The 144,179-nt window shown below is 39.1% G+C and overlaps 4 protein-coding genes across 11 annotated transcripts; 2 read left to right on the top strand and 2 right to left on the bottom strand.

Moving 5' to 3' along the window:
* The first annotated feature begins 55,546 nt into the window (after positions 1-55,546).
* LOC121505738 (leptin-B-like) lies at positions 55,547-56,171 on the top strand. Its single transcript, XM_041781285.1, has 2 exons — positions 55,547-55,699; positions 55,851-56,171. The coding sequence occupies exons 1-2, from the start codon at positions 55,547-55,549 to the stop codon at positions 56,169-56,171; spliced, it is 474 nt and encodes a 157-aa protein (XP_041637219.1).
* Positions 56,172-61,172: 5,001 nt separating this feature from the next.
* LOC121505590 lies at positions 61,173-64,451 on the bottom strand. The gene is made up of 3 exons (XM_041781040.1): positions 64,322-64,451; positions 62,386-63,014; positions 61,173-61,832 (listed from the first exon to the last, which is right to left on the bottom strand). The coding sequence occupies exons 1-3, from the start codon at positions 64,345-64,347 to the stop codon at positions 61,471-61,473; spliced, it is 1,017 nt and encodes a 338-aa protein (XP_041636974.1). The 5' UTR covers positions 64,348-64,451; the 3' UTR covers positions 61,173-61,470.
* Positions 64,452-81,357: 16,906 nt separating this feature from the next.
* On the top strand, positions 81,358-112,634 carry LOC121505480 (proline rich transmembrane protein 4). Its single transcript, XM_041780857.1, has 4 exons — positions 81,358-81,532; positions 90,137-91,299; positions 99,970-100,107; positions 109,863-112,634. Exons 2-4 carry the CDS (start codon positions 90,228-90,230, stop codon positions 111,938-111,940), a joined length of 3,288 nt encoding a protein of 1,095 aa, XP_041636791.1. The 5' UTR covers positions 81,358-81,532; positions 90,137-90,227; the 3' UTR covers positions 111,941-112,634.
* A 748-nt stretch (positions 112,635-113,382) lies between these two features.
* impdh1b (IMP (inosine 5'-monophosphate) dehydrogenase 1b) lies at positions 113,383-132,850 on the bottom strand. 8 transcript variants are annotated; one of them, XM_041780519.1, is made up of 17 exons: positions 132,695-132,850; positions 130,322-130,420; positions 130,073-130,153; positions 126,511-126,559; positions 121,983-122,084; positions 121,815-121,889; positions 121,606-121,611; positions 121,202-121,408; positions 121,000-121,087; positions 120,717-120,916; positions 118,684-118,774; positions 118,425-118,520; positions 117,846-117,989; positions 117,536-117,680; positions 117,301-117,444; positions 117,130-117,213; positions 113,383-115,365 (listed from the first exon to the last, which is right to left on the bottom strand). In XM_041780519.1, exons 2-17 carry the CDS (start codon positions 130,417-130,419, stop codon positions 115,344-115,346), a joined length of 1,632 nt encoding a protein of 543 aa, XP_041636453.1. In that variant the 5' UTR covers position 130,420; positions 132,695-132,850; the 3' UTR covers positions 113,383-115,343. The 8 variants fall into 8 exon arrangements, with proteins under 8 accessions (XP_041636453.1, XP_041636455.1, XP_041636454.1 ...); XM_041780521.1 differs by having other exon boundaries at positions 130,073-130,150; XM_041780520.1 differs by having other exon boundaries at positions 132,586-132,844.
* Positions 132,851-144,179: the final 11,329 nt, after the last annotated feature.

The following is a 144,179-nucleotide window of genomic DNA, read 5'->3' as shown; positions in this document are numbered from 1 at the left end:
GTGAGCTGGTCAGAAAGGTACTGAGGTGCCATACAATTCAAACATTTGTAAACAAGGAGTAATATTTTATAGTCAATCATGTATTGGACTGAAAGCCAATGAAGATTTCTGAGAATTGGTGTAATGTGTTCCATTTTCTTTGTTCTTGTTAACACTCAAGCTGCACTATTTTGGATGAGTTGGAGTCTGTTTATGTTTTTTTTAGGGAGTCCAGTATAGAGGGCATTACAGTAATCTAGTCTGTTGGATATGAATGCATGAACCAGTTTTTCAGAATCAGATTGAGACATGAATGACCTGAGTTTAGAAATGTTTTTTTTAGGGGGTAAAAGGCTGTTTTGGTAATGGCGGTTATATGATCTTGGAAGTTTAAATTTTTGTCGATGATAACACTAAGATTTCTAACATGCCCACTGGGCTTAAAAGGAAGTAAAGATGAAATAGGTAGGAATTCTTGTCTCTGTTTTTGTGGACCTACAATCAGGATTTTTGTTTTGTCTTTGTTAAGTTGGAGAAAGTTCTGTGACATCCAGTGGTTTATTTCATCGATGCATTTAACCAGATTATTCATGGGAGTAAGATTATCAGGGGACATTGAGACATATAGTTGAGTATCATTAGCATTAGCATATGAGTGGTAAGGGACATTGTGTTTTTGGATTATGTAACCAAGGGGAAGCATGTAAAAGACTGAATAAAAGTGGGCCTAGGACTGAACCCTGTGGCACCCCACAATCCATACTGAAATTTACTGATGAGAAATTGCCAAGTGATATTGAAAATGTTCTTTCCTGTAGATATGATTTGAACTACTAAATGACTGATCCTGAGAGACCTATGTAGTTTTCTAGTCTGTGCAGTAGAATGTTATGGTCAACTGTGTCAAATGTGGAGCTTAAATCTAATGATACCAGGGTGGAGAGTTTGTTTGAGTCCTTGTTGAGTTTTAGATCATTGATAACCTTGACCAGTGCTATTTTGGTGCTGTGATTGGTTCTGAATCCTGATTGGTAGACATCATACAGATTGTTATGGGTTAGGTAACTGTGTAGTTTATTGCAGACAGCTTTATCTATGACTTTACTGACAAAGGGAAGGTTGGAGATGGGAATTAGACCTATTAATGCTGCAAGATAGATACTTTATCATCCTGAGGGAAATTACCCAGTCAGTTTAGTCAGTTTGTATTACAGATACAGGTTATGTCTTCTAAGGACATGTGCAGATTTTAAGAGTAAAAGTATGTCAAGAAGTCCATCTGCTGAACTTGGTTCATGGAGAAGCTTTGATGGAGCGTACTAATGGAACGAAGACTCTCCAGAGAGTCCTGGTTGGTCCTTCAGATGTGTCCAGTCAGATTTTTGTCCAATCATAAACTGTCTTGGGTCCTCTTAATGCATGCAGGTGCAAGTAAAAGCAAGAGAGGTGAAGAGGACACAGTTCGGTGCTGCAAGAGCACGGGTGAAAAGTTGGCCTTGCAGACTACTCATCAAACTTTTGTGTACTTGTGTGTCAAAACAGATTGTCTGTGCACACACTCATTGAAGCATCTTAACAATGACAATGCATGGCATTGAAAGCCTGCAGCCATATTCCTGCTAGAGCAGCATCCTGCATCACCCTGCTTTTTACATGGAGAGCGCAGTTAGAGGACAAAGCCACACAAATACACACAAACACACACTGTACAAACACTGTCGCAGGAAGTTGTGTTAAAAGTGTAGAGGACAGATGCACACTCAGCTGGGGAGGGTAGAGAGAAGCTAAAAGCATCGAAGGGCATACCTAACACTACAGTCACAGAGAGTTAGAGAGAAACGGGAAAGAACATACACGGACAGCTAATGGCCACAAAATCAAAGAGCAAAATCCAAATAACGTACAAAACATCGACTTTAACCTTGACGCACGGGCCTCTAAAGTTCCATTTTAAATCAATCACACTGAAAAAAATGACAACAATGTGAAAAGTCCAGACCAAAGCATGTCGGATCATCTTCAGTGTTTTCCTTCCAAAGAGACGTAATCCAAAGTGATGTTTAATTAATTTGGGCTGATTAAGAAATTAAAGCACAGAAAAGGGAGAAGAAATGTAGGAAGAGATGAGAGAGCTGCTCTGAAATGACCTTGGAGAACTGGACAGGTGGTTGGTAGTTGATGGATATTCTTTGGGGCATTATGCCTAAATTGCAGTCTATATTGAAAATAACCCAGACTACAAAGTTACATCCAAGCATAACAGTCCATTAGTCCACTTCTTATCTTTACATTGGTCTGTATGTATGTTTGACTGCTGACTGCAAAACAAATTGCTCTTCACAAGGATAATGTGAACCTTGAATCATTAACTTTTATTTGTGCTTATTTTTTTGACAGAAATAACATTTCTCAACATTTTACTTCCTCCAGTCCATCACTTTCACATCACATTAAGTTTTTCATTCATATGTTTGTTCTGTTTGTTTCTGAAAAGAGATACAAACTGTACCTTTCCTCAAGTGCTACCCAGTAAATTGCAAAGCTGTGCATAGTGATAAAGTTCACAGAGTCAAACCCCAGCTATACTCCCAAGTGAGCTGTAACAGCCAGGGACAAAACAGTCTGTTCACAGCTAGTCAAAATTGACTGTGGACTTCATGTCCATTGTGCACACACTTTTCTGGCTAATCATACCTATAGATGCCTTCAAAGACATTGCAACTTGCCCTTTTCATCACCTTCTCTGAACAAATGTCTTCTTGTTCACATTCTCATTCATACTTGGTGAAAAGGGCTGCTTATGGGGGAAGAGGGGCAATGGTCCCTTTGTTATTTTGGATGTACCTACACCTCAGCCCTGACCCAGTTCAAAGTGCAGGTGTAGAAAGTCACCATACATGGGACTCAGACTTTCCTGTCTAAGCAGAGGGGGCTTTTGGTGGGTCGAGGATGAGGTAAGTTAGAGGAAGAGCTGCCCTGTCCTTTAAGTCTAGACACACTCTTCAGTGTTACTAGAAGCTTACAAACCACAGTAGAGCTCCCATAACAGTTGCACAAGCAGTGCCTTCAATTAGCAGACTAAGGCTGCAAACAGTCACAGCAAAAGAATCAGTCTGTTACAGCCACAGAAATAAAACAAGCACTGCAGTCTTTACTTCTGAGTACACTTCCACCGACAAGAGAACCTGATGAAGCACGTTGTTCGCACAGTTGCACTTTTGAGTGAATAAATACTGTATGAATTTATAAAGCACACTGACACAAGCCTCCCAGTATGTGATGATTTACTGTCTCTACAGGAGTCCTGCTGTCGCAGCACCTGGAACAGCACTCCTGTAAATACTGTGCAGAAGCACTTGTGCTTTATTGATGCACTTCCACTGACTGCACACATCATCTGAATCCTAATCTAAACTTCAAGCCGCACCGTATGATTTTAAATGCCTGTTTTGGACAAAACACTCCAATAATGCTCATCAGAAACCAAACTTCTAGAAGAAACACAGCTTTGCAAGAACTAACGAGTGTAATCATTTCATCTATTGTTGTTAGTATGCAGTGAAAATACAATTAGCCATATGACTCAAACACATTTACATAATCTATGAAATAAAGTCTAACAAAGAGGCTCTTTAGACCTTGTGTAACATTTATACCTTACAATATCAATGCTCTTATTCACCGTTTAAATTATCAAACAAGCCTATAATGGTGCAATGAATAAATGCATAGGATGAATGTCACATCGGTTCCAGTGTTTAAAGTGTAGCTTTAGCATGCTAGCATAATCACCATAATGACAAGCTCAAGTTTACCAAATTTCACTTAATTATGATCAATGTGTCGAGAGGAGGACTATATGAAAATGGAAGTTAAGGTATGAATGTGATAACATGTAAAGGAAATTAGCCCAGTTAACCTAACCAACACATACAGCTTTACGGTATGCACACATCAATCCCCAGAGGGAGAAAAAGTGTGTACTTGTATAATGTCACTGGCAAATGATGATACAGAGATAGACAGAAAATGCTCTCCTGTTAGACATTGTTGACGTCAGGTCAGGGTGTCAAAGTAGATGACGACGCAAGAAAAGTTTTGACATGCTAGTCTTACCAAATCATGGTTGTCAGGTTTCTTGGACATGCCATTGATCATGTGACACTGAGCCTGATTGGCATCTACATTACAAATACTTTATTTTACCAAGTAAATTAATCAAAATTTCCATCAAAACTACTTAAATTTTCTGGAATTGGATCCATATATTATAAAAAGATTTTTAAAAATTACACACTTGGTTGTGAGTTTTTGCAATATAGATCTCTAAAACTTAAAATTTGCAGTATAGATCTTGAAAACTACTAAAATTGTGAAAAATAAAAAAGGATTTGAAGTTCAAGTCCTTCACCATGAAGTGAACAAGAAAAATATCCACAGCCCTTTTAACTAAAGCTCAAACTGGTTCTCAAAACACTGGCAACAAAAGAATTCACATACAGTGCAATACACCATAAACAACACAGACACATGCTCATCAAACAAACATCATTGATTTGTGTGCACAAACATATGCTGCCACATACTCACACACAGGTCTGCTAGTCACATTCCCAATTCTACGTGGCATGATAGGGAGGATCAATGTGTCAACACAACAAAGCCAGGGTGGTGGCCTCCTTGCGGCATGACAAGGTGGGAAATATTGAGTGCCTGGCCCCTGATCCCAGTGGTGGACACAGCCCCTCGGGGAGAAGAGAGACAAAAGGAAACAAGGAGATAGTGAGACAAGAGAGCCAAAAAATGACTGCATAAACTGTAGAGTGAGAGTAATGATGGAAAAAGAATGAGACAGGGAAGACAGAGGTCTCAGAGGCATAGTGTAAAAGGCAAGAAGGGAGAGGAAGACAAACACTACTGTATAAAGGGAAACTATGTGTGCATGCTGAAGCTGAGAGAAAGACAAGAAAGCCTGAGTGTGGGTGTGCTTGCACATATGTGTTCTGGCTAAAAATGCACACCTAAAGCAAATTTGTGCTGCATTCCTAGATATCATATTGTTTTGTGTGTGCATGTGAGTGTTTTTTTCCTTCTGACTGTTCCTTCAAGTGTCGATTTCACTTCATATCAAGTTTGTGGTTGTTGAAATACAAAGTCACAATATATACAGCAGACTTTTCACTCACTACAGTGCAGGTGAGAGAGGCAAAGTTTAATATGACAGTACAATACCGGGTACATCATTACTTCCTAAAAAGCTGTGACATTGTTTCAAATGGAAAAGAGAATGGGACGTACTGCAAAACACTGGTGCTATGTATTTGACTGAATGAAACACACACAAAAAAATAAAATTAAACCCACAATATGTAACCACAGTCAAAACTTAGGACTTTGAGGTTTGCTGGAACATGAAAGGCTGTTTTTTAATTAGATGCCAGCAAATTAGATGCCTCAAATGTTGGAACAGGGTCATGTTTACCACTCTGCATCCTCACCTCTTGTTTTCGCAACACTCTGAGCTGTTTTGTAGCATAAAGAACAATTCCTGAAATTCTTCCAGTTGTGAAAGCAAGTTTTTTTTAATCCGGACTTAATCAAGACTTAATCCACACCGCAAGTGTGGACTTGAAGCAGGCCAGTTAAACACCGGACCCTTTCACTACAAAGTAAGGTTGTAATACCTGAAGAAAAAGCCTGGTCAAAGTCCAGGTGAAAAATCCACCATTTACATTCACACATGAGGCTTATGGCAAAAACTCTGTAGTATTGTGCATGTATAAAAACACTGAAACAATGATATGAAGGCATTACATTATGTCAAAAGTTTCTCAAACTTCCATTAGCTGCAGCATTTCTTTGTTGTTTTTCCACATCTTGCTGGAACATCTTACTATCAGCTTTCACAAGTGGATAAACCCTGAAAAAGGTTGGCCAATGCATAACTGAGAAGCATGATCAAGCATACATTGTAGAGTTTATGCATGAAGAAGTTTGGAGTTCTACTTGTTCATGCATGCGTATGTGTTGTCAGTGCTGACGCTGGTAAATTAAGGCAGCAGATTTTGATTTGCATACTGATAGATACTGAAGAGGGCCTATTAATATGTAAAATCACTATAATGTACATGCTGCTGACTGAGTATCTTACAACCTCTTTAATTTTCTTTTTATTTATGACAGAGAGTGTTTGCAATCATAGGACGAGTAGAACTCTTTCATGTGTATGTGTCATGCATTGCGGCTGCAGCAGAAATGTAAAACTGTTGTATTTGAATATCTATATGCTTGCATATGAAAGCTTTAGGGGCTCACTCCCCACTATAATGCTGCAATGCGGAGGATTCCCCTGAAATCCCTCTGCTCTGTAGCGAGCATGGAGATGTTAAAGATGTTCTCTGTCAAACACATAAAACATACTCCCTCTACCTTCCATTGTGTATGTTCTATGAGCATAAAACACAGATGATCAGGTAAATACAAAAGGGTTTCAGTTTGAATGAATCCTTAAGTCAGTCAGTATGACCTTGCACTCATGAGAATGTATTTTTAACTACAAAGTATGGGTTAGGTGTTACATGAATGTAAGTTGAAATGAAATGCCGGAATATATAAAATGATTGAATATGAAAATATGCATGAACATGTGCAACCTCCTGCAGAGTATGGGTGTTTGTGCACGTGGGTTTGTTTTGTACATCTGTGGAAATGTTTATGTTCAGACTTGTTGGTGTATAAAGCGTGTGTATGCTACAGTTTTGTTGTACAGTTGTGTTTTGTTGACAGTATATGCTGTGCTCTGTATGCATACACTATTTGCATGTTTGCTCTGCTGAGTGTAAATAACTTTTTGTGTGCATGTGTCGGTGTGTGTGTTTATTGAATGCGGCTGGCTTCAGATCCTGAAGTCCCAGCTCTGGGAAAAAAAAAGAGCGAGAGAGAGAGAGAGAGAGGGACGACGTCAGGGAGGGAATGGATAAAAAATGAGTGGGTCCAATCCTCTGAAGCTGATGACTGTGTGTTTGTCAGAGTGAATTTATTTATCACAGATGCCAGGGAAATTAGCATTGAAATGATTCTGGTGACAGACTGGGCCTGGATATCTCCGATGGCAGACACCCAAAATGTTTATGTTTACAGAACTCGGGGGGAGAGTAAAAAGGAACGGTGGCATGAGAAAAAGCAAGGGAAGGATAGAGCAAAAGGAGAATCTATGTGGTTAGTTGGAGATAATAGGAGAGGTAAGATTAGGTAGAATAAAAAGTCAGGGCAAGAAAATTGGAAGAAAAGCTGAAGAGATAAAATATGTAAGGAGACAGAGAAAAAGAGCAAGACTCCAGAGGACATGTTTCGCTGTAGAAATAGTTGAATTGTGAGTCACGCTTGATAAGGACTTGAGCTGAAAAAGATTGTGCTCCTCCTACACAGAGGAAGTGAGAAAAGAGGAGCACAACAAAGGAAAAACAGGGGAAGATACTCCTCCATGTATGGGGGAGATCCTGCCCGTACACGAAAGATGCTGGAAGAGCAAGAAGTGAAAGGAAGGGGATTTCGAGAAAAAAAAAAAAAAAAAAAGAGTGGAAAAAGTTGAAGAACAGAATGAAAGAAGAGAGGTCAGTGCAAAGAAAGACATCAAGATGAAAGCTACTAAGAAGAAGTGACGGAGCGGAGAGAGGAAGCAAGAAAAAAGGGCACAAAGGGAGAGGAGAATTAGCCAGAGAAAGTGTGGAAAAAAGGAGTGCAGAAGCAGTAAAGCTGGACACACAGACAGGTATATGGTGTGTATGCACCTTCTCCTTCTGCCATGTGGATAATAATTTAATCCCACCTATCAGGCTTTTCAATATTAACACAGTAAGTCTGCCAGCTGAACTGCTGCTGAACCGCTAGCTGAAGAAAAAAATTGGACTAAGGGGTTGAGAGGAGCAACATAAAATAAGAACAGTATCAGAGGAAGAAATGGACGAAGAGACAAAGACAAGGGATGGAAAGGGGGCATTTGTAAACTGCTTCCAAAAAGCATAGAGTAATGGAGCGTTGCAATGGTAATAGATACACTTGTGGCTACATGTGATCGTGAACATAAACTTCTTGTGAATTCCTGCAAACTTGATTGAATTCTGTAACTTATCTTTATAATGCAAGGGCCTGTCTTCTGTATCCAAACCACTTTTTCAAATTCATAAATGTATACAGGCATCTCATCAAGGCAATCTTTGCCAAATGGAACATGTGTTTTCTATGAAAATCAAAAAAGTTTCTCTGAAGATTCAGAAATCTTTGGGTTGGATTGATTTATCAGAAACACAATACTGTTCTGTGAATATAACTCTCATAGAAGTGGATCGCCATGTTATCTGAGACTAAACCAGGAAATATTGCAAAGCCACTTCATTATGGAGCCATCCTGAAAACAAATCCATTAAAGATCAATGAAAAGTTATTAAATCACATAAAAAAGCCCAAAATTAACCACTAAGCCTCCTAATTTATGTTGATTATTCAAGAATTTAAAAGCTTTAGCTAATGTTGTTTTGGGCCAGTCAATCAGGCAAGTAATTGCCCACTGTATGCCATTATCAACAGAATGTGCACTAATGATACAATCAGTGCACATTTGGTGAAGAATTATATCAAACACAGACTGAAAAATGAAGCTAAGACAGAAAAAACTAATGCATGCAGTATCAAATTAACAGTGGCTTTGGAATAAGCTACCTTTACATTTAGCAGAGTTTTAATGAGAGAAATCAGAGGCAGCAGGGTAAACAATCCTGCAGTTTAATATTCTAATGCTGGGATGAGACGACATTAATCCCTTACAGGCTCAGACATATAAATTATCCCTTTGTTTACTTCTGATTTTGCAATTACGCAGCATATTAAAAGGGAAAAAGTGCACCTTTTTAAGGAAAAACATATGCATAAATAAAGTAAAACAATAAATAGCTCAAGGGGCATCTCAGAGCTTTCAGAGTTAGTTTTTGAATTTCGTGGGTGCTGATGGAATAAAAGGAAGGACCTGCATAAGCATGTGAGTTTAACTCTGTATTCCTTGGCTGCTTTCTCTGTTTGTTATCTCTGTTTCATTATGGTAATTAACCACTCTATCATGGGGTTGGGCTAAATGGGTAGTGACTCTCTCACTCTTTCAATGCAGTGATTGCTGTGATGCTCTGTGTTGGGTAGAGAAGAGGATGTTTCTGGGTCACCAGCTGCCTACATTTTCTGCAAACACAGCACTGCTAGACCTCACCAGCTGTTTTCTCTTACCATCTCTACCCCTTGAACCTCCTCTCGTTTGCTCTTCTTTCTTCATCTTTCTCGATATGTGTTTCTTTATGCTGCTTCCAGATGCTTGCCTGCAGCTACAGGAAAATTAACTGCTGCCTATTTCTTACTACAGCCCTGCTTCTGTGTGTAATTGTGTTTGCATATTAACAGAGAAGAGATAAGTGGGACTTAGGCGCGTCTGAAACATCAGGACATATTGATCATTAGTGAAGGGTTAGAGGGAGAAGGGCAAACAGAAGAGACAGAGGTAGTAGAAATGTTTCCTTTGATTTTGGTTGAACCGTCATCAGAGGGAAGACTTGATCACATAGCTAAGAGAAGATGCAACTATTATCTATCCTACAATTCACTGAATTACCACTTTATAACCTTGCAAATGGTGAAGAGATGGAAAGAGGGAAGAATGGAACAAATGAGAAAAATATGAAAAGATAAAGGAGAATGAGGGGAAGGGGAGAGAGCAAGAGTGCAAATGGAAGTGGGAGAAGAGTTATTGGAAAACAGTGATATTTCTAATCCTGCAGCAGTTAAAATGCATAAACTAGGTTTAATCCATGGGGCCATAAATGCGTGGTGTGGGAGTAATTGTAAATGTGTTTAAATGTTTGTCCAATATCATGTATGATAAATTTAAACCTGAGCCTGACAGATGTACTAAAAAATTGTGGTCTATCACAGATCTATGTATGGTCAGTCTGTGGTACTTTAGTGTTACATGCTTATATTCAACCTTTTAAACAAAACAAAACATGCCAAGTGCTTACTAATTTTGTATATTTACTTGCTTCTATAAAACAAAAAGCTAACTGTCATTAACATTGATTACCATTTACATTAGCCAGTAACACTGAAAAAGAGAATGAACGAAGTCCTGACTCATAACTGCAAGCCTCCATGTAGGGCCAGCAAACCAAAGGGAAGGAGCTTCACCTCTGAAGTCTAAAGTCTGTGGTATAGTATGATATTTACAGGATGCATTAGAAAGATGGACATATTATATTCTCAATGCACTGCAGAGCTGTGGCAATCACATATGGCTCAGAATAGCACACTTTATCCACAGCGTAATTTCTTTGCATATGCTAATAAAGGTTATAATGGTACAACAACATTGCCAGCTTTTGTTTCCATTTGTTTACAAACGTCTCTGTGTGTGTTCTCACTTCAGTGGGTTTCTAACACACACACAGGCACACATTCAGAGTCTCACACACTTTCACGTAACAGAGTTAAATTCATAATAAATCTTACATGTCACTTACTCACTCAGTGCCACTGACAATACAGCCCATATATAAATTTACTCATGCATTACAGAATACAACAAGGATTCCAGCAGAGAAAATAAGCAGATAAATGTTTTCAGCCTTCATTTCATGTTGAATTTAAAGGAGATTACTCAAAATAAATCCTTTCCAAACCAATCAGTGTGTCTGGAGGTTTTTCTAATCAATAAATTTATACTTTTTCCCCCTCATCTTTTATATTGTTTTAGATGATGTAAGAAATCAAACTTCATACATTAGATGTGTTTTGTGGTTCAGTGAAAGCAGAAAAGTTCAAAGTGGTGGCTTGAGTTCAGTCTACTAAACAATAATAACTAAATTCCACCATGAAATAACAATACGCCAGCCGGCATGCACGCTCAGTCCTGAAAGGCAACGCAAGATTACTCTGGTTTGACTCGTGTCTCAAAACACACCCATGTGCAAACAAGTCACTTAATCCAACCTGTTTGCATTCCACACCTAGGTTCACAGCTGGATTGTTGCCTTCAAGATAGTAAAGTGTAGACTGACATGCTTCTGTCAAGTTCACTGTTGCTGTTTTTTTCTGAAATGCTTATATTGTGAATCCCTTTATCAGGAAATGTGCTCCAGTCATTAGCAGCTTAACACAACTCAGCAGGATAAAGATGACACAAAAACTTTGAGCACCATTAGAAAGAAGTGAACATAGAGAGACTTAAAAAAAGAAAATTTCTGTGCTCTTATGCTTAGACATACAGTAAACTGAGCATGCCATCAAAGGCTTGTTTTAATGGGAGAAGGGGCTTTGTAACACCTGAATTCAGATTTAAAAGCAGTATCACTTTCTAGTTTTGTAACACTGTGATATAATACAATTATCATGAAAGGCAAGAAAAATAGCGTGGTATGATATTTAGGCCATATTGCCCAGGTCTAGTATTGAGCTTTGTTAACGTTTGTTTTTCAGTCTCTTCATCCAAACACAGCTGTGCATGTTTTTCTGTGGGAAGAAAATTCAAATGCATTTTAAGTGCAACTCAATCTTGAAAGTCTTACGCAGATCTGAGTGGCACAATAGGAGCTGACATTGTAGAGTAATTATAATTTAAATGCGTCCCCACACAACTAATGAATGTGCTCTGGCAGTTCTGGCAGATCTGCTCTGCAAATATAATCTTGATCAATATGTTCCAAGCTGCAGGCTAATCTCTTCATAGTCGGCACATACAGTATTATTCAATCTTTGTGTTTTGGAGATAAAAGATCAAACGACGTCAAGTAGGGGATTTATGCTCAGAGGTCACATGCACTCATGCACACTTGAGCACAAGTTAGACCTCTGCCAAAGTCTCTCATGCTAAAGGAAAAACTCAGACACTTCACTGACACTGACAGCACATGCACATGACAAAAAGTGAAGTAATGTGGTGCTTCTTTTCTGTTAAACATGGACACACCAATACACACATGGAGTGAAGAGACAGGAACACTTAACAGCAACACTGTGGGGTAATTTGAATTTAAAAACAAGAGATCAATCACTTCAAGCAGAGATTATCATTTCACACACGTGCTTTGAAGCAAGGCTGGTATAGAAAATGTTAAGCACTCTGATGGCAGCAGGTTTGCCCTTGAACACACTTCACACCGTGCCACAGTTCAGTGAATCTACTGGGAACAGTTACAGTAAAGCTAAATCTGCAGCACCTGAACAGACGCACGCCTCAGCTCCTCTTGAAAGAAATGAAGAACTTTGGTCTTTAATGAATCAATATCTCCTGAACCTCAACCACATCAAAGCGCTCTGATCCTGTGTGACCCTGAATATATAGATATGTTCTCATAATGTTTGAACTTTATAAAGTGTATTTTCAGCCGGGTTTGCAAAGCCCGTACATCGTGGCAATCAATTTCTATATTTACTGCAAGTTTCTGAGAACGTTTCAACTCTGGTAGTGGTAATTTCTGAACAAAAGTTGGAATCTTTCATAGTGCACTCTGTCTGTAGGATAAGAATCACATTTTTAACCCATCCACCTTGAGAAAGCTATAATAAATGACCTTCAATTCACTGTTATACGAATTCATTAAAGCGTAATCTGAAGTCTGAAGGAACAACCATTTTCTTTTGGTTGCATACTGTTGAATTGTCCCTCTTAGAAACAGAATGTGTCTTTGAATGTCATTACCATGGAGTTCTGCAGCAAACCCATAATGGCAGCATTAATGACAGCCAGTACTTTGCAAAGACATAGAAGCTTTACAGACATAAACCAGGACCTTCTGATTTGATTGCTTTTGTAATGTTTAAGTAAAAGAGACAGCAAAAAGGATAGTAAGAATCAATGCATGCGATAAGAGCTTGAGGACACGAGGAGATGACACGAGCACAGAGATGAAGAATAGGCGCTAACATGAAAGGGGTCTGTTGTAACAGGAGGGATGAGGGAAGGTTGGATTTAGGGACAGACATGGAGGATGAACTGTCAAAACCAAATAAGCTCTGTCACCATGAAATCCACACTTTCACTAGCTCACTTTACCGCTTAATCAAAGTCTAGCCTGAGTGATTACATGGCCTTTTTTTTCATAAAAGTGCCACTATTTAAAAAAGCTCCTAATGCTGCGCTCTAGGAATCATTTCTAATTTATTCTCACCAGTGCTGATCTGCCAACCAAAGCTATTATAGGAAAGTCAAGATGATGTGCTGTCAGAAACCAGAGAAATAGATGTCATCCACAGCAATAAGCCTGTAATAACTAGCGTCAAATTATTTTCAAGACCTAAGTAACTTTTCCCTCATCTCCCCATTTGGCCCCTGGCGCCTCTTTTGCAGCTTGTAAAATGCTTATTATCATAATTGCATAACTACGCATATAGCATTTGAGATGCTGAATGGAGGCACTATATGCCTGGGCTCATCATTAACATACAAGGCGATTACTGAACTCCAGTCAGGCACAGAAATCCTCCTCTCAAGTGGACATATTCTGTAATAGTGGTGACTAATACATCTGCATACATGTGTTTCTGCAGCGTCCACAGCCTGCATGAGCAGTTAATTACAGTACATGAGAGTTTGCTTGGCATTTACATTTTCCTCAGGAGGACGATTCAGGTGTGTTTGAGAGTAAGTGAGCGAGAATGAGAGACAGAGGACAAAAGAGGGAGAAAAGTGAGAATGAGAAAGAGTGTTTAGAGTTGCTCATTGTAGTTAAAGTGACGTTTTGGTGAGATGTGCACTTTTCAAACCCCTGTTGGGGAGCAGGGGGCATGCCCAGCCATGCCAGCCTTCTCTACATAGTTAGACGCGATGCTGACACTAAGCACAGCAGGCAGCTAGGCCAGGCGCCCAAACCCATTATACTCTTCTATATCGAACACTCAAACAGATATACATCAATATTATCTCACTAGACAAAACAACAGTATCCTCAAAAGAAAATAGCAAACACCTGGTGCACATTTAGCAGATACCATACCACACGATACAAAACCATGTAATGTGATATCATCTGCGATATGTGGGACACATTCATGGTATAATGATACTGTGATGATTAATACTGTATATTGCAAGATAACCGTAAAATCACACATCACAATACCAGATAAACTGAAAAATGAAAAATGCCCCTAAAAGGGTTAAGTGCAAGAATGATGTATTTATCTAATTATTAATCATGTACCATAGGGTACCATGACCTCTGGTTTAGACCTCAGTTTTAGGCTCACAGCAAGTTTGCATGTTCTCCCCGTGGGCTCTCTCCAGGTACTCCGGCTTCCTCTCACCACCAAAAACATGCTCATAAGGTTAATTGGTGACTCTAAAATTGGCCGTAGGTCTGAGTGTGCCTGGTTGTCTGTCTCTATACGACAGCCCTGCGACTGACTGGCGACCAGTCCAGGGTGTACTTTCCCAATGACAGCTGGGATAGGCTCCAGCCCGCCTGCGACCCCAATCGGGATAAGTGGTATAGAAAATGGAAGGATAGTACAGTACCAGAATTTGGTTCCCTGGCTCAAGTGACTGGCAGAGTATTAAGCAGAGTGGGAGAATTAAAAAGTTCAACATGGATTTCCACAAGATAAGGCAGACTGTGTCGGTGGTTAAGAAGGTGACTACACTCATACATTCAGTTAAATACAGCATTAGCCTCAGCCACAAGAGAGCGCATGTCTGCTACTAAAAACGACAACAACAGTAAGGCATACCTCTGCGTGTACAGGTGAACAGAACAGATCACCCACAACCACAGGACACGCAAAGCTATCAATACCCACAGTGAAGATCAAGCCCTGGATAAATACACTAACAAAATGTAAATCATTTACTACGGCAATGTTTTAGTGTAAGGCCTGCTCAAAGATGTATCAAATGTGCAGGGCAGGCCTAGAATACATAATGTATTATGTATTAAATGTTATCTACTCTAATGTCCAAACTGTCAGCCAAAAAAAGACTCCTGTTGCGCTGGGAGTCGTATGCAACCACAACACTGGCTTCACAGTTCCCTCCTTCATCTGCTTTGATCAGCATTCAGAGTGCTTACAAACTTTGTAGTAAGTCCTGTTAGATAAAAGAGTAACAAACTGTTGAAATCCATGTTGCAATTGTGAAAATAAAAGTTCAGTGGTGGAGTAAATGAGCAGACAGATGGTTATGTTCCAAGGTGTTCAAGGTCAGCTCAGTAAAAATAATGTAACAGCAAATGTAAAAAAAAAAAAAGTCATCATGTGTTCAAATGTAACCTCAAGAAATGAGAGATCTATTTTTGACAAGAAACTTAATTACTGTTGCGAAGATGAGGAATCTACCATTACAATGGTATAAATAGCTACAACAGATGGCATCATCACCTTTTTGACTTTTTAACTCAAGCTCTACTCAGCTTATACCACTTTTGTTAAAATGTATTGCCATTTTCTCTTTCCAGCAAACAATGGAAAGGATTGATAGTGGTATTGGTGAGGACTTGATGTAGTAAAGAGCATTAGTAAGGGTGAAACCTCACTAAAAGCTACTTTTATGATCTAAAATGCAGTACCTGATATCAGAATCAGCTTTTGGCCAGGTTTGATGACATTTTCAAGGAATTTGACTCCGGTTAACATTGCAACACCATTTCAACACCAAAAGCTGGTAGCTTCCCAAAAACTGATTAAGTTTTAGGCCAAACATGGTGTGACAAAAACAAAAAACAACACTGTGATGCTTTCAGTCAAAGCTGGCAAAATGTCTACAATCATTGTCCCTGAACCAATATGGTGTATATTTTGGGGATTTTTCCTTGTCACACTAATGTCACCCAAAAAGTATACATAATAAAATCTAGGGCATACAAAAGCTATTGGAGCATCTCTAACTGCCCTTTCATAATGAAACTTCACGCTATAAGTAAAGCTAGTTCTCTGTGTTGACCCACGAGGTTTCACTGTCCAGAACATGAATAACCACAGGTCTGACACTGAGTGACACAATGAATTGCTGGTAAGAGACATGATTGAACAGGACAGTGGTTCCATGGAGGGACTGAGTGAGAATATTGTATGTTTTGAACTCTGACATTCTCTTATAGAATCATCTTGGGTGGATTTAGAGGGGCTGAAAGGCTACGAGGTTCTTTCATTCTCACTGATGCACAGCGGGCTGCAGTATTGACTGAAAAACAGAATCACTTGGTGCAGATAATACACAAAACACTCATACCAATCAGACAGTGTGCTACCTCGGGGCGCTACAGAGGGGACAGTACAAGCTGAATCTTTCACACTCACACAGAGGCAGCAATGCTAAAATGTCAGCACACTGTTGGGGGAGCAAGCAAAGGACAAACTGCAGAGAAAAGAGGAGAGGTTACATGTTTGCCAAAAGCCACAACTCCTTAGTTTACAAGCTGGGTTAATGCAACAGCTCTGACATAAATAAAACAAAAACATTGAAATTTTGCTTAATTTATCATACTTTGTGGCTGGAACTTCCAGTACATCACCCCACAAGTCAACCTCAGTGTTTAGGAACAAATTAAAACCCAAATTTATTCAGTGCTACAGGGGGCATTTTATCAGTCTTTAACTATAAGCAACTTTTAAACTACTGTGTATCAGTGTCCAAATCTAATCTAATCAATTAGCTAACATGACATTTGTGTTTGAAACTGTAGCATTAGTGTCAGTCAAAGGGTGCCAATCAGAGCACATTAGCATGTCTGCTGCTTGAGCTGCACTTTTAATGCTGGTGCTGAACTTGAACACACTTGGAAGGCATCAGGTAAGCAGTAAAACAAGAAGCAGCAAGGCTGACTCATCCATCACAAGAAGGTGAAATAACAGAAGCCATGGGACCTGTTGTGGAGCAGGAGGTACGTGTTGTGCTGTCAACAACAACTTTTATTGTCAAGTGACAAGAAATAATGTGCAGCATGAACTGATCTGATGAATGGGGATACCATCCTACTCTGCTTTGTGTATTCATGAAAATAAGGGTATGATTTTACAGAGGCTCTGCTCTTTCATAGGTACTATACTGAGGCAAGCTGTCTAGTTTCAGTGGTGATCTGTGGAATTGTAAGCATGAGCTCAGCCCATCAGGGTGATCCCATTCATACTAACAGTGCTCTGGGGTCCCATCAGCTGCTCAGTATGGGAAGTGTAGGGTTTCCTTCTCTTCAGCAGCTGTGATTATAGGTACAAAAATGTTTTGTTTTGGTTTTTTTTTTTTCATTTTAAAACTATGCAAACAGGAGCTATATTTTGAAGCAGAAAATAACTGTTGTAGGAGGCCAAAGTGACAGCTTCAATTAAACTAGTTTCACAGTTCACAAAGACAACAGAGAAGTTTTAAATGGAAAATTTGTTACCAGTCCAAGATTAACTCACTGAAAAGGTTAGTTTTAAAATTTGGTTGGTGAACTTATTCGTTTGCTGAAGAATGTTAAGGACTACTCCGTCCATCAAGAAATTGAAAGCCAGGAAAATGTGTTGCCATATCATTTTAAATAAAAAGTACAGAAAAAATACAGAAATTTCAGTATACCATGTAACCCCAGTTACCAGCATTAATGCTGTAATTCTGATGGATTTCTGCTGTTGGCCATTTTTCACACATCAGAGAAGGCATTTCATTGTATGAAACACCATCTCTTCTAAACCCAACGTTGTTCCAAATAGCCCTGGATCATTTACCAATTTTACTGTATACTTTCTCATTCAACAAATTTTTATTTACTCATCTGATGATGGGATGCTAGCTCTGGCCTCTTGATTTAATTGTTGAAATTTGTAAAAATTGTTGTCAGGACCTGAAATTCACTTTTTGAACTTGATGGAAATGCTAATGTTTCTGCATCTATTTGACCTTTAAAAGCAAACAGAATGATCAAAAGATAACTGATCATTTCTCTATTGGTATTTAAATGCTTGTCATTTCTGTTACTGGATCAGCATAGAATGTAAATGTGCTGCAAATGGGCCATAAGTGCCTTCAATAACAATTTCAGTGGACAGGATTCAACGTCAGTAGCTGCGTTTTTATTACATTTTTTTGCGAAATTAAAACGATATTTCTTAAATTTCGACTAAGAACAACTGTGCTTTGAATGTGTTTCCACTGAAGGGAGTTTTGAGCATGAGCCTCGCAATTCTCGTAAAATTTCATCTCACGGGGAGCAGGTGGCCAAGTGGTTAAAGGCGCTTCCCATGTACGTGGGCGGCCCAGGTTCAAATCCGGCCTGAGGCCCTTTACCGCATGTCTCTCCCCTGCTCTTGACCCTGTTTCCGACTCTATCCACTGTCCTCCTCTATCTAATAAAGGCACAAAAATGCCCAAAAATAAATCTTTAAAAAAAAAAAAAAAAATTTCATCCCACGAGACTCCGCTGCAAGGAAGCTGGACGCTCAAAACCTGTTGTGTGTTGGTACGGTTATGACAGAGGTTGTGCTGGACGTTCTTGTTGTCCGTCATTTTGACAGAAATGGTTGTAAAAATTCCATCATACCATTTTACAATCCGTCATTACAATTTTCTCTTTAATACCTTTGATACAAAATAATTCAATATGACTTTCACTAATACGCTGTCCAGGTCAGCGAGAGAGCCCACTGGCTACAAGATTTTTTTCATAGATTAAATAACCTGATAGTCTATGTGTGCAAAATGGTAAAGGTCTATGCATCTGTCTGTGTGTGTGTACTGAAATGCAGGTTGCCTTGACAATTTTGAACAAAATACAAAGGTAGCGGATGATAGTTCAGAGGCAAAGTCCATGTATGTATGGCAAATGTCACATATAAGGGTATGAGTATTATGTTAAGAAAAGTCTCAGTCTCCTCTTCTGTCCACACATAGCACGCCATGTTGTCTCAGCGTGAACAGGTCACATGACACCGTACGTTATGTCCTGTGACTTGTAAATGTGGAAAAAGTGTTTCCATTGCACTTTTGTTATATATTTCTATATCCTGAGTGCACATTCAACAGTTTTAGCATAGCAAACCCACTGCTCTCCATGCACCATTTCCAATACAGATACGGTAGAAGGTGTGTGGCTCGTTAGCTGCGGTATTAAGTATTTGCGTGTTAGTATTAGCAGCGCTAGCATTCAGTGTCAGTAGTGTTAACAATGCTCTGTCTGACAAATTCACAAACTGCCTGCACTGTGTGTAGAGCCGTGAGTTACCCAGCCCTTTGAGTTTTCCCGGAAGAAATTTTTCAGACTCACTGTGGATTCTACAATCCCAGGTAAGCGGAAGCCTGACCTGATGTGTTCGCCAGGTGTGCTAAACTAAAATGATGTAGCCTACTTCAGGAATGGTTCACATGCCTGAGTTCACATCATACATACATTCAACCTGGAGCAAAAATAGACAGAAAATCAAACAACTGCTGACTTTCAATTATAAATCAGAGAATCTGTGGTCTGTTTCAAGTAAAAGATGGTGTTATGGTTTAATGAGTGACCATGTTGACTGCTGACGAATGAGTCTGGGTTAAAAAAACTTAAGCAGCCCCTATGTTGCTTTATTTTCCATTTAATACTGTTCTCCCGCAGTATCATCAACAGTGAAGGCTTTAGATTTCTGAACATTTTCAACTGTTTAAGCCCACACAACTGATTCATGTTAGATTATTTTGTAATTAAGCACAAATTACTATTTTCTTTATTACTGTAATTAGCTGTTAAAAAGGGCTATAAATATGCTAAATATGCTTTTTTAATGTCACATCATAATTTACAGTGCTTTTGTGTACAGCAAACTGGAGTAGATGCTGAAATAATCACCACCTTATAAGAAAGGGGGAATGTGTTGTGAATGGAGAACCAGTTTGAATTGCAAAATCTATTCCAAACTGAGTCATGACCCCTAGAATTGTGAGAAATCATGAGATACTTACAGATTCATATCTAGTAGCTCGGCAGCAATCTCATACAGAACAGACATCATTCCAATGTTCATAATCGGTGAAATTATTTTTATAGCATTACAGTATTACTACATTATTATTACAGCATTCACAGCCCAGTCACTTCATTCTTTGGCTTTGATTGGTACTTATTTTAAAACTTAATTTGGGGTTTGATCACAAACATCTTCAATCCACTTACCTTCATGTCTGTCTGACACACACACCCCTCAGCTTCTTTGTACCACCTGCTCCTCTCCCTTCTGGCTACACCTCTTTCCTAGTATTGCCTTACTTAAAGAGGGGGTATTATACTTTTCCGATTTTTAAAACATGAATATAAAGTCACAATGATGGGTGTCCATACTTCATGTATGCAAATTTTCAAACCGCAAGATAAACGTATGTGGCAGTTATCTTAGAATTAGAGTGCAAACTGATGAAAATGGTTTGTTGGGAATCTCTCCGAGATCTTCCCGAGACAAGATTTCAATGGAGCGAACTGATGAGGTCATCGCAATAGGCTCTCCTGACTGGTTCGTCTGTGCTGCCGGCAAAGCGGAACAGACTGCCCCTACAAGGCCTTTTAGCCATTTAGCAACACAGTAATTCAACACTTACCAAACAGATACATACTTCTCTATCCTGCTGCTGGTTTTCCTCCCCCTCTCTCTCCAAACTATCAGGGTCAGACTCCAGGTCTTACACGTACGGACGTATATCAAAATTCACCACATTTTACTCAGTAGGACCGGTTCATTCAAAGTTTAAAACTACTAGCATAGCAATATAGCCACATTGGAGGGGGCGGGCACAAAACATTGAGTCCTGCCGCCGGTCAGCCTCCGGATAATCGGCCAATTGGAGGAAAGCAGGTCCGTGGAGGGGGGGTGTTAAAGAGACAGCAGCAAAAATGAAGCGTTTCAGACGGAGGTTAAAATAAGGGTTTTTCAGGACGCCAGTGTGAGAAACATGAGGAGTTTCTTGAGCTGTAAACCACGTGAAGCTACTACGTGGGTATCAGAGAGATGGTGTAAAGCTTTGAAAAAAGGCATAATACCCCCACTTTAATCTAGCAAGGTATAAGACTATAATACATCAACCAGCACCAACAACCAGTTGAAAAGTCACATTTGATTTAAATAATACTGGGAAACAATTAAAGTGCTAGGACTGTTTCATTTTCAGTCTGATATAATAATATAAATTCAAGCTGTGGTTTCATGTCTCAAGTTCAAAACCAATTGTGGATGGCACAACTGCATATGTAATGACTATAGCCATGATGTAAACTCACCCACTCCTCTACTGTACTACCCCACAGCAGGCAAGACAGATATCCAATGACAGCAATGTGGTACAGAGAAATGATTAATGCATTTGCAGCATGGCCCAGAAACTTTCTCTATACTGGAGAGCACTGTCGCTGGCATGCAGAGCTACAGGCACAATGCCCAGTCTTGTCCAGCCTCTCAAGGTTTCCCTCTTGAGAAGGACAAAATGATTTTTCTGAGATCATTCATCATCACTGTGCTGAAGATTATCAAATATGCATGGGTGCAATCTATGATTTCACACTGACTGGGTTTGAGAAAAGAAGCTGTTGATACATTACACTGCTGTTTTGTATCATCTTCAATCACTGACATTCAAAAATCTGATCCTTTTTATCAGAAACTTGGAAGAAAGGTTTCTGAGAGAAAGCCTTGCTGCTTGCTTTGATTTGGCAATGAGTGTGTGATGTATGAGCCATTTTGGACAACAGCTTTCCCGTGAGGAGATTTCCAGAGAGTTCATCAAAATGCACCAAAATATGTGCGCCCTGCCCAAGAACATTAAGAGCTCATTAGGCAGAGGATGATTCAGCGGATTATTCTCTTCTTCTCTTCACAAAAGAATCAAAAACGACAGGCTGCACTACTATTATTCTCTCAAACGATGTAACTCTAGTATAGGCTGTACAATTTTTACTCAAAGAAGCCGCCTACATGACATGCTTCATTTTAGGATGTTTCTGTCTTTGTTTTTCTGTTTTATCTGGAGCAAATATATCTGAAAATGCCCTGCTGCTCATCAACAAACTAAAAGCATCTCCAATTTTAGAGCCTTTTACAAGCAAGTAGGACTAGATCCTGCAGCAGACTCCTCACATAAGTCTGCACCTTTAAAAGCATCAATGATAAGGTACATTTGACAAAAATAAAACAAGACAACACTGTAATGGATTACCAAGCAAAGGGAAGTTTAAAGTCTCTGTGAGTTAGTCTTAATGCCACACTGATCTAGATGGAATATAGGTCTGTCTGAAGGTGTGAAAACACTCTACAACAAATTACTATGATATGAATAGCTCTCAGAGAATGTTTAGCAATGTAAGGAGATTAATAAAAACTTATTTTGGCAACAAATTAATCTTTTTTGGATTGACAGAGCTCTGTGTCTGTTAGTACAGGAGAATTATGTGTTAAAATACTATTGAAAACAGTAAAATAAAAACAGATTTCTGTAAATTATATTTACACCTTTCATAAATCCTCTTAAAGTGAATATTTAGTTTACATGTCACTCAGACATCGTTATCTCCTCTCTCTCTGTATCTGACCATTCTGATTTGTTTTTGTTCCTGAATTGATTTTCAGCTCAGTGAAATTCTTGCTGTTAAATATATCAGTGGGCTCAGGTGTATTGATTATGTCACCAAGTCAATCATTTTGAATGACATGCTATGGTTACGATGATAACTGAAGACTCCCCAGAGACAAGTGTATGTTTGGGTCTGTTTGTGCTATGTTTAGTGTTAGCATCTTAGCTAAACTTTAGCTCTCCCGTTTCAACAGGTGATATTTATGTGCTGCCATTGTACTGAATCGCTTTTCTCCAAAGTGTACAGACATTCTATAAATAATCCCTCCTTCACAAGTCCACATGACTTGATTTCTGAGGTGGAGAACTGTAACTATGAGATGTTTCAGCAATAATCGATGAAACATATCCAACTACCTAGCAAGCACCTACGGCTCAAGTAACCCTTGTTTGGTGGTAAAAGTTCACCACAGGTCGTGCAAGATTAAAGATGCTGAGCCAGAGAATGGTGGAATTAGCTCTGATAACAAGCAGCAGAGCCTCAATGAACCAATCTCTAACATTTAAACCAGTCCAGAGACGGATGCATACTACATTTTTACCAATCCAGGGCTCCACGGACCAATGAACTCAGTCATTTGGTTACAAGTACAAATATGTTCCACCACTTACTATTACGATGGCTATTTTTTTTAATCTAATTTTGGCAATGCTGTTTTGTAATAGGTCAGTAAATCTTGTATAACTGAATTACAGAAATGCCTATAACTCTAAATATAATACACAAAATCTTTTTTGAAAATTGAAGTTATCTGGGGTGTGCTGCGTTTGTGAAAACAGACTACCAAGTTTTTCACCCTGGCTTCACTTGCAACTTTTCCTATTAGCCCCCTTGTAAAACTTCTGTGTGAACTGGGGGTGAGCCAATGTGAGAAAAGAGCTTAATATTCAGGAAAATGTTCAGCAAGCTGGCAGTTAGTGCTGAATGATATTGAAAAAAAAACTGACACTGGGATTTTTTTCTGTAATATCAATTGCTATTTTTCTTAATAAAAAAGAAAACTATGTCAGATGAATGCATTGTCTGTCCATTAATCACTCTAATTAGATGAAAGGCCCCAGTGTTTAGTTTCTGTGATGCTCATAAACTGCAGTGCACACATGTAGCCATAACATGAACAAAGGCAGGTAAAAACTGTCATTATCATGTCATATAGCGGTAGGGGCAGACTATCCAGATTTTGTTTTTTTGTTTTTTTAGGACAGCATGTGTGTATTTCTTTCTTTTATCACAACATCAAAGATGTAGCATAACAACTCAAACAATGTCACAAGTAACCTAAAAAACTCCTCTATCAAAAACTGTTTGGCTTTAGTAAGTAAGAATAATTTAACACAAAAGGCAAGTGTGAAAAAAAATCAAAGCCAATCACCTCCAGTGTTAACCGCCGTACAAGGACGCTGCTCGGCTATGACCATCTTCTTAAACTTAATGGAAATAGCTGTATGGTTCAACAAGCACAATCAACTGCAGAGTGCTAACAACCTTGTTGACCAAGAATGTTCAATTTGTGCTTCTTCCCCTTGTTCTTTTCTTTATATACGGGGCAGAAGTGTATATGTACGCACACACACACACACACACACACTGGTCTAAGACTCCAGAGACCCAGAGCGCCCTTTCATTCCCCCTCTTTTTCTAATCCTGGCAATTAGCGAGAAATAATTAATGATAAAAAATGAAAAAGTTGAGGGCAGAGAGCCTTGAAGATAGAGTTCTGCACCGTAAGCATTCAATTCCCCCTCTCAAGGTCCTCAAGGTCCACTGCTCTCTGGCTCTGATCCTCACACAGCTACTGGAGGAGGCTTGAACAAAGGCCCCTTTGATATCAGCCCGCCCTCTGCACTTGCTTTCACTCTCTCCCCTCTCCTTTTACTGTTTCTTTCCCCTGTTTTCCAAACTATCTTAGCATACAACTTTCTTCTTCTTATCTTTTTTTTATCCCCGCCTTTCTTGCTCTCTATCCTACCAACACAGAGGTTAGGGCCTGCCTGCTAAGGGGCCATCTAAAAAAAAATCTGAAGGTTACAGCAGACATCTGCTGCAGCCCCCTAGAGTAAGGCTTTGTTTGATTGCCTCCCTGTGAAATTAATAAAAGTAGCCATTAACAATCTGGCACAAATAGGGAGTATGTGGATGTGCAGCTATGAAGGGATGCAACTGAACCTTGTTCATGCAACGCAGCAAAGAAGCGGTGGAGGGAAGAGCGGCGAGGGAATGGGGAGGTTGTGACCTTGTGAAGTCACTCTGGGGCCACATACAAGCGTAATGTATTCATGTGATCAGAGAGAAACTGCAATGTCATCCCAAGCTTGGGAGAAAACTGTGATGTGATATCTGTTTAGGCGTCTTTCATATTTACAACTGTGTGTAAACATCATAATATCCCCAGAGGAAATTAAGAGCTACATGTAGTTTAGTGTATGCATGCATGTGTGCAACTACAATTCCTGTGAGCAGACAGACAAACAGCTGAGAAGAAGACAAGAAGGAGGGGGAGAGACAGGGGAGAGAAGAAAGAAAAAAAACACTCCTGAGCACTCCTGCCCCCTGGTGGCAGTTTGCAGCAGCACCTCAGAGTGACTGTTGGAGGCTGCGACTGAGTTACAGTAGAAAAGGGACTGCTGTGTGAACAGTGTGGGGCTTTCTGCTTATTGCACCACCTCTTCCTCCTGAAGGGGGGGCTTTGATCTCTGCATTCATTTAAATTTCCAAAGAGGCCAAAAAATACCGAGGGGTGGTAAAGCTCATTCATTCATAAATGCAGCAGACTGGGATTTTAGATCTTGAATTACAGAGAGAGCAGACATCATTTCATAATGCTCTTCAAGCTAATTGTGTTTCATTTGCAAGACATTTCACATGCTTTATGTCAGCCTGTGAATACTGCCATCACAGAGATGTTTGATTTGCTTGTGGCGAGGATAATTTAGCACAAATTTGAAGCATGCAGACAGAGCAGCGCTAGAAGGAGTCTGTCAGATTTCTTTTCTCTGCTTATGATTGTGGACCTTTCTTTTTGTCAAATTAAAAAACAACTATTTACTTTTATAATTATGGAAAAAGAGTAAAGCAAAGCTGACTTGTCAGCATAGAAACAAAAGTACAGATGCATGTATGGATAATTAAAGATGACTGAGAGCCTACAAAGAAGTATTTGATCTAGTTTATTCGAGACATAACTGTGACTGCAGTTCTTGCTTTTGGCCAGCAGATGGCATAAGCAGTTAGTGCAGTGTGCTGTGGTGCAGTACTTCCATCCTGATGTTGTCCCCTAGGTCAGTGTCAACACTGAAGAAACTACACACCACAACTGGCACGTTGTACAAAGACTAAGTCAAACTCTGGTTAGGACACTTTATGTCCAGGTGTTAGGAAAGCAATACAACGCCATGCAAATTGGGATTCATTTCACTCCATCTCCATCAGTCTCTTCTTGGTATTTCAATCCCTGCAACAGCTAACCCTCCCACACACTTATCCTCACACACACAAATCCCTGTCAAAGTGTTTTCGACCTCACAGCACACCAGTTGCTCGTGTATGTGTGTGAAAGAAAGGAGAGAAAGCGAGAGATCATTAATACACATGCTAAGGAGCATGGTAAAACTTGTCTGGGGAATCAATAGAAACATCAGAAGGAGGAAGAAGAAGATTAGATATTGACTGAAGCAGTGGGGTGAGGTGAGAAAAAATGCATTTAGCTAACTGGTGTTTTATCTAGCAGGACTAATACGGCCTGATGGAGGAAAGAGGGGATGTTTTTTACTTGGAACTATAGACGGCATCATCATGAAAATAAGGAGTCTAAGGAGTAGTATAATGGAAATAGCCTAAGTGCACAAGCACTAATAGATAAATAGTAAGTAGTAAAACATTATTTAGATGGATTTCTAACAATTAAATACAGACACAGTCCGATAAATGTTATTCACTGCTTTCTGAAGGGCCAAAAACACAATCTGCATTTGCATTTGTGGTCAAGGCACATTCAAAAAGATAAGAAGACACATTGGGCACTGGTTCAGCTCAGTTGATAGAGCAGGCACTTATATAGAGGCTACAGATGCAGGATGAAATTCTGGTATTGTTAGGTGCATGTCTCCCTCCACTCTCCCCCCACATTTCCAGTCTCTCTTCAGAGTATCCATCAAATAAAGGCAAAACACTCACACAATAATTAAAAATAAAAGAGACATCTATCATGAAAACATACAAGTGCTTGTCCTTGGTGATGGATTAACGGATTGCTTTTGAAATGAGAAATGTTGATTATTTTATAAACACTTAAACTGTAAAGCTGTACGTACTTCCCACATGTTCAAACCATATACTTATTATCAGCTCAACATAAACCAACACCACCTGGCCTGAAGCCCCACTAAAATTAACTGAAAAGCTCACCATGCAATCAGACAAGACCTAAAAAACTGCTATAAAAGGCAATTTGTGTCTTGCATTACAAAGAGAAAACAGCATTCAATTAATTCTTGAAGTTATACTTAAAACATGAGGTTTAAATACATTTTGGGCTAGTCATTTTGCAAATAGAAAAAAACAGTTTTGCATTCAAACTTGTTGTGTGCCTCATTCCATTAAGTTATGACTTCTATTTGCATCTTTCGGTTATGAAGCAATTAGGGATGCATCAGATTAGATTTCAGCCAATTGTGATACACATTATCTTTTTCATTGCAAGGTCAGACTACGTTATTTCTTATTTTTGTTATCATGGTCACTGCGTCAGATCACAAAGCCATACATTTGTGATCTCACCCACAGACAGACATGACAGACAACGCAGGAACACAATCAGTCTTTGTGATCAATGTTGTGATGTTGGAAGAAAGAGGGGTTAGGCTAGATGACACCTAGAAAAAAAGACTGTAAAAACATACACTGTATTTACTGTGCAATAATGTATTTGATTGTCTATCCAACTGTTAAAACGAATGACACACTTGCTTGATGCTAACGACAGTTACTAACTAGGTTGCTGAAGTGTGTCATTTCAGTCTGTTATGGTAGTCCCTCAACGACACATCATAAAGGCAGAAAAGCTGTTGCAAGAGCTTCACAAACCTCTGTCTCATTGTTGCATCCAACACTGCTGTGCATGCAGCATGCTCTGTGCTTTCATTGGTAAATGTCACTAACTTCATGAAACAAGTCATAGAAGGCAGAACAAAAATCAAACATGGTAGACTTTCTGTTTGGAGGCTGTGAGGTGTCTCAGACATGTTCTTGATTGTTGTTCACTATGACACATTACACGAGACAAACTAAAGCTTCTTTGTGCTGACGGGTCCTGAAACCCTACAACTGTCAGATCAGGCTATAATTGTGCTGAAAACGTGTAGTCTACCTCAGCTTCTATTGTGACTGGCTATTCGTTTCAAAACAGAGATAGATTAAGATTAACAACATATGAATTTAACAGTCATAAATGTTTTCTTATTCAAATATATAAGTTTAGAAATGAAAAACTAAAGTAATTTCATTGGATTAAGTGTTCATTTTATAAAAAATTTATTTTTAACAGTGACAGTTAAACCAAGCTTCACCTACCTTTCTAAGAGCTACAATGTCAAGTTTGGTGAAAAACCCAAAATGACTTAAGTAAACAAACTAAAGTCCAACACTGAGAAATAAAAACTTCAGATTCACTAGGGAAAAATACTCCAGCAAAAACTTACTTTAAAACGTCCAACAAAAGGCAAAATACATGGAAGGCACGAGGAGTAACACTGAGGATCACACTGGGAAGACATATGAGGATCTGAGAAAGGACAGGGAGAAACACAGAACCTAAATACACAGGGAGTGACTGCACAAGGAGAGACAGGTGTGGTTAACGAGACTCAGGTGGAACTAGTGAGGGTAATCACAGTGGAGGGAAAGTGAGGCAAGAAGAAAAACTGGAATCAAGCACAAGGAAAGGCAACTACAAAACATAACAGGAAACATGGAACACTTCACAAGAAGCACACAAGGACTGAAAGACAACAAAACAGTACACTAGAAGCTTAACTAAGTAAACACTAAAAAAACACAGGAGGCTACAAAGACAACAAACTACAACCAAAGGGAATACAAAGAACACAAGGAGGGAAACTCAAACACAGGGAGGGAAAAGGATTTACAAAACACACTAGAACTTTACAAGATATAATGAAACACAAAAGGTCATAAACTAAACACTAGAAACATGAAATACACAGAATGAACATAGGAAAACACTAGAGAAACTCATAAACATAACAAATCAAAACCTGGACAATGACATACAAAGCTGTGGTGAAAGACAGTGAGCTCTATGGAGCAAACAATAAAATGTGCCCATCTTTTAAAAAAGTTACATGGAATGCAATAGGCCACATAAAAATGTCTAGTGTCAGAAGAAAATGGGATGTTATTGATGATGAGCATATGTTTTTGTTTTTTTTTTTGGCCTAGAGACTTTTTAAAAATATTTGAACGTGCTGGGTCTGAGCTATGAGATGCTTTTCAAAATGCTGATGAATGATGGTTGGCTATTTGGGTATTCATATCTCCCATTTGGACATTTAGGCTACTGTATTTCTCTGTTAACTTAAAAGAAATGCTTCCTATTTTTTCCAATCATTGTTAAAACTTTTAGCAAAAGGGAGAGGGGCTTTATATTGGTCTTTTCCCTGGGCCTCCAAATGATTAAAACTGACTCTGCCTCACACCTGTAACTCTCCCACATACATTGTTCCACCCTGCCTCATTATGTAGCTTTGGATTTATGTTTCTGCTCTTTTGACAGTATTTATTATCAGTGGTACATTACAGATCAAATCAAACACCCACTTTTGAACAAGTTTCACTACATAGTGCATTATCTCTTCATGTAATCCGTGTGTGTTAGGCTTGTTGGTGATGACGTGTACCGATCATCAAAATATGAGTGTGGGAGAAAATTGTCAGGAAGTGACTGAAGAAAACTGCTAAAACAAGGACAGAAGATGCAGTTTGAACACAAGACAGCATACCTTAATAAATATGCTTAATAAATAGATGCACCACCAGTTGTCCCTCTGCTCTCTGTGTTTTATGCACGTTCCTCTGTCCCATGCACCCGATGGTAATGATATACAGATTTTTAAAGAGAGGGAAACTGATTTATTGATGTGGTTTGCAATGACTCTTTCCTGATGACAGTCTTTCCCTTAACTACATTTTTTAAAAGGACTTTTTTTTTTTTTCAAAATAAGCTTCAAAAGAGCCAGAACTATGTGCTGCTCAAGAGCCACAGGTTGAGTATCACTGCATTTAAGTATAAGGAATGAGGAGGATTTTTTCTTTCCAACTCAGCTGAGGAAGGTTGGTTGGAGCTTAAAGCCCCACAGCTATTATCTGCTGATACCGTTATAATGCAAATAATATTGTGCATTCTAATTTACAATGCACTTCTTTGTCTTATGGAGTCATAAATGTATGTCAAACATGATAAAGGTAGTGTTCTTTCACTACAAAAACCTAACAAGGTGAAGAATACACAGAATGGTCATATTTTAACCAATGTTTTCATAATTTAGCTAACTCATCCACATAAACATGGTTTGAATGGCTACAGATATAACAAAATACCCTGCTAACTGCAGATTCAAAATCAATGCGTCCTTTTTACAATGTGAGAAAAAAAATCCCGTCCATCCAAAGGTCTGGCGTACTGTCAAGGCAAGTTCTGGCTGGAAATAAAATTACTCCTGGTGCCTTATTTTTACAACGCTGCCAATGTAATAACAAAATTCAACGGTGAAAATTGGTGTCATTTACATACCTGTTCACATGTTAGCAGAGCAGCCCTCCATGTCCTCAGCTTTTGCAATGTAGCAGGTACAGGTGTTCGGTTGTCATGTAGAATCCATTTTCAGTCCAATTCCACTCAATTCTGGCATATGAGCAACTCCAAATAAAAAGAAAAATATGAAATTAACAAAACAGACTAAACAAATACTCAACTGATACAATTTATAGCGTGTACAGCTAAACAGTAACAATTTTTCAAGCTAACACAAGAACTTTCAACAGACATCTGCCATGTCATTCAACACAACAGCGTTTCAGAAAAACTGCGTCATAACTTTTAGCTAACAGTTTGCTGTCGGCTAGCATTAAATAATTCAACAGTGTGTTTTTGTGTTTTCCGCGGTGTTATGGTACATTACAATCACAATTAAACATTAAAATTAACAATAAACAAATTAAAACTAAAACTAGACTATTAAAAAAACAGTTAAGCTAACATGTCAACTCAAATTACACTGGGCTGATGTGTAACGGTCGCTATTACTAGCATAGCATTTCATCAAAACCTCAACAGCGAAAATGTACGTTTTCTGGGTCGTGGTAAAACAAACATAATAAAGACAGTTACAATTAAATGTTATTGAACCGTTTTCTGGTCGTATTTTGATACAAATATATAGCTAACCAGAGGCTAATAATCAAAATAATTGTTAGCCTACCTTTCTCACTTGCAGCAGTGTTGAGGACTCTCAAAGGAAATGTTAGTTAGCCAACACTTGGCCCTCCCAAAACGTGATTAAAAGCCTTTTTTAAATTAACACTTAACTACTTCTGGTGTAAATTTTACAATACAAAGTCATTCAGATGCAGAAATTTGATATAAGCCAAAAAGAGAAAAAAAACTGAAAGATAATGACTGTAAATACCTGGCTAAAGCAGGTGCTCAACACAGGTGTAATGCATTAGCATTTAAGTAATTATCCTATCATCCATTGTTAACAACATAAATCATCACTTGCAGTCGTAAATTGATTTCTTAAAACACAATCAGCATAAAAAATACATTTTTTATTGGGCATTTAATTTATGTAGGCCTATTTTATTTAACTTTTGATTAAAATGTGTATAAAAAGTGTCCCATAATTTTCATACCACACAGTAATTAAAGATATAAAGCTTACAACAGAAGCATGTTGTATTATTGTTCCAATGAAGAAGCCTTCTTTAAATGAAGAAGTACTTTATTTTTAGCATTATAACATGTCTCAGGGTGTTTTTGTTTGTCTTTTGTATTATTATTTTTAATAATGTTTATGCAAATGTATATCAAGTAAAATGTTAATTGTGAAAAATGTTGACAACATTGCAATATTGCTTTTCCAATTTAATTCAGTTGTCTTATCCAATTCTAGCTAGGAATTTCTCTTTAACAGAAAAATACCAATGCCCACACATTTAAACTGCTAATGTTATTAGGCTTTTACGTGATCATAGGTAACCTGCTACATATTGTAGTGGCAGAAATGTATTCAAGGCAAAACAGTCAGGCCTGCCATGGATGATTTCTTGGTAATGATAAGACCCTTTATGGATTTGCATTGTTGCCTTTAGTGAAAGAATGTTTGTGGAGAGGAGGCTCAATGGCTCTATGGCATGAGGACTACAGAAGACTTTTTCACTTACCTGCAAACATGGATGGTATTCGTGCAAAAAAAGTAAATGGAAAAACTTTATTACAAAGCAGGTATAAAGCATCTGCTGAAGCCAGAAAGCAATTTAAGGAGTGCACTATTTAATCTGTGAGAAAATTGTGGAAAACTGGGGATCTGACATTGGATTGTTCAAAGCAGCTTGCCATCCTAAGCAGCAACAATTAGAAGAAATTCCTTTATTACTTACCTACTATTATTGGTTGCTAAAAAGACAAATAAGTTCCCATTTTTCTTGTTTACTTCTTTATTAGATTTCTGTAAAGAATACTTCCTTTTTCAAAGAAAGAAAATGTCATTTTGGAGCTAAAAAGTGTGCCATGCTGTTATTGGGTTCTGATGCTGACATTATTTTTTGTACCCTTATAAAAGATTTATTTTTGGGCATTTTGTGCCTTTATTGATAGAGGACAGTGGATAGAGCCTGAAATGGGACAAGAGAGTGGGGTGAGCCATGTGGGAAGGGGCCATAGGCCAGATTTGAAGGGCTATCCCTGCCTGTTTTTGCCACCTTTAACCCATGTTTGCAACTTACAACTTTTAACAATTTTTAATGCCTTTTAAGCCTCATTATTTCCCCTTTTGAGACTTTTTTGGCCTCTTTTCAAACCCTGTTTACAAGTTTTTCTGCCCATTTTTGCCACTTTTACCTCCCTTTTCAAGTAAAGAATAAATTTGGTTATCACCTCCTAACTTTACAGTGGACCATGATTTTCCTGACCTTCATGGGCCCCCCATTAGGCTGGGACCCTGAAAGCTCTCCCCTTTATGGGCGGCCATGACAAGAGAACATGCATGCATGCGTTTTATTTCCAATTCATTTTAGTTTCTCGTGATAATAACCAAATTTGAGGTGTTTTTTAAATCAAAATCTTGTCAGTTTGGGAAAATTAGCACTGTTATTGTGAGATAAAGAGATAAATAAGCTGAAATCTTGAGTAAAATAAATGTATGGGTTTGTCCTCTGCAGGCTTCCATGTCTGAGTGTATTTTTACTAAATGTTTGAATTTGATAGCAACAGCTTTATTGTGCATGCAAAATTAAAATGTCCTAACAGTTTGTTTGATCATGTAGTTTGTTTATATCATGATTTAATATGTTCGTATGGCATTGATAACAAACTGAGAGGATTTATAAATGTTTAGTAAAGGTGGAGTTGGATAAGAGTTCAGGGAAGAAGCTGTATTTAGTGTCACTTGCATTTTGCATTTGGGCTGCTGCAATCCAGAAACAATATTAACAACATTAAAAGAGAACAGTCACACACAATAGCCTAACCTAGTGTTTGAAGGAGAGACATGTATTTGTTGAGGGAAATCACCTTGGCAACAACTGGCAGTTTATCACTGTGGTCCATTATCATCTCGCGATGCTTATGCTGCCAGAGACTTCCTTTCTTTTTCTGCCTTTCTTTCTTTAAGGCCACAGCGTGAATGCAGCATCACCACTCATGTGCCGGTGCGCGTGCCTCCAGCCCCTGTGTCACGAGGCGGCAGCGTGTGCACGTGCTTGTGGCCCTGTGTGAGCGACTGTGCGCGGTCACGGTGGTGGGTGCATTTGAAAGAGAGAGGGAGGGGAGTGAGGGGTACAGTGCACGCGGCGCCGTATGTCACTTGATGTGGAACATCAGAGCAGATAGATGAAGCTAAAGCGATTAAATGGGAGGAGTGCTTTGCGTCATTGCAAAGGTGGCTGCCCTGGATATGTGAATGGATTAGGAAGAGAAGTACATGAATGACTGTGTGAATGGAAGAACAATGAATGACTAAAATAAAACAATCTCTTACTTTTAATTCATACTTTTTGTACAACAAAGTTTTGCAGAAAGTTGTTAGAATTAATGGGTTTATTTTTCCCCAGAGGTCTGACATATTCTCAGACTGGAGTATAAGGTACCAAGGTGGAACATGAAATATGTAAGTATTGATTAATGGGCTATTTGTATATCAATAAATAGGTGATCACTATATGTTTTCTGGAGGTGTGAAATTGTTTTATACACTATGATATTTGAGACAAAAGTTTATTTATCAGACCTATTTTACTCATGCATCAAGCCTGCAAGACTCAATCTCTATAAATTTGTTATGGGGAGATCAAATTTTTTTTTATAAAATAGATGCCGGACTATGGCAGTGACAGCAGTGACCTGTGCAGGGATGGACTGAAGTTTGTGCACTCACATACAAGAAAGAACAACATTTATATGCAGATCAAATGAAACATCTAAATCCAAAGTATCAGACAGATGTTTCAATATCATGTAATGTACCATGAAGAACTTTTATGCATGTTTGGCCCAAAGTTGAGGCTTAAGTTAGGCATAGATTTGGCAAGTAAGGAGGATTGACACAACCCCCGTCTTGCTCTGGATGTCCATGCATATTACCAGGGGCATAGGAAATAATCTGCTGAAAAAGTGATAAAGTCTTCGTCTTTAGGGTGGGGTAAGGGGTTAATGTGGTTAGTAAGTGCTGCCCAGGGTACTGTCCAGGTGGGTAGGAGGGTTGACACCCGTAGTCGTGTTGTGGATGTCAAAGGACCCAAAAACCATCAGTGGTCTCCAGGCATGTTACCAGGGACAAAAAGGCCCTTGACCTTGGCTGCAGAGTGTCACACGTGTGACATGTGTCAAGCCTACCTACCTAAAGTAATACTAATATTAAAAGTAATACAAAATAGTCACAACAAATACTTTAAGTATTTTAGTTTAATCTTAAATGACTCAAAAAATTATTGAAATTGACATTTTCCAGTTCTAACAAAAGCAAATGCACCATGCAAAGAAAGCTACAAGCGGACTGCAACACAGCCTGAGTAACGGATTACATTTCAAGTCTGGTCTCTGACAAAACGTGGTTAATCAAATTTTGGAATTTTAGGTTGTCCACTGGGGTGGCAAATCAGATGTGTAGGTTGCCCATGCCCCCCTCCTGTCTGGATATTCTATCAAGGGTTTTAGGAAGAGTTTTTATTCTTCAGTGTGGGAAAGTCAGCTTAACCTTAGAGTTTAATTTGATATCCAGTGCTTTCATACATTAACTTATATCAGCTTGTTGGAATATCCATCATATTGTCCCTCTTAAAACGTGTCATGCTATCTACATCTTCAAGTTTGACCATTTTCAACTTCAGATCTTACATGTTTTAGGAATGATTGCAATGAATAAGCTGAGAGATTTAGGAAATGGTGGTCTTATTTCAGATTGTAAGCTTTGAATCCAAATACTATTGGCAGTCCTACAGGTGCAGACTGACAAACAACTGCATGTACTGAAAGTGTAACCCCTATTCGTTGAAAAAAATCGTACAATAATAAATCCTTGATCATTTTGTCACATGAAGAATGTAATATGTAGGGGAGAATGGGGTTGGTTGTCACACTTTATACTCTAGTGTGAAATGCTATTCACAAAAACATCCATCTATAGTCATTGCTACATTAAATTGAAGCTTAGGGTGTTTGCTTGAAATGTGAGTTTCCAATTTATTGAAACAAAGAGGTAATGAAGATCAAAGCCACTATGACACATTGTGACAACCAGTCCTATCACAAGGGGCTGGTTGTCACAATGGGGTTGTTTGTCACAATGTCATTTTAATGGGAAACATTTTAAAAAAGAAGGCAAGAAGGCAGAACTAGATTTTAAACTGTAATTGCATTGCCGAGATGACAAATACATGCATCTTAACCCAAAATGAGCAAGGCACATGAACAGGATCATCTTTAGGCCAGCCTATAGGCTGATAGCAACATAAAGAATAAAACAAATAGGCCTAAAAATAATATCCTACTCAACTAGGCTACACGCATTAACTATCTGAGTTACACTGATGGCAAATGTAGGGTCTGTCCACTCCAACTGAGCAGAGGTTGTGTGCCCAATAGTTGCATATCCAACACTTCTCTCATACTTAACCTGAATGGCTGTGACAACCAACCCAAGCGAGTATGTGACGACCAATTCCAAGTGGAATTTCTTGCTAGCATCAAAGCTAACAACCATCTAACAACTAGTTAGCTAGCTAACAACAATATAAACTATAGCTTTACCTTCACATTTTTTAGGGTAACACTTGTTTTGTTACAAACCCACTGTGTAAAAGCCTGGAAGAAAAGTTTAGAATAATACAATACACCATTTCTCCCAGAAATTGTTGCAATTATTTGTATATGTATATATGTGTTTACTGCCTTTATGTGCATTGAAATAACACAAAAAAATCAGAAGAAAAAAGACAAAATTGACATAATTTTATAAAAAACTCAAAATATGAGCCGGACAAAATTATTGGCACCCTTTTAAAACTGTGAGTAAATCATTTTATTTCAAGCATGTGATGCTCATTTAAACTCAGCTGTGGCAGTAACAGGTGCTGACAATCTAGAAATCACACCTGAAGCCAGTTAGAATGTATAAAAGTTGACTCAACCTTTGTGTTGTGTACCTGTGTGTGTCACACCAAGCATGGAGAAGAGAAAGAAGAGCCCAGAATTGTCTGAGGACTTAAGAAGCAAAATTGTGGAAAAATATGAACAATCTCAAGGTTACAAGACCATCTCCAGAGATCTTGAAATTCCATTGTCCACTGTGCGTAATATAATCAAGAAGTTCATAACCCATGGTACTGTGGCTAATCTCTCTGGACGTGGACGGAAGAGAAAATTTGACAAATGAATGCAACGCAGGATAGTTTAAATGGTGGATGAACATCCTCAGTCAACTTCCACACAAATTCAGGCTGTCCTGCAGACTCAGGGTGCAAAAGTGTCAGCTCAGACCATACGTCATAATCTGAATGAGATGAAGCGCTATGGTAGGAAACCGAGGAGAACCCCACTGCTGACAAAGAGACATAAAAAAGCCAGACTGGAGTTTGAAAAAAATGTACCTGAGTAAGCCTCAATCCTTCTGGAAGAACATTTTGTGGACAAATGAGACTAAGGTAGAGCTTTTTGGAAAAGCACGTCATTCTACTGTTTACAGAAAACAGAATGAGACCTACAAAGAAAAGAACACAGTACCTACAGTCAAACATGGTGGAGGTTCAAACATGTTTTGGGGTTATTTTGCTGCCTCTGGCACTGGGTGCCTTGACTGTGTGCAAGGAATCATGAAATCTGGAGACTATCAAAAAACTCTGGGCAGCAACGTAGGGTCTAGTGTTTAGAAAGCTGGGTCTGCATCAGAGGTCATTGGTGTTCCAGCAGGACAATGACCCCAAACATACCTCAAAAAGCACCAAGAAATGGTTGGAGACAAAGCACTGGAGAGTTCTGAAGTGGCCAGCAATGATCTAAATACCATTGAACACCTAAGAAGAGATCTTAAAACTGCTGTTGCAAGAAGCACCCTTCAAATCAGAGACCTGGAGCAGTTTGCAAAAGAAGAGTGGTCCTAAAATCCAGTTGAGAGGTGTAAGAAGCTTGTTGATGGTTATAGGAAGTGTTTGGTTTCAGTTATTTTTTTCCAAGGGTGTGCAACCAAATATTAAGTTGAGGGTGCCAATAATTTTGTCTGGCCCATATTTTGAGTTTTCTGTAAAATTATGTCAATTTTGTCTTTTTTCTTCAGACTTTTTGTGTTGTTCCAATGCACATAAAGGCAATGAACACATGTATACCAAAACATTTGTAATTACAACAATTTCTGGTAGAAATGATGTATTTTCTGGAAAAATTCCAGGGGTGCCAATACTTTCGTCCATGACTGTATAACACAAAAGGAAATGCACAGAGAGGGTACAGTATGTTTATAGACAACTCCAAAACTCCTCCAGTGCTACTTTTGCAAACTCAAAAAAGCACACCATTGCAAAAAATGCAGCATGGACAGTAAATTCTTAATGATGATGATGTGCAGCAGATGAACTTTTATGGACAAAGATGTCAACAAATATCACACTAAAGAGATATTAAAGGCATCATTTTTAAAGATGCATACTGATGCTAAAACAGCCAAAAGCTAAACTAATTAAGTATGATTCAACACCAACACTATGACAAAGGGAAATTTCCTAATGGCTGAAATGAGTGTGGGTTAGGATGGAGAAGGGAAACCAGATAGGAAGGGGTGAGTGTATGTTTGCCAGGGTGTGGGGTGAGGGGGGTGTGGTGATCAGAAGATTATGGATTGATAGAAAGAAATTAGTCGCCAAAAACAACCCCTTACTACCCCCCTACCCCAGCCCCCCCTCGTCCTCCTCCCCCCAAGCCTGGGGTTTGAATTAATGTGTTTCTATTTTTGGCTCTCCCGTGTTTCCAGGGGAAACCTAATGACGCAATGACGTCAATGCAGGTCACCAGCAAGAAGCAGACTGGAGGAATTGAGTGGCTTCCATTAGAGGTTTTGCAGCATTTTCTGAAGAGGAGGGGAGGAAGGACAAAATGGATTAAGATTAAGGAAAAAAATGCACGGGAAATAAAATAAATATAGACGCGGAGTGAATGGGAGGCAATGCGACTGACGTCTGGGATGAAGAGGGAGAGGATGGAGGGAGGGTGAGAGGGTGGAGGTGGAGGGATGGTGGTGTTGGTGGTGGTTGGGGGGGGTGGGGGTGGAGGGGACCCTACTGCTGCATATCAATGGGTGCCGTTCAAATTCCCAGGGATTATTGGAGGGAAAAGAGGGGGGGAAGAGAAAAATGATGCACGCTTCCACGGATCCGTGATGACTGGGTGAGCCCTTTCTATTTTTATTATTTCCTCTTTGCTTATTGTTGAACTGAGTGAAACAACAAGCTGCCGTGCCGTTCCGTTCTGTTTTCGTGCTTGCCTTATAGAGAGCCATTGAGAAATTCATCCCTGAGTTTTGACTTGACGGCGAAGCGTGAGAGTGGCCGGTGTGCTTTTTCCCCCTGGAGAGACGTGTTGATGAACAATGGTAGAAGGAAAAAATAACTAAAAGTGTTTCGTGTTGACTTCCGCTGAGTTGTTAGCTATTCTTTATCATTAACCGCAGCGGTGGACGTGCTCCGTCTCCAGCCCCGTTACACGGAGGCAATACAAATTCTGCATCCATCGACAAATATTAATTGCTGGGACAGACTGTGCGCTCAGGAAACATTTTATTGTGAAATTTCGCCGCACTGGCAGTCTTTTTTAGAATATTAGAAGCAACATAAAAGGATAGAGGCGACACTTGTAAGCATTGCCGTCTAATAGCAACGCTAATCACTTATTAGCTTAAAAAAAATTCTGTGTTATTGATTATTAAAGGCGAGTTTCATCAATAGAAGCAGAGCTAGTTTAACGTTATTTACCAGCAGGATACTTTCATTGGAAATGAGTGTATGTGTGAGTGAAGTGTGTGTTCGTGAGTGTGGTTGGGGGGGCAGTCGTGCGCGTGGAACACAGGAGAAGTAACGTTACTTTTTTAAGCGTAAAATAGCGAAGATTTCACCGGGAGCACGCGCGTGCACATGCACAAGCACACATTCCCCACTCGACAGGTTTCAATGGCAACAAGTGCCAATCCATGCAAGATCAATTGTACAGTCAACGTCTCTGCTATTGTTACCTATTTTCTGTTTAGTTTTAATCTTTCATTTTTATTTAACCAGCTGCGCTGCACTTTCCCCTCTTCCCTCTATCTGGGCTCCAGTGCAGGGCGTTCACCACGCAGAGCTTTCAGCACCACGGACAGCTCTCGATGCGTTTCAGGACCACGGAGAGCGCTCCCCTCCTTTACATCTACTGTGTTTTAAAGGCCGACGAGCAGGTGTCATTCTCCTAAAAGTGGACTCATTCACCTTTAGCTGTAAAGGCAGAGCAACCTAAGAAACTTCTAGAAGACGAGAGAGATTAAGGGCCTGTTGAAAGGAGATGATTGGAGCCCATTCTAGTAAATTAACTAAACGCAGTAATTCAGAAGTGGCAACAGAGTAAACCCAATATGGCCCACATTTGGAGAAAGAGCAGTAGGGGATGTGACACTTTTTTCTCCCTCACATATGACGCATGTGGTGAGGTAAGTGTGGCAGATGCCTACGTGTGCAGATGGTCCAGTCTGCTGGTCCCTATCCGCCCTGGGCTTGACGCAACAGCCATATACAGGCATAAAGGCCCCCTCAACACCCAGATGTGGTCCACGCCTCCTCAATACACAGCACAAAAGCCCCCTCGTTTTTTAAAAGCCCCTCTCCTGTGAACTTGTTCTTTACTGGAGCATGAAATCTCATGATGTAGGCCTGCACATGAATGGATTTACACTTGCTGTTTTATGTTTGGTGCATGACTTTATCCCACCTCCCTCTGTTTCTGGATTTGATTCAAGACCATAGCAAGATTTTGAATCTTAAAACTTACATTTATAGATCTATGTTTTGCAACCTATATCAGAAAAAGCTGAATACAACTACAAGGATATTTGTTATAATGATGATTTTTGTATTCCCTCCACTAGGCAATTATCTGCTCATCTTATATTCAAACAAACATAATGAAGAACTTTTGCTTAACAAAGAAAAGAGCAAGGTGTTAATTTACATTACACCTCACTAAAGTGGCTCAAAGTGGCCCAAAAATGTCTCAATGCACGCCAATGATATATATTCTATGATGAAGTACAACACCTCTTCTGTTATCCCAACACATCCTCAGAAGTACAACACAGCTTTCCTCAATTGCTGTACTTCTCGGCAAATGCAAACAAATCAAGGGCAAGTTGCCATGAGTTGTAAAAGGTTAAGATTGCAGTTACAACAATCTACAAAAAAGCATGGACAAAAAGGATATTATTGAGTTATATTGTGTAAATGATGTTACTGAGATGAAGAGAATACACCTGAGCTGATTGGACATCATGAAAAGTTTATGTAGAACACGGAGCATCATATTATCTGCCTTCTGTGGCACAAAATGGGTTTGTAGGATTTTTTTTTGTAAGCATGTTAATGGTTTTAAAAAAGCACCTGAATCACAAATTTAAACAGAATAACAGAAGCAGCCTGGGTGTTTTTCATAGTGTGAGGTGCACTGCTTTATATGCTGGAGCAACATGGAAGGTTCTTGTGGAATCAATATTTCTTAAGATTTATGGGCATTAGTGGGTTTGTTATTTATTCAACTAGTTCAGAAAAAGCTGAGACATTTTGAATGCAGTAAATAGTATTTAAATGCTTCCAATATTTTCACACAGTGGACTGGGTGTAATGGTTTCTATTTGTGGTTTTATTATCATATAAATCCTTTAAAAGCTTGTACTGTATGTATGTATTTGTAATAAGATTGCTTCAGCGCCTTGGTTCCCAACCTGGGGTCTGAGGGCCCTCCAAGGGGGTCTCAGACCCCTCAGACTAAAATGATGATAAAACACTTACAATTTCATTTCAATTTATGGCATTTTGGGGTCTTGGGGTGCTGGAGCCAATCCCTGCTGCCGTTGGTTGCAAGGCAGGGTAGACCCTGTACTGTTTGCCTGTCAAATGCAGGGCTGACATACAGATACAAACAACCTAGCCTGTTCACAGTCACACCTACAGTCAATTAAGAGTCTCTAATTAATCCAACAAGCATGTATTTGGTCTGTGGGAGGAAGACGGAGAACCCAGACTCCACACAGGAAGGCCCTGTTCAATTGCAAGTAAAACCAGGAAGTAAGAATAATGACTTCTTTCTTTTGGATTTTGTTAATGAAATTATCCAAATGTATGTTAATTTTTAGGACAGTATCTGTTTGTCTTTTGTGTGGTTATAAGGGCCTCAGCATCAGTACAGTTGGGAGGGGGCTCCAAGGAAAAAAGGTTGGATCCACTACCTTAGAGCAAAGATTTGGTAATGCTTGAGTTTTGAACATAGCTGTTTGCTGCTGCTACGGCTGCCTTAGTTTTCTAAATGGATATCTACACTCAAGATATTAAAGTCATATTCATTAAAACCTTGCTTCCCAACCTGACTTCCAAGCACAGGGATGGAAAGGACGCAAAAATATTGGGGTGGGGTGGGGTGGGGGGGTTCTGCCAACTCTGAGGCTGTTATTATTGGATTTTCTCACATTAAAAAATGGCACATGTAATGGATAGTTCATACCAGTGGTTCCCAACCTTTATTCCTTGGAGATCCCCTGACTTGTATCTAGGAAAGGCTGCCCACCCCCTTCCATAGAAAAGTGATACATTACAGTCAAAAGTCAACATTGATTTTAATTGTTTAATTAACAACAACAACAACAACAACAAAAAATAACACAAGAAACCTGACAGAATACCTTTGTGTAACCTATGTGAGTGTTTTATGATGGTTTTAGATATATGTGTATATCTAACTGTCATACTCTCAGAGCAGGTAAGATTTTTGATGCCCCCTCTGGGGGGTCCTGGACCCCAGGTTGGAGCCAATGGTTAAAACTAAAGTCTTTTGGTGAGAAAAGTGTGTTTAGGCTTATTATGTTGGGATTTTGAAAGTTCAATTGTTCCATGGCTCCAAGTGTCTCACCAGTCTTCTTTGATAGAGGAAGGTAGAGGAATCACATCATTTCTATTAGGTTCAGTTCGTACAGAAGTATTTTATCAGCACATCTGGTTGATGAAAAACATGATGTGTTCAGTGTTTCAGGTGGTGAAGGCAGAAAAGGGATGAATTAAGACTCCACTTTATCATTTTAATAAGTTAAGGAGACAGATATGCAGTCTATAATATAACAATATAATACTAAGACAATGTTGTATTGTAGTTTTGGGGAACCAGATTTCAAGTGGGCTGCATGGTGGTGAAGTGGTTAGTGCTGCGCCTCACAACAAGAAGGCTCTGGATTCAACCCCCAGTTGGACAGAGCCTTTCTGTGTGAAGCTTGCATGTTCTCTGTATGCTTGTATGGGTTCTCTCCTGGTACTCTAGCTTCCTCCAACAGTCTAAAAACATGCTTGATAGGCTAAATGGTGACTCTAAATTTCCATCAGGAGTAAATGTGAACCTGCCTGGTTGTTCCTCTCTAAATGTTACAGCTGTGATTTGCTGGTGAACAATACAGAGTGTACCCCTGACAGCTCCAGCCCATGACTCCAAGTGGTACAAGCGGTATAGATAATGGATGGAGATTTTCTTACCTGATATAAAGTACAATATTTTCTGCTTGAGTCCAACCAGAACGGCCACAGCTAAATTGAGAGTTTATAATCTTGAATGTGGTGATGTCATAGGCTACATTTATCAATTCATGGGAATGTAAGAGAATGTCTTACCTCTTTGAAAGCTGGCTCTGATGTGTAGAGAAGATCCATATCAAGAAGAACAATGTAGTGCTTCTCATGATCTCTGAAGTAGTTTCTGATCTGATAAAATAACAAGGTGAACATCCAAACATCCATCTTGCCTGTTGAATCTTCTTGGTCTGATTGCTGAAGGTATAGTGGGGTACAAAATGAATGAATCAAAAGGCAGAAAAGCAAGTCTCATAGGCACTTCTTAAAAGGGTCATGGGTCCATTATCCTATCCTAAATTAGAAAAAATTGCAGTTCTTTAGTATTTGAACAGGACAGAAGCATGCATGTTTTATTAGATGTGCCTCTGACGATGAAAAGAGTATTTTTGACACTGAGTAAGTGTGCAAGCTTACCTTGTAGTTTTAGTGCCGTTTTGAAATCCTCTTCACCTACATGATGTGGGTGTAACCATCAATCTAGGATGTTCTGGTTCCAGGTATACTCATTTAACCCATTTTCACCACGGTTTTTGTTGTAAGCAATCCATGAGTATCACCATTCGTATTCAGATAGGCCATCCCTTCCTTTAACCCCTTCCAGGTGTCTCCATCATTGCCTAAGTGGCTTCTGAATTTTCCCAGAAACCCCATTAAGGTGCATGCTCCAAGCTGCTTTTCAGTTCTTATGCATTTTCTAGGCAGAGAAGGCGCTGCTCAAAAGATGCTCCCTGGGTTAGTCAAGCCAAGCAGCATGCTTTAACTTTCCAAGAAGTGCATGGCTAGAAACCCCCCCATATGGATAGGTATATTTATGACAATGTGTACTGAACACAGTAGAGTGCAACGAGCTTCATTCTATAAAGAAGGAGGCTGGGGTGGAGGAGGTTAAGCTTTGCCTGCATCAGCATTAATGCAAGCAAGGATTAGTAAGAAGTATGTCTTATTTAAATACACTGCTGTGTTGAGAGAAGAGCTGTGATTGGCTGTGGGAGCTGGGAGGAGATAATTGGGATCAGCTGATCACAGCTGGGCGTATGACTACTGTGTCCTGCATGAACGAACACTGAGCTTCATTTAAAGCCAGCCTAAGGAAAGGTCCAACACCTTTGCTCAGTCGAGCGCTTGGGAGTATCCCTCCACCCAACCAGAGCCACCCCCTGAGGGTAACTCAGTAAAGGAGGGATTCCAGCTCATTCTCTGGAGCCTGGCTCCAGAAGTGGTGCTGTGGGTAGAAGCAAGCCAGCAAGTCTTTTTCTTGCTGGTAACAACTCAGTTCCCCCACCAGTTTCAGTCATTCATTCTCCAGAAACATGACACCAAAAGAATCAGTCCATGCTGCTGGGAATAAGCACATACTTTGCCTTCCATTCAGCTTTCTACGCACCTAACACCCATGGAAATCTCTGCAGGGGGGGCTTCATGTTGATGTTGTTTGAGTCAAGCCAGTGGAAGCCAAGGTTATTCTCCGCTTCTTGCATTACTAGGCTTAGATTGCTCGTTGTCTGGACCTTTCCCTGAAAACAATTTGCCCTGGGTGTAAGTGTCCTGAGGCAAGACTCCAAATCCCAAATTTCTCCCACTGGCTCAGACAGCAGTATGTATATAGGGGCTAAGCTAATGATTTTTTAGATATATTTTTAAAGGCTTTTTAGACCTTTATTGGCAGAGGAGGACAGTGGATAGAGTCAGAAACAGGGTCAAGAGAGCTGGGAAGAAACAATCACGAAAGTATCCACAGGTCAGACTTGACCCTGGGCCACCCGCGTACATGGGGCGTGCCTTAGACCACTAGGCCATACGCGTTGATGGTCACTTTACATAGTGTACTGTACCATCATTGAATGTGTGCATGTGTGATATGCAATATTAAAAAGCACCTTAAGTAGTTGAAAGACTATAAGGGTACTGGACAAAGAAAATACTTTAAGAATAATCATCCTCAAAAATCACAGCCACACAAAAATCACAAAAATCATTGTGTTGATACTCAATCAGCAGAAGCAGCACTCTGATGTTATCAGTTAGGTTTTTGGGACATATATGCATCTATAGGAACAGTCTATATAAAACGCAAACAATATAACACTTCAAATGTTTATTTTTTTTCCCCAGTGTAACCAGTTTAAACCTTCTATATGCAGTTTTACACCAGCCAGCAGGGCTTTAGAACAATAGTCAGATCAAAATAATTAAAGCAATTAACAAAGAAATAGAATCTTTTGATCTCTTGCACAATGTGTGTTCTTCATATAGATGTCTTTTGGGGGGTCTGGTTGGTCTAATTCTTAAGGCAGCATTGTAAGATGTGTAAATGTGTTGGTCTTAATATTTTAATGATATAAAGATCCCAAAAACAGTGGTATTCAGATGAATGTGAGGTCTCAGAGTCTGCAACTAGAACTGACTAAAGCTTTTTTAGGAGTCAAAGAGATTAAACTGCTTATAAGAGATTATCAGACTGATAATGCTGTCGATGTTTTGTGATTTTGTTCCGTAATTTCTGAGCAGTCTCACTCAAGAAATTCCTTTTGCCTGTATATAGCAAGATCATATCTATCCTTTCTTACTTATCATATTCATTCATCTGATTTTCACCACTTTTAAAGTCGTACTGAGCCTTTTTTACAGGGATTTATACATATAACTGTGTATTTTCCACCCATATTGGACACCTCTTGCTTTAGGAATGTGCTGACGTCTCTTTTTCCTTCCACAGATGCTGAAGCTGAGCCACGAAAAACGACAGAGACACTTTTTTTTTGTCCTTTGTGGGTCTTTTTGCGGTCTGGGCTTGCTGTTCCAAAGGCAATAGCCAGGAAGCCCTTACCCCAAAAAGTATCTGCACTGGATCCTGGCATCTGGACCAGACATCATCTTTACACCTCCATCATGGAGCAGTGAGTATCTAATATCTCTAAGTATTTTAAGTGAGATCCCCTTCTCATTTGTGGCATATATGCTTATTTGGTTCTTTGAGATCATTCACAATCTGATACTGTCAGATGCTTTGCCAAAGTAAGGAGAGGCTTTTGTGAAACATAAGACTATAATCAGGAATAATCTGAGAGGTATAATACAGGATGTGGTTGAAGAGAGTCTTAATCAGAGCATCAGGCAACCTGAGAGAAATACGATTGCAAAGAGTCTTATTACAGTAAGAAATAGATCCAGCTTTACTCGCTTTGACGTCAGAAGGAAGAGTGTGAAGCCTAGCCCTGCTCCCTGAATCAAAGCCTAAAATCACGTCAAAACACGTCATTATAAATGTACACTTTTTAAACTGACCTTTTGTCCTACTTTAGACACGATATGCTCCTGCCCCAAAGAAGAGTGGAAAGACCCCTTATCTCAATTATGCCCCTTTACATTACTGATAAAGCCTACCAAATAAAACCCTTAGTTGCCACAACATTGCCAACTTCAACAGACCAAGGCTCTACACATGCAAACTCCAGGTAGTGAAAACTCCACCACGTGGCCCCTTTATGCCCCCAACCATGTAAAGTGATGGCAGCAAGACTCAGGGTCATCAAGTGATGAACCTCACTTCATAGGTGTTTCATCCAATTAGTCCTACGACACTTCAGGGGGATCAAACAGTGACCTCCCCTTTATGCTAGCTCTCACAGCCACTATACCAATACAAAGATCTCTACCTTCTGCCTTTAACAGACCCAGGCTCTGCAATGCAAGCTCCAGGGTCAGTATATCTTACAGACTGAACGTTTTTTATTTTGTTTTGAGAAATCCAAAATCATGAAACACACTGTTTCCCGATCACAATATGAAAATAGGAGAGAAAAACACATAAGGAAGATAAAAAGGTGTAAACTGAGAATAAAAAAACAAAGGAAAAACAGTTTTTTGTTGTCTGTCTCTTATTTTTGTTTCTCAGTTTTAATTTTTTCAGAAAAATAAAAAAGAGAATAAATTACCATTTTTTCATCACATCATTTTTATGTTGTATCAAATAAAGACAAATATGGAGGATTTCCAAAATGAATTGTATGATAAGAATGGAACTAGGACAGTAGCATTTATTGTGTTTTCTTATTCGTGTGACCTTGTGCGGTGTTGTGTTAAGAAAAGCATGCTGAGAATCACATAACCGTCACATGCGATTTATTTTTCCTTTTTTCTTGATCTGACAACATTAAAAATAAGATTAAAATGAGTCCTTCACAAGTTTTTTTCTTTTCTTGAAAACAAAAACTGAGAAACACAAAACAGAATGTTTTTTGATTTTCAGTTTGATATTGAAATACCTGAAGTGGCCAAGGCCATGTTTTTTGTGTTTTGCTTTCCTATTTTTAAACTCTAATTGGGAAATGGGTTGTTTCTTGATTTTGGATTCCTTATTTCAAAAAGAAAAAAAAAATGTTGGCTTTAAAATACAATGACCCTCCAGGTAGGGACAGCACATGATGATGTTTAAGCGGCAGTAAATATTGTAAAACTTCTGTAAATATTGAAAAATTCCACCTTAAGAGGCATAAGTATTTCCTCCATATTTCAAATGATTCCATACAAAGAATTACAATGTATATATTTGATTTGAGAAGATTGAAAAAAATTAAATAATGTCAAATTTTCCTTTTGTTTTTTTGTTTGTTTTTTTTTTTTAGCCAAAGATTTCCTATAATGAGTGACCGGACATTTTTCATGTCAACTGATTGACATGATTAGCCTTTAATTTTTTTTCCATGCACTTTTCATTCTTAATAGATTTTGCATCATCTTTTATGTTCAAATTGTTTGTAAAAGTGTGCTAAGAAATAAGACACCTTTCCGTATCTTCCTATTTTTCATTAAAAAGCTGTTAAAAATAAGTCAAAGTTTAAGATAAAATGTTGCTATTATGTCAGAAGTGTATACATAAAAGTATCTGTTCTTTGAGTGGATTTTCATAAATATAATTAACAATTATCAATGTGAAAACGTTTGAAAATGACATAAAGAGGAAGTGTCCAGGGAAGAAATGAGCTGAAGGAAAATGAACATGTAGCTCTGAGCGTTTGACGCACTGTGTGTTACATAAAAGTCATTATTAATCCAAACCCTGGAGCCTTCACAGTGTAGTTTCTACGTCACAACCTGAGGCCAGCGTGTGTGCTGATGAGGACACTTCACTTACACTAGCCACGTGATTCAAAGGCTCAGGGACTGTTTATGTACTCCTTTATGTATCACAGAGAACCAACACAATTATATGAGATGATGCACATGTGTAGCGTCATATCCCTTTGTGTTTGATTCTTCTCTTTAAAGATATGCTGAGATGTCTTGAATAAATATGAAATAAAGTTGATTTTAAGTATTTAAGTGCCATGTTGTCTGTTCTAAATGTTTTATCATTATGAGCACTTCTTTCAGACATTGGGTCGGCAGTATTGAGTGTATTTGTTGCAGCTTGGCAAACAAAATGTCAATTTCTTCAGGAGGAAATTTATTTGAATTCCTGAATATCTATACAAAGATTGCTTCACAGGATTTTTTCAGTAAGGCAAACAAACATAAGCTGCTTATATATTAAAATGCAGCTACAAAATACCTTCATGTGTAATGTTAAGAAAAATGGTTTTACATCCCAACAACAGAGCCAACTAATCCTGTGTTAAACCAGGGTAATACGAGACAAACATTTTCCGGTACAGCAGGCCTCTGCTTTCATTAATTGACCTCGCAGATCTCAGACTGACCTTCTGACTGGAGCTTTAGAGATTCCCAGTCAGTGAAGTCACAGCCGCGGCCCACAGTTTGTGTGTCATACACCGCCGGGGGAAATGGGGCAGAGCTTCATCCGTGTCATCGCAGAGGGACGAGGGGCTGGTGGATGCACATTTGCTCCACGCACTATAAGGGGGAGTAAATTAAATTTGTGACCACAGGCAAAGACAACGGAAAGGGATTTTTCAAATCTTACATTATGTCTGTGGTGTCTGGGCATTTAAACAAAATTAAATGTAATGGAGGGAGTCTATTTGGGCTGGTTTTGTGCTTGATAAAATCCCTAAAATATCTCCAGTGAGACAACAATGTAGACTAAGAGGAGTTAATTGTATGGATTTACATGGTTGAAGAATTTAACCAATTATGACTAATGATAAAGGCAGAAAAGGGGATTTTTGAAAGGGTTAAAAGAGAATAAATCAGAGTAAAATAGAGAACCTTGGGCCAGCAAAACCAGAAAAATCTTTGCTAAGGATATAAAGACTCTTTGATAATCCTTAATGTAAGCTCTTAAACACATGACTTCTGGGATTTGCATTAAAGTCTTACCTTAAAAGGAAATGAGTAAAGAAGGAAGAACGCCACACTGAGATGAGACATGATCAACACTCTGTCACTGCTCCATGGGTGAATACAGCTCTCCAGAGGACATTCTGAGAACTGCAACAGAGGACAGAAACAGAGCAGCTCCATCACAAAGACAAACATGAGACAGATTGAGAATGAACCGATAAAAACATGATGGGGAAATTTCCACCAGTCCTAGCTGGAAACAGAAGAGGTAAATAAAGCTCTGACCGGTAGTCTCCTCCCCCTGACGTATTCACGAAGTTACAGTAAAAAGTGCTACCTCCTCTGGAGACAAATATGTTGACTCTGGCCTAAATGATCCTGTCTGTGTTTTGGTCCTCAGCCTTTTCTCCTCAAAACCAATGATGTGATTAAATTTAATTGCCAAAAGCCGACTCATAAATGATTTGACGCTAACTTGGGTGGACTCAGCAGAAAATAAAACCTTGTTTCAGCGTTTTAGGCATTTGGAAAGACTGAAAAACAATATTGTGTTTTTATCCAGGTCAGTGGAGATGATGCAAAAAAGGAATCAAACACGTCAAGAAGTTCTGATAGATGGGTTGAATTATCGGCAAATAGAGACCACGTCTGTGTTAGAATTACATATTATCAGCTGATTTTACGGCATAAAAAAAGTTTGTCGTAAATTATTCTTTATCTGTTTATTTTCTATTAGAGATTTGTTTTTGGGCTTTTGTGCTTTCAGTGGAGAGACAGGACTTGGGATTGAGTCGGAAACTGGCGAATGACCGCCGGGTAAAGAACTACAGGCCAGATCTACTTCTGTATTTCAACTCTAAATCAGTTCAAAAGTCTATATCTTTCTACTAGATATCCTGTTTTTAACAGAAAAAAACAGAAGCATGTTTTGGGGGCCGAGCTAATGCTAACTCAGAGCTGCAAAAAGAAAGCAATTAAGCAGTTAAATCCTGCCAAAAGTCCAAAATGCTAACGTCTGCATGCTAGTAGCAATGCCATGAGTTTAGAAAGCAATTATTGCCATGTTCTCTATCCTTGTTTAGCCTGTTAACATGCTTACTTTGCTAATTAGCTAATTAGTAAAGGCTGATGGGAATGTTTTTGTTGTTGTTGTTTACAAGAAGCTAATTATTTGGCAAATGTAAAGACATTCTCTATAAATCATCAATGTCAGGGGTCAACTGCTTCATTTGTACATGGGCCTGATTTTTTGACAGGCACAGTGGGGGGCAGACATTCAAATTAACTAAATCAAATACATATTTTGGTCTTATTAGCATATTATTGAATTAGCAGTTGTATTTCTATCGCTTTTTAGGCATTAACAATAAAAACAGCCCCTACTGCCTTCTACAGCCAGCCACAAGGAAAGAATTGAAATATTTCAGGTCCATATTTCTGAGGTTTCTTTGTTGTCCATCACTAGGGTTAACACCTCTATGCTGTGTCCTGACTGGTCAGAAACATGCGCACGAAGTAAGTCTTTTCTTTTAGATCTCAAGAGAGATCGCACACCCCAAGAGCCTGAAGTGGAAAGTTAACACAAAAAAAATGCAGATTTAATCAGGACTGAAATTATGTGTATGTGCTTATGCATTACTAATGATGGCTGACAGGTGAATTTCTGTCAAACATAAGGCATACTGATAAAACTGTTTCAATGACTGTTTAGGGGGTTGATTCAATATCTATAGGGATTTCAAGACAAAAGATTCCCTAAATACTACTGAATGTAATAGTCTCTTGGTGCCAGTAGATCATTGCTGCCCTTAATGAATGATTTTTAAAAAATTAGGATAATAACGAACTACTTTGACAGAGAAGTTAAGACATTGGTGAAGGTATTAGAATTTAACCAGAGTAGACTGACACTACTATTCATGAGAATCCATCCAATAATTTCAAGTTATTTCATAAAACAAAAATCAAAAAGTCAACCTGGTGTTGGCACTAAAGGAACATGCCAACTGGCTCAAATGATGCCATTATAATGACACCATAAGTTATACAAGTAAATAATGTACAGTGCCCATAAAACAGCTGTCACCTCCTTGGATGTTTTACCCTTTTACTTATTTTATAAATCAATCATGGTCAATATAATTTGGCTTTTTTGATCGAGGCAGATTTATATGTGCCATATTCCTTCCATTTCTTGATGATGGATTCAACTGAACTGCGTGGGCCATTTAGTGTCCTGGTGGATGCTGAAATGCTTGAAAAAGTTTTTACACAACTCAAGCTGACTAGCTGCCTTTAAGATCCCATCCCAGCATCCCTTTTTAAAAACCTTTATGACTTTTTTCAACAGGATATTCTTACCATTTTAAATTATTCTCTTCATACAGCTTTTAAAACTTCTATTATTGAAGCCCTTCTGAAGAGAAGCAATTTGGATACAGCAGTAACTAATAATTACAGACCTGTATCCAATTTGCCATTTTTAAGTACAATTTTAGAAAAAGATTGCTTTAAACCAGTTAAATGATTTTATTAATTAGAAGAGAAATATTTATGAAATTTATCAATCTGGTTTCAGAAAAAAAATCACAGTACAGAGACTGCTTTAGTTAAAATTGTAAATGACCTCAGGTCCAACATGAACAATAAATTACCATCTGTTTTAGTTTTATTAGACCTGAGTCAGCTTTATATACAGTAGACCATGACATTCTTTTAAATAGACTCCGTAATTTTATTGGCATCTCTCGCAATGTTTTTAACTGGCTTAAATCTTATCTTACTGATGGAAAGTTTTATGTGAATCTTGGGGATCAATCATCTAAATTTTATGAAATGAAGTGTGGCATCAACTTCCACAGCTATGCTGATGACACTCAACTTTATGTTGCCTTGTCTCCTGATGACACAGGGTCACTTGATGCCCTTTTAAACTGTATTTTAGATATTAAATCATGGATGGCAGAGAACTTTTTACAGCTCAGCCAGGACAAAACTCAGGTTTCAGTCATTGATAGAGGGCACAAGAGAGAGAAACTGGTCAGCAAACTCCAAGCATTATCTTTTCATCTGTGTGAGCAGGCAAAAAATTTAGGTGTTTTATTTGATTCAGATCATAGTTTTGAACCCCATATTTGGGATATCACCAAGAAAGCATTTTATCTTTTAAAAAACAATGTCCAAGTGCAACCCTTTTCTCTCTCTGTCTCAGAAGTGTGTGACAATTTCCACTGGAATTTACAGCTTATATAGCGGCCATACTTTGACAGAAATTCCAGACTTTAAAGTAGAATTGATTGAGCTGTGTTTCTCATCTTTAATCCTTAAACTTTAAAGTGTGCTCTAAAGACTGAAGTTTAAGTCTGAACAACAGCTAGCTTAATTTTGGCACTTGAGAAAAATGTGTTTCTAATTGTGTTATTTCACATTTTCACGGCTGTTTTAAGGAACCATCATGCTCACCTGCAGTTTAGTTAGGACAAAATATTTAAATAACAGCTCAATTCTAGTACAGGAAAGACTTGGTGTTTTATAATCAAATAAAGTTGTGCATATATTCGTATCAATATTGGCATTAGCTAAAATGAATTTGTAAAAAACATTCATATCAAATATTATTATAAATCCAATACCATACATCCTGTTTGGACTTGTAAACTGTAATGATCTCTTTTAATTATCTAAGAATGAAGACATTTTGCAACAAAACTTTTTAAAAATGCAAACAAAAATAAAAAATATTTATACATTTTATCATGATAACTCATGTCAATCATAATAAATTCCTAGAGGTCATGGTAGAAAAAAAATAATGTGAAACATATGAGATCTAAACTAACTACTTTGTTTGAAAAAAGACTAAACGCTGTTAATAACTAGTCATTTTTGTCATTAAAATAAATTTGGATGACTACCTTCAACTGAATCCACACGAGACACCATCAACAGGAGACTCCAAAGTCATAAAAGATATTTCTTTTCCACAAAAGAAAAAAGTTTTTTTGTGAGTTACAGTTTCAGAGTGTTCAAAAAATTCAATTCAACTTGAGTGCCTAAATCTGACTGTGCTATTTGATCCTTTGTAAGATTTACATCTCTTTCTAGTCAGCTTCATTGCTTAGTCATGAGGACTCAACCCCAACCATGTCCTGAAGAGAGGACTCATTGCTTACACTACTCATTTGCTTGCAAACGGGTGCACTGAACAGAGTTTTCAGTTTAACAGGAGGCTGGTTGGTGCCAGAATAAAGGGGGGCAGGCGGGGGGAGTTTGAACTCAATTCTTACTGGAAATGACCAAAGCTAGAATTCCAGTAAGTTTTCCTCCCCCCTTCTTATGTTTGTCTCTCCATAATCCATCATCTAATACAAATACAAAGTATTTCCATGTGTCCAGCTGTCCTGCCTTTGACACAAAACTGATAGCAGAACACTTGACTTGATTGCAGGCGACCTGTTTTGGCAATCATCAAACCAGATAAATACTATCTCGGCAATACTACTAGCATTTATTAATCAAAGTTCTGGGGATCATTTGCCCCTGGGTCACCAAAAAACAGAACAAAGTTTCATTTTGAGTCAAGATAAAAAGGGAAATGATGGAAAGATACAGGGGTTTGTGAAAGGAACCTGGAATATCTCATAGCTTAAAACCTTAAAAAGAAATAATCCTTCACTCCCTTGTCTGAAAAGGTTTTATTATTTTGTGTCATTATTATTGAGCAAATAAGATCCTTTTAAAATATGCATCAATTCACCTTATTCTCATATGATTAAATATGACATGCAAAGGCTTAAAGGTAAGGTTTGTACTGTTATTCTATACACCTAGAGTATAAATATGAAGCAGCCCATATGACCAGTGGTTCAGCCATTGTCATTTCATCTGTACTCATGAGAAGCTGCAGTCTGAACAACCAGCTGATGAGATCCAACCTGCAAAGAATAAAATGTATGCCTCAAAAAGTGGTAGAATTCCACCAGAGGGATGTACAATTATGCTACCTCCCTGACTAGAAGATTCCATAATTTAAATGCAAAACATATTATTTCCTCAACAAAACACTGGCTGACTAATTCACGCTTTTTTGTGTTGCTTATGTTTGCCGACATTAGATTTAAGCCCCAAGGGTGGCAAATTTGCAAGTCAACAGACACTGACACATTTAGCTTCTTTTAAGGAGTGATTCATTGCTCACAGAGTCGGCACATGACTAGGCTGCCATTGTTTCACTGATCGTATTCACAACAGTGGAACGGTTCTTTAGAAATTAAGAACAGCAAAGAGGAACATTTCTGCAGTATGCATCATTCTCCAACTTTGACCAATGGATAAAAGCAGGCAGACATGCCAGAAGTGAAATGTAGAAGTATGATTGTGTCCACAGTTGGTTGTTCTATGCATGCCTCAGAATACAAGGCTAATGCCTTCAAAGACATAAAAAAAATCCACGGAGAGTGTAAAAGCTAGGCGCATCATTGCAATGACTCACTTCTTTTAATCTGCATTACATATGACAACACCAGTTATCATTCTATGTTTTACCTATGAATTACATGGCATGACGTATAATTTCTCCTTTGCAGGCTTTCATGACGTTCATCTAAAATCTACTTACACAATTTCCTACACCAAACAATAAGGATATAAACGTCAAATCTGCCGACAGGCATTCATCAGGTTAAATACTCTCAATGGAAATAAGAGCACAAAAGCAAGTTGAGTCATAATAATAAAGGTATTTTTTACCAGGGTGATTTTTTTGAGCTTGCTGTGAAGCTGACCTGTAAGGGTCAGGCCCAGATTAGAGTCAGGATGGAGGGAGGGAGGAGAAAGATGGAGAATAGATCCCCAGCAAGTCAAGAGCTGACTATTTAAATGGAGGAAACCTGCAGAAAGGCATGCGTCACCTCTCTGCCATTCAGTGTTACAAGGACACCACAGCAATTAAGACTATAAAAACAGGTAAGAATTCTATGTTTTACATAAAATGGACCATTATGGTGCTGGTAGCATGCTCTACTACTGTTAAACTTTACAAAGTTGCAAAAATGTTCGAATGACTATCATGGTGTTGTTTACTTTAATATTTTTATTTTTTTAGGATGGACATCCTTCGGGCTCTATTCTTTGTTGCTCTTGTGGCTGCGCCTGGGTGCTCAAGCCTTCCCACAACAGAATCTCCTAGAAGCGTAACGAACAGCTTGATTTATATAACTCAGACAGCCCTGATGCATATAAAGAAACTAATAACAAATGTAAGTTTACGGCCATGTTGCCTAGTTTTTGTTCACTTTTTTTTTCTGCACACAAGTAGTTTAGGCTCATGTAATAGTTAATAACGTAATAGATTATTATTTGGTTTTAGAAGCAAGCTAATATGCACTCACTCTCTCTTCTTGTCCTTAGTTACCGGTGCCTTCTCTGGTCGAATTCAGCACTCCTTCCATCACAGGACTAACCAGCATTAGCCACGACCTCGGACTTTTCATCAATGAACTGCAGAGCCCCCATGCAGACCTGATCCTTCAGATACACACCGACGTCTCCAGTTTGGAGGGACTGGTGCGCTACTATGCCCAGACGATGAACTGCACCATTCAGGATCGACCCCAAGCACATGCCGCAGACCATCCGTTCCCTGACAGTCATATTTCCAGGACCCTGGTGAAGTTGAAGCTCTATCTGGAAAACTTGCTTCTCCACAAGGACAAATTCAAGGTCTGTTGAGAGAAACACATTTATGTCACACCTTTAAATGCCAAATCTTGCCATATTATACAGGAAATATACAAAGACTTGTATACACAAAAGCTGAGTGTATTCACTGATGTAGCGTGACTTTGCACATATATTTTTACATACACTATTTACAAATCTTGCATGCTAAAAATCAGACAATAAAGCTGCAATATTCCATATTTTATCGCTTAATAATTTAGCATGAAATGCAACTGATATTTGTAGTTTGTTTCATCAAATATTATTACAGAAGTTTGCAAAGTAGTCTAAATGTAGCATTTATATGTATTTCTATTGTTTGCATTTGATTTAATTTGTGACAAAACTGCACTGATTTAGGCACTGAAATTTCTCAAAGTATGGCCAACAACATCAACTTTTTTTTGGAAGATAGAGTAGGGGTATAGTATATGATATGAAACAGTGTTGAGTCAATGTGCAATGCTGGATTTGGAGTGTTGGAGTATTTAATAGAGCAGAAACATTCATCTGAATGCTTGACTTCTAAGCTAAAAACTGACTTTGTTAAACTTTGAAAAAAATATATTTTAATCATGTGACAGAGGGCCTTTTAAAAACCATAACATAACAGAAATATCTTTATTTTTTACTAATTATCTCACTTATAGAGATTTACACAGAATCACTTCTCATCTTTACAGAGTAATCAGCCTTCTGCTGCTGCAAACCTTGAGAAAAATCATTTCTTGTCTTCAAATTATAATTTTCCCATCCTATACTCACACTTATTTAAATGTTAATATTATAACAATAAAATTATTTTCAGCCTTTGAGTTCACTTAAGTTTTGTTATTGTCAAAGATATTAATACTAAAAATAGAGAAGACTTTCCTGGTACAATTTGTATTTCACAGAGAAATATGTTAAACACCAACTTGGAATAGTCTAAAATTTAATGCTAAATAAGGTTAAATAAATATCATGACATTATAATAAAATGTGTGTCTGATAGGAAATAACTGTATTATGCAGTGATGTTGATGTGCCTGAAAGAGAGTTAAGCTGTAGGTAAGACTGCCACTGAAAATCAGTTCAACAAATCTGTAGTCATAATATCTGTTTTATTTTATATTTATATGCCGACAACATCAGACAACAGCTTTATAAAGTTTCTAGCATTTAGGACTTAAAATATAAAGTTTGAGGATTCATTCCCATCTTTGCTAAATGCCATTTTCTCTTTTTCTTTTTGTTTCATGTTTTAATATTTCTTATTTTTAAAGCATTTTTGTTGTCTTGCAATATTATAAATGTTCTATTTTTGACTCTGGAAAGCACTTTGAATTGCTTTGTGGCTGAATGGTGCTTCATAAATAAACTTGCCTTGCCTTTAAGGAATACTGACTCTTTCTAATTTGTTTAATTACTTGAGTCCTTTATGAATATTGTTCAATTCAATTATTCTTTAAATACATCTAAAGCACACTGCACAGTCAATGCAAAAAAGTGCATTTTACCCAGTTACCTTATCATCACTTGAAATAATGAAAAAGAATAAATAGAATAATGGCATTGCATTCAAAAATGGCATCATATTATGTATACAACATAATAAGCTTTTTAAAATAAATACCTCTGTATGTCATCCTTCAATAGACTTGACTTTTAAATGTATTTTAGTGGAAAAAAAAATTTTAGGATGGCAAAAAAGAAAAACAGAATAAGCACACAGTTAAATGAATCAGAGGCAGGATACCTTTCACTTTGTCAGTTAGTAAAAGCTAAAGAATGTGTTTGATCGCTGACTCACAGACAGACTAAAACTAAGATCTACATTCCATCCAGCTTTACGGTACACCGACTGACACATCCTTTACATATTAGACCCACAAATGTGAGCGAGTCATCCTCACTGAGACTGAGGCGCTTTGTTTCCTACACTACGGACTAAAGCACTTTAAGGTAGAGTCTGGGTTTTTTCATTATGGGCAATGGAAACAAAAGAAAAACTAGATTATTTGATAGTATTGTATCAATCATATACAATATATTTGTGATCACAAATCAGAGATTTGTATTTATTTTGATGCAAAACTACATAACCGAAAAAAAAAAAATGATTAATTTGACAGATTTCCACTCTTACTAAAGATAGCCTAATTTTCCAGGACTTTTTCAAGTTTCAAATTACTCTTCACTCCCTCTCTCTTAACTGACTTGTAGATTCAAAACATTAGTTTTCTGGAAATTTCCTCAAAACACCTGTAAGCTTTTCATGCCATATTTAATTTAAAGTAAAAAGTGCGATGACTCTCTGAAAAAAAGCATTAACTTTTTCAGCTTTTCCTTCTAGGCTACATTTAATTAAAATAAGAATTACTTCACCAAACTAACCTTTTTTTCCCCTTTAATAGTTTTCACAGTATGGAGATGTGAACAGTACACTACACTATCTGAAAACTTCCCACCATTTGGGAAAGAAATGATCATGTTCAGATTGATTTTTTTATGTAACTAATAAACTAGTACAAACATCACATTTATAGTCATTATTCAAACTAACAACTGTCAATATTTGACATATTATCAATTCAGAAAATAAATGAAGACATAGTTTTAGAAAGTACATAAAGTGTTGGAAAACACAGGAAAGCATCAAAATAGAGCTTGTTGTTAAAAACGCTGCTGCTACAGGCGCCCTGTATTTTAATAACTTAATACTGTCGGCAGGTATGAATATCTTATTTTGTAATAAAACGTACTAATGAATACTTTTCAAAATGGCAGCAACGCATTTTAATTAAATTTCAAGTAGTTATTACGCCACTTTTAATTTTACAGAGAAAACTGCTGGTAACAGAGCCAAGTCTGCAGGTCTACTGTAGAAGGGGGTCTTTATTTATTTAGGTTGTACGTGAGTTAGGTATGACGGTATACAGGAGTTTCGGCGTTTTAGTTGTTGTTTATATATTAGTGTAATGTCATTTCTCTCTGTCTTACTATTTGATATCTTCTTAATAAATACACTGACTTTTTCTTGCTTTAGAGCGTAGAGCTTTGTAGCAGCAAACAAGAAATATCTTCTGATGTATGTCACTCCACTCTGTATCAACCAAGAGTATATGGCTGCAGCCCGGAGACCTCTGCCATACAGACCTCCAGGAGGAGACAGCCATGTCCCGCGCCCGTGCTCTAATTTTCGAAATAAAAGATCACGTCTGGTCGCACTGTATGTTCATTTTTGTTTTTGTTCGTATGTAGTTTTTAATATTAAATGAGGAGGACATACTTTCTATTTTCAAAATGAATGATAACGTCTGGTCAGGTCTACTTTGTTTCTATTTCATATTAAATGAAGAGGAAATACTTCTAACGTTCAAAGTAAAATGTCATGCAAGGTCGCATTGTATGATAGTTTTATCATGTATTGTAATATTTTTATTTCAGTTTAAATTGAGAGGACATACGTTTAATTTTCAAAGAAAAAGATAGCGTCGGAGTTCTTGAACTCCTTGTCTTGTATGTTAATTTTTATGTAATTTTTTATATTAAATTAAAAATATGTAATAATATTCTTCGTTATATATTCATTCATTAATATTGTTTTTATATATGTCATAGTAAATTCAGATAAATTGTGTGAACTATTATTATAACATACTGCTGATATTGTTATTTATCTAATATATGAGAATATTATAGCTTCTTGAAGACAACTCCAACCCTTTCCAAGCCTCTCTCTTCTGGTCGTAGACATAAGATACTAGCCTGCAAAAAACAATAAGAACAGCAAATTTCCATCTTGACTTATCTACCGTGTTTTAGCTATTGGAGGTATTGTTACTTTATCTTGCTTTTAGTCACGAGTTTTGTCTTTTATTTGTGGTTACCCCTTTAAGCTGTGAACACTATGGTCACTTTATCACGTTTTGTCCTGTTCTGTTGATTGTTTACGGAAGGAGGCTGTCTGACTCATTGTAAACCAGTGGTGAAAAGATAAAGATCTGTACCTCAGAAATGAAGCCACGTGGACTTAATATGAAGGAGGGATACCTTTCAACATTTCTGCCTGTCTGTACGCTTTGGAGAAAGGCGATAAAGGACAACGGAAGCACGTAAATCTCACCTGTTGACACCACAGACTCCGCCATACCACTCTCGTATCAACAGAGGAAGGCATCAGAGCCCTACGGTCATCAATATCCCTCCGCCAACTTTAACCGTTAGCAACTTTAGATGTGAAATGCGCCATATTAGGTATTCCCCTGTCTTAGCGTATGCATAAAAGCGATAAACCTCACAATATGTCCTTCCAAATATAAAACTTATCTTGCATCATAAGTTAAGAGCAAAATAGTTAAGGGCTTGGCTACTATAAAAGTGCTTCCTCACCCAGTAAGCCGTTGAAATACATAATTGCAAATAGAAGTCCTAGCCAAAAATCGACATATTTTTTAACGATCGTTGATTTCTATAAACGTATGGGTTGAGGAAACGGTAATTAAATGCTCAGTGAATTTTTCAAGCATCAGTTTAGATCCTCACTGCAGTTTATACGGTCTAAAACTTAAAAGAAAGTAATAAACGAGTGAACGTTACAGGTTAAATCCATCCAAACTGATATCAACGGTTTAGCCAGCAGATGCCGCCATTTTTACTTCACGAAACGCCACAAAACCTTGAGCCGTAGGCAACAAAAATGTGACGCAGTGGTCAGTGCTTCCTTGTTTTACCACCCCATAACTTAAGATGAGCGAATAATTTTGAAACGTACCTGTATATACCTCTTGACTCGCCTTTCGTCTTCACCATATTTACTTCTCGCATTGGATTTTAAGGAGCAACCGCCATGAGGTGTCCCTTTTTATGACCGATTAAAAACGCTTTCTCCCTGAACTGTTCTCTTCCAGTGAGCTACAATTACCACTCAACCAATATTTAAAAATTATACCTGCCATTTGAAAACTTGTGTGAGTTTCTACGAAAACAAAGAAGTATTTGAACAATGTAATTAACAGCTCTCAAAGATTTATTTCAAGTTAACTCCAGATATTTTTAGTAACAAGTGCAAAAACATTTCATCAGCAAGCACCTGTGCAAACAAGCATCACAGGATAGTACCTCAACAGTAATTGGATAAATACATGAAATAATTTAAACTGTTACCTCAGTTAAAATGGGATCAACAAATAAATAAGAGTGCATAAAAGGGGTTGAATGTGGTCTTAGTTAAATACAGTTGCAAGATCAAAGTCTTTTCTTCATAATATTAAAGCATTTTGCAGTTTAAAATTCAGTCAAAGTAGAATTTTGTGTCCTCTAACGTTTACATTTTTACTTTGAGAGAGGAAATGTGCAGTGCATTCAAGTATTTCTGCAACGTTGATACATAGTCTTCAGGGTGGCATCGCATATGGGCTGCATGTATGGACTCTTTCCACTTCCTGCTCTCCACAGTCATGCCCCTCTTCCTCCAGAGGTCGATGCAGTTTTCCATGGCAAGCGGGTTGCACAGGGCATCGTTCTCGCTGTAGAAAAAGAGTGCTGGTGTAGTGATGGGGCTGTTGTGGAAAACCTTTATGCTGCTGTTGTAGAAGTCTGCTGTGTGGCGTTTGAAGAGCCAGAAATAGAGCATGGCGGCGTTTTTGATAAGGGTCTCTAAACGTGGGACCAGGGTCTTTCCAAGACCTGAATAACAAGAGATAGAATGTTAACATTTTACAATGAATGACCTCTCAAACTCACCAAACTCTGTCAAATTACAATAATTACAATAACAATATTTTTCCATTCATATTTTCAGACTTAGAACTGTTTATTGGAAACTACGTGTCCCATAGAACTAAATGGAATGAAAACATCAATAGGCTCAAATCCAGATCTGTGGTATGTACAAAACAGGGATGAAAGCCCTTAAAAATCTTTGGAGAAAAATGTTATTGAAAACCTATTTTAAAAAATATAATAAATCTGCACATTGAAGAATAAATCTAAAATTAAAAGTGGCTAAAATGTGTATTTGATAGAGATAATGATTTGTCTTTTCCCTTTATATTTCTAAGTTTGAATTGATTGATATGAAAGCTGCTATCACTGTCCAGGGATAGGCTGTAACAAACACTCCCTGGACTCTTGACAAACTGGATCAGTGGGTCAGCTGGCTGATGAATTATTTAAAGATCTAAAAACACACACACACTTCACACACAAAAGTAACCCGAGTTGGATTGCTGTCACTCACCTACCGCCATGTGCTCTAGCGTACCGACCACCAGGCTGTCATAGATGTGTCCTATCATTCTTTGGGCCAGGCCTGCATGTTTTTCTGGTTCTTGTGCGATGTGGGTAAGGATCTGGGTGAAAGTGTAGCCACCGATTGAGGCTGAGTGAACCAGCACAGGTCTATCTAAGAACTGGGGCTCCTCCAGAACCTTCAACACCTCTGACCCATATTCCAGCCCCCATCTGGGCCACAGAAAGTGCATGACACTGCTCTGGACTAAGAGGACATCCATACCTCGCTGCAGGTAAAGGTCTCTGTATTTGGCCACCGCCCCTGGCTGGGCCCCAAGCCAGGAGAAGAAGAGAACAAGAGGGCGGGTGGTTGGGGCGGAATCTGATTGGACTGAGGGGGAGACAGGTGTGTGTGAAGGTGAATCTGAGAGCAATGGAGAAGTGGAAGGATCTGCAGAAGAGGAGCAAAGAGAAGGGGATGTGGGACAGTCTTTGGAAGGACATAATGTCTTAAGCCCTGCTCCTGCTTCTGAAGAGGCAGCATAATAATAAGTAATACGATTTCTGATCCTCCTGGTTGTGAAAGTCCCTCCATTTGTGGCATTCACAGTCATAGTGGGATCAGTCCTGAAGACACTGGAACAAATGAAAAAACATAAAAGGTTTTCATTTCCTTCCTCTTACAAATAAAATTTTGTATATAGCAAGGTTCTACTGATGTCAGACTTTTAAAATACAAAAAAGCTTAGGTATTACAGGTTTTCTTCATTTATACTGACTGGAAAACAATTACATGATTTAATTTTAAAATTAATTGTCATGAAAATAAATTGAAGAGCACACAGGAATAGTCTTGTTTGTACCATTTCCATTATTTAGTTGTAGATCAAATAAAACGCTTCTAAATACAATATCATGATTAATTACAACTAAAATTTGGTATTAAAAAACGTTAACGTAGCATTGCTGTAAGATTTACACTTATGAGCCTCATTTAACTGTTGCTAAATTAATAGTATTGGGCCACAGAAAGTGGGCCACATGTTGGTGTTATTATATGATAAACACTGGTGTTTCTATTATTTTACCTAATTCAAGATGTTGATAGGTGGAAAACTTTTGCAAGATAGCTCAATTTAAAATAGAAAATAATAAGTATTGAATATATATGAATATAATATATAAAACATGTAAAATAAAAACTGTTAGAAAGTCAGAAGTGATAAAAAGTTAAATTAAAAAGCAGTATGAGTGTTGTATTTGTTTTTAAGTCTAATTGTATCTATGTTGGCTATCCATCTTATAAAGGTTATGCTAACTTACCCTAATTAATTTTCAGACTTCATTGTACACATCTTGTTTATTTTAATTCATCTTTCACTATACTTGTTTAAGTTACATTACCGTTATAATAGCACTGTAACGGATGGTCATTTTTCTAGTGTCCCTGTCAGCCATAACACGTGACATTCGTTTTTAAAGATATTTTAAGGTGCATTAAAGACCCCAAAACACCAGATAGATAAACTAGACATATTTGGGCTCAAGTGTTACGGTTTGGTGAGTGGCTGTGTTAACCGGTGACTCTCAGCAGAATGCCTCTGTGGTTGTTGTTGAGCTACAACAGATGTTAATGAGGGAAAGTGTTGTGACTAATGCTTATTGTTGAGATTTTCATTACAGAGTATCTATAAAATGAATTCAAAAAATAAATTAAACAATAATTTCCAACGCCTGTTGTCACTGCGACAACTTAGTTTGACTGAAGGTCGCCAGTAATCACGGTAACTTGTTTAACCGCAACACCCGGTCTCTAGTGGATGTAGCGCAGCATCACACAACCGTTTCATATGGTAATTCGAATTCCGCAGCATACGTCACACCCACTAACACATCCGTGATATCACAGCAAATCAACGTCTTTTTTTTTTTTTTTTTTTTACCCGGCAATAAGCAGAAGATTTCCCATTCTGTTAAAGTCAAAGTCCTGGGGCAGCCCCGGTGATCCAGGAGAAAGACTCCGTTCAGTCGATGGAATCTGCCGCCGTGTCAACCTCTCACAGCAGAGGCAACTTCAGCTTCCTCTTTCTTCTTCGTGTTCTTTATTTAGGTAGTTAGCAAAAGGCGAAATGTGGACTCAGCGCCACCCACTGCTATGGAAAGCGCAGTGGAACTTGTAATTGTGTGTTTTAGGTGCACGACAAATAAATAAAATAAAAAAAGGAAAAAAAAGAAAAATTAATAAGATAATCTATTAAACACGAAAAATAAAAGAGAATAAGAAAAAGTAAATTATTTAACATAGAATAGAATATAAAAAATGAAATAAATAAATAAAAAAACACAATATAAAAATTAAATAAAACTTTTTTTTATGTCAAGCAGGATTGGCAGTAGCTAACAATAGCTTCTTCTTACTTTATCTGGCATTTTACTGTTGATTGATAAAAAAAAAGAAACAATAGCTAAGGTTTCAATAATAAGCTATAGCCACATGTTTGACAACCTTTATTATAGTTCCACCAGAGCTTATCTGTATGTTATTTATAGTTCAAAGAACCTCTTGGCTGTGGTGATAACTCTGCAATTTTATGACACTGACCCACCACTTCATCAAACAGAAACATGAGAAGGTCATGAAGTATGTTTGCTCTGACCTACTACTCAAATAACTGCAAGGCATTTTATTACCACAAGATGGAGCCAGATACCAACACAGTCAGCAGGATTTCAATCTAACCCTGACCATGTACACTCACCAACCACTTCACTAGGTATACCTATTCAAATGGTCAATAGTGCAAATGTCTAATCAAACAATCAGATGGGAGCAAGGCATAAAGATATGGTCAACACAGTTTGCTTAAGCGTAGCTATCTGGGCCAAAGGCAACAATAACTCAAATAACCACTGCACAACTTACAACTGCAGAAGAGCATCTCTAAATGAACATGTCAGACCTTGAAGCAGATGAGCTACAGCGGTGGGTGCCACTCCTGTCAGCTAAGAGCAGGAAATTGTGGCTGCAATTCGTACTGGCTCAACAAAATTGGACAACAGAAGATTGAAAAAATATTGCCTGGTCTGATGAGTGTTGATTTAGGCTGCAGGATTTGAAAGGTGAAGTCAGGATTTGGCTTAAACAACATGAAAGCCTAAAAGAGCACCAACAATAATGTCTTCAAAGTCACTGAAAATACCATTTTCCCCATTCTGATGCTTGGTTCGAACCACAGCAGATGCCTAAATGCATTGGTTGCTGCCTTCTCAGTGACTGATCAGATACTTGTATTAATGAGCTTTTGAACAGGTGTACCTAATGAAGTGGTCGGTAAGTGTTTACATGTTTTACTAATTGCTTACTAAAGTTTATTAGGTATACTAATGATTCCTAATGTTAAATTAAAAAAGACTTTTTTGTGTAATTTGAGAGATCCCAGCTGTTGTGTTGTCATAATAACTGTTTTCTCGCTGCCCACTTTTTTTTTAATCAAGCTATGCACATTGCATAAATTTTCACACCCCATTTAATTAACAGAATAATGATAACAGCAGGTCTTAAAAGTTCCTAAAATATCATGTCTTCAAATTCTTAAAAGTATGTCAACATATATCATATATTAAGCCTTATCTAATAGAAAAAATAGTTGCATAATGTACCTCAGTGAGCCTGTAAAATGATCAAATGTACCATTTATTTTGAATTTATCCACCATCTTACATGTTGTGCATCATTTTATACACATTCCCTGGACTTATCTTGATGCATTTGCTTTCACTGAACCTTTGGATCTGCTCTTAACCATAAGGTTATTCGTGTGAAGCCTGGTTGCACAGCACAGGTTTACCGATTATGCAGCACTTCAGGATTTAATAATTCATAATCCTAAACTGATGTCTGTTGTTAGCATTAAGCTTACATAAAGCAGCTCTTTTAAAATATGGCTTTAAAAACGCTGACATCAGCATCACTTCATCACAGCCCTTTAAAAGTGAGCTGTTGTTGTCATGACAGTGTTTTGTGTAGGTGACCGTTAAGGGGCTGTCAACGTTGTGATCTGCTCTTTCCATTCTTTCACACACAGGCAGCAGAGGCAGTTTTAGGTCAGGACAAGCTTTCTTTTTTTCTTGGATCTTTTTTCTGCTGTCATTTGCACCTTCTGCTACCAATACACACACATGCTCTCACACACTAACTTAGCTTTTCAAGTTCTGATGTTTCACGTTTGACCTTTAGCATTAGAGATATGGCTAATTACATTATTCAAGAATTTATTTTGAGGCTTATAGGACTTCATGTTTGTTTACATGCATAATAATGTTGAGCTATGGTTATATGAGGCAATTTAACAGGACTAACTGTACTAGGGCCCCCTAAAAATGGCTGCCTATGTCAAAGCTTCCCCTTCTTCTCCCTTATTGGTGGCCTTGACTTTCCTTGTCCTTCTATGCATGCATGAATTATTTTATTGGCAAGGGCATGTCTGCCTCTGCTATGGTAGTTGATGATATGCATGCTTTCTGACAGCATCAAATGGTGAAAACATTGACCAATTCTTCAGCTCTTTACATTTTGTACATACTCTATGGTTTATTTTTGACAGAAATGCAACAAATGCCATCCCTCTAGCTTTTATCAAAAGGGAGACTACTATGTGATTTCTTCTATACTTAGCATCTATGCTGGTCAGTTTATAGGTCAAAGGCCAACATACAAAGTGAGGAGCATGTGCAGAACTCCTGGGCCAGTTTGGGCTTGATTGAGATATAAACAGGGCCACAGTGAGATTCATTTTCAGCCTTGCAGTTTGCAACTTTTTACTGGAGATTTATTAAGGTGGATTTATTATATTTACTGTAATACTATTCTAAAAAATTTAAAGCATAAATGGCTATATTAGCCGAATATGAACAACAGCTCACCTCCTTAGAAGTGTGTAACATTTCCTACGGGCTGATAGTTGACATAGCTCGTAGCCGCAGTCACACTGTGAGATGGTCATCCTAAATTTCTGACACTGTCACAATTTTATCCCAGGCTCTTAGACCATGACATCGGGCGGACCCCTGTCAGCCTGTCTGTTGCACAGTGGTCACAGTGCAACGTGGACCACCATTTAAGAGCCATGACCAAAGATATCGCCAAGATTGGTCATCGTTTGTCTGGGACAGCCCAAAATCACACCGTCTATACCAGGCTTACAAACCAATAGGAATGCAGGAAGAAATGACGAAACGATAAACGCGACACTAGCGCTAACAATCTAGCAAGTTAGCATTTGAATGGAGACAAGGCCAAAAAGCAGAGGTTTGTGGGATTCCACAAGGAGGAATTTCCACAAAGAGGAAAATCTTGAGCGCAGATGTTTTTATAAGACTAGGAACGCTATGATTACAACGACTTGGTTGTTGCTTTGCTTCACTGTATACCATGGCAATGGCGGTATAGATGGATGGCGCTGCTGACAAACTGCTGACATTTCTTGAATACCAGCGTACGTCAAGCCTGCGATTCAGCAGCGGTGTTTAGTGGGAGTTGTCATTGTTCAATCTGCAAACCAATAAAAATATTACTGGCATTTATCAACAGCAGGTTTTTACAGTATCATGTCTTTAGCGGGCTAGTATAGGCTTCCATATTTAAAATATTCTTGTTTTAAAGAGGCAGTGAACACTTTAATGTTGTTTCAGCTATACATTGAGGTATATGACTGAACTATGATAAAACATCAATGCTGGTGTTATTTCTGACATTTGCACTAAACTGATAAACATCTGCATCTTATGGCTTTTAATGAGCTCAAAGGACATCTGCTTTGAAAAATCTTTTCTGAAAAGGCGTGGCTTATGTGATGTAGAAACCTCTACGTCCCAAACTTTAGGTAAAAGGTAGAATGTCGCAGCCTCTAACTAAAATTTCCATTCAGAAACCACTCCCATCCTCTCCTGCTCCTGCACTGCCTCAGCTCCAAGAGCTCCAGCTTTAGTAACGCCAGTGCTGGAGCAAAAAGCCCAAACATGTAGTACTCAGGACCACCACGGTCCACCACCACACAGCCTGCTTCAGGGGACTCTGGAGGGGAAAATCCTCTACCTCAAAAGATCGCTCTAAGGCAGCAGTGCTGCGGGACTCTGTCACTTTCTGGCAAGGGGACATCACTGTCACTCCTGCCTTATTTGGAAAACCTTGTTCTTTTCCCCTCCCCTCCTCCCAGTACCAAACTGCCCATTTTTTGCGCATTTTTCATAAGTCTGAAGTGGGCAGAGTTAGCTCTGAGGTGGAGGTTATAGCACAGAATCATGACTTTTTTCTGGGCCCTTTACAAATAGTGTAGGTGTGGACTGTAATTTTTTTTCAATTCTTGGTAGTGGTGCTGACTCTTCCTCACTCTCACTGTCAGCAGCAAACTTGATGAGGGGCAGCAGCTGCTGCAGAAGGGCAGCATGGCAATTTTTCACACTTAAGTTCTTGCTGCAACATTGCTAGACTACTATTTACATATAATGTATTCATAATGTTTACATCAGGCTATGTAGCACCACACAATTCCCTAGATTAATTCATAAACCTGGGTATTGTTTTTCCTGTTATTTGTTGCGTTTTCTGTTGTATTTCTATCATTTTCCCATTTATTATCAACTAACCTTTTTTGAAACCAGTGGGATGAACCATTTTGAAGGAACAGTTGTGGAACCAAATAAATTCCTGTTTCCAGTCAGACTGACGTGGACGGATTTCCTGGACTTGATTACGATCCCAGTTTGTCCATCTTCAATAAATTTGATTTACAAGGATTTCAATCAGACCATCATTTCTACGTGCATTTTAATAGCCCCTTTTAGTCAGACTAACATAATAATTCAGCTTTTTCAAACTGAATGTAAACTTTCTGATTGAGTGCATTTCCATGTGCCTTTCTACATCTCTCTATTTATGCCTGTATGCTAACTTGCGTATGTGTTTGGAGCAGTAAAAAGCCTGAGATTTTCCCTGCCTGGCTCAGCAGGATCACTTTCAGGCTCAGTCAGGCAGAAAAATGTTTGAGTCCCACAAAAACACACGGCTCGACCTCTGGGCCATGTGGCTGTGTTACCCTCAAAACTAGCTGCCCCTCTCTAACCTACATCCCTTCACCTCCCTTTCCATCAACCCTTTAAACAACCCCCCTCATCCCTGCTGGTTTTCTCTCCCTCTCAGGAAAAGAAGGCCTCCATCACTCTCTGACCACCCAGGGCCCTCTCACCCATCTCCCCCTCTCAGAACCTCAGACTACCCCCTCTATTTCTGTCGCTCAAACCCCCCTGGCCTTCCCCTCCTGCATTGTTTCACCGTGGCCCCTATTGTCTGGGAAAAAAGAGAAAGTTAGCAGTGAGGGAAGAAAAGAGGGGCGGGAAATTGTGCTCTCTCTCTGTTGTGCGGACCCACCCACATCAGGGTGTGGAAATTCCGTTGCAGCTTCCTGCTTTCTCTCACAGTCCTTCCTTTTTACCCTTTTATCCATCTCCTGGTATCATGTGCCTCCCCAAGTCTTCACACATACAGCAGAGTCACACCAAGTATGCCTGAAAGGCAAAAACAGAAAGGATTTAGTGTTTTCATGACATTATTGAAACACATGAGGTTTAATAAGTGCAACAAAACCAATGCAGGAACTGATATATATTCTATTATTAGCATCAGGAAGGGAAATATAACCATAACCAAGTACAGGAAGCATAAAGGGGCACTTGCAATATTCCATTTATCATGGTTGGAGAGTGCAGCAAATCTTAAATGAACCGTGCGCAAAACAGTCTGGGCTTGTGCTTTTATCCACATTTTATTCACGTGTTCTTCAACTCTGACAAATCAGTGTCAAGAACACGGGGGATTCCCCCTGGAAAATTCTTAATACACAAGCTTTAGTTTGGTGGACGCCAGTTTAACTCAGCAGGCACGCAAAGGCTACAGTCCTTGAGGCACCTTTGCAGGATTAAATCCTGATCTGAGAGCTGTTAGGTCCATGTCTTTGCCCACCTTCTCACCCTATCAAAATAAAGGCACCTTCTTGTGCATCCTGGCACCTTATCTATATTTTCATGTCTTGAAAATATAGATAGGGTGCCAGAATGTCTGTCTTATGCCAATATATGCCAATTTTGAACCATTTTTGCCACTTCTTAATGTTTTCCCCATTCTTCTAAACATTTTTGTCCCTTTTTTGCCTTTCTTAAACAATGTTTAAAGCTATTGTCCTGTTTTTGCCTCTTTTAACCATTTGTTTGCCACTTTCAACTCACTTTTGACCCATTTTAACTGCTTTACACAGTTTTCCACTCATTCTGCCCCTATATTGACTTTCACAACCCATTTTTGCAGTAATTATCCCACATTTGCCTCTTTCAAACAATTTTTTTGTAACTTCCAATACATTTTTGCCAATTTTTCTGATAGCTTTTTAACATTCTTTGCCTTTCTTAACTAATTTGTGCCTCTTTATTGACAAATTTGCCCTATTTTAACCCCTGTTTGCCCCTTTTGAACCACTTTCCACCATTTTTCTGCCAATTTTTGCCCATTCTTTTTGATTGCTTTTCAACAATTTCTGCTCATTTTTTGCCTTTCTTAACCAGTTTTTGCCTCTTTTAATCAATTTTTGCCACTTTTTAACTGCTTTTCATCATTTTTTTCCTGCCCATTTTTGCCTTATTTTAACCCATTTTTATCTCTTTATCCATTTTCTCAATTTTTCCAACCATTTTTGCACATTTTCTTGCTTTTTTCACCTATTTTTACAGCTATTATCCTTTTTGACACTTCTAATTCAATTAGCCAATTTCTGGCCCTTTTTCTTTTTACAATTATTTCCTCCCTTTTCCATTAAAGCAGTCTCAGTTTTTTCTGCTTTACTTTTTGGCATCATATCTGTGCAGATCAAGGCTTAGCTTTGAGCTCTGACATTACTTTCCAAATGGTTTAGTCATTGTGGCCCTCTATTTCTGGGACCCTCCATTTGCCTGGGCCCAAGAAAGCTCCCCTCATTATTCCCCTTTATGTGGGGCCGTACCTGCATGTACATCTGTGGTTTATAAGTGTGTGAAATGTTAAAATAAGAATTAGGGCTGTCAAACAATAAAAAATTAAATTAAGAAATTAATCCCAGAATTTCTACAGTTCATCATAACCAATCTCCCTTTTTGTTGCATTTTAAAAAATCTCTTTTAATTTGCATTTAAAACCGTTTTTGTTTAATTTTTTATTTTGTACTCACTTAAAAAAGGTTTTTGATTTCCTGTTTGGATGCATTTCTTTATTTTGAAAGAAAATCAGGAGCGTTGAGCAGATTAAAGATTACTGCACAAAATTTAGCCAAGGAAAAAGGAACTTGTAATGGATTGCAAAGGAAAAGGACAAAATTAAATGTTTAATAACACAAGATGCAGGTGACACTTGACTTTCCACTGAACTGTCTACTGTTGAATTGGAATATTAAGTGCAGTGTTGGACTTATTTTACATCACAACCAAAGAGTGCTGGACCCTTGTAATTAATGCATTAATGCTGACAGCCCTAAAAAGAATGTATTTATTCATTCCAGCACTTACAGATAAAGTTCATGTTTTATTTACTCCATAGCTGCAGTATAGAGCAGCTATTGCTAGTTATTGAAATAGCTCCATTGTTGATATAAAAATATCGATATCAGTTGTTGGAAGCAACATTAAGCTTATTCAACAAAGACATGCGTTCATTATCTCATTATCTTTTCCATCCATCCACCTGCTTCTATGCTTCCCCCTCTCAATGTGGGGTCCCTGATTTGCATTCATAACATGCTTAGAGCCTGTTGTATCTTATGTGTGACACCTGTCTTCTAAGGTGGGGGATTTTTTTTCAATCACATCAATCTTTCTTATTAGTATGGAAACCATGTGGAGTCCCCATAGGTGCAAGGAGCTAATGTATTAAACATTCAGCCATTGATTATAGATGGCAGGTCCACATCTCAACAGACATCTACAGCACCTGCATCAAAATCCCATCAGAAACCTCTGGCTGTCATTTTGTCTTTGAAATTATCCGGCATATTGTTGATACGGGTTAATCCACAGGGAGAAGAGATGCTTTCTCCTGAATGGATGGGACACATGAAAACAAAACAGTCGAGACGAGCAAGTTATGGTATCGCTTTTACCATGGCCACAGCATTTCTAATCTATGCCATGGTTTGGTTGTTAGTGGCATGGCTCTGAGGAGTGTTATAATGGTTGGTAAAGACATCAGTTTTTGTAATAATTATGTATCAACACGCTTTACACCACCTGCTTGTACTAAACAGCAGACGGCAATCCGCAGCTAAAGGGACAGATAATTGTACTTATATCTAACATAATTTGATACAAACAGAGCTTTTTGTCAGGTTATACTAGATTTGTCATGTGATCTGAGACTAACTCCAAATTCATGCTAATGTTGCATTGTGATAGATATGCAAGGAAGCTGTTGTTATGCTAGCATGTGAGCTTTATTTCACAGCTGGTAAGATCTAAAAACAGGCGTCTGTTAAGGGCAGTCGAAGATAGCCCACTGTTTACCAGTGACCAGCGCTAGGACGAACAGTCCATTTAGCAAATGTAGCTAAATAAAACATAGCTACATAAGTTCATTAAATAATTTAGCTATGCAGCTTATCTTGGTTTGTAGCTTTGTTAGTATACCCTATATGAGCTTTAGCGACATTAGCTACATAGCTAGATTATCTTTATACCTTGACCAGCTAACAGAGCTACAGCGGCTATGTTTGCTGGTTAGAATGTTTTCATGGCATACAAGCTTTTTATTTCCTTGTCAGCAGACTGTACTCCATTTATCAAACGTTTTGTAATTAGGTAAGCTAAGATAGCTACGTTTGTTTACACTTGCTGAAGCTAACAGCTACATTGGCTTATATAGGAGCATTAATTTTGAGCTAGCATAGCTATGTTAGCTTTAGCTAAAACTAATGAAATTAAAGCCAACCACTGACTGTGTGACTAAAGCGGGTCTATACATAATCCCAGATTAGACTTCTGACCTTTTTCTCTCTTTTATTTATGAAATGTTGCTGAGTGTGTAATGTTTGCTTTTTTTTCATGTGTTACTGGCAAATTACATCACTTCCTTTCTGAGATATACGGCTGAGAGTGGCTGTCATAGCTAAATGGTCAGCAGCAAACCCTCCTTATACTGTAGTCCTGGATAATCGGCTTCATAGCCCACTGCAAATATGATCCATTAGGCTTCTATTTTGGCCTAAAGAATCCTTAAACTGAACTTTTTTAATACATCTGACTCGATTTCTTCTAATTATTATATTTAATATTGCGTGTAATATGATAGCAAAATGATATGGAACAGTTTTCATCTCAGATGCTGCTCATGCCGATTATTTTTCCACCAAGGTCATCTCTGATCCTCATCAGACAGCTCTAATCAGCCATATTAAATCTGCAGGGTGGCTGTGTGGGCACATGTCCATGAAAACACAACATATACACAAACACAAGCACACATACAGAGAGGATATGGTGTTTCTTAGCAGTAAACAAATGAGTTTTCCTCAAGTCATTTGTCCTGATGGATTTTTTAAAGAGCAATTTATACCAGGAATACTGCTGTTCCACATATAAAAGCCTCAAGCTGTTAATACTGAATATGTAGAGACCAAGCTACATATTGAGGAAAGACTCATAAAAGAAATAAAAACCAGTGATAAGAAGACGGATGTTAAAATCTGAGTGACAGTTTGGGTCCTGACCTCACTGTCACTGTAAGAAGGCAGTGGAAGCACCCCTGGCAGGGTTCATATAAATGGCACAGCCAATAAGCTATTGATAGACTCCATTGTGTTTTCAAGACAAAGAAACTCTCACAATCTACCATTGTCCAGCAATTTCCGAAGGCCGGAGCCGGCAGACTACAAGGGGAGGACTTCAGTATTAAGTCCCACACACATGCATGAGCACACACACGCACTGAAGTCTTAGTATTCTCTGGAGGACGCCAATCTGCTTCAGTGTCCTCAAGACGCCAGACGGACCTGAGAAAGTCTACTGCCATTAGTTACACTGATAATACAGGGATCTGTGTTAAAGGCCATGGTACAGCAGGTTAACAGAGGCTGTGTTTTCAGTATTAGGATACAGAAGCTGCTCTGAAGAGCTGCAGCAAAGGCTAAATAACCTCAGTGACAGTGGTAATAAATCTACCAGCAGACCTGAGGATATGAGCTGAGGGACTCTATTGCCATTCTGAAGAGCAATACAACAAAAAATGGAAAAAAAAATCTATTTTCATAGAGCTAAAATCATTAGAATTGTTATCAATTAATCTGCAGATAATCCTCAATGCTAAATGACAAACTGGCAGGAATGATAAATAATTCCATCATAATTTCCCAAAGGCTAAATCAATGCCTTAGAATATCTCATAGTATCGTTTTCGTAGGGTTTCAGGACCCATCAGCCTGATGGTTTAATCCAATTTAGTCGAAGTCAACAACAATCAGGACAATTCTGAGACAACTCTCAACAGGAAGTCTAGCCTGTTTGACTTTTTCCTCTGCCTTCTATGATTTGTTCATGTCAAGTCAGTAAAGCTGACTAAAGAGTTTACAAGGTGCTTTGCGTCTGCTAAAATCATGAATGTAAACAAAACAAATGGCAAAGTGGAAGAAGCATGGTGACGCTGGGGCTGTGTGATGAAAGAGAGGAAAAGCTTGTTGAGCTCTGACAACAACATCCTTGCCTCTATGATGTGTCATTGAGGGATGACTCTGATGGAAAAAAGGGAAATGTTGGTGAGAAATAGCAGAAATAGCACCTCAGCAGCCTGGTGGGTAACAGCATTGAGTAAGGCTTAAAAGACATTTTCAGCTGAATGCCGTCAGCATAAAATGCTATGATAATCCCTGAAATCTGCTTATTACATGGCCTAACAGCAGCATATAGAGAGCTCCAAGTTGAAATCAGCTTTTGGAACTGTGCTTCACTCATCAATGTCAATCAAAATCAAAAAGGGTGGGACTATGGATAATGGTGAATAAGAAATTGGTCTTACTAGTCTCTACAGGGGGTAAAAATTCCAGGTCTACAGCTGCACATGTCAGAACAAGATTCCTTTACATTTTTTCATGCTTTCTTGTTATTTCCTAGAGGAACGGAAATATGAAGCACACATTTATTTAAAGAGTGAGGTCAGCTTTTGTAATCTAGCAACAATAAACACTGATGAGAAATGCTCTGAAACTGAGGTTTAGGGCCCTGCAAGCACTATTGTAGTCTCATGTATGCCAGGTGAATCATGCCATAAAAAATGCATGGCTATGTGATCACTTGATCTGACACTGTGGCTGCTGTAAAAGACAAAAAGATTTTGCAGTCTGACATCAGCTTTATGGGCCAACCAACAGTCTAAAAACAAAGTTAATCCTTCAAATATATGATAAAAAAGGAAACTACTCACAATTTAGAGGCTAGAACATGAGAATGTCCATTATTCCAGAGGAACATATTTCCTTCTAGAACCTTAAGTCCAACAAAGTTGGGGTGTTGTTTAAAATGTTCATAAAAACAGAATGCAATGATTTGCAAATCTCATACAACCAAAAACAAAAAGAATTTCAAATTTTGATTCATCTGACCACAGAACAGTGTTCCAAATCCATTTTAAATGAGCTTTGGCCCAGGGAACATGGTGCCATGTCTTTACAATTCTACATTGAGGAACTTTTTTCTGAAAATTTTCTACGGTTTAAGACAATTTTTTCACAAACTGTGAACCCAGTGTTAATTTTTATTTTGTTTCAAGTGGATTGTTGTTGTTGTTGTTGTTGTTGTTAGACACTTTTGCACCATAAGTGAAGTAATTCACTGTCAGGGTGGGTAAAGGTGGGATGCAAACACAGACCCAGGTGTCTTAAAGTTACCCCCAAAGGGATAACCACTAAAATCGCAATCGATTACTGGAAGAGGGGAACGAACTGAAACAAAATGGGAGAATCCCAAACTAAAAGCTCCCGTATGAAATAACACTCAAAAAATGAGCAACCAATCCACGGCTGCCGAGAAGCGCAAAATGAAACTAAAATTCTTGGGGAGGATGAGAGACAATCTTAGGAAAATTAATGCCACCAGACTGGTGTTATGAGAAAACTAAAAGACTGGACAAAGAAATCCAGCATCAACCTTTAGATATCTGAATCAGAGGAAACCACAAGGAGTCTCAAGGAGTGCTTTGGTTCACTAACATTCATTGAAGCCAAGAAAATGCAGAGAGAAGCTCTCACTACCTCTGATGGTGAGATAATGAGTCAGCACAGAGTGCTGTAGCCTGAGAGTATATATAAGTTTGCCACACCTGGCCTCAATCAGTGGCAATCAGCCCCACACACCTGGCAGTGCACTGATTGACATACACCTGACTCTGCACTGAGTTGATTCCCTCACCTGCCTCTGTGAGCAGTAAGAGTGAGAACCCTCACACCTTCCTGCCTGTGGAACTGTGCAGGGGAAAATTTGTGGCTGGTGCACTGTTTTTCATCGAAGAGCAGAGCTAATGTTAACAGATATTTTTACTTGTAGTCTCAGTCTTAGTTTTAGTCATTTCTTTATTTTATAGTTTTAGTCTACAAAAGTCAAAAACATATTAGTCTAGTTTTAGTCCACAGAAACTCCCCACATTTTAGTCTCTACTTTTAGTCCAAGCATTTTTTTTCTTGCCTTAACTTGTTCTAGATCATGTTAGTGTGTTCTATGCATTCTGCCAAACTTGGGGTCCCTGCTTTCCACAGCTGAGGGGCAAAGAGATTCAGATGCATTGTATTTTGACAGATTTACCCACAGAGGAGAAATATTGTGAATTTTGAATGTCTGATGAAAACTAAATTACATTTTAGCCTAATTTTATTCATCTTGATGAAAACTTCACTTATTTTTAGTCAATTTCAGTAATCAAAGATCTATTTTTTGCTAGTCTAAATCTAGGCTTTTCATGGAAAAAAGTGTCGATGAACATTTTCAGTCATAGTTTTAGGGACAAAATTTACGCTGGATGAACCTTTGACCATGTTCACTTCTGAGAGACTCTGTCTCTCTAAAATGATTCTTTTGCACCCAGTCATGAAATTGACCCGTTGCCATTAAACCAAATTAGTTGCAAAATGCTCTTCTGAATGTTTTTCATCAGTACCACCTTCTGTTCCAGCCTTTTGATGGTCGTCCCTACTATTTTGAGATGTGTTGCTCCCATCAAAATTCAAAATGAAGAGATATTTTTCATAAAATAATAAAAGGCCTCAGTTCAACATGTGATATGTTGTTTATATTCCATGGTGGATGAGCATGGGTCTATGAGATTTGAAAATCATTGCACTCTGCTCTTATTTACTTTTTACACAGCGACCCAGCTTTTTTGGAATTATTTCAATTACTCAATTTTTCAAGTAAAGATAAGTTAAACTATGATTTGTCTCTTGAGTGCTATAATATGTGTAACAAGGTCAAATAAACATCCGTATCTCTCTGTTCTGTGAGATTCTGAGAAGACTTTGGAACCACTCTTCTGTTGTAGTTTACACCCTGTTCTTCCTTTGCTTTCTTCTTCTATGGTTATTTCTTTTCATATATTTGTTTAACCCCCTCCCCTCTCCGCTTTTGTATTATTCCCCGTGAAAGAGGTGGATGTCCATTGTTTTTGCTCAAGATTGTATCTATTTCCATTCTTTTATTTCTCATAATATTTTGTTTACATTTTTGTTCCCACCAATGTTTTGGTGTCTATTGATAGCTAATGGTTTATGCATATGGCTTAAAAGTCCTGCTAAAAAGTTACCAGGCGGTCACAACGCACGGCAAGTTGAGCTAGCTTACCTGCATGTAACACTGAGCTTAATTATGTGCCTTTTTACATATATTTGTTACAAATAATTTTATGGCTAAAAGCAAGGCTTTAGATAGATGTTGTATAGCATGTTTGTAAAATATGTGCTCCTAGCCATGAAGCAAGTGTAGATTATTTGGTTAATCCAAATGTTTGGCTCTGTTCCTCCTCAATTTAGTCTGTATCACACACCTAGAATAAAATCCACCAGCACATAGCTGTCTTGACTTCTTCTCAAGGTCAGAATGTTAGAGTATGTATTACATGTATTGAGGGTGTACATCTGCAGACAGTATGTCCAATCTAAATCCAATTATTCTTTATAAAACTATAACAATACGCTGGATTCAAAGCAGAAAGAACAGCCATGTAGCGAGGAAACTAGTCTTTTATCTCACCAGGGTAAAAGTAAAGGTGGCAAGAATAGCAAGTAGAGTCAAGGTCACACATGTTATTGAGGCGATCTTGCCTGCGCCAGCGGGACAGAGCCGAGCTAGGGAGGGGGGGGTTTCATCACAGGCAGAACCGTTCAAACACTGGTCAGGAAATTACGTTTCCTTGTGCTGATTGTTTCTATATTTAAGAAATTCCTGGGGATCATAGAGTCAAGGGAATTCAGGGAAGTTGGTGAACGACACTAACACCCTCCATTGACTGGACAAGCTAATGACAAAATAATGATTCAAACTGTGTTAAAGGTGAGTATCATTAACCAAATATAAACCCTGTGGGACATGGCATGAGTTTTTTTTGGGGGGGGTTAGGTGGACTGAGAGTAACAGATGTTTTATGAATGTACTTTCTGTGCATTGTTCTTGATCTGGAGTTATGCGACAATTATGTAACCCAGGATAAAAGCAACATTTCTAAATTTAGAGCCAACAGAGGAAGTAGTTTGAGACGGGTGTGATGGGACTGTAAGTGATATTATTAGAAAGTGGAAGCATTTAGGAGCAAGAGCAACTCAGACACAAAGAAGAAGACCTTGCAAAAACACAGAGCAAGGTTAATGACTGCCAAGGTGCATGGTGTGTAAAAGTCGCCAATGATCTGCCAGTTTCATTAAACAAAAACTGCAGCAGGAGCATCATGGAGTGGGTTTCAATGGTCAAGCTCTAATGCCAAGTGTCAGATAGAGGGGTGTAAAGCACACTGACACTGGACTATGGAGCAGTGGATCACCCTTCACTGTTTGGAGGTCAGATAGGCAAGTATTTTTAAAGACTTGGGCAAGGTCCCCAATCTCCAGTAAAGGCCCCTTTTCTATTCTACCATGACTGTGCCCCAGTGCACAAAGCAGGAACTATAAAGACATGGTTTGATGAGTCCGGTATGGAAGAACTTGACTGGGCCACACAGAGCCCTGACCTCAACCCCATCGAGCACCTTTGGGATGAACTGGAATAGGGATTGTGAGTCAGGTCTTCTTGTCCAGCATCAGTACCTGACCTCATAAATCGGCATATATTCCCACAAAAGACTCCAAAGTGTTGTGGAAGGCCTTCCAAGAGTGGCTGTTATGGCTGCAAAACAGGGGCCAACTCCACATTAGAGTGCATGTATTTGAATACAATGTCATCAAAGTCCCTGTTGGTGTAATTTTGGGTGGCCATATACTTTTGTCCATAAAGTGTATATACACAAAGATGTCTGTTGATAGGGTCAGATAAACAGAACTGGCATACTATTGAACATCTCCACTATGTAGACAAAAGGCTGGACAGTGGGGATAAAGGAAAAGGGCTAGTAAAGTTCTTTAGGTTCTTTGTAGAAATCTTATAATCAAAGGATGAACATGAGGCCTAGTTACCCTGACCTATGACCTCCACAATCTAAACAGTGCATCATTTAGTCAGAGTTCACAGTTTTGAGAACATCTCTTGGAGCGTTCTTGACATATTACATCACAAATAGGGGATGAACATGAGGACAAATGACCTTTACCTTTGACCTATTGCATCCAAATCCAGGTGTGTTCATCCTAGAGACAGAGTGGATACTTGTGCAAATTTTTGTCAAAGATCACTTGAAGGGTTCTTGTGATATATACATTTAGAAGAATGGCCTTGTTTAAATTTGGCCAATCATTTCAAGTGGTTATATAAACAGTTATTTAAATATATATAAATATTTAACAGGTATTTGTGGAGGTATGGGATGTCCTTTCAGATAAAAATATCAAAAATTTAGACACTCATGACAGTTTCCAGCAGAGATTATCCATTGCCGATGAAACCAATGCTAAATCTTAAAAGTACAACCCAAAGTAAGAAGTACAATTAGTCAACTCATGTCCTAGGCCATTTTGAAGTTATCCAACCCGCCAAACTCTATATTGTGCCTCCAAGCAAATGTGAGGCTTTCCTGTAAAGAACTGTTGGCGTTGTCGGCAAGATTTGACAAAAATGTAAAGCCTATAAAGTTAGAGGTCAACAAACTTAATCTATGTCTCAAGAAGACTGCAACTGGCAACTTTTTAACTTTACTTGGTCAACACAGGTGTCCTCTAACCACCGCCACGATCACTGCCAAACAACAAGCTGTTCAGTTGAATCATGTTTTCCTGAGAGTGCAGTATTTTCACTTTGGAAAAATGCTTTATAATGACTCTAGATGCGATGTTTCCTGGCTGAGGGGCATCATCAGCACTGTTTTCTTCACTGTAGTGAAATGACAAATTTAAAAAGTTACAACTGATGTTTCAAACGCAACAAGAGGACTGGCCAAAATGTTTTAAACCTAGACCAAATAAAGCAGGTCTTTTGAATGGGGAGTTTGTTGGTTTTTAAATAACAGTATCATCAGCATACAAGTAAAATAAGGCCTAAATATTGAGTCTCAGTCAAATTTTACAACCAACCAGCTTGTTTACGTTTGCAATCCAAGTGTGTAGAAGCTGCTTATACCATATTCAGCATGTATGTTTGCATAAGAGGTTGTATCCTGACGCCTAACTCTTGTTTCCCAGTGTCCGCAGCACTGGCTGATCTCCTCTAATGAACAATTTGCTCGGTGAGGTGTGACCACAGGCATTGTGACGGGAGCCACACAGCGGTGGACCGCTGATGCAGTGAACGAGAGAGATAGAGTCGACTAGAGAGAGAGAGAGGAGAGGGAGAGAGAGAAAGTGGGAGGGAGGGAGTGAGACTGGAACTCAATTCCACACAGACGAACCTACAGAGGCTCAGAAAGACCGTCTCTCCTGCAGCAGACACAGCTGGATGTGGTTTCTCCATCTTTTTCTATAAATCTGAAGGTAAGCAGCTGACATGTTTTCCTCTGATGGTACTCATAGCTTTACCTCTCTCTCCCCGGCATGTTTGTGTTAATCAGCTGTTTTGCAGCTAGAGCAGGGATGTGTGGGTCTGACTCAAACATGCATGCTGATTGTGCTTAGATGCACAATCTGGCTAAAGGTGGGCAATATGGAAAAAACATAATGTAAATCCTTTAACATGTGAAAGATGGCTTTCTTTTAAGGTTAAGATGCCCAGAGGGAATCATTTAGTAGTAAATCTACAGGAAAAGAAGACATATGGGCATATTTATAAAAATGTGTATTTCTGTCAGTATGTCATCTGGTGTTCAAAGATGCTTCCATGTGTATTTGTCATAAAAATCCATCTTAGAGAATAATACCTGTGATCATTTTTAGCATGAAACTGTGTTTTAGTGTCAGTAACCCATGCAGTAAATGCTCCTGTACGCATGCATGTTTGTGTGTGAGACTGCCCATTTGCATGTGAGCGCAGCACACACTCACATGCGGAACAAGCAGAGACCAAAAGGTGCTCAAATCTGCCGGATTAGCGAGACGTCTTTGGCTTCAGCTGTCGCCATGGCAAAGGCAGCCGGTGGAACGCCTGTGTTAGAGAGCGTCATTTATAGTCGCTGCATTCATCCGGTCCAGGAGCTAACATAAGCACTAGCATGCCACATTTACTGCCATTCTCAAGCAATGGGGTACACTCTGTTTAATGAGGGGTCAAAGTGGGGTGTCAGAATTGAAGGTTCAAGAAGAAGGGATGGGTTTCTAAGATGTGGGGTTTGAAAGTTGTGGGGCTTGCCAGTGAATCAAAAATTTAAACAAAAAAATGCAACTTCAGAATTGTTGTAAGAGCTACTTATGTGGGAATGGATTTGTGCTACGGCTTTGTAAAGAATCACCAGACAAAACACCACGGGTTAAGAATAGCCAGGCATTAATCTGGTTTGTAAATAGCATGACTCAGTATAGTGTTTGGTTGTAAATCCTGCAGGACATTCGTAACCTGTTGGACTCCTGCCTGTGATGCAGACTGAGGAGCAGATGCACCGGACATGAGAGCAGCTCTCATTAAAGTCAATAATGAATGTCCAGTGATACTGTAGTTTGATGCACCAGTGGATTCAGCCTTATTCATATCTCCTTAAAACTCAGAAAGTGACGTCTGTTGAGAAATAAAACTGTGATGAGACTTAAACCTAAGCAAAGCACCAGCCACAAATACTTATTAATTCTAAATTAGCATGCACTCAAGGGGAATGCCATTATAATGTTAAAATGTGACATTATGGGATGGTGTTTTACTTCTAAACACCATGAATACCACTCCGAGTTTTTCTGTGGTATTACTTAAAGCCTGTTGATGGAGGTTCCTGGTCTGAAACAGCAGCTCTATCTCTCAGGATTCCTGCACAATCCAAGGACATGCTTGTTATTTTGATTGGACACCCTCAAACTGCCCGGAATTGTGAATGTTTTTCTGTTTCTGTGTGTTTGCTGGGATTGACTCCAGCCCTCCTGAACGAGATAAACAGTGGAGACAGAAGATAAATATAAGATGAGTGAAACTTTGATCTTCTTATGGGTCTTATACAAGTCATAATGCTAAGATGCTGAACTGTTCCTTTAAATTAGGAAGCAGCTAGGATGATAAAATAACATCTCATCACTGTCAGACAAACCTCATATCTCCAGTTTCATTGTTTTTCAAAAACGCGGGGGCCAAAACCCTGTAACTCCGTCTGATTGGAGCAATTTTAACAAAAAAGAAAACTCATATATCCATTTTCATAGAAACTTGTATCTACATTTTAGCTTGATCTTAGTACATTAATAAAATTTAAATAACACGTAGTCATTACTTTATGTGTAGAAAGTCTTTTTGACTTTGACTGAGCTGGGGTGTCGAAACTTTTTTCCACTGAGGGTCATATATCATATATCATCTTGTTTTGACATGATCACAAGTAAATTTTGGTTCTTTTCTCCAGAGCTAGACTTATTTATCTTGTGGTTTTCCCATGGTAAGTGTTAATATATATTTTAAGAAAGATTTCAAGAAAACAACCAAAGTTTGCAAAGGGATATGAGTAAAATAAAATGTATACATGCAAGTCTCCCCAGGGCTTCTGTAATGATGCACTTTTAAAACATGTCTCTTTGTTCAGTCTTATGTTTTGATCCAAGATCTAAGGTCCAAACTGTAATATTTTCATCAATTAAATTTGAGTGGTTGAAAACTTTCATGAATATGGGTCATGTTGTCTCATTGAGAAGACCAACTGAGAACCACTGCGTTTCCCAAACTTCATTTCTGGTGACCCACTTTTTATAAGGTACAAGCCATTAGCTTGCTTGACCTCTTGGGCCTTCAGTGCCTGTCTAGTCTGAATGCACATTTCTTTTTCATTAGCCAAGCATCAGTGACTGGGACTTTTTCCATCCATCTGTCAGTAGAGCCTTGTTTTTTATTTTACTGTTTTTTATTATATTGTATATTTGGCAACTGAAAAAAATGAACCCTCAATCCAACCATGGGTCCCAACCCAGACTTTAGTAGTGCTCTAGATCAGTGGTTCTCAAACTTTTCAGTCCGTGACCCCCAAAATAAAGGTGCCAGACACCAGGGACCCCCACTGTACCTGAAGGTGGTTGAACACAGCCATACTCAACCAAGAATAGTCATGTGCAGAAAAGGCCGTCCATAAGAGGGGACAAAGGGAAGAGCTTTCTGGGGTCCAGCCAAACTGGGGGCCCATGGAGATCAGCAAATTCATGGTCCAGTAAAAAGTTCAGCCATGGTATCCATATTCTATATTTAACCTCAACAATAACCACTCATATCGAAGACGTATCTTTTTTATTCATTTGTGTAGTAAAAAAGCCTTCTTAAAATGTAAATCCCTTTTGTTTAAAACAGAAGTAAAATGGATTAAAAATGGCTAAAATGGGTTACTAATGGCAAAAATGGCAGAAAAGTTGATGAAATTTGATTTTAAAAGTAGCAGAAATATGTTAGAAGTAGCAAAAATTAGATAAAAGTGGCAAAAAATAACCAAAAAATGCCAAAAATAAATTCAAGTGGCAATTATTGGCATAGATAGTGGTAAGAGGGGATTAAAAATTGGCAGAAATGGCTTTAAAATGGCAAAACTGGGGGGAAATTTGGTAAAATGCGATGAAAAATAGACATAAATTGGCATAAATGGGCATATCAAATAGTGGAATGTGGTTAAAATGGGCAAAAATGGGTGTTGAAAGTGGTAGAAAGTGGTTGATCGTGGCAATAATGGGTCAACAGAGGCAGTATTAGGTGTAAAGTTTTCAGAATAAGTTTTAAGAATAGGTTTAGAAGTGGAGAAAACAAGCACAAAAATGTGATGGAAAGGGTTTGAAATGGACCAAAATTTGTTCTGAGTGGCTAAAATGTGTTAAAATTGGCAAAATTGGTGAGAAAAGTGATGAAAACTGGTTAATATTTGGCAAAATTGGTGTGAAGTGGCAACAGTGTAATTAAGAAAATATTCTTAGTGTTGTTAGGGTGTCTGAAGACCCCCTCTCAGTGTCTCGCAATCCCCAAGGGGGTCCCGACCCCAACGTTGAGAACTACTGTTCTAGATCACTGCTGACCAACCTAAATTACACTGTCGATACAGCACGTATGCATATATCCATTTTATATTTATATATTTGTGTTGTCCAAAACAATGAATTGATCAAAACCATAAAATTGATCTTATAATTCTGAAAGAACTAATGCGACATTGTTTGTCTTAAAAATGAGGCCATAAATCAGCTAAGAAACAGTTTTTTTAATGTATTGTTCTAGCAGTCACAAGAGTTAACCATTACCAAAATGACAACGTGGATTGACTGAAGGATAATCAGACACTTGTTTGTGAGGTTAAGCTTCCTACCACTTTATAAAGCCTTTCAAATGTGCTGCTTTTTGCAGAATAAATCCCTGCTGGCTTAAAGCAGCCAGTCAGATTGAATCGACATCTCCTGCATAGCCATAAAGTCAGGAGAGGACAGCAGGAAAAAGCCATAAGTTAACTCCTTAGTGGGGGAGATTCGGCCTGTGATTTTAAAGAGCTGCAGACTGAATGAGTAAACAGCACGTGGGATGGTGCACATGTAAATACTGTTGCAACATATAACCCTGGAAATAATACTGGAGTGCTTGTAAATATGCACACCCACACATGAGGAAAAAACAACTTTCACCCACAGCAGGAGCCATTTGCAGGGAGGTAAATTACTCCATTATCCTGTGCTGTGTCATTGATCCTGAGGCCTTTCGGTGCTTATAGCCACTTTGTTAAACAGTCATGATTTTAGCTGCACATCTTGATTTGAGACGGTTGTTGCATTTCAATCTTTCAAGGGCGTCACATATGCCATAAATGGTCGTTACATTTATTTTTCTGGTCTTATTTTCATCCGATGTCATCATTCTTGTCATGTTAGCAGCCTTATCATGATCACAGAGGGGCTTGTTATACCAAAAACTGTTGTCAGATTAATGTAGGATGAGGGAATTTCTGTCCAGATCTGTGGTGCAGCAGGTTGATGGAGATCAAGATGGCTGATGGTCCTGAGAGAAGAGAGAGAGTGGGGGGGCTCCTCATGAGCGCACACACAGGATAAATTGAAAGACAGCAGTCTGTTTACAGAGTTAATGAAAGAGGCTCTGCAACAGACTAAATTGAGCATTAGGGAGGCTGCAGCAGAGTGTACTCTCCTGGAGTAAGAGTACCACCGCTGAATGTCAATATGGTGTCTTTGTGTCTCTCTCTCTTTCTTCTATTGCCCTTGTCATTTGCTCCCTGCCCTTCCTTTCTGCCTCTCTGTCTTTTTTCGTACGCTCTCCGCTCCATTGAGCACACTACAGTGGCAGGCCTCGTCTTTGTCAGGAGCAGCGAGACAAAACGCCGGCAAAATAATAGAGGAGACTTGTAAATTCCCCACAGACACTTTTTTTATAGTTCTTTTCCACTTGCTCCACTGCCCATCAAACAGACAATGCCTACATTAACAGGCATGCTTCTGATGTGGTGACGAGGGGTGGCAAGACAGTAAAAAAGCCAATCCAAAGTTTAACAGTGATTTGATTTCTGTAAGTAATCAAAATGATTAATTATGTTCTTGACTACGGCTTTTAGTGGTTCTGTTTTGTTTACATTTTAAACCTAATAAAGGGCTACATGGCAATGTTTGCATGACACTGAGTTGCCAGAGCATCGATTTATCTCTTAATTCTGCCATTCCAATCACATTAAGAGGGTGTTTTAGCCTCTTTAAGCTCATTTTTGTTTGTTTTTGCCAGCAGCTTTTATGTTTCAGTTCACTTTTGCATGCATATTTCAACTGTGGTAAGCGTCTGTTCTGACTGAAAAGGTCTGCATGTCCCATTTATGCTTTCTAGCCAGAACCACATTGCAGAATAAGCTTAACTGGGGAGTTACCGTGCCCAGTTTGTTTGACCAGTGCGAGTGTGTTATATACCATGTTCAGGCACAGTACACTCCCTCACCCCTTGCATGGATGGAAGAGGTTAGCTTTGGTATACAATGGTACCTCTTGCACATGTACAGGCATGGCTGCACAACAGTGCAGAGTATTAGTCTGAACAAAATGACTCAAAATAAGCCATAAAGTGAGTACAGTGTAGTCATGCTCTCTGTCTTGTTGCTATTGAACTGACTCAAGGGCAATGCTTTTTGTCAGCCAAATCCCACATAATGATGTATTTACAAGAGGCAACCATGCTCAGGGCTGGTTGGGGCTGAAGTAATAGGAGTGCTGCCAAGCAGGGGGCTTGGGAAGGGAACAATCTTGCTTTAACATGGTACAGGGCAACTAGGCCCAGTGTGAATGTGCCTTAATAGAAGGAAACAGAGCCATAATAACAATGCAAATTGACCTCATTTATCAATTGAACATATGGATCTGATGGGGTGGATTAATTCTCAGGCTAGGGGGGCCCTATGGACCACATGTGCAAGGGGACCTGGACTGGTCAGATAATTAATAACATAAAGACATAAGTGAAAAAACTGTGTTGACCCACATTGGCACACATGAAACAGTTTTTAAATAAATGCCTGATTAGTTCCACAGCAAAATCTGGACTAATGAATTCTCAGTGTTAAACATTTCAGAGACGTTAACTCCCCAAGTGTAATTTTAACTCTGTAAAGAGTCCACTGATCTAAGCTCCACCTACTGCTTGGGGGGTCCATCCATTAGCTATTTCTTTCTTGTAAATTTCTGACTTTTTAAACTCTGAAATCCTGACTTTGATTTCTTGTAAATACATGACTTTATATTCTAAAAAAAAATAGATATTTTTCCAAAAAAAGTTTTTGAAGTTTTTTGCACAAAAATGAACAGATTCTATTAATTTTCATCTTTTAGAATGGCCTTTATGCGTTATGTTTCTAATCATAGTTTTAAAAATATATACATGTACAGCTAATTTTGACAGCATTATGCGAACATAATCCTGCTCCAACCTGAGATCTTTGGCGCCCCCCCTGGGGGTCACTGGACCCCAGGTTGGGAACCACTGGCCTAGGGTACCTTTCGGGTAATAAGCTTTCATTAGGTAGGTAGTAGGGTTGCAATGAGCCCCTGGTCGTGCCCCTAAAACCACCGATGGTCTCTGGATGTATCACCAGGGTGAAAAGGCCCAGACCAAGAAAATGCCGTTGAGCTTGACCTAGGTTGCCAAGCAACCAGCACCCACTTCCCTCCAGCCAGGGGTTATGGCAAATCATTGTGATGAATCCTTAGTGCCGTACATGCCTAAAACTATGCACATTACTATATGTTTATTCATGATAGGTGAATATAGTCTACATATGTAATATTTAATTATATTAGTCTTTATATTTGACATTTAAATTGGTAGATATCAGAAATGTTGTACATTTTTGTTCAGCCTGAGTTTCTTTTCACTGTGGTAGGTAATACAAGTGATCCTGACATGAAATGTGAGAATGCTGCCAATGCTTAAATAAATTATGCATATTCCCTACAGTCTAAATAATTGATTTTGACATCAACATAAAGGCAGTCAGGGACGGAAGATAATTGGCCTGAAGCTTCAGATCACAACTAATTACACTGTTTTCAAATTAACTTTCAATTTGACTTCTTTTCTTTACTCTTAAAATCAGCCTTTATTTGTTTGTTGAACCTTTGGTAAGCCTTAAGAAAATCTTGCAAAGTGTACTCAAGACTTGCGTGGGCGTATGTACCTCCACCAACAGTACATGTGGGCGAACGAGAACACGCAGAATCAGATCTGAACACATCCACAACGATATCTCTGCACGCATCAAATGTGTGTGGGTTTGGTTGGAGCAAGCTTGAGCACACAAGGCATCTAAAAACAACCTCACGTCATTGGAAACTGATCTGCCACGCTGCTCAGTCAAAGTGCTAAAACTAGGGAGTGTGTAGGAAGCTCTATATTCGACCCTCCCTGTGAGTGAGTCTTTATATGTCAGCTTCTGTCTCTGTATATAGGTTGGTTTCATCCCTGCGGGCGTGAACAGAGGGGGAGATGGCAGGTCAAGAACTGATCAGAGAGAGACGCAGGCATGGACTCTTCAGCTAGTGACGAATTGATGTCGCGTTTCCGTAAGAAAGAACTTGAGGGAGTAAAGAGAACTGGCAAGGATTAGGAGAAAAAACGAGTCATTAATAAACATGTGAAAGAGAAGAGAGGCTTACAATGAAGAAATAGTGTGAAATATTATAAAGAGAGTGAGAGCATGATGGAGAGCTTTATTGTGGTGGTGTATTCCAGTGAATATTGATGTTTTTTCAACTCCCACACAAACAGATCTTTCTCCCTCTGCTCTGAAGAACAAATAAATCAGAGATTGAAAGCGACCAAGGCCAAAGCGAGGGGGATGGTGGGTATAGGGGGCACTTTAGTGGGGATTTAAGTACAGCTAAAGCATACAGGTTGTTGTTCTCACAGGGGAAATTCTTTTGCTGTTCCAGTCTTTTCACTCAGGCAACAGGGTAGTGACTTTGAACCACTCGGTGCTCCACAAAAGAAAGAGGTCCCTCTATTCTTATGTTGGCAACCCCGGACTCTTAATTCTCCCCCAACCCTTCTCGCTACCATCAATCCTGGCTGAATAGATTACATATGGATGGAAGTTCTTTAGGTTTAATTGGTCAGCTCAACTGCTGCGACACAGCATGCATGTAAGCATCAGCATGACATAAATACTGACCACCACATCTAACAGGACACCACTAATTACAGGTTGTCCGTAATACTAAAGCTCTTGTTGTGATTTGTGGTGGAAGACATACTTTTTTAGCCTGCTAACTTCAGCACTCCTGCAATGGGTGGCACAGTTCCTACACTTGATTTATTTACGGTCTGGAAAAACAGCTAAAAAGCAGGTCACACTCTGCGAAAGTTACGCTCAGCCTTCCAAAAATGTTTTGACGAAAAGGAAATTGAACAGATGCTTGTTTCATTAAGTTTTCGTCGACTCAGATTTAGCTGTTCAAGAGTGCATGGAAAGTGTGTCACTCAGTGTCCTGTGTGCTCTTGTGTTTTAGGCCATTCTGCTGGAGAGCCAGCCAAACCCGCCTCAGGGAGCAGGAGAATGGAGAGCAACATGTGACCGATCCGTTCGCCACTGTCGACAGCATGCTTCGCCTCCTTTGGACCTTGGCTTTTTGCTTCTGGTGTTTCTCGCTGCTTCACAGGCCGGCTGTGGCTGACGAGGAGGCTGTTTGGGGGCTGACGCCGGAAGGAGAAAAGCAACCTGAGGATACTGAAAGCTTTTCCTGGTGGAGACCTAGACTGCCATCGGTGCCATTGGTGCCAAAGCTCTCCCTTCCCTCACTACCATTTGGTTATTCATTCTTTGGGAGTTCAAAAAGTAAAGAGGAAGCTGCTGTGCTGACCACAACCGCCAAAGGATTAACAGAATCGGTCAACCCCTTGCAAGAGAACTTAGGCTCAGGGGATGGAAGCATTGCTGAATCCTCTGAACCACAGACTACTTCAGCTCAGGAGTTCCCCACTAGCGTGACAGAGATAAGAAAAGAGCCCCTTCCTGCAGAGACATCAGATTCTCCACACAGCACCGCAGCAGATACCCACAATGCCACTCTTGTTTCAGACTCCCACTCTTCCACGAGCACTTCTATCAGAAACACTCTGTTCACCAACAATCCCACCAGCACAAGCAGTCCTGAACAAAATGCAACACATACCAACCCACCACAGAGCACGGCACAAGCAGCCGGGCCCAGCATGGGTGCCACTACACAACACCTCTCAGAGGAACACACTGATGAAAACAAGGCTGAAGAATTTACAGAAAAGATCTCGTCGACGATAGCACCAGAAACTACAGTTCCCACTGCCTTGACATGGGCAGAAGCCCAAACCACAACAACAATCCCAGGACTTGTTGAAACCACACTGCCTGGACACGCTCTGAGGCCTGTTACTGCTTCCCCTACTTCCACATTCATCAGACACCCTCAAGACACCCATGTCGCTATAACCCTCCATGCAGGAGAGGCGACAATGAGGGAATTTCACCCCACTCAGAGCGACGCCGACATGAGCTTCTCCGAGGCCAGGTCGGGGCCTGTGGAGGAGCAACCGGGGGTAATCACCACCAGCATGGGGATTGATGGTGAACTAGGGCCGGGATCCATAACAAGCACAATTCCAAGCCAAAGGGTTGACTTCTCAATAGCAGAAGGTAAGCAAACTTCAACAAATCAATGGCGACTGGATTGACTCAATAGATGTGATCAATCATGCACAGGCAGGTCTTAAGTGTTCAATAGGTGCCTGTCAGACAGCTGCAGACAGTTGGGTGTGATCGATGACGTTTCTGACATGGTAAGTGGTCAAAGGTCCTGCATTAGCATAAATCCAGGTCATGTTGAAGCCCTGTCAATGCTGCCCTGTCTCCAATAAACACATTACTGCAAGGAGGAGTTACAACTGGAATCTTCTCTTCAGTTTGCTTATCATAAAGCCCCTGGTATCTTTAATCTACAAAACTTATAACCGTGATTTTTCTGATTAAATGTACCTAATCTTACAATATTAGGACTTAACCTCAATCTGTTTCTGATTCTTAAATATCATCAATTAAATTAAATACAACATTGGAATTTTCCTTAAAACACGCCAGAAAAAGCAAGGTAATCTTAGACTTTTTAATGCCAAAATATGTTCATTATAATAACTTGTTTGCAATCACGTGAACCCGAAAGCCAGATGGGGGGCAGGAAGTGGGGGACAGCTATTAGAAATGAATGAGTATAGAGGAAAGTTAGTACTTAAAAGCTCTAAATGGACATGTACGCTGCAATTATCATCAGAGAATTTCTTCATACGTGAGTGTCCCTACACTTTACAAAAAGAGATTTTTTTCCACAGTTTAACTGATTTCCCTTGCATGGAGGCAATCAATATTACAAACTACTCGGCCCTGCAGACCTCCTAGTTTAGTGTTGTTTAGCCAGAAGTCTTGTACTAAGCTAAGAGGCCAGCTGAGCCCCTTCACACAAAACGTTTGGGTAGTGTAATATTCAAGTAGATTTAGAACATTTTATTTGGCATGGTCATAAACAACTCAAACATAACTTTGGTAGCATTTCTCTATGCAGAAATCACTACTTGCCCCCCATCTGGAGTTCGCCACTGCTGCGTTATGTCATCTGCAAAGAAGCGATACAATAGCCGCTCTGTAAAGCAACTCTACAATTATGATGAGGTTTTACCATAAATACATGGAATATGGCAGGACGAAATTGTAGGGAAAACCATTTAAAGCAGGAGCTTTGCATATTCAAGAAGGAGAGAAGGGTGAGATACACTACTGTGTCATCACCGATGCACCTCAGTGTCAATCCAGAGTGAGCCAACAAATCTTTATATCACATTCAAATTTTCATAATGAAAGCCAAGTTCCCAGAGGCTTTAAGGGAATTGTTGAGATTCAGTTACATAATGTGGTATTAATCAGTAGTGTTTTTGCCAAGCTACTGATCCCGTGTTCAGGCAGTGTGAGAGTTTTCAGCAGCGAGTTGTTCCACAGTATAATAATCCAAACCATCCACAAAAGGATGAACATCTTTATTGTATTTCCAAGGTTTGTCTCCCACAGACTTTCAGCTTTTTCATTAAATGGTTTCATGATAGTGAGAACAGAGAATAAAGCATGAAAATCTGCTGTGTAATCTTTAGTAAATGGTTGAAAAACCTTTCTAGAGATGTGTTGTTATTTAGTAATTTGTACCATTCAGTTTAAAAGGAAAAAACACAATAATCCCACTCCAACATTGCCGTTACCTCAGTGAACAGAAGGAAACGTGGTTTGAATCATTGGTGGTTTCTTCAACAAACAACACGATCAGCTACTGGAGGTATCAGGAGACTCTGGCTCGACATTGAGCCAATACCTCCGTCTTCAAAGCCCATCCCCCAACAGCGGTGGCAGTCTGGTGTCTGTATGGTTAATGAGCCTTCAGAGGAACGCCGTCCACCAGGTACAGACACATTCATCATGTAGGGTCAAAGGTCTGGACAGAAAATGATGAGTCGATTATTCTCAGGCAGGGAGGCTCACTGTTCATTTGATAAAAACAGAATTATTGCATGGATTTATGCATTCAAGAGTATGTGCACCGGGCATGTGTGGGATATAATGATATACTTAGGGGGAACATGCAGTGCCTTTAAAAAGTATTCCCCCTTGGATGTTTTGCCCTTTTACTGATTTTATAAATCAACCATGGTCAACATAATTCAACATTTTTGTCCAAAAAAAGACTCTTTAATGTCAATTACACAAAAATAATTAGTAGTATTTTCACCCTCTTTAAAATAACTGACCTAATTCAACAGAGGTCTAGCCAGTTGGTGGTAGTAGTCATACAATAAGTGAAGCAGTGGCAGCATCATGCTGTGGGGATGCTCTTTAGCAGCCGGCCCTTGAAGGCTTGTAAAGGTAGGGGAAAATACAGCATTTTGTTGTCTTAATTGTAGAAAATCACCAAAACCACCAAAGGAGCAACCGAAACTCTCCTTTTTAAATAATTTTGAATCGCTCAACATTTTTAGTTAATCGCTCAACCAATTCTGATGTTAAGGTTGATTTACTGGCTCTCTTTCAAGGTCTTAATCATATGAAATCATCTGTCTCTACTGTTGAAGTTTCCAGAAGTGTCACAAAATTGTTATTTGTTTAATTTTCTATTTTTGTAACTCTTCAAAAAGCTTGATAGAATCAGCAGCTTGGATACTGCAGCTCAATGGAGCTTTGGGAATGGCTGTGTTGCCAGCTGCTGTTTACAGGGTCAAAAATAGACCCTCAGAAGCTAGGTTTAGAAAACTGCTCATTCATGGGTTCTGAAAGTTGAAGAGTTTTTTTTTTCAGTGTTGGACTGAAACATCCTCAGATTTTGTATCTCCAACAATGCTTTCTCATTGAAACTGGTGTTATGTTTAGTCTGCAGTGCCAGTGTTTTGTCTGCTCTTGTTTCTGGCGTACGAAACGATAGACGGGGGCTTGGCTTGGGTGTGGAGAGAGCGTCTGTTGCTGTGTATCAGTATTCCAAACGCACAATCAGCAAAACCACCAGCTCTCCTGTGGGACCATCCGCTTGCCGGTCTCTGTTCGTGGATGCTGAACATGCTTCTTGCCATTTAGACTCCCCCTCTACCTCCCACACTGTCCCTCCCTCCTTTTTCAATCTTTTTCGCCACTGTACAAACACAAATCCCTGTCACTTCTCCTCTGGACAGACATGTCAGTTGTGCTGCTTTAAAGTCTGGAGGAAGCTTTCTATCATTCATAGAGAAATGACAGCTTAAAGAGGATGGTTTGTGTACTCTAGTGTCTGTTTGGTGTGGTATTGCTCTACTAAATGACTGCACCTTGCCGAAGGACACAGGAGGTGACTAATAAGAAAATGAAAGCACTGCACCTCTGCATTATCATACATTATCCCAGTGTGAATAATCCATCTGGGTGCAGAAATTTGTTTCACGCAGAAAAGGCTGAATCTGTTCCCTGTTGGAGGTGTTGAACATCTTAACCACACACAGGTACATTTTCATCGATCGGGGGGGCATTCGCTATGTGGCGTTGCCCTTGAGGAGGCTGTCAGGTATGAAAAAAACAAAAAGGCTCTGCATGTGTCAAATCCTCTACTAAAGGACACTCCAGTGTCTGATAGCAAGGGCAATCATGAGAAGAGAGAGCTGAAAATGAAGAAGAACTGATGAGAAATGTGGTATGCAGATTTCCAAAGCAGCACCTATTACTGATGTACATTTACATCAAAAAACTGCCCCTTCTTCCCCCTCCTCCCACTATTTCCATTACTGTATTAACAGGCAGCAGTGAGTTCGACCCTTTACACCCTCCATTAAGGATATATTGTCTCTGTGATCTGCACACTATACTAAAAAAGCTAATGCGCATCCATTGGCAGATTAATTGATTATGGGAAGAGATTCACTAGCAGAGTATGTGACATGAATATCTGATGTCCTAGTATAGGTTTTAGAGGCTCTAAGGGAAACGGAGAACCCTGTGGTGGCTCTAATAATATGCTAATCTTCTCATAATGGCTTCTTAAACCAAAGCACATGTGTTTTAAGAAAATGAGGGGATTAGAGCCTTGCTTGTTTTTAGGATTTGACCCACAGCTTTGAGGCGGATTTAAGCAAATACATAATTATAAAACAATGTCTCTCACCTTTAAGCTATTTGCGTGAAGCAACCGTCAATGCTTAAATTAAAAATGGAGCTTAGTCTCAGATTGAAATGTTTCCCATTACCTCTTTGCTGATTCTCAAACGCGTAAAAATGTAGCACCAAGCACAGAGAGGTAATTGTAATTACTGATAGTGTCCATTTTACCTGCCATTTGGATGGAATTTGGAAGGCCTAAACACAAATAAAAAATGTATGAAATTTGCAAGTACACCTACAATATGCTTATTCCAAACTGCACCCCCTTACAGTGTTCAGTAGTTGAGCTTCCACCTTTGACTTCATCGAAGATATCTGAAATTTTGTGAGAAGATGCATCTTGGGGAGACCTACAAAAAACATAATTGGACCATGTCTCTAAGTCCAACAAGAAATCCACCACTTTGAATCAACTAGCCAAAACTGGGTCATTTTGGCCCTGTTCCAGGGGTTATAACCTTTCAGACTTCTGAAAGGGTGTTCATCCAATCTTCTTGTATTTTGGCAGACAGCTAGATGAGGCCTTGCTTATGACAAGTTATTAAATACGTTTTCATTCGTCAAAGGGCGTGGCTGTGGTGAGCTCTCAAATTTGCATATTTTTTCAAAAGCGGGACTTTTTTTTATATCTCAACTGTGCATAGTCTGATCGGCCTCAGACTTCCTGTGTTCACGGTGGGTCCATGCCTGCACACATTTAGATGGTTCTATCTTTTATAGATCATAGCGCATCCTTGTGGTGATCAGAAATGTGAAGGTTTATCCTACAAATTGTTGTTTAAAGTCATTTGAAGATATTTATGTTGAATTTGAGTCAGTAAGGCTCAAAGAAGTTGACTCTAGTCCTAAAATGTTTCAAAAATTCAGCCCCAGCAGCAGGTTTGTCAAAGGATTTTTGAAAATTAGAATTTTTTTTTTTTTGCCATGTTAGTTCAAATCACAAGTTATTACAAAATTCAAATATGCAGTCATGCTAGCTAGCCATTCCTGAAGTGCATCACATTATGCAAGATCAGAGAAAACAGTTTGATTTTTAAAGTTATTCTAACTATATCTTATATGCCCTACAATATTTTTGATTGCAGAAATTTGTTCTGTTGGTTGATAGCCCTGCCTTTTCTGTCTACCAAACTTTAAAATATTTTATTGCTTTAAAGGACTTTCACATCCACTTTCTCAGTCTGTGATTATGAGCATCTATCTCTCTTCTTCACTACTATCTAACCCTTTCCCTTCCTACTTATCACCCTGCGCTTACTGCGTTTGTAAGAAACCTGCACATGTATTCTCTCAACAACTCTCTCAGGGCTTACGCAGATAAAGCAGAGTGTAATGGAGTGCAACATCATCGTTTGTTTATTATTTCTGGAGGCAGAAGATAATGAGGAGCCTCCTAAAATAACTACCGCACAGAAATGGGCATCATCGCCCCCGAGAGTTTGCCCAATGAGGGTGCTACTTTATATTCAATTTAGGCTTCATCTTAGGTAGACATTATCCTTTCATAGCTTCAGTATTCTTCCTCAGCTGAGAAATAATAGATAGAACGCCATACTTTAAGGCCATGCACTAATTAGTAGAATTATTCTTTAGCTCCTGTGAAGTGATGAGCTGTTCAATAAGTACTTCCCTTTCTGCTTTGATTTGACCCTGTCAGCAGAGTCTCTGTAAAGAGCTGGTCATCATTTCGATGTGTGTAAGTGATGAGCTTCGCTCTCTGTGACTGAGTGCTTGAGTGCATATGTTTACTGTCCTTATATCCCATTTGTGGCCAATCCTGTTAGCTGCTGTAATTTAATTTAGATCAGAGTGTCTGTACTGCAGATCCAAGATGTCGTGTGTCTCCTTCCATTTGTTTTGACATGCTGAACAAACAGCAGATTTACTGTAAAAGCAAAGAATGAAGGAAAGGGACGTCAGTACAGTACATAAACTAAGGTAGGAAATGTTGTCAGTCAACTTTATAGGGCTCAAACTCTGACAAATTTAAGGTAACCTACAAAATTATAATTGGAACTGTCTATTCTTTATATAGCTAACAGACAATGATTTACTTATTAAATTTCTCTATTTTTTAGAGTCTCATAATTTTGTAGTTAATCGCAATAAATTTCACCCTTTTGATCACATTTTAAATGTTCACTATTTTCCATTCAGGACTGTTTTTGTGTTGTTTTGAATTTTTTATACTGTCTTAATATAATGTGAGCTTAATCACAGAAAAATGAACTTGTTATAGGTCTTAAAGGAAACAAGAGAGTGTTAAAGAGTAATTTTTGATAAGACAAGGTTCAGATGACTTCTGACTTGTCCACTGAGTGAGTTTTTAAAGTGGAATGAGACATTAAGGAGCTCTAGTTACCTTTTATCACATCACAGTGGGAGCATGGAGATGCTGACGTTTTTAAGCATGAGATTAGTCATAATCAAAAAAATGAGTGCACTAGTTCTTCAACTTAATTAATTTAGATTAACTTGATTAATCTTGTAATCTATGTAAGAGGAGGTTCAGACCAATCTGCAGCCTTCCCAAACATAATCTGTTAGGTGTTGCCCAGATGGATGTGAAATATGGTACTGTGCAGAACTTTTTGGGCCAAAAGCTGAGGCTGAAGTAAGGCATGTAATGTCAGGTGAACCTGCCTGAGGGCACTATTGGGCGGGAAAGAGGATTAACACAACCCTGATGGTGTCTGGATGTCCTTGTGTATTACCAGGGGCATGGGAAAATAATCTTCTTTTTAATGCTAATATCAACGACCTAGCATACTGGCCGTGTGGGGAGCAGGGTCAACAAGACTAAGGTCTGAAAACTGCCAGTGGTGGCCCAGCATATTACCAGGGGTGAAATAGCCCAGACATAAGAGATGCGGTCGAGCTTGACCTTGGCTGCCAAGCAACACGTGTGTTGACATGTGTCGAGCTTGACTCTGGCCATCTGCTCCGCCTATCCAGTCCTGGGTTTTGTCACATTGGTCCCTGTGATGAATCCTAAGCGCCCTACATGGAAATGACTGTATATCTAAAGTACATATAAATATATAAGGGGCAGTCAATATATCCAGTGTGGACAGGTTCTACACCTACTGAAACCACAGCAACCTGATGACAAATGGGCCACTGGAACAAGACATTTGTAGAGTAGGGTGGAGAAAATGGAAGTGATGGAATGTTCCTATGCCATCAACCCCAGTGAAAGGGGATATATGTAAGGGGATGTGGGATCTATGATTACTTCGACACCCAATATCGACACCCACAAAGTAACAGCCACCTGCTCAGTGTTCCAGCATCCATAAACAAACTTTGCTTTCACAACAACTGTCCTTTCAGCATAATGTTATAATTCACTGCTAATTTTATTGTTCCTTTGATACATTGATGTTTTGCTTTAACTTTTCCTTGTAATGTGGCCATTAAAGCTGTGAAAGGCACCTATATAGATAAAATATACAATGATATGATCATTCATGCTATGTTTCGTTTATTGGGACTTGCTTTTGCAGTCAGCTAAAGTGCCTCTACAGCGGTAGCTCTGCTTTACTTTCACTTTAAGTGGGAACAAATTTTTTAAAAAGAACATTGTTATTTCAAGGAAGACCTGAAAGCAGCAAATGAGCCCCCAACATTAATTGTTGAAGTTTTAAACCAATGAAGAAGTGTTTGATAGTCTGACTCTTTTCCTGCCCATTATAGCCATTAGAGAGAATGCAGTTTAAGGCACTTTCACATTGATGAGTTTTGACTCCAAGAGGCTACATCCTCTTTTTGTTCTTCCATGTGCATGTGCAATCTGCTTTTGTCATTCATCACCCTTCTTCTCATTTAACTGAGACAGATCTCCAACTGTGCAGTCACCAACAGTGCAATAAAGTCATGCACAAATTTTGCTTTGGAGACTTTTGAAACTTACAATTATCTCTGGTACCACAAGCGTGACCTAGATTATAGTAGCTTGAATTACCTCGTAGCTGTAAACGCTCATTATTCCTCCCACTAGTCTTTTGCCTCAGTATCTTTTATTAATATTAATTCTGAATCCATAAACCAGCTCTATACCTGGGTTTCCTCGCTTCATCACAGAATCGCCTAATCAGTTTTTCTCCCACACTGAACGTCGTCCCAAATCTCATCTGCTCCATGATTCATTTAGAACTGCTACCCAAATCCTGTGCAAAGAGAGGCGCGTGTGAAAACATACTTTGTGAGTGCACCAAAGGGAAAAGGGAGCCATGTAGCTCTGTGATGAAGTCATTATTGTAGTTTTTGTCTCTGTTTTCTCTCTGCGCTTGTCCTTGTTTTACTTCATGTTGTCACACTGAGACAGATGATTGAACTAGGGGTCTGGATTTGTGATGCATACCCACATCCGGATGTCGATGTAATTAGACTACAGAGGGCCAGACGACCGTGCTATGGATGACTGGTCTTAACTAAGTGGACGATAGGCCGATCTATTTGACAGAACTGGGTTAAGAAATACACTCCTTGGTTTTTCTGCAGTGTGAACTCTCAGATATGCCTTGACCAGAGAACGCAGAGGTTTAAACTTTCTTTAATCTGTTTTTCCCCGGCTGCTTAGAGCTAAAGTGTTGTCTTCTTCAAACTGTATTCCTCCGAGATCACTCAGAGGTTATGCCGCCTGTGTCTCCTCAGATCTGCCGGGAAAAGAGGATAAAGATGATGACGAGGCCGAGGAAGGTGGGGTTCCTTCAGGAGACGGGGACGGTGACACAGAGTTGGCAGACATTTCCAGGACTAAGCTGCTAACGCCGTCCATGCCGCAGAGCACAGGTGAGCAAACAAAACCTTTAAAAATTCAAACAAACTGCGAAATCCCATCTGTTTCAAGCAGACAATAACACAAGGAGGATAACCGAAATGACTGCTTGTTTCGTAAACAGTCCTGTAGCTGTTTCAATATCAGTAAATCTGTCAGAGGACTGGGGGAAAAACAATTACCCTGCATGCTTTGCCTGCAGCCTCTAATTGCTTCCAACGGGAGGAGAAAACTGCTCTTTCAAGCTGCTAGAGAACTCCTCAGAAGAGAATAGACAGGGAACAATGCCCAGAACATAAACAAATCTTCCCTGTACAGTCTGTCAGATAAATACTCATCGATCAGATGACAATGGCTGCCCTTACAACTCAAACACATGCACTAGTATTGACCGCTGACCATGGAGGAGTTCTTGGAGGTAAAATGAAGACTTACTGCACACATCACTTCCAGTAATGCACAGTGTAAATAAAAATGAAATGTAACAGTTGAAACAGACTTGGCGAATCAATCATGACTTACATAAAACAGCTCAGTGATTCCCTTGAACTGCTGGGAACTGTACTTTTAAGCCAGATAGAAAAAAAAAAAGAGCAGCAGTGTGCACAGAATATGTCAGGACAGGGGCTCAAAAACACTCTTTTTAGGGTCTGATCACCAACCTAGAGTCGGCAAGGACCCTATTTTATCTGTATGCAGCATTTTTCTGTCAGAAGACCCTCAAACTGGGGGCTTTAACATGCTCAAAAAACTTACCAAACTTTACAGAAATTGTCCCCCAGGGGAAATTTGTGTATTTTGGTGATATCGAAAAAGTCTATCAAGCAGGGGCCACACAGGGGCCCTAAACATGAGATTGGGGACTGGGTAGGAGAGAAATACATGAAAATCAGTTCACATATGTATCATATTTTTTTAAAAAACAAAAAAACTCTTGGGGCCATCCTCTAAAATGTACAGGAAGCTCACTACAAACAGCTGAAGGTCAGATTTTGTCGACTTTCGACATCCAGTCGACTCCAGAATTGTTCTGCTCATACTAGACAACCTAAAAATCTAACGTGCAATCTGTGAGCATCCGCTGTAGATTAGGGCTGTGACTGGTGACCAAGCTTTAACTATTTTTCTGTACATTTTTTGCAGTGAAAATACACCAGTAATGCTTTATTGCTTTTTACTACAAATATCAATCATCACTAAACTTCACAAGGATAATCACACATTGATCCTGAATACATTCATACATCCATATTATTACTTTGTCACAGCGTCCCCTTGTGGCAATGAATATTTCTGCCTCTGATTTTTTAAAAATTTCCCTTTAAATATTCAGCCCCCGCACACCATCCAGCCTAGGCTTATGATTTTTGGTCTGCATGTGAGTCATCATAAGATCTACAAAATAACCTCTTGGACCCATGCCAAAATCCCAACAGGAAGTCTACCAGTGTCATCTCAATTTCAAAATAAGGCATTTTTTTGTGGTGCCAAATGACTTTAACATTTATAACTGTAGTAAACAATATTCTGTAATCTTTAAAGTTAGTCAGCCTTCAGGCTAGCCTGCTAATATTATTATTAGTAGTTGCAATAGTTTATTTGATCAGCATTAAAAGTCAACAGGGGACGGTCTATGGCAGAGAGAAATCAGCTTTATCTGGCTTTGGCTATAAAGACACGTTAGTATATAAGAGTGAAACCAGTGATGGTTTTTGGTATTTTAATAAAGGAATAAGTGTGAAATATGTAAACATTTCTGTAGTAAATCTCTGTGTAAAATATGATAAATACCAGAGTATAAGTCTTAAACCTGTATGGCAGACCAGTCTATATAGTAGTCCTTCATTATGAGCTTGACTTGTGTTAAAATACATTCATTAGAGACTCACCAGTAGCCCAGTTCACAGGAGCAGATGTAACCCACATTACCTCGCCCAGAATAGCAGATGTTGTCAAGTGATTTTCAAAAATAGACCCGTCAAACGTGCCAGTCGCTCATGACAAGAGGCTGCATGGGGGGGCTCTGTAGCTTGGTGTGTCACGAGTGTGTGACTGAAACAATACTGTCACTTTAACCTATCTGTCTGCAAATTAAACAAGTCCCCACAAGAGTAAAAAGATAATGCTGAATAAATTTTGAATACATGTAAATAAATTTACAGTTATCATCCAGGCTAGACCATCTGCCTAAAAAGACCCACAGCAGGGAATTTTGCATTAAGTGGCTCAGATTTCCCTGGTCTGGCTCCTTCTTAGTATGCATGATCGAACTTCTCCACAAGCTTCAGCTAAATTGCTTTTTTTTCTGAGGTGAGCGAAATTGGAAATGAAGGCAATCAGAGGAAAACTACACAGAACTCTCCATGTAATAATGTCGGGACAGCATGCAGCCAATTAGGCATGTGTGCTCAGTTGTTCTTTTCACCTTTATTACCTTGATTTAAAGGTTAAGGTGTGAATAAGACCTTTAAAGATTTTTACCAAGAGAGCCCATAGAAATACAGACATAAATAAAGCTCCTGCACACTTGAAGTGTTCCGAGCAAAGCCACCCATTAGGGGGGTGAAAGGGGCAACTTTCCAGGGCCCAGTCAATTGGGGGGCTTTTGGAGGCCGGAAAAATCATAGTCCACTGTAAAGTTAAGCTGTGATAACCATATTTTATTTTCAAACTGAATAATATCCACTCATTAAAAAAACAAAAACTATATGAATTGTATTTATTTTGTAGTACAATATAGCATTTTTAAAAATGTAATGCCCTTTTCTTAAATCAGAATTGCAACTTTATTGTTACCAATGTAAATAGGCACACTGAATTAAGAAAGTAATGTAAGGCTTCATAGCTAAGCCGTGATGTGCAAAAAAGTCAGGATGCCACAATATAAAGCAGAAAAAACAAAGAAAACAGAATTGGCAAATGTTGGCGAAGAATGGCAATAAAGCAGCGAAAAAGGTGAATAGCAGCAAAGATGGGTTAATAATGGCAAAAAAGCGGGAAAATTGATGGAAAATTGAAAATATGGCTGTAAAGGGGCAATAACAATAGCAACAAGAGGCGATGAGTGGCAAATGTTGGTGTTAAGTGGCAAAATGGGAGGAAAGTGCCAAAAAGAAGTGGCAAAAACTTGTAAAAGTGGCAAAAATGGGATGACAGTTGTGAAAAAAGTCGCAACAAAGGAACGAAAAAGGGAGGCAAACTGCAAAAATTGGTAAGAAAAAGTGGCAAAAATGGGTATAAAGAGGCAAAAAAGTGGTGAAAGTGCCAAAAAGATGTGGCATTGATTGACATTAAGTGGCAAAATTTGGTTAAAGGATGCAAAAAAGGTGATTAACAACAAATATGGGTTAAAAGTGGTGAAAGAGTAGTCAGAATGGGCATTAAGTGTTAAAAACTGATGTAAAGTAGCAAAAATATGTGTCACACATAGGTGAAATGTCACAAAAATGGATGTTAAGGGGCAAAAATGAGAAATAAGTGGCAAAATGGGTTAAAAATGGCTAGAAAAAAAGGTGCAAGAAAGGGGGACAAACAGGAAAACTGGCATTAAAATAACAAAAAGAAGTTACAAAATGGGCAGAGAATGTATAGAAAGGGTTTAAAGGAACCATAAATAAATAATTTCAACATCAGATGGAGTGATGCACTGAATATCCGCACGGCTGTGATTCAGTCGCAGAGGATTGCCAAAGACACATGTACTCAGAATAAATAAGCCTGTATTAGTTAAAATTAACTCTCTATTTCTGCCCACTGGCCTTAGACTGTGTCTGTGTCCACTGTCCCTAGCATGAGAGAGCTGTTCCCACAGGAATGTGTCAGATGACCGGGCAGTATGCAGTGGAACGTAACGCTCTGATCCATCCTTGTACTGTAGCCATCACATACCAAACTCCGCTCTGGCCGCTCAGATGTGACATTTATCAACACGAGCAGGGGGGAACAAAACACAGCACCAGCTCAATACCCGTCACGTTTTCCATTCGGCCTGACTCAGGGGCATCAACATCGTCCTGGAAAGTAAACACATGGATGGAGCAGTCATTGGCGTAACACTGTAATGAACCATTACCTACTTTATCAGTGGCCCCTGCGCTCAAAACGCCTGCAGCTGTGTGTTTGCTTTACACTCTAGCCACATTTCCGGCATGGATAATGTGTGTTTAGTTAGGGTGACATTGTCAGTGTAATCATTAACATATTCGAAAACCTTGTTTAAACTTTCCAAAAGATCAAAAAAGCTTATCTTTATTTTGTTATCATGGAAGCTGGAAAAGGAGGGAACCCACTGTTTTGTTTAAAGTAGATCTGATAAGCTAGATAGTGTAAATAAGTGCAATTTATTTTTGTGCACATACACGCAATGTTGAAATAAGTGTTCACAATCATGATGGTATTTATAACTCAGCCCTTTAAGAAGCCATTTTATTGTGTAAATGGGTGGGTGGGGACATGACTGGACTTACAGTGAGGGTGTTAGCAAAGACCTGGACCACTTGTTCTTAGCTGGTGGGTCAGGACTGAAAAGTGGGTCACAGAGCTGCCTGAAAAAAAAGCATTATAGAAAAGTCTGTGATAAACATACTGTAAGCCCTGAATTGACATTCGTCCATACATTTCATTTTATTTCATTTTGACGTGGTTATACAGAACATTTTGGATGTTTTAACAAGATCCTGACTTATTTTTCTTTTTTTCTTGAAACAATAAAGCTATAGTATTCCTATGCCACTGAATTCTGATTAAAATTAGGATGTTTGCATGCTTGTCCTAACAGGGTTTCTGTTAAATGTTTCTTAACATTGTATTTCCCCACCTCTGTTCAGTCATATTTCTTGTTCGATCACAGGTATTGCACCCCTAAAAGGGACACTGGTTTCTGGTGTGCAAGAAATGTATGTTATTTCTGCATATGAAAGGGCTCTGCAGAAACTGCAAAACTTTCCTTAAAATAGAAGTGATTGGTTGGAAATTTTCTGAAATAGGGGTCAGAGGTTCTTAGTAAGGATGAGATGATAGGTCCTGAGGATAGACTGGTTTAGAACCACTCATCTAGATATTTGTCTTCACTATAAGTGGTGTTTATGTCTATTTTTACCTGACTGTCAAACTAAATAAGTTAGCTCAAGTCTTTAGTGGCTTGCTGGTCTAACCAGCCTTCCAGTACTTGCCATTATTTATCCATGCCTGTGATGATATGCAAGGACATCCAGAGCATGACTGGGCTTGTGTCAGTCCTCCTTCACACTCGATAGAGCCCCCGCCACATCTACACCGTACTTTAGCCTTAATTTCTGGCCCAAATATGCCTAAAAGTTATGCACAGGATATCTTTGTACTTTGCTCTATTCTGCTTTTCTTCAACCCTGACCATTCTCCCAGTCCCTGCTGCTGTGAACCCCCCCACAGCATGGTGCTGCCACCACCATGTTTCACTGTTGGGATGGTAAAGGGCAGGTGATAGCGGTGCCTGGTTTCCTCATCATATACAATTTAGAATTGAGGCCAAACAACCAGACTAGAGAATCCTGCCCTTCATGTGCTTTTTTTGCAAACTCCAAGTGGGCTTTCATGCATTTTGCACTGAGGAGAGGCTTTCTAACCACTCTGCCATTAAACCCAGATCCATGGAGGGCTGCGGTGATGGTTGTCATCCCATCTCCACACAGGATCTCTGGAGCTCAGTCAGAGTGACCATCAGGTTCTTGGTCACCTCTCTTACTAAGGCCCTTCAACCCTGATTGCTCAGTTTGGCTGGGGGGACCATTTCCTAGAAGAGTCCTGGTTGTGCCAAACTTCTTCCATTTGAGAATTATGGAAGCCTTTGAGCTCTTGGGAACCTTCAACCTTTTGTCAACAATCCTGTCTCTGAGCTCTGCAGGCACTTCCTTTGACCTCATGGCCTGGTTTTTGCTCTCATATGAATTGTCAGCTGGAAGGGCTTGTAGCATGGGGGGGAAAGGGTACTAATTACCCAGGCCCACAGTAGGGAGGGGCTCCTGGGAAGCTTGTGTTTTTATTCATTTTTTCTCATGTTAATTAGTGTCATTACTGAATCAAAAGCAACTAAATAAATTGGTCAAAGACGGAAATTTGTATCAAATAGAGTGAAATAAAAGGCTGGGGTGGGGGGTCTAATTTAACCATTGTTAAAATCTTGCTCTTAAATCCAGAAATCATGGTCCAAAAATATATTTAGATGCAAAGATATTTGTTAAAATGATGGAACATTTGTTACTAGGCTAGCCATTTAAGGGGGGTCCTGTTTGATATTCTTTCTGGGGGCCTAAAATCCCTAGCTACGTCCCTGAAGCCGTCTATCCAGAGGTGTGTACCTTTCCAGATCATATGCAACAAACTTAATTTAACACAGGTGGACTCCAGTCAAGGTGTGAAAACATCTCAGCAATGACCAAGAGAAATAGGAGGAGCCTGAGCAAAATTTAAAGTGTTTTTGCAAAGGTTCTGAATGTCAAGGTGATATGTCACTTTATTTCTTTTTTTTTATAAATTTCTAAAATTCTGTTTTCACATTGTCATGATAGGGTACTGAGTGCAGATTGATGAGAATAAAAATGTTCTTTTTACAGCAGCAACATAAGAAAATAAAAAAGTGCTGTTTTTATAATCTGTTGTCCCCTCTTGGCAGTAACAGCTGCACAAAAGAGAATGTTTGGTCCAGTTGCCAGACTGCCTTAATGACTGCACTGCTTTTACTTTCTTGGCAGAACATTGAGAAATTTCACACTAAGTGTCATATCCGAATGTAGAATGATGTTCACACATCTGTCTCATGCCATATTTGTGCTTAACAATACAGTCCCAGCAACTCTGAAAGGTCATTATGAGAATGATGCATTAGGGAGCCATCTCTGCTTACTTGTTTCTAATAAATATTCATAAGGGATAATTAAAAACAGCACATCAGACAAAAAAAGTGTAGTTTTTCCTGCTGTTGAGGATGTGACTAAGCTACAAAAGACACGTCAGGTATTCTTAAATAAAACTGCTGCGTTGAGCTACAGTGAGAGAAGCTCTGACACCAGGCAGCGGAGTCATATTTCATTGAGCTTGATGTTTTCATCCCAGCCTCTGACAGTGATTGAGCTCTGGGGTCAGGAGATGAATGAGGTAAAATGATAAAGACTTTGTCAACAGCAGTGCTAAAGCTTGTACAAAGCAGTGGTGAAAATCCTCTGTTATGTTTGAAGATGAGGCAGGAAAAGAATAAAGGATGAACGAGTACATTTCTGTGTCAAGAGTGCAAACAGATGCTAACACACCAGCAAACACATGGATATGAACATGCATGGGCACAAATTGCACACATGGAGATTAATGCAACCATAAGCCCTGAAGGGTTTAATGTGTAAGTGTTAAAAGCAGACACACACTGTCAACCATTTCACATGTGATACATAATGGAGGCAGCAGCTGCAATGCACGCTCTTCATCCATATTATTGTAGAAAAAGCAGAGCTGAAGCAGAAAACAGAAAGCCTGGGAAGAGACTTGTAAAAAAATTCAGGGCAGTCAAAGAGAACTGTCCCAGTTTTAAAAATAACAAACCCACCTATGGGAGTTTCCCATTTTTGAAGGCTGTTGTTGAAGGGAAATCGTAAACAAAAGAGCAAATTAGGGGACCAAAACAGGGTGGGATGGGAAACCCAAAGACACAATCCATTAAAGTACATGAAACAAGATGAATAGAGGTTAAACAAGAAAGACTTAACCACATGAATTCCTCTTTTAGTTTAACTTGGAAATGCATTAGACATCTTTAATGTATACACAAAGTTTTAGAGGGTTTTGTGGTACAGATGTCTGCACGTTTAAGTTCTCAAAGTGGCAAAAATATGACCACATGTAATGTACTTTCCAGGCATGCTTGTGCGTATTCAAACCCTTGTTTCACTGGACTACACTTTAGCTATGGCAATGACTTTTGACAGGATTACATATCCTGTCTGGTCTGGGACCGCCTCTGGATCCCCCAGCAGGAGTTGGAAAGTGTCGCTGGGGAAAGGGATGTCTGCTTAGCCTGTTACCGCCGCAACCCGGCCCCGGATACATGGATGAAGATGGATGGATTGAGTCAAAACTTTAAAAGATGCAGGCCTCTTTAAATGCAGTAGTTCAATGTTCAAAACCACTTTACATGGGGAGAATACAAATTTTACAGAGTCCAATCTAGATCCACCTTAAAATTTAACATATTCTTCTTGACTGTGTTTGAAGCTAATGGATTCGCCAGATCCACTGTGTCTGTCAACAGATGGATCCATGTTGCAGAGTATCAAGCTGATATTACCAGAGGGGATCAGACCAATCTGCATCCCTTGAGGAAAATGACAAGGGTTATACTATAAACGCTATTATATCAAACACCACTCTCAGTCCAGTCTTTGCAAGTTTCTCTAAGTGCCCTCGAGGTGACTCACCTCATTTGGCAGTCACTGACATTTGTACTAAGCAGGCTTATACTATTATGTATAATTGTTGGCTTGAATGTGTGGAAACATAAAGTCAACACTGGTACTCCCACTTCAAAACATGGTGGTTTCTTATTGAAGAATCATAATCTAAGCTTGGGATATACTGTAAATCCACAGTGATGTTTAGGAAGATTGTGCTCAGTCATTTTCTTGGAGAGACCCCTTCAGATCCACCTGAAAATTTAACAGGTTCTTTAGCCCTTGCTACATCACTCCACCAAATTTCATGAAAATCATGACAACAGTTTCCCCATAATTCTGCTGACAAACAAACAAGGATGAAGCATAACCTTAAATAATAATAAATTTATAGGCTCACACCTCACTAAACCTGCCTGCTGTGTGATTTACTGAGCTGTCAGTTTATCCTGTTCATTTGTTCCTGTCTCTATGGTCCATTATAGCACCGGGCTCTTTATGGAGGAGTGATTGCCTCTGATAGGCCTGCAGCAAAATGACTGATGAGCTTGTGTGTGTTTGATAATGACAGGGATGCAATTAGAAGCTACTTCCCTTTCATTTGTGCGAGGTTTTTGTACAGGCAGTATACAAAGGGTCTTCTTGCATGTAGAGATGGCTATGATATATATGGAAAAAAAAATTTGGTGGATCATGTGAAGCCTATTGATTGGAGAGGCCAAATTTTTTGGTCTCTGACTAGTGCTACATCCCTTTTAAGTTATCCTTTAGCAACTGAGCTGCATAAATATGTACGTTACAAATGAGGTTTGCAGACGTCCTGTAATGTTCACATAAACACATGGCTGCTCCTTAATTTCCAAAGCCAACCAATTTCCTTCGCAGTGTTAAAACACATCCAGTGCAATCATAATTAACTGTTGTCACATGGAAACTCCAGATGGCTTACGTAATGCGGGAGAAACCAGCTCTGTGGTTCTGAGTGGGCTGAGCTGTAACACACACACCACTGCCTTCTCTTTTCAGCCCTGCTTGGTTTGAAGTTGGCTTCTTACAAGCTTTTAAACAGGATTAGCACATTAAGAGGAAAGCACGCTTTCACCACGCTGGACCCGAGCCAAGATGTGTTCAGCCTAAGATAGTCTGAACACTGATTAAATGATTCTGTGCTTTCTCACGAGTCTGATTAGTATGCTTTTAAGTGATAAAAAAGTAGACATTAACAGATAATGCTGTCTTCAAATGTTGGGATTTTCTTGTTCTTTTGTACTCCAGTTACTCATCCAATTGCTAATCTTGTTTCATCCAGCTTTTCGAGCAAAGTTAATCAAACCAAATCTCTGCTTTCTTTCCAGAAATTCCCCCAAAAATTGCTAATATTCCTGTGTACACTGAAGACTGGATGTCCAATCCAATGGATGGTGACATCACCTTCCTTCCAGACTGCAATAAAGATCGTTCCGGCATCTGCAACCTCTCCGACCCCTGGGAGTCTGCAACCCCTTCTGACATCAAACCAACGCAGAACGCTTCTGCCACAAACCAATCACTAAACCCCTTCCTGATCCCAGCGCCACCAATGTTGGTGCCCCTGTACACTGACTGGAACAGCGCCATGGCAGACTGGGGCATAGCCTGGGAGGCGCACGTTTACGGTGCCGGATGCGCCTTTGCAATGCTAACACTAGCCTCAGCACTCAATTTGCTGTGCTTGCCACTAAGATGCCCATCTGGATGTGGGTACTTCGCCCTGGTCAGTCTGTTCCTACTGGCTGCTGGTTGTACCAGATCTTTCTCTCTCTTGTACGACGCCTATGGCCACCAGGACCGCCTACCCTCTACAGAAGCCTCCCTGATGCTCTATGAAGCACCGTTTCCCTGCTTGACTGCAGCTTTCGGCCTGGTTTTCCTCCTGCTATCCATGCGCTCGAGAATGCAGCTGTCTTACTCAGCCTTCCAGAGACCATGTTTCTTGGCCTGCCTTGTAGTCCTGCACTTTGCCGCTGCATTTGGACCAGTGACACTGCTGAAGCTCTACCAGCAGAAACCTCCCCTTTGCCTCTTTCTTTCACTCATGTCCCGTGGAGCCTTTGTTGCACTGGCCACATTTTTGTCTACTGCCTTTTTTGTGTTTTACATCTATGTGCGAGCAGACTCAAAGCACATCTACCACCTGAACAACACGTCTCCGACACCTGCTGAGCGCTACAACCGCTGCCCTTTTGCTGAGAGCCGGGACTGGGACCGTGCTGCTGTGACTGTTTGTGTTTCAGCATTGTTTTCTTTAGCATGTGCAGGGCTGCAGTTATATGCAATTCTCAATGCTTTAGGTGTTGCAGGTGGGGAGGAGGTCTTTCACCCTTGGCCATGGTGGGCTTTTCAGTTTAGTTGCAGACTGTGTGAGCTGGGGGTCTGTCTAACGTTAGCTTTGGTGGTCGCACAACCAGTTTATTGTTCTGACCACCTCCCAGCTGCAGGGAGCTGTTGGACAGAACTGCTGGCAGCAAAGTCACCCATCCTACCTGGGACCTACCAGTGGAACCTGAACCAGCATGAGAAGCTTGCCATCGTTGATACCGTTGGACTGGGAGAGACAGAAAGTCTTCCTCTTTACACTCTGATGGATGAAAGGCTTGGTTGTAGTCTGAACGGCCTGGACCTTCTCTACCACAGCAACAGGGCCTTAGCTTACAGAGACTTGGACTTGGATATAGACCTACAAGGTTCAACAAAACCTGAGGGCGGAGGAGACAGAGATCCCTCTGGTGGATCTTCATTTAACAGTGACTCGACTACAGATTTACGGCCACCTTCACCCATCAACTTGCGCCGCAGCATAGATGAGGCACTCTTCAGCGATTCCCTCTTTCCCATGAGCCTCTTCAGCCCCGCCAGGCCTTTACGGTGCAGTGATCTATCTATGAACAACCACAGTGCACTTCCCAGCAATGGCCTCTGTGATCCTCTTTCATCTGACCCTGGCCTCTACAGGACCTCGTCCTGCATAGAGATGAACGCTATACCTAAACCCCCTCGTGCCCAAACTCAAGGAGAGACTGTTGTAGGTGCTCCACCATCTCCCTCTTTGTCCTCTTCTTCCAGCTGTTCCTCTCCTGAACGCTGGAGGGGCAGTTCTTCCTCCTGTTCCCTCTATCGAGCCTCTCTCGGAGGCTCCTCGTTAGTCCTCTGCCCGAGTCCAGAGAGACATGCTCTTCAGCTTCAGCAGCAAGGGGGAACAGGCCAAGTGTCGCCCTCTGGTTACCACGGTCATGCTGATCCACAGAGGAACTACCAAACACTGGGCGCAGCCTCCCAGGAGAGTCTGGATCTAGACATGTCGTCTGAGGCAGACCGATCGGTGCAGGAGGAGTTCATCAGTGTTTGCAGACAAATCGATTCTTTGAGCATCTGCAGTGAGACTATTGATTTATAAAAGGACGGTCTAGTTGAATGAGGGTAGCAACAAGGACTTATTAAGGAGGGTGCCCAGCACCCCACGTTGACTGTCAGGGTGTTTTGGTAGAGCATGGCAGCTTTGTACATCGTGAAATACCTGTAGCTGCCAAATTAAGGTTTTTGGAGGTTTGATAAGCTTTCTAAAGTGGTCATTAGTGAATGTCAATGAGGGTTTAAGTGCCAAGAATGTCATAAGCCAAAAGGTAATTTGTAACTTTTACATGTTTGATATTGGCTGGTGAAGTTTAATACAGTCAAAAGAATTGTAACATTTTACTGAGTGGTGATGAGATTTTATTTGTACAAATGTTTTTATTGCATTCAAACATTCCAATAGATAGTACTGTGAATAAAGCACTTATTAAATACTACTGAAGTCATACCCTTTCAAACTCTGCCAAAAGCTGTCTTTACATCTCGTTTGATAACTGGATAAGAATTTAGTCAACCATTAAAATCTCCATATCAACACGCAACACCTCTTACTTGCTTGTGGTGCAACAGTGCCCTCTACTGGTAAAAAGCACATGTTACCTTAACCTCTTACATTAATCACCAACTGATAGTGCTTCTACTCACACTGACAACATCTTCTATGACCCACTTGCTAATTTATTTATGTTCATACATAATTTTGCTTAAGATAATGTTTAATAAAGTTTGTTTTGTAACATCTGGTCTCTTTTTTGTTAAACTGTGATTCAATGAGAATGAGATTGAGCACCTTCCGGATAATGGGGGATTGTGCTTAACAGATGGAGAATGAGTATTTGCCCCAAGTGAAGGAGTTCAGGTATCTCAGGCCCTTGTTCAGGAGTGAGGGTAGAATAAACCATGAGATTGATGGGGGGATTAGTGCAGTTTTGCAGGCACTGTGCTAGACCGTTGTGAAGAGGAGACCTGAGCCAGAAGGCAAAGCTTTCAATTTACCAGTCAGTCTTCGTTCCAACCCTCACCTATGAGGAATGAATGAGATCGAGGGTTCAAACAGTTGCAGTGGGATTCCTCAGGAGGATGTCTGGGCTCAGCTATTTAGAGAAAGGGTGAGGAGCTCAGACATTTGGAGGGACCTCGAAGCAGAGCTACCGCTCCTTCACATCAAAAGAAGCCAGTTGAGGATGCCTCCCGGTCGCCTTCCAGTGGAGGTCTCCTAGGCAGGTTCAACTGGGCGGAAACACCAATGTAGACCCAGAGCTCACAGGAGGGATTATACATCCCATCTGACCAGGGAGCGCTTTGGAATCCCTGAGGTACTGGAAAAGTCGCTGGGGAGATGAACTTCTGGGTTGGCTTACTTGCCAATGTGACCCAAACCCCATTTACACTGGAGGAGATGGATGGATAATTCAATAAGACAACACTCTATTCACAGTTTGACATATTTATTTTTCTTTACCATACTGAACAGCAAAAGCAACATTTTCTCTTGAGTGTTTTATTGTAAACATGTGTTAAAGCAATCATAACTCCAGAATGAAGTGAATACCGAGTCTTTTCCATCCATCTGAAAAGCCTTCTTTTAAGGTTTGGGTTGTCGGTTGCAAAAGCTACCACTATATCCAGGCAACTGTAGCAGCTTCTCTACATACTGAAGAAATTTAAAAAACAAAAGTGCAGCACTATAAAAAAAACTGTAAACCTAATCTCCCATTTAACACTATGTATAAGCTTTTAAGATGGGCTAAGAAGACTCAGTGTGTTGCAAATAAGACATTTGAACCTGAATTATCTTTTTTGATGGAAATCTTAAAACAAGCAGCAGTCTTTATTAACTGAATATGGGCATATTTTTCCATATATTTTCCATAAACATCCTCTTACAGTTTCATCCAACTGCAAGGTTTTTGTTAGTCAAGTGAACCATGTGCAGGGCAACATACTAGCATTAGCACTATAGAAAGCAACTCAATTCTTACAATCAGGGACATTTTATATATATATATATATAAAAAAAAATCTAGCAAAAGAGGACATCCATTATGAAAATGTTAGAAAAACCTACATAAGCAGAACAATAAAGCTAGCTGTTTAAAAGTAAGAAAAGGAGGCGACAAGGTGTTTTAAGCATTTTGCATTTTCACTGCCTTTATCCATCCCCGTTTCAAGGCATATCTCCGGTAAAAAGAAATAAAAGAGAACCTAAGCCACACTTAGGACGCAGGAATGAACAAGTGTGAAGGTAAAAAGCGGCTGGTTGCACAAAATTTGGTTTGGAAATTACAAAAGAAGAGTGTCAGAGGAAGTGTAAATACACTTGGCAGTATGTATGCAGTTACACTGAAGCAGAATATAAATACAGCCATGATTGGCTTAGTGAAAAACAAACATGCATATCAAAAACACTTCATGCTCAATTTGAAGCCCGCCCCAAGACTATACAGGTTTAATATAAAGGTTGTCTTATCTAAAAGTATTCAAATTTTGGGCAGAGAAATTGTCCTCATTAACTTTCCTTTATTGATTTGATGCATTTGAGAACTCGTTCTTTTACCTGATTATCTTTTGGTCCCCTTCATGCTCAACATATGAACACGATGCACTATGGGACACTTTTTTGGCTCAAGATGTCTTTAGGGGAAAATGAAAGTCCACAGAGAATACTGTGGGTCTGTCTAATAATTGGAGATGACACTGGAGGACATAAAGATGACTTGTAGCAAAATTTCGTACCTCAGGATCTGTAATTCATGAAGTAAACAATAAGCAAAAAGCTACTGTTCATTTAGTGGTGAATTTTAGTGAAGAAAGGTAAGATTGCCGTGATGCACCGACACACTGCACACACAATTGTTTGTATTCTGCACACTGTGTGTTCAAGATTTAGGACACTGGAGTCAAACAGGGGACATTTAAAAGCTTGGATCTGCAAAAAAAACGCCAAAAATATGTCAATCTGTTTTGCACCATGGCTATTTCCGATCCTTTACTTTAAACAAGACAGATACACCCAGTGCACCTTCACTTTGTCCAAAAACACATTTTTTACGTAGTCTCACACTCGTCCATTCAACACACATTCATGCACCACATTCTCACTACTATCAACATACATACGCAAAAAATTGGGATCAGCTGCATACTCAAGATACAGGTTTTTTTTTTTTGTCATTCTGAAACCCTGATGCGCCGTTTCTTGAGTGCAAAGTCCCTGGTGTTCAGAGAGTTGGGTATCAGTTTGAAGATGTCACTTCACTACGGTGCCTCTTTCCTCCCCAAAGCAGCTGGCTTGGATCAGAGAGAGAGAGTAACAGTGGGTATGATGCAGGGGAGGGCAGAGAGGGTGTAGTGGGTGCTGCGATTTTTTTAGTGGCAATTGAACATTTGGTCACTGTTAGATTGGGTGTCACATGCACCGACGGCGTGCACTTTGTCCCCACTGTTCAGTAAAGCCGCTTCTCGTAACTGTGGAGGTAGAGAGAAAAATCGGACAGAAATAAGTGTTTGCTAGGACAAAGAAAAGTAGTATTGTACTGCAACAAATGTGTGAGAACTCCCTATTTCTCAGGAAATTATACCTATCCACAAAGCTACAGTGACTATAAAAATGTTTTCACCCCCTTGGATGTTTTACCCTTTTATTGATTTTATAAATCAATCATGGTCAATATAATACTTTTTGTTTTTTTGACAATAAAATGACAAAAAAAACAAAAAACATTTTAATGTCAAAGTGAAAACAAATTTGGAAACTTCAATTTTACTCCATCCTTCTTTGTAAAACTGCTCCAGCTCTGTCAGTTTCCTCAGGGATTGGGCATGAACAGCCCTTTTCAAGTCCAGCCAAAATCCTCTACTGGATTGAGGTCTGGGCTTTGACTTGGCCACTCCAGAACATTCCCCTTGTTTTCTTTAAACAAGGGGTATGCTTTTGGTCGTTGTCTTACTGGAAAAAATTTTCTCTGTAGTTCTCTTGCAGACTGAATAAGATTGTTGTCCAGGATTTTCCTGTACTTTGCTGCATTCATTTTACCCTCTACCTTTACAATCCTTCCAGGTTCAGCTGCCAAGAATCATCCCCACAGCATGATGTTGGCACCATTGTGCCTCACCGTTAGGATGGTGTGTTTGTGGTAATGTGCAGTGTTTTGTGTCTGCAAAACAAAGTGTCTTTTCTGGTGGCCAAAAAGCACCATTTTGGTCTCATCACCCCAACTCTAGTGGAGATTTAATGAGTATTCTTCAACGGTGGCTTTCTTTTTGCCACTCTCCCATAAAGCTTTGACTGGTAAAGAACCTGGTCAACAGTTGTTGTATGCAGTCTCTCCCATCTCAGCTGCTGAAGCTTGTAACTGCTTCAGAGTAGTCAAAGGTGTCTTGGTGGCCTCTCTCACTAGTCTACTTTCATACGATCAGTTTGCGAGGACGGCCTGATCTAGGCAGATTTACACATGTGCCCTATTCCTTGATGATGGATTTAACTGAACTCTGGGGGATGACCAGTGCCTTGGAAATTATCTTGTATTCATCCCCTGACTTATACTTCTCAATAACCTTTTCTCTGAGTTACTTGGAGTGTCCTTTGTTTTCATCGTGTAATGGTAGCCAAGAATACTGATTAACCAGAGACTGGACCTTCCAGACGCATGTGCCTTTATACTGCAACCACTTGAGACACATTCACTGCATTCAGGTGATCCTCATTGCTAGCTTTATCATAAAGAACAAAAGCTAATATTTCTGCTCGAAAAGGCTTCTTCCTAAACTTCCTTGCCACTATCAGCAAATTTTATTTGCTATTGTGGGGTTTGCAAATGTCAAAGTCACACAAGCTGATGATGAAAAATATCAGTGGGAGCCAACAACAAATCTAAGTTCCCTATTCTGCTTCACGTTTTGGTGAATTACATCACCTGCCCTTTCAGGAAGTACAAACAAGCTGTTTCTGACCTTACAGTTTAGTCAAACTTCCCTTTAAAGTGGAGGTTTGCTGTTTTTTCTACAGGGAATGACAAATAGTAAAAACAGCACCTACATTTTTGAGTTACAGACATTCAGAGCTGAAGGTAATACACTTCTAAAACAAATTTTCCCTATAGGGAATATTAAATTAGAAAACTATACATTCGATTTTTGTTCTGAGTAACTCTGGCTTTCATTGCTCTGGTGTCCTTCAAGTATCCAAATGTATTAAAACAAGTGGTTTAATGATACTTTAGTAGTACTTACGAATGGAGACCGTGAACTCCTCCCTCCACCTGTGCAGACATGGTGCGCTTTTCAAACTTAAGCTCTCCCGAGTACATCATGGAACTAAAGGACAACAGAAAGATTAGAAAATTCAATGCACATTGAAGATTATTTTTCTGTTACTCCCTATTATTTCAAACAGGCACTTACCGGAGGACAGAGAGACTCTTTGCCCCAATGTCTTGGCAGCCATGCTGGATGCCAGCGATCAGGTATGGTACAAACTTGTGGATGGAGCCTTTATCCTGGACTGAACCAGACACACCCTGGGCTACTTTTACCTTGTCACCCTCACTGTGGAAAAGCATCAATTAATTTTACTCTGATCCAAAACACACTTTTGACATACAACACTAGGATCTTGGCTTATAACTACTCCAAATACCTAAAGTAGCGTTTCTGGCTGCTGGTGCTCTTCTCCATGGCGTCCAGGGAGCCCATACCACGGTATTTCTTCAGCCGCACACCGTCTGAGAAGAAGTACTCTCCTGGTGCTTCAGTTGTTGCAGCTAGCAAAGAGCCCATCATAACTAGAATAGAAAAAATAAAGATACATTATTGTGAGAAAAAGGCAACATAACAGAGTAAGTTTCATTGACCAGATTCTCCAAAGATTAAAAAAAAAAAAAAAAAAAGTATAAAATATGATGGCTAGATGAGCTTGTTTTTGTGTGTTTTGATCTCTAAAATCTCACCAGTTGATGCTCCAAGAGACAGAGCCTTCACCACATGACCAACAGTCTGAATGCCACCATCAGCGATGACAGGGACGCCAAAACGCCTTGCATACTCTGCTACCTTGTATACTGAGGTCCCCTGGGGCCGCCCGCACGCCATGACTACAAAGATAGAAAACACATCAGATATTACTACCATGGAAACAAATCAAGTAGGGGACAAACAAACACAAATAAAGGTAATTAAAAGCAAATATGATTAAAAAAAGTAGAAGAATTATTTTTAGCTCCATGTTTTTTTTTATCCTGCACATTCTCCCTCATGCTCTTGTTGGCGTACATGACCCAGTCAGAGCATGAGATGCTTGTTACCATGGCAACACAGAACAGGGCCCTGGTCGGATCACCATGACAACTAGGAGTGGTCTCAGGGTATCTGTTACCATTCGTAACCGATACCCTTTTATCGTCTCAGTGTAGCTCGTAGACAGATTTAGAACAGGTACAGCTCAGGCTGATTAATGATTTCTCCTCCCAGTATTTAAATCAACCTGTTCAGGAAACAGGTTGCAAGAGAAAAAAAAAGGGGATGAGTACCTTCTTGTGTGATGCAGATAGAGCCGCAGCCCATTCCCACTCTCAGAGCATCGACACCAGCGTCGATCAGATTCTTGGCCTGGGCTGCTGTGACCACTGTAGAGGGGTGAAGAGTATCCAAATGGTAAGGGAATGTGGAAAACAGTACGAATAATGTTTTTAAATAATAAATTAGAGATGGGTGTGAATAAAAGAAAAAGTCAAGTCATTTACACTTAAACTTAGAAACAGCAGTCCCGTCCTGCAAACACAAACTCACCATTTCCTCCTACCACTTGCAAATCAGGATGCTTCTGTTTAATGTAATTAATCATGTTGATCTGATACACCGAGTTCCCTTGTGAAGAGTCCTGCAGATACAATTAAAAAAAAGATAATAGATCAATTTTTTTCAATATGCAGGCAAAATGGTCTGTACTGTAAACATGCGCATGTCAAAAAAATGTTAGTCCATGTATTAATTGTAGTCATAGTGTTAAGGCCACATTTGATCCATGTTTGTGCTACTATTTTGTATGGTTGTAATGTTAAGTTGTAGTAAAAATGTTTTATCCAGACATTGTACATGGTCAATTTTCAGTGCAATTTTTCATTCCTTCCAAAAATCTACACAGGTATTATTTTAAAATTTAAAAGTTTAAAGTTAAGTTTTATTTGTGTTCAACTGTATTTTTTGTACAGGTTTACTTTGAATTTTGAATCAAAGTAGAATAAGTTTGCTAAAAAAATGTGCTCAAGTTTTATCTATATTTTTGGTACAGGGCTAATTTAAATTTCAATATACACGAAATGTGGTACTTTTTGATCAAGGTTTTATTCAAAATTTTGCACAAGTGAAATTATTATGTTATCTATACATTTAATTTTAATTTGTACTTGAGTCATTTTTCATTTTTGGTTGTTGCTATTGTTTGGATTAAAATTTAATTTTGTATGGATGTAAATATTATTATTACTAATACTGTATAGGTTTGATTCAGTCTTTCCATTTTGTGTTTTTTTTTTTTTTTTTTTTTTTTTTAAGTCATTCAGAGGTGGATTTGCTGGTCTGTTTCGGATCATTGCATAATCAAAGTGCTCTTCAGCTTGAGGTCACAAACTGCAAGCCATCCAGACCCTGAAGCAGCCATCACACGACCACCACCATGTTTGACTGCTGATAAGATGTTGACGCATACCTTCCAAAGTTCAACTTTTGTCTTGACAATCCACAGAACATTTTCCCAAAAGTCTTGGTGAAGATGATTTTAAGCGAACAGGAGACAAGCCTTTGTGTCCTTTTTAGTCAGCAGTGGTTTAAGCCCTGGAACTTTTCAACTGGTGCCATTTTTGCCCAGTCTTTTTCTTAATGTTGAATCATGAACACTGACCTGAACTGAGGCCAGTGATGCATGCAGGTCTCTACATGTTGTTGTGGGTTCTTTTGTGACCTCCTGGATGAATCATCAATGTGCTTTTGGAGTAATTTTGGTAGGACAGCAACTCCCTGGAAGGCCCATCACTGTTCCAAGTTTTCTCCATTTGTGGATAATGGATTCCACTGTAGTTTTTCGCAATGCCTTAGAAACGGCTTTGTTACCCTTTACAGACTGATAGATGTGGATGCGAATTCTCATCTGTTCTTAGATTTCTTTGGATGGCGCCATGATGTGTTGTTTTTCTAGCTCTTTTAGCCTACTTCCCTTTGTCAGACAGGTTCTATTTAAGTGATTTCTTGATTCAACAGGTGGGGTAGTGATCAGGCCTGGGTGTGGCGAGTGAAAGTGACTTAGCCTTTCAGCTTTCCAAAAATTGTGGTTAATCACAATTAACTCATGCTTTAACATCTTTTTACATAGGGCCAGGAAGGTGTGGGTGGCTTTTTCCCTTAATAAATGAAATAATTTAAAAACTGCATTTGTTATACAGGTTATCTTTGTCTAACATTAAAATTTGTTTCATGATCTGAAACTTTAAGTGGTGTGTAAAAAATAAGAAATAAGCAATGGGGGGAAATACTTTTTTTACAGCACTGTATGTTTGCTTGTGATAAATTTCAGTTACTGTAATTGAATTTTATTTTTTTATGGGTTTATGAGGCAAAAGGGGGAGACGGCATCAGGCATCACTAGATGTGACAGCTTTACCATGTCGTGTCTTGTAAGATATTCTTTGCTTTACTTTTCCACAAGATTAATTAAGTATTCTTTTATTCTAGTGAAATCTAATTAATTCTTTCATGACACTTTTCAGACAGGCACCATTGATAAAATATACATACAACCATGACTCATCTATCAAAATGGAACCCACCAGTACGACGACATCCACCCCCGCCTGCACCAGCAGGTCCAGTCTGTATTTGTCGTCCTCTCTGGTTCCAATGGCAGCTCCACACAGCAGCTGTTTGCGTGAGTCTTTGGAGGCCAACGGGTAGTCCCTGTTCTTCTTTAGATCTGTCCTGGCGATGATGGCCACCAGCTCATCATTGTTATTTACAATGGGAAGCTTGCCTGGTCACAAAGAAGGAGAAAGGAAGGTTAAAAATGTACAAAAAAGGGACAAAGGCTGATGTGACACACCAACTTTGATTCACCTTTTTTGCTGCGCTGGAGAATATCATTGGCTTCTTTCAGCGTTACACCGGCTGGAGCCACAACCAGCTCATCCCTCTTTGTCATTGCCTTTGAGTAACAAAAAATTGAAATGTTTAATAAACTATAAATATAATATTATTATTAATAAATAATAAATAAACTTCCCATCTAGGATATGCAATTTCTAAGAAACTCACACACCTCCTCTAGGGGTCTGTCATGGTCTTTTTCAGACAGGAAGTCGATATCTCTGGAGGTGACTATGCCCACCAGCTTGCTGCCCATTTTGCCCGTCTCTGTGATGGGGATACCAGAAAAGCCATGTCTTACTTTGGCTTCAAACACATCTCCAACTGTGTGGCGTGGACTCATGACGACGGGGTCTGTGATAAAACCCTGCTCGAACCTCTGAAAGCAAACATTAAGCAAGAATTATTATATATTTTCCTCTCTTTAAATTGATGCAAAGCAGCAGGCGCAGCGTTAAACCACACGCAGGACACACGATAATTAATAAACATTAATAAGCCCACAAAACAAAAAGAAAGAAAACACACACAGAAACAAAACAAAACAAAAAACCCAGACAGATGGATGACAATTACCATAACCTAGACGGGGCAAGATGAGAGAACAGGTCAAAGGTGTGATTCACAGGAGGGTAATCAGGCAGTTTAGGGTTAATACTTTAGCCCTTTTACAGGGTAAATAACAAGAAGAAAACAACTAACACACTAATACCAAAGCTACTTCTAAACATGCACCAAGGTTTTCAAATGCTGTTTTGTACATATGAAGGAGAGGAACCACCTACCTTGACTTTGCGGACTTCATTTGCTTGGAACTCTGGTGTGCAGTTGTGATGAATGATGCCAATGCCTCCCATAAGCTATGAAATTCAAAAGATGATTTTTTTTTAGAATAAATCACTGAGTTCTTGTACTTAATACTGAAGCATTTTTGGATAAGTTGGGTCTCTTACCGCCATTGCAATCGCCATGGCGGACTCTGTGACAGTGTCCATAGGGGAGGAGATGAGTGGGGTCTTGAGTGTGATTTTCCTGGTCAGTGCTGATGTCAGATCCTGAGGGCAAAGAGGAGCGTGAACATAAAAAAATACAATTGTTATTTGAAAACAAACCACCAGGGGGCAGTCTACACTGGGATACATGGTACTGTGGTCATGTCCTGTATCTTATAAGGGCTCCTTTTACTTAAAACAGGACATAAAGGTGATAGGAACTGACTTAAATCAGTCTCACTTATTTATTTTCACTAATTAAACAAATATGCTCCAGTTTTGGCTGTCACCATCAATCAGAGGATCAATCTGGTCTGATTTTTTGATAAACTGGTAAAATAAAGGGTTGTGCTTTTAATCCTTTTGTGTGATTTCTTTACTTTTTACAGTTCTCTTATTTGGGTTTGGTTTAGTGGCCTTAAAAAGTAGAGAAAACATCTGTAAAGAGCAAAAAGGTTGGGAAAAGGTTGAAGATAATCAGCACGTTTGTTGTATTTTCTATTGCATCATACTATTAAATCCTAGCTTTTCTACCAAATGTTGGATAGTTGACCAGACTACCTAAGAAAAAAATATACAGTGCTTAACAAATTTATTAGACCACCTGTCATATTTGTCTCAAAGACCATCCAGCATCATGAAGTGCTTTAATGTGGACTCGTTCATTTTCAGTGAGCTCTCCATGTTTTACCATTTTGAACAGGAATGAAGGATTTCAAACTGAATTCACCCAAATTTGAGCCGGCTCACTGGGCTTCTCTGAGAAGTAGAAATTAATCAAGCATAACATTCAACCACTAAAACTAATTTTTCTGTTCAGGAATGCAAGTAAATAACTATAATTTGACATATTAATTAAGAAATAATAATGTGCTTTACTGTTTTTTCAGTTTTTTATATATCAGTACATTTGAAAATTCATGGATAACAATAATAATTATTTTAGCATTAAAAATATCATTTGGGTTAAAGAGCTTCTACATATTGCTTTATTAACCATTACAGAAACATAAAAAATGATTTTGGTAATTACCAATGCTCTTAATTTAGGGCAGCTGTGGCATAAACTTTACTTTGGTTAGGGTGGTCTAATAAATTTGTTAAGAAATGTACATTTGTGCCTGTTTACACAAAAGAGTTTAAGTATGCTCAAGTTGTGTTAATTCCCCCACATCACAGGGGGGACTCTTTGGCTCTGTCTGACTTTTACCCCTATCCCTTGTTTACGAGCACCCACTTTCCCCTCAGAACAGAGTTAATAGGGGTAGTGGTAAAATCGTCCTCTATGAAATGGGACAACCTTTCAGGATAGGGATGCACAACGTTCACTTATTGCCCATGTCTGGTATGTTGATATTTACAAATTCATTTTAGCCAACATAGATAAATACTGCTTTATGGTGGTCACCCAAACCTACGACCTAAGTTCTTAGAGCAAACTTTACATCTTTAGGAATGAGGATGAACTCCAGGACTTCAGGATGTAGATCTGTTGGTTTAGCCTAAAACCTCACAAACTTATTCATACATATGGCCCATATATCAGATGTAAATACTGGCATGAATTTTCATACCTGCAGATTGCTAATTTTCTTTTAAAGCTAATATCTGCTGATGCCAATGTTATGCTGAGAATATTGTTTATTTCCGTTAATGTGGAAGGTCAGTTTGTAGTATTATGGGAGATCTCTGTTTTAAGGGCCAATTACCCCTTGCACTTCACCCTATCCCTACATTCCAATAAGAATCAGGCACCCTGCTCTATGACATGCATTATTTTTTTACAGATATACCTACACACATTTGAATACACTATTCATTAAGTGTGTTCCTATTTCTATTAATATGCACAAATCCAATTTTGACAACCCAGAGCAGAGAGCTTTGCATACCCCTGAGATCTTTAGCGCCTCCCTTCAGGGTGCCCTAGGGCTACTGAACCTTCAACAGTCGCATTTTACTCATACATCTAACCGATTCCCACAACAGCCACCGCCAGGTTTGTTATCTTCAGCTGTGTGAGGGAAAATAATGACATTCCTCTCACATGGGAAACCTGCAAATGAGTCCTGTGGTGTCCGAGCTTTCCCTCCTTTATCTGTAGCAGACATTAAATACAGACATTTTCTCAGGAGGGTCAAGTCGAAGGTACAAGACAGCAGCTTACATCAGTGAGTGCATCTGCACTCACCTGCTAAATTCAACTCAGAGTCAGGAAAGAACAAGAACATCACACCTCTGAAGGATTTCTCAGAACTGCTTCATGCACATGTTGTCCCTCTTTGTGTTCGACACCTTACATTGAGCACAAAAGCTTAAACGTAAACCAAAAAAACTTGTTGGTTGAAACACTCCATTCAGAGCTGCAGCTGAGGCCAAAAGTGGAAGCATTCGTGTTATTCAGGCTTGAATAGGCTCACTATCCTGTGAAAAAGTGGGCCAAGACTAGACTCTGTGGAGACGACCAACCCATGACAACACAGTGAGGCAGACAAGCATCTCGCACTGCAACGAGAGCTCTCGGTAACACTGAATGCAATACTGAGAGATTACACGTATCAATTCAAATAAACCCCCTGAAATGGACAGAGCAGAAGAGAGAATTTCATCCAAAGCCCTGAGAATAACTCTCCTGTCCTCCACTGAGAGGCCGATGAGCAACTGAGCAGACACAAGTGTAAACACAAGGGTCGAGGGAGCAGCCAGTGGGTGACCACATTGGGCAAAAATAGCGAGGCAACAGAGGGAAAAAAGAAGTGATTCACTTGGTTTTAAACAGGCAAAACAAGAGTGTTTTTGTCAAAGATGCGGTTATAAAACGATGCTGAGGTCTAGAGTAGAGCAGGTTGTAAAAATCCATTATAGTAAGGCTTCAAAATACCTTATGGCATTAAAGCTGCACTTCCAGTACCTTAAAGATCCTGTGGGAGGTTTTTAAGTGGTTATGAAACTGACTGAAATTAATACTGATGCCTTTTTTTGACCTTCAAAAGCAAACAAAACTGTTAGTATGAGGACTTCCTATTTCTATTAAATTATCTTTAATGTCTGAAACTGATGCCACGGAGTAGATGTCGGACAAACTGACTGACTTACACTGCAAAGGCAGCAGGTAAACTTTTTTAAGAAGATTCTTTACAGCAAAGATTTTCCATGAGTGATACATTTGATCGTTACATGAAGGCAAGATGAGAACTTTTGTAAAAACAAACTAACAAACAAACATGCACATATACAGGAAAAACACAGCAAAATGTAAGGTGCATCAACTTGACCAAAGGGGGGTACCAAAATCAACACAAGCTCTGCATTGTGTTGACAGTAAAAACTGGAATATAATTCATACCAATAAGTAAGACACAGTCTGTTTTGGGAGTCTCCCAGAGGGAGTTTATAACTGCGCTAGGCAATAATATAGTGGTTAAACTCTCAACCTATAGTGATGGTTGTGAAGTAAAACAGAGTTAAAGTCACACGGCCCTTTAAAATGAATATTAAACTACTCTCTGGATCCTAGATCTCTGGACATATAAAAATACATTTAAATCTTGTACAAAATTAATGGTTCTTGTGAAAAAAAGATTCATGCCTTGCATGAAATCACCATTTCACAGACATTGCACGTCATATTTCTTTTTTTCTTTTTAGAAATGGAGCCTCACTTTCAGCTGCTTTAGCCTGTTTATGTGACTGTCCGCCATGTTTACTTCCTCAACTTCTCAGTTCTCGTTTTTGCCCCGACTGCCTCTCCTGAGTACGTGTTTTTCAAGGCACATGAAAATAAAGCATTGATAAAGGAATCTTTAAGATTAAATGTAAATGATGTCGATGGAGAGAACCAACTGGAAGGGTTCTCCCTATGTGACACCATGTCGCAGTGTACTGCCCCATGTTTAGCTACGTAGTGTTTGCTGCAGCCACTTTGATAGACTTGTATTGTCTGAGAGGGGGGCAGATGAGTGTTTGTGAAGTGACGCCACACATTAGTGATTCCCTGGAATATTCTCCCCAGATATACATTCCTCTTTCTCACAAAAACAGCATTCCAGCCAAATTAAGTCAATTTCCTTGTTATTCCATGTTTAATGGTAGATTCTGATTTTATTGGTCACTTCTGTGATCTGTCTGCAATTCTGTTAAAGCGGATATCATGGGGCCTTACATTACTTTTTTTGATGCGAGTCTTCTGCAATGCCAACATTCTCTCTCTTGTTTGACCATTAAAACATATCAGATTTTGACATTTTCTGCTCTGTGAACATCTGCTACTGACATCAGTTCATGTCCATATTATTTTCTGATAGCCAGTGTCAGCTAACAGAACTATTATCGACTGATGTCAATAATAAATCAATATATCGGTGTTTCCTTATTGCAGTAGTTTTTAGGACAAAGCCAACTCTTTGGAAGAAAAAACATGAGGAATCCCAAGTGTGCATCATACATCAGATTTTAGGGTGATAATCTGATAAAGCATAGCTAAACTCACCACTTCGTCTGATGTAAAGTCAATGAAGCCAGGTAGAATCAGGAAGTCACTGAAAGACATAAAAAGGATGCAAAAGTCAGGGCCTAATGCAAGTGTTGCAAGTTTTAAAGATTCATACTTACACTGCATTAAACAGGAATTTTAGAGCTCCTCTGGATTAAACTAAAAAGAAAAAAATATCAATAATAAATTCTGCAAACATATTAGAGAAAAGACGAGAACCATGAATACGTTTGTATATGCTAAGTTACTCAATGTAAATTATCTCATTTAAAAAAATCATTTAACTGGGGTTCCACATTATACATAGGCGTGTAAATACTTATCTGAGCTTGATATAACTTTACTAAATGTCTTACTTTAATTTTTCAAAGACATCTTAACAACTCACATGTGACTACAGGGTAATTATCTTTCTACTCCTTCTGTTTAATTAGAACAACGCTTAAGTTTAGAGCCTCCGCATATTGTTCAGTATAACCTAACTGGTTTCAAAGTAGCTTGATGAAGACCGTGAATGTAGCTGGGTGCGTCCTGGATTTGGTTAAAAAAAAAAAAAAAAAAAAAAAAGCTACAGTTGACCTTTTAGCGTTCCTCCACATTGAACAACATGTGCAGAGGAGCAAGAGTTAGACGCCGGTATGGTGGGCTTGTTTTCAAACCACAGTCTGTATGTATTTTGTGGTTTTTTGCAGATGGGTGAGAGGAAAAAAACAGGCAGGGGAGGAGAGTGAAAGAAATGTGGAGAAACAAGTCGGGCTTTGAATGTTGTTTGGATGTACAGAAACATTTCAGTAACCAAACCTTCGCATTCTCCATTCTATCCACCTGTAATGCTTAAAATCTACCCGTTTTGCATTCTCTCTTCTCTAAACATTGGCTGCCTTGTGGTTGTGAAGAGGACTGAAATAGTTTAACTATATGAGACATGGGTAAGAGGGAGGAGTCAGGTTTGTTTTCCCTTCACTTCAGAGCCCAAACACCCATCAACATAAAACACCATCAGAAAGCCCAGCAGACATCTGCTAGCAATCAGCATCAGCCGCAAACCTCAGGGCTGAATCTACTGACTCAGGGTCAGTGTTCACTCTCATTGTTAAGAAAACACTGGCACTATTATGGTTTGAATTTGAATGTAAAATGTAGACAAATACACAATGCCGAGCGGGAGGGTTTCAGCGCTACAACTGGTCCTCCTCTAGTCCAGATACCAGCACAGCTTCTAAGGGTGTGAGAACAATAGTTTTGCATGTATTTTTTTTTAAGTTTAACAAAGTAAGTCAATGGCAAACATCTGTATGCCTGAGTCACACCACTTTCAACATTCAGTCCCTATTTAAAGTAGAGTTGGCAGCAAAAATGTGTTCATAAGTGCAGCTTTAATTAAAAGTATGTGCTCATATGCCTTTTGTCTGAGGTAACCGCCTTTAATTATGATTCAGAAGGCATAGTCATACATTTGCCAAGTAATTTGCCTCCAAGGCTTTACACTGTTAAAACCTGATGGGTGAAAACTTGCAAATATGGAACAATTAAATTTGATTGCCAGGTTTATTTGGGGACATATTTTGCAATCTGTGTTAAGAGATACTGAAAACATTTTGATACCACAGCAAAAAGAATTCAAGTCCTAAGAACCCAAAAAAATATCAAAACTTGCAAATAGTTATTTACGGGAAGTGCTGTATCCTCTGGTTTGATTAAACAACAAAACACATTAAATAATGTCAGTATTTTGAATTTGACTGCACCAGTGTGGCTCCCTCTTCGGCTTATGGCCACGTCGGGTTAAATATGACTGAAATCTTTTGTACTTTTTGATGATTCATCATTAAAAGATTAATACTAATATAATAATTCTAAACTTTATTTGTATAAAGTTTATTATTATTACATTATTATTCAGATGGAGATTTCTATCTTTTTAGAACCCAAAGTACTAAAAAAGGTATTTCAATAAGCACCAGGCATTTTGACAGTAAGTCTCCATCTATAACATACAAGTGTGTATAATTCCCAACATAACAAGCCTACTTACTTTGTTGCTTCTTGCCAAAAGATTTATGATTAAACTATCCTTTATTATGATGGCATATTAGGGCCACTCTAGAAAAATCAAAACACAAATGTCATCTGTTGATTTTCAAGAAAAATAATCTTTTTTTAATTTAAAAAGTCATACATTAAAGTAAACCAAAACTTTTTTAGATGCTTAAGTCCCAATTAGCCGAGAGCATGGAAAAAAATTGTTCCAAGTTAAGCTGTTTTCTTTGTACAAGTCCTGCAGTTGAAAGTCTAATCAAACAATATTTTTCACTGAGACTTATCAATTGGGAAACACTTGTAATTTTAGCCCAGAATCATCACAGGCTAGGGCTATCCAACTACTTTTTTCAGTTTGGTTTCTCTTAAAACCAATTAATGCAATTAGGTTTTTTTTAAATCATGAGAGACTTTATTTTCGTATAAATAAATATCTATGGGAAGTGATAAAAACCAATCTCCCAACTATGTCCAAAGAAATTTACCAATTGAGGTGAAACCTTATCATATTGATTACACTTGGGTAGTGAGGGGTTGAGACAGAAGATGGATGACTGAAAGAAACTGATTTGGACTCTTTTTGTCCTCAGACCAAACCCATTCACCCCAATTCCTCCTGATATCCACATGATGTCAATTTAGGGCATCATGCACACAAACTGTCCTTTGACCGTGATGCACTTCATTACATTGTGCAAAAGGTTATTCAATCACATGTGGACACACTCAAACACCGTTGCCTTTTTCATTCAATTAGCTTCTGTAAGCAAGAGCAGTGTGGTTAGAGCAAAGAATCAGTGAATTTTCAGCAAATAACTTAAACTGGATATTTGATTTGTTGTGCAGATAATTATGCAGTGAGGCATCTTAAGCATTGAATGTAGTGGTTGTTGGAAATTGTGCAAATATTTTCAAAGGTCAAACTGATAAGAGTTCAGAAGAGGAAATGCTGTGCTTCTCAGTGTCCAACAACCTCTACAATTGAGTTGCACAATGCTTAAATTCCTAAATGATGGAAAATAAAAGGATTATGAAGTGGATCAGAAAAGAAAAACATACAGGATGGAATTAATGTCAAGTTAAAAGTCCTAGAATTGTCTTTAGAATTCAAAGCAAAGCAGATTGAGGTTAAGTAAGAGGTGAAAATTAGTGCTTGATTAGTACTATATAAAAGAATTTGTAAGTAAGGGCACAAGCTGTTCTGTCATGCATGCTGCATTCACAGGACAGGTTGTGTGCTTTGATGGTTAGATGAAGCTAATACAGCTGTTATGTAGCACAGGAAGCAAATTTGATCCCCATGACCAAGATCAAGTTGAGCAAGCCTTTCGTGAATCTTGTCCATCCATGCACTTTCATGACATTAGATTGAGATCTCAGCATGGATTGTCTCAGTCAGAGTAAAGCTTATTTGGAAGGAGAGTCATTTGCTTCCCCCTTATGAATTTCCTATTCGGAGAGACAAAGGATTTTTAACAGGACAGTGTCAAAGCGGTTTAAAGACGACTGTTTTACTCACTTGTAAGTCAACCCATCTCCTTTAGAGCAAAGCTCTTCAGCCGTATGACCATCGGAGACAACGCACTGTTGGTCAGATCTGCTGGTTCAAAATGTGTTGGCCATTACAATGCACTGCTGCGCAAATTTTACCCACTATTGCGCACATATGAGGCTTGAAAACCAGGTGCCTTACTTTTACGAATTTCATTACTTATACTTAGATTTTCGGGTAAATCACTGAAAGTTTGTGATGCAGGGGAGAACTTACTTGTATGTTAGGCCGTCCCCAATAGAGAAGAGCTGCTGAGCCGAGAGTCCATCATCAGGTACGTAACCTGTTCCACCACTGATCAAGTAATCCGCCATGCTGCCAAACAACAAAAAAGGGGAAAATTCAATAATTTATACACAAATATGATACAGAACTAAAGACAGGGAAAGAATGTTCTACTATAACACACAACATCCTCTCTACAGAGGGAGCTTATGTGACCTTTTTACAGGAAAAGATAACCATAGCAACATCAACAGTTTCCAGCCAGACGCCAGTCACTGCGCATGCGTAGCCGGTGCAATCCGCACCGCTTCCTCTCATGAAAACAACCCATTATCATAAGCATAATTAAATTTGCTGTGAATAAATTGTGAAAGGGGCTATTTCTGTGGGTTGTGCTGAAAAATCACAGGTGAATCAGTCACACTGAAATAAACACAGGTGTTTACGTCACACAATAAATATTTATTTAGCATTAGGGAAACTGATTGCAGTCTCTCCGCTTGTAAAAATAACGCATTCAATATTTCCAACGCGGATATTGAGCGGAAAGAGGGGACCGAAATGTTCCCCGCAGTCCTCAAACGACCGCCAGTGATGCAAAATATGGCCGGGTGACCCACTAACATATAACTGAACCGCTGCCGCTAAACTGGGGCTATGCTCACTTTCGATTTTAAAAACTCTCTATTAATGTAACGCTTAAAAACGTGTTAATTGAAACGATATGCAATGATGAGCACGGTATGTCCTCATATGCCTCACCGTCTCGGCTCGAGCACCATCGTCTAGCTAGTACCTGGCCTCGTGACCTACATTTTTATTATCAGTCGCTAACAAACATTAGCTGCCATCTCTGTGCGTACATAGTCCACAAATTGTTGTTTCAGATCAGACCTGTCCTTGTTTGTGCAGTCGAGCTGCAACGATGCATCCTTACTGCTGTAAATCCGTGAAACATAATCCGTGCGAGTATCCATGTTGGCGTCACACATCTCTCCCCTCACAAGCCCACCTGATTTACTGTATTTCTCTCTTGCTCACCAAGCAGCACCAAGAATTTTATTTTAGTCTTGGCCCATATCTCTAATTTTCACCGACTGTGATTGAATGCGAACGGGAAGTCATATAGACGTCTAGAGGGTAAATAAAATACAATTCAATAGTAATATTTTACGTTTTTTAGCCTGCAATTAGTCATGTTCAGAGCTTTTAACTTCGATGCCGAATTGAAGAGTGATTCATTGCACCAAGAATACAACCCTCACGGGTTTTCGACTTTAAAACAGACTCTTCTTAAAACAATGGCAACATTATTTTGGTGAAAGTATAAAAGGAGTTTTGCTGCGCATGTCGGGCGTCTTGCCAACAGCATGTGAGTGCAGGCTGCTTGATAACGCCTCTGACATTTCTAAGGAACCGAAGTGATGCAATGTTATTTTATTTACACGCCGTTCAGGTTGCATGACGGTACATATTGACTACGTGTTACGTACTTAACATAAATTTTAGGTTGCATTATCACCACAGTGACTCGCAGTTTTTATCTTTTACGTTACATTTGCGTTGTGTAATTATACCTGTAAATAACGGTTAGCTAACCGTTAGCGTAACAAATTAGAGCACGTTACAACGGCCGACTTTAATATAGCTGTTATTTTTCAGATTAAATTCCAGTTATGATACTTCGCCGCCAAGTTAACGAGCATGGTACCTAAGAGGACCTCATGTGTACGTGTCATTGTTTGACACGCAACCTATGTTTTCATCACTAGCTTAACACGGTTCACAGCAACCTCGTTATCATCGCTGTAATCCTCAAGTATTTTTCTTTAAACTAACGTTACAGCTCTGTGATTCCATTATGCCTCATAGCTCGCTGATGTCAAGTTAAGATACAACTTTGTTACATCAAATATACACACATGGACAGGCAATCTACATCCGCTCCACATAAAAGACATTCAAACTGTTGTATTTATGTCAATTAGCCAATTATGTGCATGCAGTAGAACTTTTTGCAAATGAAACGAGCAGCGTGTCCTGACTAACGTAAACCCTGCACTTCCATGTGGGAGCATGTTAGCATTTAGCATTAACGTCTTGGTTATTTTTAGTTCCACCACTGTAAAATAATCACCACACTTTCAAACAATTATATCTCATTAAAAAAAAACGTGTTAGAAGTAAAACTGCAGCTTCTCGGTTGCCCTAAACTCCAATCTCTTTCTGTCTATCGAGTAACGTTAGCTAGCTACCTTATGGAGCTGATGCCCACGTTGGCCAAAGGGAAGCAACTTTCCAGCTGTGAGCGTACAGACGTCGGGCTAAAAGAAAGCGACGATAGACTAAACACAGTACTTGTACCTCGAAAAGAAACTGGAAGAAAACACTGGCTCTCGGCTCCAAGATGAAAAAAGTACAGGTCGGTAGCAAAGCGAAATCAGAAGTGATTGCCTGTCGCAGCAGACAGCGAGTGCTGGTGTTATGTACCAGCAAGCAGCGTCACATCCCCTCTCATCATCACAGAGGCGGGTTTAACCCTCTGCATGTGCTGATGGCAAAATTTAGGACCGTTTGTGGGGCAAGTTTTACCTCAGAAATACTGGCAGACAGACTTATAAAAGCTGCCAGTACATTCCAGCTGCCAATGACTGTATTTGGTACTAGTTGGATTTAGTTGTTAAGATGAACCCCTATATTCTCAGTGTTTATCACTGAGGCTTCAACAGGGGTGGTGAGGCTACTTAATACAACATTTAATAGAGGTTGTTTGATGCTTTTTTGAGGCCTTCTTCTAATGCATTTGCAAGGGGAAATTTTGCAGCGTTTGCTCCACTACACATTGGCCTAAGTAATTAAGTAGTAGCCTACTTTTTCAGATTAAGACTTAATAAAACACATTCCTACTTCCCAACAGTTCCCAACAGCCGAAATGAAGCCACTTGGGGTGGAAAAAACAGTAAATTGCTTTGCTAGATACATAGCTAACATTACTACCTGAGAAAATGTAGCTAAGTTAGCTTTAGAAACATACGCTTTATAAAATCTAGCTAAAGGTACAATATGTAAGTTATGTAGATAGCATAGCTACATAGCTTATGGAGCTAAAGTTAGCTTCATAGCTTGATTAGTACATCATGAGCTTTGTGAACATTTGTGAACGAAGCTACGTTATCAATGGAGTGTACGAAGCTAACAGAGCCACAGTAGAGCGATCAGATTTCTAAAGTGAAAACTGAGAGTGTTTCTAGTTCAGGGGACGAAAACTACTTAAAAATTGCCATGATGACGATGATACCATGTATTCATGTATTTTGACACAATTTGCAGGATGCAATTTTCAAGTCACTGAGGGTGCAATATTTTTTTTGACCTGAAATGTGTTTCAATATACCAGTTTAATACATTTTTTGAGACGGGGATGTTGTGCTCTACACTTCATGCAAACATTCACGTGTCAATTTTTCTAGAATAGTTTGCAATAAAAAACCCTACTCTCCATGTTTTGGATATGTTTCTCTATTAAAAAATGAGACAAAAAATGAGAATGATGAAACAAATCATCATTCCCTTCAATGAAATTCATATTGAATTTGCAATGAGTCAAAAAGATTCACAGTTATTTTAACCCTAACCCTCAGCCCTTTATTTCATACAGAATGCCTACTCATTTGATTTTTGCATGTACTGTATTTTAGCATATGCCTCTACAGATACATTGAGTGCCTTCTGAAAGATCAAATCTTAAGTTTTGTTAACATAGAGAAACATTGTGCTAAATATTAGCGGCACTTTCTGAATTTTGGTCACATGACAATCATCTAAAGTGGATTAAGTGTAATGAAAGGCAAAGAGAGACCACGTTTTATTCACATGATCAGTCCTCTCAGAAAGAGAGGCAGCATGTAATAGGCCTTAGCAACAGCTTCTACAAAATCAGCCTGTATCTCCTTATTATATTTCAGGACCTAATTTACCAAGTTCTGTCACATACGTGTGTCTATTTATATTTATATTTTATGCTAATAGCTAATTTTGTCATTATTTCCTGCAAGATCTAATCATTAAAGTTACCTCATGGTGTTCAAAAACAAAAAATTCTCAGTGCACTCCCTCTCGTGCGTCTAGAAGATAAGTTCAAGAGCACCCCTTTACTTACTGGCACAGATAAGCAACCTAAAGTCACACATTCAGACATGTGCTGTTTATTCCCTGAAGGCGACATGCACTTGTGCACATTCACATTACTTGACACAATGTCAGCATCATCATTGAGCTGCCGGTGGGATCAAAAGTGGGATGTGTGGCAGGGTGAAAATAAGCGCTGCTTTTCTCTGACTAAAAATATGTCAGTTAGGGTTTTTCATGAGCTCTTTTACTGCTTTATAAAGCAGAAGTTAAAGACTGTGAATTTAGATATGATTGTATGTGCTGCAAAACAAAACAATTAAGCTGCGCAATAAGCTGTTCTTTACATCTGTCAAGTGAATTGAAAATTCATATTTGTATTAATTTCTGTTTTTATTGCTTTGGATCATTACAATTCATCATTTTTTGTTTGTATTGGATTTGCAATGTAACTTATGAGGATGGCATTACAAAAAATAACTGTTCAAAGTTAAAAATGTGGATTTAGAGTCTCAGAGCCTGATATTTGAGCCATATCTAATGTGGATTGGAGTCTATTTATTTAATTTGAGCCTTGCAGCTAATGTTTACAGATGCATGGGATAGCTAGTGTTCCAGTTATCAGGCTGAAACTAAATCAATATGTCACAAATGGAATCAAACTGAGCTTTAGCCAGTAACCTAATAAACTTTAAGTCACCGCTTGTTCTATATTAATCTTAGCTTTCTAGATATGTCCACCAAGGTGACTCAGGGGGATCCGTTTCCCACTCTGTGTTTGTGTCCAGTTAAATGTGGGTCATCACAGATATGGGTCAGTGGTTCCTTTATGCACCGTAGCTATTCTGAGCACTTGATTCAGCCCTGTTTATCCTCCCTGCAGCGTACAGCCTTCATGTGGCATCGCGGCACCGTCTGTGTATACTTATGAGGAGAGAGACAGGAGAGACCATGTTAAAAATAGCACCTGACAACTTCAGATAAGTCTTTTTGTGTTGATTTGGCATCTGCTCGCAAGCCAGAAGTATTATCTGGGGGGGCCTTCAAACAAAAATGAAGTGCTGGGGGCTGAAAGCTCAAGAGCATTTGCAAAGTGATCAGAATGGTGGAGTATGGATGTGTAAACTGATCCAATGGCATGACGCTTATTTACATGTGCTGCCTCATGATGGCAAGTGCAGCCAGACCTTGCATATGAGGCTTAGGCTTGAAACTTTTTGAATAATTCTCAAAATTATCTGTCTGGACAATTTCAAAAATGCTGATCTAACAGTATAGAAATTCAGTGTCAAAGAACTTTGCATTGAAATAGTAACAAAGTTCTCCTTTTTGCACAATCTGCAAACATTTTCAAATTAATGCAAACATTTTAACTCAAATCCCAGTTGAAAGAGACTAATTTTTCCAACATTTTCCAGAAACTCACCTCTCTGGGCCTAAACCGGCCTGGATTCGTGTGGCGCTGTATCGCTGGGCTGCAGTCTCATGTCTGTGGGAGGTTTGCCGCACATAAAACTCACCTTCCCGAGGTGAAACGCTGCTACGTGGTGGCTGAGTTTCTCCCACTATTCTGCGATAATCCACCTGCTGGCTCCCACTTTCTCCATCTGCAACAAAGTGTTCATAACCATACCCCTCCATCGTCTGAGCAAGGTCTGTCTTTTAAAGCTTTTAAAACTGAAATTGCAAAGTCAATGAAAAATATCCACTTGCTGAATGTCACATTTCAGGCTCCTTTTAACACCAAATGTACTTTAATTCCAAGTTTAGTGAATTCATATGAGTTTAAACTTGCCAAAACAACTTTTTCTCCTCAGTATTCTTATCTAATTCCAGGGCTGGCCTCCTCTCTTAGTAGATATGGAATCAAAGGTGTTCCCACAGAGTGAAAAACAGCTGAAGAAGAAGGAAAGAGTCCAGTACTAGGCAACTCCGTCTGCCCCCCTCACAGGATGCACCTGCCTTCAAAAGGCACCAGCCACCTCTAGGCGTGTCAGTAGTCGAGGGCGTCACCTAGGAGATTCTCCCACTGAGAGGGTGTCGCCTTGGATATGATGCCAGCGGAGAAGCATTGTTGTGGAGAGGCTGTTGTGCTGATGTCTTTGAAATGTTGGAGGAGGTTTTACACGGGGTAGATTAGCACGGCACAGCCCAGTACTGTACTCACATGTGGGATAAAGCAGATATCGCCCTGAGCGTTTCTGCACTAGTTGAATGGAGTGAGTGGGGCTGTCCCGCTGAGTGAGGCTCTCTTTATGTCTTCCCTGCTCTCTATGTATGGGTTAATCCTGCTTTCTATCACAAAGAGGATTTAGAGTGAACAGGAGTAGAAACAAGCTGTGCAAAGAGAGCAGTACATTTAAACAGCACAAGATCAACTCTAGTGGTTCTGTGACATTTGTCTCTGTGGGCTTTATTAAAACCAGATTACACTCAGAAAACATAACATTTCGTTGCACAGAAGTGTTTTATTTTTCTGTGGAGGTCCTGTGTGATGTTTTACAACTGTGATATTTCAATTGTGACTTGCCAAGGGACTGAGAAGGGTCTGGCTGTAGACCTTAGATCTCAGATGGCACCTCATTTTTCGGGTGGAAATTCAACTTTATCCACAAAGTCTGACAGTTACAGTCATGAAATAACTACATTACAAACATTTCAGAGTTAGCAACATTTCATAAATAAAACAGAGAAAAAGGTCAGAGGTCTAACCCCTGGTTGTATTATGAATAGACCCATTTTAGAGGTGGATACGTGAACGGTGGCTCTCTTTGGCTTTGTTAAAGCTAACGTAGTCACATTAGGTACATAGTTAATGTTTCTTTGTAAGCAAAGTAGCTAAATTAGCTTTAGCAACGTGAACTTAAGAAAAGCTAAAGGAACACAACGTAAGTTATATAATTAGCTACATAGCTTATGTAGCTAAACTTAGCTTCGTAGCTCTGTTAGTTTGTCCATGTGCTTTGTGAGCTTTAGCTTTTGCTACATTAGCTACGTAGCTACATTATCTATGCATACATCTTATTTGTGATAATGAGTAAATTTAAATTGTTTCTTGGGATTGCAACCTGAATATTGTGTTATATTTTGGTATACTTTAGTAACATTTAAGTTGTCCCATAATCTCCAGAAATTAACTTATCATGGAAAAAAGTGTGTATCTCAAGATATAAATTAAATATGTCTCAAGGAAAAGGCCAAAAGCGAGAAAAATTAAATGTGCAGGTGCATTCCCACTTAAGTCCTCCATATAATGCATTTAGGTCGAGGAATAATTTCTCAGTGATGTTAAATACAAAACAATGGGATGGTTGCTGGTCACTGACTTTTGCCATGCTGGCATCCGCATGCTAATGAGGTAAGTTAAGCCTATTACTATGTTTGCTTTGTGCTTTTAGAACTCTGAGGACATAAAATGAATAAGTTAAGCTGAAAACAACCAAAAATTGCCAGATAATCACAGGAAAGTCAATGAAATGTTTTCATGTATGTCCACTTTGGGCTTCCAGACTTTCCAATATCAAACTTGAATGTGAAATTTAGCATTTCAGTCTAGGACCCACAGGTTTTATATGTTTGTCTTGCATCCTTTATACAGGCCACATGATAATTTGATAAAGTAAGTCCAAAATTAGATCCACAATACTACTTAATAATTTTCTTTAAGTTATTTTAAAAGAGTTGTCCACTTCCAGTGTTTTTAGACACATTATTACCCCTTCTACTGGTAAATGTTATGTTTTTGAGAAACACATTTTTCCAATCGTAGAAACTTCACCAAATGGAACCTAGGGATCACCTCCAGGTGACTGACTGTGACAGTTGGTGAGAGGTTAAGATGGAAAATCCTCTTAGCTCTGGGGCTCTAATAAGTTTCCCTCTTACAACTCACATTCATTGTAAACACATGGTAGCGTCAACCCCCTCACCCCCACCACGAGGACAACAAAACCAACTGCCTTTGAGAGTACAATCTGAATGTGAGGACAATCTGAATGTGAGGGGACTTCGCCTCAAAATTATGGGCAATTAAACAGCTAATAACTGATCCAAAAGAGACAGGAGGACCGCACTGTTAATGTCTGGCAGTTTCCCTTCTCTCATTTAACTTCATTTATCACAATGAAAATCATGTGCACAGCGTGGATACCTATTGACTGTCAGACAAATCGGAGTCATGAGGTTCAACACAAGGGTAACCATTCCCAACAAAAGACTTCTCCCTCTGTATCTGTGGAGGACTTTTCACTGATTATGTCATCTATCAGATGATGGGAATGTTCAGTGGAGTTGCAATTACTATGAAGTTACAAAATGTACAGGGAAGTCCCATTTTGAAGGAGTAATATCCATTAATTTTCAAATAAGGTACAAGGTAAGACATTATACTTTGTATCAGGATGGTTTATAATGGAGTATTTTGCAAAAACAGAATGCATGCCTAAAAATCAGTATATAGACTGTTAACAGTAAGAATCACTGATATGCTTATGAAGTATGAGATAATGTATTTAAAATGTTTAAGCTAGATTTATCTAATCAAGCATATTGCATTAGATCAGGCATGCCACAGAGTCAAGCGCCACCATATATTTAAAATCAGCTGATCCCATGCAAGCCCTCATTAGCTAACGACCAGATGATTTGTTCTAAGCATGCTATTGGCCAATTTCACTCATGCTGTCATATTTAAACTGCTCTAGCCAGGCTATGCATTGCTGCTCCTTCTGCAAGCTGCTTTTTGCTACCCCCCCTGTGTCAGATGTGCCAGCCTGATTGAGACCTAACTACTCAGACTCAGTGCTGAGATTGCAGCCAAAGTTGCATCTACTAAATACTGACTTCAAGATGTCAGAAATTTCTGCAGTCGATCAGTGTCATCTGAATTAAAGGGTTAATTTTCCCCTCAAGTAGAAAGAGGACTGAGTAAAGCTAACCTGCAGCATATTGGATCCAATAAAGACAAAGCAGAATGTACACATGGTAGAATGGTACAGTATGTACTAAAAAATATTTCATCATTTGGAGTTTGGTCTGTGCCTGCTAAACTCTGTTTACCTGTCACACACATTAAACAGGAGTTACAACGAACACTAAAGTATATTCATTCAAGACTCATGTATCTTAGTAGATATAAGGCTGTAGTCTTTTTCCTGCAGCTGTTTAAATAATCTGAACACAATCAATGACGCAGAATTCAAGAGGTTGTCCTTTTTTATCCATTAAATGAGAGAAACCAAAGCAAAAGGGATTTCTCACAGAACTTGCCGCGACAAACCACAGATAAAAGAAAGATAAAGCAAACTCAAGCGTAGCAGAGCTCAACAAAAACAAAATCAACCAAACTGAGTGGAATAAAATAGGGCATGTATAGATATATTTACTGACCGAATCATTTTAACATTTTGATAATGTATTACCAGGGCCATTTCTTGCTATATGCCGACAATGCAAATGCATAGGGCCCCACAAGCCACTAGGGGGCCCCAAAACTGAATGTTCAGCTTCATCAAGGAGAATCAGAACTTCTTATCCCTTATATGTTTAAAAATAAATGTTGGATACAAGAATGAATAAAGCTGCAATGATAAGCTGTGTTGCTGTGCAGATGTCTGCTATGTTATCGTCCAGTGGAAGTGGTTATTCGACATTTGCCACTAAACATTACCTTAGGATTAATTCTGATTGATTTATTGAGTTTAGAGTGTATTTTATATGCTATATATGACTGTTAGGTCTATCCACAGAAAAAAAAGTTAAGACCATAAATAATTCAGTATGAGAGGTTTTCATGACTGTAGCCCATTTTTCTCATGAAGTGTAATAGACTGTTAGTGGATCATCTAATGGGTTAGGAATCTCGCCATAATAGTTTGGCAATAGGGGCCCCCTAAACAGTGTTTTGCATAGGGCCCCCACAAAGATAGAAATGGCCCTGTGTATTACATAACCAAATGTGGGGCTTTCAAAATGTAGGCCTTGTTTCTTATTGCATGATCCTTCCTTTAAAAATGCTACCACTGTGCAGCAGAGGTCAACTGGACTTCACCTTTGGACTGGCCAATCTAGAACCTGCACTAAAAGTAAAAGCAGAAAAGACAGTAGAAAAAGAGGAGGCAAGTCCAAGGCATTTGACCCTGGAAGCGGATCAAATGTTAGCCAGAGGGTGGCGCTAGCCCTGATGGTCCAGGGTACATGGGGCTGGTCCTGCTGAGTCTTACAGGGGTCTGGCTGTTTCTATGTTCAGGCCTGGACACTGCTTTTGTGAATGTTGGCCTTAGACTAGAATAAAGCACAGGCACATTTTGGTTCAAGCTCTGCTTTCCTGCATTAAGGGTTATGCAAAATACTGTTAAACCCACATAAGTAATATATGTTGTATCTGATTTCATGAAACTTTCTGAGTAATGGAAATACATTGTTTTGGAGTATAATTCACATTAAGATATATTGTTTATTCTAGGTACATTATTCTCATTATCTTACTGTTGGTTCCCACAGGTGGGACTTGTCTAACTGAGGGGGTAACTTTACTCATGGTGCAAAGGTGGCATTCTGGGAAAACAATACAGATTAAGGAATGACTGTCAAATTATTTTAGTACAGTGACAAAAAAGTCCGTTTCAGCCATTTGCATCTTTGCAGTAGTTTGAAAAGAAATTAGCGGTCACTGTTATACCACTGGCAACACCAAGATTATGGTAGTTCTACCTTGACAGCTATATCTTATATAACATTTTCATACTGACAACATATGATCACATACAATAACAATAATAACATATTGATGTAACCTGGGGAACAAAACACAGATGAGACTTAAGGTTTTATACAATATACATAGAAAAACTAAGAAAATATGTGTAATAGCCTGAAGTAACTAGCTCCTGCTAAAATGCCACAGCTGTGCTCGAAGTTCTGTAGTGTCATACACTGACACCTAGTGGTATGATGTTGCATTACAACAGCCCTTTTTTAATGTTTCCTGAGTCAGGGATTTTTCTTAGGTTTACATTTCTTCCTTTTAATATTTTTTTTGTCCTGTCAACAGTTGCACAAATTAGGTCAGAATTTTTATTTCCAATCCATTTAAGGTAAAAAATTATTCAGCCTGAGTCTGACACATTTATTGACTACAAAGGACCAGTTTCATTGAGCACCTGATGTCTGTTGGTTCCTTTAAATTGAGGACAAAAGTTGACAAAAGAAGCAATCAGGAACAATTTTCCAAAGCATGAAAGTGCGAAATTCCTTTCAAAATTTAATTGACCACTTTAAAAGCTCCAAGTGGCCTGGGTCCGAATCACATCAAAGATCTGCTGACTCCCTCTGCACCTTTGTTGTCAGACATCTGAGGATGCTGACCAGCTGGTTGTTTTAGATCCTCGAGTGAACAAAGCTGACTGGGTCTTTGCTGTTTGAGTTCCCAGACTGTGTGGAAAAAATATTTAAAACATATTAGAAACTATGTATTTTAAATAGGAATATTAGTTGTCTTAAACAGTAAAGTTTAACTCAAAAGATATACAAGACATGAACTGACTGCAGGGATTTTAAGTGGAAAGAGAGAAGAGATCATCTTTTGTTTTATGTCTTCCTGTGTCTGTTTCCATATCGTGGTCAGTGCCTGGGACATGGCGTGCTTCAAATATGTCCCTGCTTTTAATCTCTGAAAGAGGAGTGATGTTTTAGCCAAGCTTTATTTTTACATTTTTCTTTATAATTTTTTAAAAAGGTTTGTTTACATGGCATTATAAATATTTACTCTGAGAGTTGCTGTGAATCAGATGTGTATGTAATGGTATTAATTTTTACTGTATCAGTTATTTTGTATAGTAATGTACTGTATTACATCCTAATTGGATCATATCATGTATTTTTATACTTTCATTTTGTTTTTGAATGTCTAATTTATGTCTCACATTGTTTCATATTATATTGCAGCATATTCTATTGTATTGTTTGGTAAATGGACTTGAGCTCTACTCTTCATCTGACAAATCAAAGTGCTTTTACACTGTAGGTCACACCTTCCCATCCACACCCATTCACACTGATTCACTCCACGTCTATACCCTGATGGTAAAGGTTGCTATGAAGATTGACCATCACTGAAAGGTAATCCCATTCATATGTATCCATACATATTTACACACCACTGATGAAGTAGTGGTAGCAAATTTTGGTCCATCTCCGCTCCGTCAAAGCAAAAGAGCCGATCATTTTTTAGTTGTAGTCAATGAGAGTGCTTCCACCAGCTCTGCTGCTCAGTCATGGCTCTATCAGCCCGAAGCCTTCACTGCAGATACACAGGATTTCTATTTTTGCCAGGTGCAGGACAACTGCACATCAGTTTAGCATGGAGAAGATTGAGCGAGGCAGGAAGTTTTGCCAAAACTAAATTCAATTAAATTCTAGAATAAAATACTTTGTGTTGATGCCAGACACACTCCATTTCATATTTCACTCTACTACATCAACAAAACGGCATGATGAGGTATCACAGAGCACAGAGTCAATCAGTCAGAAGGACAAGACGAATAGGTGAAGTTTATCTAAATTGGTTTACAAATTAAAGTAAATTGATAGAGCGCATTTATTTAAAAAGAGGTTGCCTATGGTAGAAGCACAAACATCTAAATGAAAGGACAAAAAAGAGGCTAATCCAAGTGTGTTTGTCATGTTTTTTATAGCTTTCCAGTAGAAGCTTCTCCCACGGTCCAAGATGAGCAGGCTGGCATTGCAGCTCCATGCTGAGCACATTATGAGTGTTTGCAGATGGTGGGGCATGTAGTCAAACTGCAGAACAGCTGTGATGGACTGGAGACAGATCTATTGGAGGTCCCAGGTCAGTAATATGTGACTGCAGGCGCTGGGGATTGAACCCACAACCTTCTGATTGCAAGAGGACCAACTCTATTGTATTATATCGTATGATATTGTATTGTATCTTATTCCATCCTATTGTATCATATCATTATCCTACAGTTTTGTACTGATTTAGATCCTTTTATATTGGTTCTTATTGTGTTTTATGCTCGTAAAGCAGACGAATTCGCCCGTTTCCGTGTTTCTCACTGGCGAATCCATCTTGCAAAGCTCCCATCTGACCATTTGGGCCTGGTTTGAAAGTGACAGGACCAATCAGCATTGAGGGGCAGTACTTTAGGGTGCAGCGGTGTCATGACGTAAGCAAGTAGCAACAAGAGGCCGGTGCAATTATGGCAGAAGACATTAGCATGGATGCTGCTGAGGTGCCAGTTTTATCAGAACATGAAGACATTTCTTTGTTAAAAGAAGAACAAAAAATAGCACTGAGTTGTTTTCTTTTCAAAAACAACAAAAGTCGTGTACTGACATGTCTATAGTCACCATGGTTTGGGTTCTGCAGTTCTATATGGAGTTTACTCTGGTAGGTTGAGGCTACATCACGTGTTTTGTTGCTCTGATTGGTCTGTAAAGATGTGACAGACAGAACGTTCATCCAATCACCCTCCAAGTTTATTTTTTTTCAAAGGCTCTGCCCTTTCCCAAACACTGTTTGTGAGTGTTTTTCCAGATGGATGCGTGAAACACATCCATCTAGCATGCCAGGTTAATTGTGTATTCCTTTTAGTTGTTTCTTATCCTATCCTGTTCCATCCTGCCTGATCCTATTCGAACCTATCCTAATGTACTGTATCAAAATGTATCGTATCGTTATATTGTATTGTCTTGCATT

Source organism: Cheilinus undulatus, linkage group 23, assembly GCF_018320785.1.
Source record: "Cheilinus undulatus linkage group 23, ASM1832078v1, whole genome shotgun sequence".
NCBI classification, from domain to species: Eukaryota; Metazoa; Chordata; class Actinopteri; order Labriformes; family Labridae; genus Cheilinus; species Cheilinus undulatus.
The sequence above is the reverse complement of the archived record's forward strand: the minus strand, read 5'-3'. Positions and strand labels throughout refer to the sequence as shown.

Coding starts and splice junctions, on each gene's coding strand:
- impdh1b (XM_041780519.1), bottom strand. CDS start 130,419: ATGGCGGATTACTTGATCAGTGGTGGAACAGGTTACGTACCTGATGAT. Junction 121,890..121,982: donor CCATGGCGATTGCAATGGCG/GTAAGAGACCCA, acceptor TGAATTTCATAG/CTTATGGGAGGCATTGGCAT. Junction 117,681..117,845: donor GTCTCTTGGAGCATCAACTG/GTGAGATTTTAG, acceptor TTTCTATTCTAG/TTATGATGGGCTCTTTGCTA.
- LOC121505590 (XM_041781040.1), bottom strand. CDS start 64,347: ATGGGAAATCTTCTGCTTATTGCCGG. Junction 63,015..64,321: donor AATCTTCTGCTTATTGCCGG/GTAAAAAAAAAA, acceptor CATTTGTTCCAG/TGTCTTCAGGACTGATCCCA. Junction 61,833..62,385: donor GCTAGAGCACATGGCGGTAG/GTGAGTGACAGC, acceptor CTTGTTATTCAG/GTCTTGGAAAGACCCTGGTC.
- LOC121505738 (XM_041781285.1), top strand. CDS start 55,547: ATGGACATCCTTCGGGCTCTATTCTTTGTTGCTCTTGTGGCTGCGCCT. Junction 55,700..55,850: donor TAAAGAAACTAATAACAAAT/GTAAGTTTACGG, acceptor TCTTGTCCTTAG/TTACCGGTGCCTTCTCTGGT.
- LOC121505480 (XM_041780857.1), top strand. CDS start 90,228: ATGCTTCGCCTCCTTTGGACCTTGGCTTTTTGCTTCTGGTGTTTCTCG. Junction 91,300..99,969: donor TGACTTCTCAATAGCAGAAG/GTAAGCAAACTT, acceptor GTGTCTCCTCAG/ATCTGCCGGGAAAAGAGGAT. Junction 100,108..109,862: donor GTCCATGCCGCAGAGCACAG/GTGAGCAAACAA, acceptor CTTTCTTTCCAG/AAATTCCCCCAAAAATTGCT.